A 144,179-nucleotide genomic window follows, 5' to 3' on the forward strand; every position below is an offset into this window, starting at 1 on the left:
GTCGACTTTTCTGCTTCTGAAAGTCATTCTGAAATTCTACACCCAAACTGACTTCTTTCTTTTTGATTTTTAGAAGTCAAAAAGTTACTTCTGGATGTGTATCCAAACGCGCTATTGATCACCTTATTCATTTGCTTTATTTTTTTTATTTTTTTCTTGTATTAAGAGATAGAAAAATCTCATGGAAATGAGAGTAGGTCACGTTATAATTAGGTAAAAATCGGTTTTATCACTCCTCGACATGATTGACTTTGTTAGCCATGATTTTATCAACGAAAATAAAACTTAGTTAGCCATTTTAGAACAAAGGGTAATTATCTAGTGATAGACGAGAAGTGGACACTTGAGCCATCGCGCACAAGACGATTAGTTAGACTTAGGACTCGATGGAAAGGATGGGTGATTAGTAGGTAGCAAGCCGCAGGTCTTCTTTTTTGCTAATCCAGTTGTTTTCGGGTCTTGTAGTTGTTGTATTGTTACAAGCTCTGTGGATGGTAGCTTTAGTATGGACAAAGGTTGTGTTGAGATCGTCTGATTGAAGCCGTTGAATTCTAGATCTTTGTTGCCAGTATGTTGCATGACATTGTAATAGTTCTTCATGTTCTATTCTCAGTTGTTTTTCTTGAATCAACAAATGTTCTAGATCTGAGCCTGCTTGGGATGCACATTGGTGTTGGGCGTTCTTTATCTTGGATGTCGATTTCTTGATCTTCGTTGGTAGGTGGCCAAATGTTTCTTTGTTCCATTCTAAGAGAGTTTGTCATGTTGTAATGAGCTTTAGTTGGAGGTTGACTGTAGGTTCATTATCTTGTTGTTGTTCCCAAGCCGATTCGACTATTTGATTAATTTGGGGATGAGAGAGCCAGAGGTGTTCGAATTTGTAGTTTTTTGTTCCTTGCAAATACATTGCTTTCTTCTGAAGTAGTATTGGGGCATGATCAGATGCTATTCTTGGAAGGTGAGTAACTTCCGCATGGGGGTTTACCGTTCGCCATAGTTGGTTTGTTAAAGCCCTATCTAATATTTCTAGGATATTATCTTGCCCCATTTGGTTGTTTGTCCAAGTGTATGGGTCTCCTCAGAATCCTAAATCTATAAAACCCATCTGGTCCATCATAGTGAGGAGCGGTTGAGATTGAGCATGTGTTACTTGTCTTCCTCCTTTTTTTCCGGATTGGTTTAAAACGTCGTTGAAATATCCTATCAATAGCCATGGTGTATATGGGTTTATATTTCTGAAGATTATTGGAAATTCTTGCCACAGATTTTTCCTTATATATGGATGTGGAGGGCCATACATACCCGTGAAGAACCATGGTTGTTCTGGAAGCGGTGGTGTAACTTTTTTGTGGATGAAGTTTTGAGAATGAAGTAATATTTGGATGTTTAGGTTATCTTCCCACATTAAGCATAGTCCTCCTCGTCTTCCAATTTTTGGGATGTTGAAGTAGTTATTGAATTGAAGGAATTGTGTTTCTTATGTGTTGATCGTTAGCTAGAGTTTCAGAGAGAAATAGGATGCTAGGCTTGCGAAGAGTAACTAGTCCTTTCAAATGCTGAATTGAGGGTGGGAGGTTTATGCCTTGAAAATTCCATTAAATAATAATCATAATGAAAAGGAAGAATTAGTCTAAATGGGCTTTGCAGTTGAAAGGAAAGGAGAAGTTTAAGTTCGATTTTGAGGGTAGGTTTAAATGGGCTTTTGAGAAGATGGTAGATTTAGGTTTAAATGGGCTTTATAAGAATAGAGGATATTTGGAGAATTAAGAAATGAAATGGTTAGACTGGGAAATTTAAAACATTCATCAGAGATTATTGTGCATAAAGAAGTGAAGGAGCTGTGAAAATTCGAATGTATTTTGAAACTGCTAAAAACATGCAAAAACAAAGATTATGAAACTTCTATAATTACAAGTAGATGAGTAACAAGGAAAGGAACATAAGAGTTGAGGAACTGCTAAAACCATAATAGTACAAAGGTGCAATATATACTGAGTTTAAGGAAATAAAGACAATCTATGATTTTGGTAGAAATAAGATGACTTATAAAACTAAGTTTTTTTGAATTCAGGTGAGACTTGAAAGCTTAAAATGGGACTGTAAAGAAGTCTAAACCAAAAAACATCTAAGCAATTGTAAACTAAATGAGGAGTTACTGAGCTATTCCAAATTACAGTCTAAAGACAATCAAAATTTCTGATAAGAAAGAAGAATTATAAAACTAAATTTCTGATAATGATTGCAAGTGATGGGTAAATGTTAAGAACTAGATGCATTTAGAAACATAACACATAGTCAGATTTAAAATGCAGGGATTATGGTTGTAAGACAAGAACTGAGTTTGGGTAATTAGAGACCAGATCAGATTCTAGATTTTGTTAATGAGTTAGTTATAGCAGAGATCAACAGAAAAGGTTGAACTAGATGCAAAAATTCACAGCATACACATTCAGACTGAAATTACAGGGAACATAAAAGATATAACTGATTCAAATACACTAGAGATGAAAGCTAATTATAGCAGTTCTTGAATTCAAAATGCAGGTCAGAAAGAAACATTAGGGGTAGTTAAAGAAGACCAAAGGATGAAGCTAAAAGAAAGAAACTATTTCAGAGGTTAAAGAATGTAAACTAAGAAGTTAAAATTAGGTAATAACATATTACTATTTCACAGAAAGGTAGATGCATACACAACCAAAATATATGAAACCCAATGAGCAAGCAAAAAAAGGTGATAAACACCAGCTCAGTCGAGGTTTACCTAGGATAGCTAGTATGCATAATAAATATCTATATGGGTGGATTATTAACAGTGTACCAAAATACTATGATTAAGATAAGAGAAGAGGTATGAGATTATGATATCCACCGTCCCTTGATGTGTCATTCTGTCTTAAGGTGAGTCCGATCTTGGTGGCTGGTTTTGTTGTAAATCGGTGGCTGTAGTAGAAGCATGGTTGGATGTCTGAGAAAAGCATTCATCAATAGATGTATAGTTGAAAGTACAAATAATTGAGTTGATAGATGGTTCAGTTGTTGAGATTCCCGCAGATCCTTGCTTTAATCTTTTAGCTGGCAGATAGAAGCTTGTCCATTGTTCAATGTCTTCATCAGAGATCAATCTTGAGGATTCAATGCCAGAGGATGAACCAATGCCAGTATTGTTGAGGAAGGATTGTTGATCTGGATTTAGTCTTTTTATGGCTGGGCTTCGAAGTTCTGAGTCTGAAATGAGCTCTGATTCTTCAATGTCAGAGACAAAGAAGATGGAAGGGATAAAAGGTTGTTGCAAGTCAGAGGATTGCTGATGTGATATATTAATAGGTTCAATTATTGATTCTGCCACAACACTGTTTTCTTCTACAAGCCAGGCTTCAAGAATGGATCTTGCAGTGTCTGTGGATGAATCAGAGTGAAATCCCTCTTGCTGGTATCCTTCCCCATCAAAAAAGGAGATATCAGATTTTTCTGTTCTGAGGAAGAAGGAGATGTAGCAGGAAGTGAACCCCAGTCACTCCACTATGGATCAGGGTCTTCAATGTCTACATTGTGGATCATTTCTTCATAGTAAGCTTCATCATGTTCTTGTTCATCAAAGGGTCCCAAAGGTTACAGTGGAGGAAAAAACAAAACTTGTGGAGGATCTTTAGGAATGAGTTGTTGGTGGTTGAGCAGATACAAATTAATGCAGTGTTGATGTTCATGGCCTAGTCTGTGACAGTAGCTGCAAAACAACCTTGGAAGTTCTTGAAAAACAAAGTCAATCCAATTAACACTCCCTTTATCATTAGGTACAGAAGTACCAGAAGGCAATGGTTGATAAATGTTCCTTCTAAGCCTTATTTTCATGGTGTTGTAACCATTTTAGTGATGGGTAGGATCATCATAAGCTACTAGTTCTCCACAATCTTTAGTGAAATCTAAAACATTAATGAACCTAGTATGTTCAGGGTATAGTTTGTGGAGGGTTATTTCAAATGCTTCAGAGGTGATTTCAAAGTTATCAAGGAGAATGGTGAAGCTACAAGGTTGAAACAGGAAGGTATCTCCATAAACTACTCTAGTTCCCTGTCTAAGCACAGAAAGCATTTCATCTCTGGATTCAAACTTAATCAAATAATAACCCCTATTAAGCTTGCTAACTGAAATCACACCAAGCAGCTTTCATCTATATTTCAAGGCATTTCTAAGGAAAAAAGAGTTTTTGTTCATTTTAGTTAAAAAACAACCTACTAATTGACCTTGCCAGCGACTAACAGGAATATGAGAGTTCCTGACATGAAGATTAACAAAACTATTACCAGAGACATTTCTAGCAGCACTGCTAGACATTGAGCTAACTACAAAACAGAAAGCACTGCCAGAGCATGACAAGGAACTAGAAAGAACAGGGAGATAGGTATGGGTTAAAATCTAAAGGAAGAAGAGGTATTTATAGAACAAATAGGAGCCGGGAGAATTGAACAGATAGGTAAATTAAAGATAAAATGGCATTAAAAAATGGTTCTGTGAATAACTTTTATCAGGAAACAAGGGTTGGATGAAAAGATGGATTGGTTACAGCAAGGTAAGGCTTAGAATTACCTGTAATTTTCTCCTTTTGCCACTTCAAAAGCTGCATCTTTAAGAGGAATTAAAAAAATGGATCTGAGAGGAAACCAACCACATCAGAAAGGTGAACAGTGATCCTTGGTACTTGAAATTAAGACCCGTCGAATTGTAGACGTTTTGAATCAGCAGAGTTGAGAAGATGGGTTAATCATAAAGAACTGCTTTTCACGAAGGCGCAAGCATTGAACTTTGTAGATGTCAAATCTGGGTATAAAATTCTAATTGAGAAGCACATTGATATTGAAACACGGTGGAATAAGTTTGTGATAACAACGCTTAAAGCATACACGGGGTTAGTAGTCCGATTGACATTGGTATTGATTGCAATTTCTCCCCAAAAATGCCCAAAAGCTCAATATTAATATTTTCCTTAAAAGATCACTCGTCACTTTTTCTTTTTGTTGTGTATTCTTTGAATCTTCATATTATTTATAAGCATCAATTTATAGGTTAGAGAGGAAATTTCCTACTTGGAACGACAACTGTAACTAGCATTACTCATGCTTCAAGAAAAGACAAAAAAAAAAAGAGCATTCCTTCATTTACTAACTTTCAGTTTTCAAGTTTTACACAATATCGATAACTGAACTGACTAGAACAGTTATCGCAGAAAACAATGAAGATTCTTGACTAGGTGTCCCAACATCTTCTTTTTTTTTGCATATTTTCTTCATTAATTGAAACGACCACATATATCAATTTCGCGATGATAAATGAGAAAATTTAACCTATTATTTCGCGAGCAAAAGTACTATTCTCAGCCCTTTATAACCAACATTATCTTTGCACGGCTTATTCCATTATAATCCCAGCTCTAACCAGGCTGTAGCTGACCTTGGCTATTTTTCTGCCCCAGCTATAACCTTAGGTCTCTAGATCGACCATTGCAAGTGGCGATGGATTAAGGTCAATTCCAATACAGATTATATTTATCTTTTGGATATTGTGGAAAAAAAAATTGAAAAAAGGGTCATTTGTCCAAATATTTTTAAAACATGGTTCAAATGTACGAGTAAAAATTATTATGGGTGAAATGGACACCAAAAAAATAGCAAGGATGAATGGATTCATCCTGACTTAAACTTAAAAAATAGCAAGGATAAAACTGGATGCATCCTGATATAAATTAAAAATAAGAAAAGTATTTAAAAATGGGTAGGATGAAACTGTTTACATCCTGACTATTTTTACTTTTTGTTCGTTTAAACAGTATCAAATTTAAATGTCCTTTTCACCTAGAAATTGTAGATTTTGGTCTTTTTAACCAATTTTGTGAAGAAAAATCCAATCCGTGTTATTTGATTCTTTTTTCCTTCGTTTCTTCATGGGCTCTACTTGAAAGCTTGCAATCTTTTCATAAAAACCACTGGACTCAAGATTGTTTTTTTGAAGTTGACTTCTCTAAATTACACCAATCTACAAAAAAGAAAATAAAACAAACATATTAACCGAAGCAAAGACATGAATGTCGTGGATCATTTTTTTGGTGCATAAGTACATTATTAGCTGCTCATATGAGTGTGGTTAGGCGAGCAACCCTTATAGAGAATTTGTTTTGGTGGAGTTCATGATTAGATGGGACCCAATCGTACTGGTTGTCCGTTTGTTTATCCATCATATTAAGCTTATTCACCTTCTATTTGTTTTCTCTTATTGGACTCCTATTATGGTACTGCAAGTGATGCATAATGATGACGCGTTACAGAGTTGCAGGCCAAGTCAGTATATCCATAATGGCGCATCACGGAGCCATAATAGCGGTATACGGTATAGACTGTCAAGTCCCAAGAATTGCATAACCTCGCAGGGCCAATGAAATGCAAGTGCAACACTTCATTGTAAAGACATTTGGCTAAGGAATTAAGCTATTGACCGACACAATGGAGCTTCATTGAGGAAAGGAAAGACATGGCCAAAGTGGCAAGATGCGACATGCGATGTTGGCATTAAGGCATATCCATGGAATTGAGTTGGCCCAAACTCAAGGATGATGCAAGAGTGAAGAATAGGCCAAGAGTTGGTCTATGGCATTAGTTCAAGGTTGGCCAAAGCTTGAATAACGCAAAAAAAGCTAGTAATGCAAGAGTGGCATTGCTATTGTCAAGCAGATTGACTAAGTGAATCAAGTGACGGTTAGGAATTGGTTATTAGCTTTGAAAGCATGCCAAATGTGTGAGACAGGATAAGTCGGTTATATAAGGAGTTTATAACCATTCATAACCACCAAGAACAAGTGTGGTATCAGTTGGGGTGACAACACAAAAGGTGGCAGTTGGAAGTGGCGGTTATGTAAACTACTTGGATACTTGGTTGTCCAAGGCTTGTGCAGCGGTTGAACAGAAGTTTTGGCCTGATCCTAGTTAGTATAAATAGCCTAGGAATCAATAAGTTTAGTGTGGTTCGTTTAGGAGTAGAACCACTAATGTAGAGAGTGTTTTAGGCATTCACCAAGAGGGTGAATGGCCTGTTTTGATCCATGTGGTGGACGAGTTTTGTAATCTTCCTTTAGTGCAATAAAATGGGTTTGTTGCAGTATTCTTTGTGTTCATTGTGTTTCTGATTTGTGTGAGTTGGTCAATTGGTTTGATGCATGGCAGAACCTCTTATGCTTATGGGGGCATGAAGAGTTAGAGAGAAAGAAGAAAAGACTTCCGTTGCGTAAGGCCTTATGAGCGAAGGCGGATGCATACTTTGATGCAAGTATGCAAGGCTGAGTACTTGTGGGTGATGTTGAATCACTGAACCACAGAGTATTTCCTGTCATATCCCAGGAAAATTTTGGCGATTAAATGGGAGTGTGACAGCAGGTATCAGAGCGGTGTTTGGGAACACTTTTCTTGATTTTTCTCTCTTTTACTCAAGTTGGTGTCATTTGTTTGTCAAATTCAATGGTTAATTGTTTGGGTTTCACTAGTATGAATGCTAAAAGAAGTTGGTCTTGTGTGGAAAGATCAATTGGAATGAACTTTGAAGCTTGAAGTAGCAACATGCCATGAAAGTTTATAACAAAAGTGTTAAAATTCCTGCCCAAAGTGTTACGCGAACGCGCAAGAATCATTGAAAACTGGGTTTTCAAGTGATTGCATAACAAAACTGAAGAGTTTGCTGACTTCTATGGTGCAAGTCAGGTGTTAAAGTCCATGTTTATCACAAGTATGCGAAGGTTACATTGCAAGTGGTAATGGGAATTTTGTGAAAATTTCTGAACTCAAAGACGTTGTTGGCTTTTGCAGTGGCAAAGTAGATGAAGAACCTATATATGAGATATATTGAAGGTGTTTTCATCATAGCCAGTTGGATGGAAGATTAATGTTATCTCTCTTGAATGCATGTACCTTGGTGGTAATATAAAGTCTGGTTGCAAACCAGCATTTTTGTGGCAATTGTGATGCCATAAAATAAGAATTGGATGGCCAATTCTTATATAGCATAAAGCTTATTGAAAGGATGAATAAAGAAGCGCAAGTTAGGGTAAAACCGATACACCACGTTCTTGCGTTTGCAAAGAGTTCTTCGTTGATGCAAGATGCACACAAGGAGTGTGCTTGCACCTGGTTTATGAGTGGGATCAATATGCTTGGACAAGGGTGTCCAAAGACCTGCATTTGATCATAACCACAAGCGGATGTTCTTGTCAACTACAAATTAGTATTGCTACCAAGCTAATTTTGGAGAAGGAGAAAGACAAGAGTTGCCAGCTGTGCATGGGCAGTAAAAATGAGTTCCAAGTTTGAAGAAGAATGCGATATTCTTGCTTCATGGAACTTAGGCAGTGGCGCCTCATTTGTAAGGATTATGGCCTTGTTAAAATTGTCCAAAGTGTTTATCCACGGAAGTCATTGAGTGATATGACTTTGCTGAGCTCTATGGTGATGCTCAGAATCACCAAGTTAAGTCCGTTCCAGTTGTGCAAAAGTGCACAAGTTTGTGTCAAGATTTGGGTGCTAATTGGCATAGCATGTATGCAACAGTAGCATGCGCCAAATGAGATTTGGGCATGGCCAATATGCATGATGCGGTTGGAGATGCAATTTAGGTGAATCATAGATGCATGGAGAAAGAAGGACAAAGTAGTGGTGATGTATAAGAACGGCATGAGGTCATTATTGAAGAAATCTTCATGAAATCTAAAGCAACTTGATAGCATCATTTTGAAGGAGTATTCAACTAAGTATCAATTATATTATGCTTCGTTATGGGAGTTGCATAAGAACGTCGATAGTTGGAAGAGTGCATGTGGCAAAGTGAGTTGCTACATTGGGGACAGTGGGTGTTGTCTCGCTTCCTTTGTTGCTTAGAAGCAAAGATGAAGTCAGCATTTCAAGGCTTGTTAGGTCTTACAAGTTGCAATTAGTTGGCGCAAGTATTTGCTCAATTTTGAGTATACTTTCAGTTGGGTCAAGTGGATCTTGGTGTTGGAATGAAGTCTCTCTATGTAAGGTAGTAGTGAATGAGGGTATTTGAGATTAAAGCCTTGCCTCTTTCATTCAAAGTAAAGATAGTTCGCGTTGAATATGCTACATAGCATATTAAGCCAAAATATGCAATAGAAGACGCCGAAAGTGAAAAGAAGCAAATATGGGAGTTGGTGGCATAGTCGAGTTTGCTGTTGGGAGTTATGTGGAAGTGTGAAGGCATTTGGCAGCGAATGCATGGAGTAACGCAGTAAGAATGAAGATGTAAGTCCATCAAGTATATGAGTTAAGAGTAACCATTGTTTGGAAGAACATGATGTTGTTTTTCCATCACATTAAAGCATAGCAGTTTGAAAGAGAAAGTGATGCGTAAATTGCTGGTTTCAAAGGCGCGTAAAGAGGATGCCTAGACCAAAGAGGCGTTGTGATCTCACGGGTATCCTAAGTTATGACTGTACAAAAATCATGCATTTCAATCATGATGTTGCGACAGTGCATGCAAAGAACAACAAGGTGTGGGTTCTTTGGCATACAGATGATGCAAGTCCAAGAAAGTAAAGTTTGCAATATGATTTGGAGGCCAAATCTATTGAAAGTCCTAAAGTTTGCAAAGTGCAGCAAAGGCTATAGATTGTGGCGTATACCAAGAGTGGTATGGAGTCATAGAGTGCATACCTTAAGGCATGGATGTTTGGCGTAGGCGCATATGATTGAAGAATGAGGCCAAATCTTTTATAAGTCATGTTACGTTGCGTGGTGCAACTAAAGTCGGAAAATGAATGCATAAGACAATGGCAATGATCAGTGTGATCAATTAGGAAGAATCATTGCTTGCGTACACTTAGGCGCAAATGATTCATGCGAAGTTCAAGCACAATTCAGGGAATTGGAAAGAAGAATTTCCAAGTTGCATTTGGGTGTTGATATGTGATTGTAGTTGAAGTTGGAGCGTAGGCCAACGTGACAACAACAATATAAGTCAATAGGATCAATGGCAAGGCAGTAAGCTAAGTGATGGCATTTGGTACTAGGCATAAAAAATTTGGCAAGAATGAGGGCCAAACAAGTTTGATGAATTCTGAGAGTGGCTCAGAAGTGTACAAGGCCGGAGAACAAGTATATTGAGTATACTTGGTTGCGTTTAACGAGGAAGTTGAACGTATTAGGTGGGGGAGGTCTATCACGGTGCTGCAAGTGACGCATAATGATGACGCGTTACAGAGTTGCAGGCCGTAATGGCGCATCACGGATCATAATAGCGGTATACGGTATATAGACTATCAAGTTCCAAGAATGGCATAACCTCGCAGGGCCAATGAATTGCAAGTGCAGAACTTCATTGTAAAGACATTTGGCTAAGGAATGAAGCTATTTACCGACACAATGGAGCTTCATTGAGGAAAGGCAAGACATGGCCAAAGTGGCAAGATGCGACATGCGATGTTGGCATTAAGGCATATCCATGGAATTGAGTTGTCCCAAACTCAAGGATGATGCAAGAGTGAAGAATAGGCCAAGAGTTGGTCTAGGGCATTAGTTCAAGGCTGGACAAAGCTTGAATAATGCAAACAAGCTAGTAATGCAAGAGTGTCATTGTTATTGTCAAGAAGATTGTCTAAGTGAAGCAAGTGACGGTTAGGAATTGGTTATTAGCTTTGCAAGCATGCCAAATTTGTGAGACAAGATAAGTCGGGTATAGAAGGAGTTTATAACCATTCATAACCACCAAGAACAAGTGTGGCATCAGTTGGCGTGACAAAAGGTGGCAGTTGGAAGTGGCGGTTATGGAAACTACTTGGACACTTGGCTGTCCAAGGCTTGTGCAGCGGTTGCACAAAAGTTTTGGCCTGATCCTAGTTAGTATAAATAGCCTAGGAATCAATAAGTTTAGTGTGGTTCGTTTGGGAGTAGAACCACTAATGTAGAGAGTGTTTTAGGCATTCACCAAGAGGGTGAATGGCCTGTTTTGGTCCATGTGATGGACGAGTTTTGTAATCTTCCTTTAGTGCAATAAAATGGGTTTGTTGTAGTATTCTTTGTGTTTATTGTGTTTCTGATTTGTGTGAGTTGGTCAATTGGTTTGATGCATTGAAGAACCTCTTATGCTTATGGGGGCATGAAGAGTTAGAGAGAAAGAAGAAAAGACTTCCGTTGCGTAAGGCTTTATGAGCGAAGGCAGATGCATACTTTGATGCAAGTATGCAAGGCTGAGTACTTGTGGATGATGTTGAATCACTGAACCATAGAGTATTGACGGTCATGTCTCATGAAAATTTTAGGCTATTAAATGGGCGTGTGACAACTCCTCTTTTGTATACAATAATTAAACTTCTTTTCATTAATAACTAACACTTTCTTTTTGCTAGGACCTTAAGACCCGGATGGCGACAAAAAGGTTGAGCCCGGCCGTAAGCCGGGTGATACCTAGTCTTCTCTACAAATAAGAAAATGTGGAATCATGTTTCATGATTTCCACCCACAATTTTCTCATGTTGCACATTGGGTGCATCATTTCTGCTTGCTTTATAGTGAGTGTAGAGATTTTAACAATCATAGTTAATGGGGGTGGTGTTACGGTCCAATTTGGTAGTACACTACACGTATATTTCCTTGGATATCCGTTGACCAAATCATTAACACAACCACAAGCCATACCAGAATTGGTTGGTTATCTACGCAAGTGTATGTTTCAAGTTTCGACTTTACTCCAAAAGTTTACTCGCATTTCTTCTTAATCGGAAATTTGAGAAGCTTCGTACCGACTTTTTTCAAAGTGAAAACTACAGTGAGACCCATTCTCCCAAATTTTTCCACTGAGAAACCCACAGACAGAAACTTCATGCGCGCCCCCATTTTTTGGGGAAAATTACTCCCAAACCCATATTTTCTAAAAATTCTTCTTTTTAATTTTCCCTGTATCCCCTTAAGTGTAAATCTGGTTTCTCTCTTTTAATCATGAATAAATTATAAGCTTTCTGGTTCATGGAGTTTATTTGTCACGTAAAATTCTATTTTTATGTCAAACCATGAGTACGAGGGTTGGAGGCGAGATCTCATAAGGTCTGGACAAGGTGTAATTTGAATCAATAAGGGTTGTAATTGATGAAATCAAAGAATGGGTTTGAGCTCGTAGTTAAGAAATCAAAGAAGAAATTGAAGATGGGCATAGTTTCTACTACTGCCGATACTCGAGATTGAAGACAGTGATAAACCTACTATTGTTGAATCGAAGATGAGGTTGTAGCCATGAAGATGAATCAGAAAGGGCATCTTCTGCTGTGATGGGACGAAGAAGAAAATTGAGTTAGGGTTTCGTCAAAATAGAGAAATGAGTTTTTTTTGGTGGTGTGATTTATATGAAGATAGATGTGATGCTTCAGAGATTGAGCTTATGCAGATTGAGAAACTTCTAAAAATGGGTTTGATGGTGATGTAGGTTGAAACTCTAAACAAGATAAGAGAGAAGAGAAGCAGCAATCGTTTCTGTGGTTGAAGTTCTGAGATTCAGGTGGAAAGTGTGAACAGAGTTGAATAGATAAAACTGCAGTTGGGGGTGTTGATGGTTTAGTGAATCAGGGCTGGTCTTGTTGCAGTGCAGGAATGGAAGAGAAATTGATCTCATTATTGAGCTGATATAAGTTACATTGGTGGAGTTTGTGCTGCAGTGAATCAAGAGCAGCCAATTAGAAGATGAGATGTTGTTGGTGTTGCGGAATGAAGCTTCTGATGCTTGTAATGCTCGAGTTTCAAGGGATCCGGTGGTTGCTGTTAAATTTGTTGGAGTGAATTCAAGAAGGATAAGAAGGATAGGTATTTGCCGGACATGGAATTGAAGACGGGCGAGAATCAAAAATTGGGTATCAATCCAATTTGGATTTGGTTGAGAACTGATGTGTTGCTATTGATTTGATGATGAAAGATAACAATGGTTACATAACTTGTTATAAATGCATAACTTTGTTATCCAAATACATAATTTGTTATCCAAATGCATAATTTGTTATCTTTCATTGGTGGTGATGCAGTGTGCAACTGGTGTTGGTTGGATGTATTGTGTGCAGTATTACGAAAATGGAGGTGTGAATAGTGATGCATAACAGGTTATGCATCTACAAAATTTGTTGCATAACTTGTTATGCATTCTCGAAATTGGTTACATAACACGTTCTGCAGCTCTTTTTTTTTGCATAACTTGTCATGCATTTTCAAAAAAAAAATAACAACTTGTCATGTACCTACAATAATATCTACATAACATGTTATGCAGTCGTGAAAATGGATGCAAAACCTGTTATGCATCCGAAAATATGACTGCATAATGCATAATGCATTATGCATCGAGAAAATTGTTGCACAATCTTTTATGCATCGAGAAAATAGATGCATAACCTGATATTCATCCGTAAATATGGGATTCATACTGCATTATGCATCAATTTTTTTATGGACGCACTAAAATCAACCAAAACAATGGTTACATAACTTGTTATAGATGCATAACTTTGTTATCCAAATGCATAATTTGTTATGCAGTGGAGAAAATGGCTGCATAATTTGTTATGTGTCTGCAAAATGTGTTATGCATCTTTTTTGGTGGCTGCATAATAGTTATGTATCAAGTTTTCGAAAAAATTTCCTAAAATGATGATCACCTCCGATTTTTTCGTGAAAAACAAAAATTTGATATTCTTGTTTGTGCTCGTTGCGTAGCTCTCTTAAAAAGATTCCCAACGATATAAAATTTGTAAAATTCCAAGGCGCGGATTTTTAGATATGTTATATCCAAATTGCGTTGCCAATTATACCCCTGATGCATAACCCATCATGCAGACATTTTTAATAATTTCATATAATTATGGGTGTCACGGAAATAATTATGGGTGTCACGGTACCTAAAATTAACTGTTGGCCTGATAATGAAAATATTATTTTTTTTGGGCCTGCGCCTAATTTTTCTTTTATCAAAACATCATGGCTTTTTCACCTGAAGAGTCCAGGAACATGGCTTTTATAAGCCCATCCAAGTTATTTTACGTACGGTCCAAATCTATAGCAGTTATCTTTGTGTTTCTTTCTTTTTTCGCTTTTTAATCGGCAAATTTAGGAATTTTTCCTTTAAGAAAAGGTTATATTTACATATTAAAAGAGAAAAGAAACCTTTACAAAAAACAAAGGGAGTTACACATTCATGAGAGTCTTCCAATTGCTCCAAATGAGACTAGGAGTTGCATACTAAAACGTATCAGAATCACAAGACCAAACAACTACAAGTTGTTTAACAAGGTCAATAATCTCAGTCACTTCCTTCTTTCTAACTCCAAAAACTCTCTTGTTCCGTTCTTTTCACAATCTCCAACAAATTGCATAGTGGATAATCCGCCAAACAGAACTACTACCCCGCAAAACATTTGCAGTCCAAGCTTCAAACAAATCAAATAAAGTCTCCGGTATTGGCCACGAAATCCAAAAAGCTTTAATGAAGTAATTCCATGTCTCAAAAGAGTAAGAACTATGCAAAAACATATGATCTGTTGTTTCTCTTTTGGTATTGCAGAAACACAAAAATCACTTTCTATATCCACTCCTTTATGCCTTAACATGTCTCTATTTGGAAGAGAATTGTGAAAGAAAGCCCAAATAATAAAATATACCTTATTATGGATTATTTTTTTTCCAAAGATGCTTCGCGAAACCGAACATACTGTCCCGCTAGAGTTTCATAACACTGGGCCGTACTTATATTCTCTATAATGGACATCTCATCTCCATTTCCACAAGACTAGGAATAGGAACATCACGCCGAAGTAAATCCCATTCAAGATGATCATTATCATTCAAAGATCTATTGACAACGCATTACCAACTGTTGTTTCCAATAATCTCAGCCACATTGACATCTTTATCTTTCACTACCTTAAACGCCTCCGGAAATATGTCTTGCAAGCAACCTCCATCAAGACATTTGTCCTTCCAAAATCTAATATCGTTACCATCTTTTACTGTAAACTGTACCATATTTTGGATCATGGGTACCATGTCCACCACATTCTTCCACAAACTCCTGCATTGAGAAGTAGAATCAACATCCGACATTAGCAGACTCTTGTTTCACTTAAACTTCTCTTGCACAATGTTGTAGTGTTAAGATTGCGGTAAATAAGAATTCGTTGCTCGGACTTGTAAAGATTTAAAAATAAAAATATACAAAAATATTAACAGTTTGGGCGAGAGGTAACCAAGACACTAGATTCCACTATTATGCAAAATTGAATGATAAATATTTCAAAACTCTATTCAATTCTTAAGTCCTCTTTTATCTTTAATTCACTATCAATCATACAGATTCTCAAACATTATTTGCAAACCTTAAGCATAGATTATCAAGAGATTAAACCAAGCATAACCTATCAAACTGAATAACAAACAATTAAGACATTTATTCAAACAATTTAAAACTCTGCAAAAGCAGCGATTAGGTGAATTATATAATTAAATCAAATAGTTACCCATTTATGTTGCGTGAATAGCTTCCTCCATTGCCTTGGTTACGAGGGAATTAGCTCATCATAGTATAAATGCTCTCAAAATAATTTATTATGGCTCAAAAATGGTTTACAAATGATGAGAAGAAGAGAAAATGGTGTAAACTGTAATCTGCGACGCACAAAAAGCGTCACAGAATGAACGATAAATCACAAGTGATGCTGCTCTTTAAACTGTACTGCGACCCACGGACTGCGTCTTAGACACTGTTCATAAACGACTATCCTAGCGAGTCCGTTCTTCGTGTTCTTGGTGTTCTTCATCAGCAGCAGCAAACAGCAGCAGGAAGCTTGCTGTTCATCTTGATTTCTTGCTCCTCAGCTCTCCTCAAGCCCCCAAACTCTAGACCGCCCTTCTACTCGACCCAAGGAGTTAATTTATACCCAACAGCAGCATTTAATCCCTCGCAATAACTCCATATAATCCTTCATTATTCGGTTTAAAGAAAAATATTCTAAAAATATTTTCTTCCCTGTTTTGTTTGATCACGCGTCTGCAGCTGAAAAATCACCTTAATTTTCTTCTAAACGGTCCAAAAGTGTGCTAGAGTCCTCCATGCATCATCATAACACGTCCGAATCCCTCAAAAATCCTCTCAAACCCGTGACTTCCCTGTTCTCTGATGATGACTTGTTTAGCCGATTCTAGCCAAATTCTATCGACCAGAACGCTTGCAATAGGTTTATATATATCCTAGGAACAATCTCACCAAGTTTCAGCCATTTAATCACCCTAAAACACCTTCAAAATTGGATCGAAAATTCTGCCAGTTGAAAGGAAGCTTTTCACGCCAATTTTGATTTTTCAAATAAAGAAGATGACCTCCCCCTAATCATGTACGGGTGTCCCTTTAGCAATTTGGGCTGAAATAGTAATTCTTGGATGGAAATAGTAATTTTTCTGGGTTCCTCCGGGATATTTCTGGGACGTTTCCGGTGCATTTCTGGGGTGTCTTTAATACTTTATCCTGGGGTGTAAATCATCACTTTTTGAGCAACTCTTTCCATACAAGGGTATTTTCTCCAAAAACACCTAAACAAACATAAAAACACAATATTAGTATAAAAATAGAGTTCCAACAATACAGACATTGAGGACAAATTAGACACAAAAATGTGTCTATCACACAATCTGCTCCCAAAGGCTGTTATTGATTTTTAAGAACCTCCAAATCCACTTTACTAACAATCGATTGACTGTCCTCAAATTCCTCACTCCCAAACCGTCGTTAGCCTTAGGCATACAAATCTTTGTCCAACAAACCCACACTAGTTTCCTTCATCCTTCCAAAGCTTTACATAATAAATTACGCACGATTCTAACAATTCGTTTTTCCACACTAACCGATAGATGAAAAAAAAGACAAATAATACATTGGTAAGCTAGCAAGATAACTCTGAATAAGAACGAGTCTAGATGCTCTATTCAATTTTCTCTTTTTCCATATAATATAATGCCTCAATTTTTTATTAAAAAGTCAAGACTAACATCATTTAATTTTACTAAGTTTCTCTTCCAGAAATAAGCTTGAGATTTGAATCGATTAAAAACCTTGTGGATGTTTAAAGTTCCCTCCTCAAAGATATTGTTAATCCTGCAATTCCAAATAGACTAGTAAATTGGAGTTGGGAATCTAGGGTGAGTAGACAAAAAGGCTTACTTAGTAGGCGACAACTTTAGTAAAAAACTTTAATACATGTGAGGAATGGAAAAAATTTTGCTCCCGCAACACGAGAACATAATTGAACTAGCAGAATACTGAGCGTCCGATCTGGTTAGATATAGCGTCATCTAACTATGAGTTAACTGCAGTGAGCAACCGAATAATTGGTCAGGAGACATGAGGAAAACTCTTCGGAATACTTTCGGCTCTGAATGACCTTTATTAATCAAGAAAAAACATTTAGCAATTAGCACCCAACTTCAGTTAATTCCTTGTATCTTTCTTCCAAACTTCATCTACATGGATCATACTGATTACGTTGATCATTTAGCCATTACTACCTCCTAACATCTTGATGTTATCTTTTATTTTAATTGGACGATTAGTAGTCCAAGTTGTCCAATGCTTATAATCAAGCATGATAGTGATTTTCTTTTTAAGCATAACCATGATAATGATGAATCATAATGAAAACAAAAGTGAAATAACATGTGTTAACATGAAGAGAGATTTGGCCACTTTTTGTTATTTCAGAATCATGGGGCAGCTAAATTGGCATTCAGTTTTAGACCTAAAATTACATCAAGATTAGTTATTATGTATCACTTTTTAATAATTAGTGATTAATATTCTGAAAATTGTGAATCACCAGCAGATCACCATGGTGTTTATCACTAGGTCACCATTCAATTAGTTCTTCGGTGTCATTCTTTTCCTTCACCCAAGAAAACCAATCTTAATCCCATTTAATTTTATCATCGTTAAATTCTTAGTCATCCATGGCTACGTATCACCAGTAACACAATCATAATACCATTAGCAACGATATTTTCCCATGAACAATGACATCAAGCATCTCGTATCCATTGCCACTGTTGATTTTATTTGTTTGATGGAATAATATTAAAGTAACCAGGAAAAAAAAAGATGCGCTTTTTCTGGCGAGAACAGATAAGGTATCACATTTTTGAAATAGAAGAAAACCAAATATCCGTCTTCATACACTTTATTTCAAGTTTCAACAACAAAATAACCTGCCCATATTCAAAATTAAATACCATTGTTGAAGCATTTGAATAACAAAAGCTTTACTCCCCCTAAAGAAAAGTTAGGTAGATATTCAATCTGAACATATTTGTTATTCTCTTTTGTGGTATGAAATACTACATACACAACATGCATGATGATAGGTTGCCTCCCCTCCCCCCGGTCTATGCTTTACTTTTTCGTTAGGTTTATACTTTTGAGCACATACATCCTTTCTTAGTGATTATAAGTTACTACATACTCCATATATTTTCCTCATCTTGTCATAAAAATGACAAAGAAAAGAAAAAATGCATAAGCAAATCGAAAGGATCTTACAAATTCATAAAAACCCATACAACATACAAGAGTTAAGAACAAAGGTTTAACATACCATTTTAGATAAGTAAGACTAAAATCAAAACTTCCTAAGTAATTTGTTTTAGCCTTTTATCAAGGAAACAATTGCCCGAAGCAAGTTTTCGTTTGGTTTGACAAGTCAGACTAAGATAAGAATTAACTTAGCTACTTATCAGGATCAATTATTCAGAAACAATTATACCTCTTTTAGAAAGACAAAACTAGGTTAGATAACTAGTTTTTCTTATCAAGAACCGATTAGACTTGAATAATCGTACCTTGTTTTGATAAGCCTAAAATAATATAATTAACTTAGTTTTTCTTATCAGGAATCAACTTGACTTCAACAATTGAACCTCCTTTTGTTAATTAAAAATAAAAATAAAAATTGACTTAGTTTTTCTTAACCAGAACCAATTTTACTAACACAAAATAATTGTACCGTATTTCGTTAAGCAAATGTAAAAACAGACAATTTAAATCAGCTTAATTTAACAAGAAAATGATTAACTAACAACAACATAAATCGTTACCTCGTTTTTCGATATGACAAACTAGGATCCAAACCGATCAAGTTTTCATATCAGTAAAGAGATCAAAATAATTCTTCCCTCGGTTTCCACAACCACTCACCCCAGAAAGATATGACGTTTGAGCACCAACTCAATATAAAACTTTCCCACTATGTGTTGTTATTCCATGCAATACAAATAATAACAATCCAAACAACTTTTATGGGAGAAAGGTCAAAAGGTCTTAGCTATTACTTGAAAATAGTAAAAATCTAAAAACGAAACTCATATGTATACTAAATACACATCTTATGAATCGTATGTTGATAATAGTATAATCGTGACTTCACACATGGATGAATCAAAATCAACTTATGATTATTTGATAAAGCAACCCAATAGGTTAGATCCAAATTCTTGTTAAATCAAAAAGTCAAAAAATCATAAGAGATAATGTTAGAGCATTGCTCGGTCGAACTCGCATGCGTTGATATCTCAAGCATGTTTGTCAATGTTAGTGATCAAAACTATAAGTCTTGATTTCTAGTCTACTATAACTAAGTCTCGGACTAGGATAGAAAGTGTAGTTGAGCTCAAGGACTTCATGTCGATTCATCATACAAGACGAATAACTACTCAAGGAACCGGTGGAACTTCTTGACAAAAGGTATGTGGAGACTTGAACTTATCTATCACTCAAAAGTCTATCTACTCTATCTCCTACTCTTTGAGACAAAAAGTCGTATGTTATATATAAACTTTGATTATACACATTTCGTATTTCGAGCCGAGTATACCTCGACTATCTATATCTCGAAATATGTGTTGGTAAGCTTTTCGCTTCAACCAAGTTTACCTTTGCCTAGTGACGAAAGTCATGATATGTTTCAATCATTTTGAAAATTACTTTGACGAGAAATAGTGTAACAACTATATAACGTCCTCTAAGAATGTTTCAATGATTGAAATGAGAGTTTAGATTACATAACCAATGGTGGACATAAGCATTGTTGTGGAAACACATTTATGTATAAGTCCTATTCCTTGAACCAAAGTTTGCGAACTTTATTGATCAAGAGAACCAGAAGAATGGCGTGAGCCAAGTCCACGAACTTCCGAAGTTCTCAAACCCGAGAATTTCTGCTGGAATTGACAAACTATGTGCGTGAAACTAAGTCCGCGAACCGGCGAAGTTCTCATACCCGAGAATTTCTGCTGGAGTTTGTAAACTCTGCCCGTGTAACTTAAGTCCGCGAACCTAGTCTGCGAACTTGAGAAGGTTATATATCTAAAGATGATTTCTGAACTTAAACTTAACAACACTAAGGAATGCAGTTTGCAAACCGTGGCTATAAAATTTCATGAACCGATTCAAGTGAATCAAATCATCTTTGCTTCAATTGCGTCTTGTGTAGTACATGAGATTTCTTTACAATTGAACAACTCACTAACTAATTCATCTTGAAGTCATTTGAACTAGTAATGGTGAAGAAGAACATGGTTGATATGAAATGCTCATATGGCTAACCACTTGGTTAACTATTGTTGAACCAACAAGTGCATACGTTTGGGTACGGTTAACAAACCTAGAAACGTGCATTTCAATTGTGTGTAACAAGCTAAGTTTTCGATCTAACGGTTGAGAAATATTAGCTTGAATCTAAATCAGGTTTTCATCTAACGGTGAGTATTGATTGCTTTGTTACCAAGGTAATTTAATTGCAAACCATGATTTGAAAGACTATATAAGGGGACATCTAGCATTGTGAAAAACTAATCCCCACACCTTACGTGTGATACTAGTTTTCAAGATAGAGTCGTTTCTCTTTTAACCTTTGGTTTTCTTCTTCTAAAACCAGGTTAACGACTTAAAAACTTCATTGGGATTGTGAAACCAGACCGATACTACTTTTATTGTAGTTGTGTGATCTGATCTTGCATCTTCTATCGTACGGGTACAATCATATTGATTGGCTTGATATTGAAATCTCCGATAGGAAAGATATAAAAAGTAATCACAAACATCTTCGTCTCATTGTTTGTGATTCCGCAACATCTTGTTTCGCTACCATAAGATTAAGATTGTTGTGAGGTGATTGATAAATCTAGGTTGTTCTTCGGGAATATAAGATCGCATTATCAATTGGTTCCTATTCATCTTGATTATTATCAAAAGACGGAACAAAACCTTTTAGGGTTTATCTGTGGGAGACAGATTAATCCTTTGATAGACTTGTCGGTGTGAGATAGATTTGCTTATTATCAAGTCTTCGACTTTGGGTCGTAGCAACTCTTAGTTGTGGGTGAGATCAGCTAAGGGAATCAAGTGTGTAGTATCCTGCTGGGATCATAGGAGTAAGGAGTACAACTGTACCTTGGATCAGTGGAAGACTGATTGGGGTTCAACTACAGTTCAGTCCGAAGTTAGCTTGGAGTAGGATAGTGTCTGTAGCGGCTTAATACAGTGTGTGTTCAATCTGGACTAGGTTCCGGGATTTTTCTGCATTTGCGGTTTCCTCGTTAACAAAACTTCTGGTGTCTGTGTTATTTCTATTTTCGCATTATATTGTTTTATCTTTATAATTGAAATAATACAGGTTGTGCGTTTAAATCATCAATTAGAATAATCCAACCTCCTATTGTTGATTGTCATTGATTGATCCTTGGATATTGGTCTTTGGTACCATCCAAGTTATTCCTTGTATTTAATTAGAACCTATCGGAGATAAATCTCAAGCCAATTTTACAATTGAACTCGTACGATAGAAAATGGAAAGATCATATCGCTCAACTACAAGAAAAGTAGTTTCGTCTGGCTTCACAATCCCCATGAAGTCTTTAGTCGTTAACCGACAGGGTATCGAGAAGAAACCTACGGTTAAAGGAGAAACGACTCTAACAAAACCAACTAGTATCACACGAGAGATGTGGGGATTAGTTTTTCACATATGCTAGAGTTCTCCTTATATAGTTTTCAAATCAGGGGTTGCAATTTAAGTTTGGTAAATATTCACCGTTAGATGAAAAACCTGATTTCCCCAAGCTAATATCTTTCAACCGTTAGATCGAAACTTAGCTTGTCACACACAAATAAAATGCTTTCATTTAGGTTTTAGTAACCGTACCTAAACGTGTGCATTTGGTTGGTTCACAAATGGTTGACCAATGGTTATCCATATGAGTAACTTTCATATTAACCGTATTCATCTTCTTCATAACTAGTTCAAATGACTTCAAAAGAACTAGTTCAAGAGTTGTTCAATTGGTTAGATCTTTATAATAGACACAGTTGAAACAAAATCGGTTTGATTCACTTGAATCAATTCATGAACAATATAGCCACGTTTTGCAAAGATTGCATTCCTTAATGATTTATTGCTTTAAGTTCATGAGCTACCAATTTGAGATATAACCAGCTTGGGTACGCGTACGGGTACGTGTATCTTAGCTTTACCGGAATTGGGTTTGAAAACCCAGCAGAAATTTTCGGTTCGAAAACTTCTGAGGGTACGCGTACGGGTACGCATACCTAAGGTGACGGTTTTCCAGTTTGTAAATTAACAAACCTCAACAGGAATTTTCGGTTCGAAAACACTATATGAGTATTGACGACGTGACTTTGTTAAGTACTCGTATGTATTGAATGAAACTAGTAGATAATTCATGCTTTTGATTTTATTACTGGGAGAAATCTTATCTCATAAAGCGTAAAGCATTTGTTTAAGTCACACCTAGAGAGCGTACTTCTAGGAAACTTGGAAAGTAGAAACCGATAGTCGAGCGCTTCCGTGTCTGGTGAACTTAGGAGATAATAACAAAATAGTTGAGCGTACTAATTATTCTAGGGTTGTTAGTAACATGGTACCTTGCAGAAACTAGCTATATCAATAAGATTCACATTTCGTGACCAAGAAATAGTCCTTGATCATTCTCATCCTCATTTTTTTCATTTATTTGTTTTGCATTAATATTCAGAAACTAAATCGACAACTTTATACTCCACTCTCCCTTAGGAACGAACCTGCTTGTCATTGTACTACTAGTTAGTGTAATAGAAGTAAGGAATTTATTTTTGTGAGTTCGACACCTCGTCATCTCCACTAAGGGTGATCACAACTCTAATACCAAATATCTTTGCTGCACCTAATTCGCCCACCGGCACGGTTAAATCTAACTTTAACACTCAGATAAACAAGAAACCCTATTGTGTTCTCTAGTATTTCCACGTTCAGTTATTTCGGTCAGACTCTCTATGTAAACATACCTAGAAGCATGCCAGTGACTCTAAAATCTCTACAAGTTGGAGGTTTTATGCAAATATTTACAAAAAGTTTATCTAAAAAGTGAAAAGACTAAAAAATTATCTAAAAAGAAAAGAGAAGACTAAAAACTCTATATGCAAGATACTCCTCTAAACCTAAATCTAACATTGTCCTCAATGTTTCAAAAAGATTAAAAATATTATAACAACATACCAAGAGAACAGTGCAGAGTAGACTAAAGGAAAGATATTACCGTATACAGAAAGGATGGTGCTACATCATAAATGGATGAATGCTTTTGAAAGCAAACAACATTATCAATAAGACAAAAATATTGGTGAGCACACATGAAAACTATACAGAAAGAAAATAAAAGGGTAATAAAATGGATGTTTAATCCATACGTATGTACACAGGAGAACCGGTTTAGTCCACATAAACAGGATCTTCCAAGTCGGTGGTTTCATCCGGTGGAAGCGGCTCCAAGAATGGTTTTAGTCTCTGACCATTGACTTTGAAGATGCTCTTGGTTGCCGTATTTTCAAGTTCTACAACTCCATGAGGGAAAATAGTACGTACCACAAATGGTCTGTACCATCAATAACGCAATTTACTTGGAAAAAGATGTAAGCGAGAGTTGTACAACAAAACCTTTTGGCCAGGTGTAAATGACTTGCGCAAAATGCACTTGTCATGGAACACTTTCATTTTGTTTTTGTACAGCTTAACACTATCATAAGCATCATTTCTCATCTCTTCCAACTCATTGAGTTGAAGTTTCCGTTTAGTACCTGCCTTATCAAGAGAAAAGTTAAGTTTCTTGATGGCCCAATAAGCGCGATGTTCTAACTCAACAGGTAAATGACAAGGCTTTCCATACACAAGATGGTAAGGAGAATGCCAATAGGGGTTTTAAACGCTGTTCTATAAGCCCATAAAGCATCATTCAACCGTAAAGACCAATCTTTTCTAGACGGGTTAACCGTCTTTTCTAGAATATGCTTAATCTCCCTATTAGACACCTCTACTTGTCCACTAGTTTGTGGATGGTATGGGGTTGCAACTTTATGAGTTATCCCATACTTGCGCACTAAAGACTCAAAAGACTTATTGCAGAAATGTGAACCCCCGTCACTAATTATAGCTTTAGGGGTGCCAAAACGAGAGAACATGTTTTCTTTTAAGAACGAACGTACCACATTGTGGTCATTTGTTTTGGTTGCAATTGCTTCTACCCACTTAGAAATATAATCAGCAGCAACAAGGATGTATATCTTACCTTCAGAATTAGGAAACGGACCAATGAAGTCAATTCCCAATACATCAAATAATTCAACAATCAAAATAGGTTGTAAGGGTATCATGTTTCTTCTTGAGATACTTCCTAATTTCTGACATCGTTCACAAGCAACACAAAAGGCATGACTGTCTTTAAACAATGATGGTCAATAGAAACCACTCTGCAAGATCTTTGCAGCAGTTTTCTTGGCACTAAACTGGCCTCCACATGCATGGTCATGACAGAAAGAGATAATATCTCTTTGTTCAGAATTGGGGACACATCTCCTATGAGTTGGTCAGGACAATATTTAAACAAGTATGGGTCATCCCAAAAGAAGTGTTTTACTTCAGACAAGAACTTGGATCGGTCTTGTTTAGACCAATGCAAAGGCATTCTACCAGTATCAAGGTAGTTAACAATATCATCAAACCAAGGCATTTCAGATACAAGCATCAATTGTTCATCAGGGAATGATTCTCTAATATGCAATGATTCATCAACAGATTCAACATTCAATCTAGACAAGTGATCTGCAACAACATTTCAGACCCTTTCTTATCTCGAATTTCGAGATTGAACTCTTGTAATAAGAGTATCCATCAAATTAAATGAGCTTTAACATCTTTCTTAGACAAAAGATATTTCAATGCAGCATGGTCAGAATATATGATGACTTTGAATCCTATCAAATAAGATCTAAACTTGTCTAATGCAAACACTACAGCTAGCAATTCTTTTTCAGTGGTTGAATAGTTCAGTTGAGCATCATTAAGTTTCTTACTGGCATATTAGATCACATAAGGGAGTTTATCTACTTGTTGTCCTGAAACAGATCCTACATCATAGTCAGATGCATCACACATAATTTGAAATGGTAAAGTCCAATCGGGTGGTCTGACTATTGGGGCAGATGTAAGAATAGTTTTAAGTTCTTCCAATGCACGTACATAAGCATCATCAAATACAAAATCAACATCTTTTACAAGAAGACTACACAAGGGTCTTGAAATTTTATTAAAGTCTTTGATGAATCGTCGGTAAAAACAGGCGTGGCCTAAGAATGACCCTATCTCCCTCACAGAGCGAGGTTGTGGTCAGTGTTGAACGAGATCAACTTTGGCTTTATCTATTTTTATGCCTTTTTTAGAAATGATATGCCCTAGAACTATGCCTCAATTGACCATGAAATGACATTTTCCCCGGTTTAAAACCAAATTCTTTTCTTTACATCGAATCAACACAAGAGTAAGATGGTGCAAATATTCATCAAAAGAAATACCCAAAGACAGAAAAATCATCCATGAAGATTTCAAGAAACTTATCTACCATGTCAGAAAAGATGCTCATCATGCAACGTTGAAAAGTAGCAGGTGCATTACACAACCCAAAAGACATACAACGATAAGAAAATGTACCATAAGGACAGGTAAATGTGGTCTTTGGTTGGTCTTCGGGTGCTAAGTGAATCTGGTTGTAACCTGAATAGTCATCTAAGAAACAATAGTGACTATGTCTTGACAACCTTTCTAGCATTTGTTCAATGAAGAGGAGAGGAAAATGGTCTTTCTTTGTTGCTGTGTTCAATTTTCTATAGTAAATGCAGACTCGCCACCCTGTGGACACACGAGTGAGGATTAGCTCATTCATTTCATTTTGAACTACAGTAATGCCATAATTTTTGGGTACAATTTGAATGGGACTGACCCACTGGCTATCTGGAATTGGGTATATGATACCCGCATCAAGCAATTTCAGAATCTCACTTTTAACAACATCTCTCATGTTGGGGGTTAAGTCTCATTTTCATTTCCCTAGATGGTTTAGTATTTTCTTCAAGATTTATGTGATGCATGCAAATTGTGGGACTTATACCTTTTAGGTCTTATATGGTCCAACCTAAGGCCTCCTTATGCTCTTTAATAACTTCTAAAAAATTTACTTTCATGTTCTGTGTCTAAGCATGATGCAATAATAACATGCAAGGTATCAGAAGAACCTAAGAAAGCATATTTCAAAGTGTCAGGCAATGGTTTCAAATCAAGCTTAGGTGATTTGACAAGAGGTGGTTCAGACTTGGAATCAGAAAGTGGAAGTGGTTCCACAACAGTCTGACATTTAGCAATATCCATGGGTGGTACAGATTCAAGCAAAGAGTAGACTTCAGTAATATACTCAGAATAAAAAAGATCTAAGTCAAAATTGTCTAAACATGCTTGCAAAGGATTCATAGATAAGATGTCAGGCAATGAGTCTTGAATCAGACTCTCAATCATATTAATCTCATGCAATTCAGAATCATCGCAATCCAAGGGTTGTTGACTAATGTTAAAACGTTCAGTTCTACAATCATGTTACAAAAGACAAATTCAACACTCCATTACGACAGTTTATAATAGCATTATACGTCTCCAGGAAAGAACATCCTAAAATTACAGGAATGTGACAATCTGGGTTTTGCACAGGTTGAATATCCAACACAAAGAATTCCACAGGAAAATAAAATTTGTCAACCTTGATTACGACATCTTCAACAATACCACGAGGGATCTTTACAGGTCTGTCCGCTAATTGCAGCTTAACAGGAGTGGGTTTCAGCTCCCCAAGACCTAATTGCTCATATACAGAATATGGAAAAAGGTTCACACTTGCACCTAAGTCTAACAAAGCTCTATCGATTGTATGGTCACCTATAGTGCATGTGATAGTTGGACTACCTGGGTCTTTAAACTTGTGTGGTGTTTTATTTGGAATGATTGAACTCATCTGCTCAGTGAGAAAGGCACGCTTATGCATATGAAGTTTTCGCTTTTGTGTGCATAGATCTTTTAAGAATTTAGCATAAGCAGGTATCTGCTTGATTGCTTCGAGGAAAGGAATATTTATATTGACTCGTTTAAACATCTCCAACATCTCATTGTATTGGGTACCTTTCTTTTGTTGCACCAACTTTTGAGGAAATGGAGCCACAGGCACATGAGATGGTGCAGGGATATTAACATCAGTAGAATTCTTAGAGTAGCTATCTTGCTCAGATTCTTTTTCTACACTAGATGTTTTCTGTGGTGTAGTGTGCAATTGTGAGTCTGTATAAGACTCATCTGACTGTGGTACACCTACATTGTTCTTAATAATTTTACCACTACGAAGAATAGTGACAACATTCACTTGATTATGTGAGGACTCATTGCAAGCTGGCGTGCTTGCCTGAAATGCACTTTTCTGGATTTGTTGAGGTTGACTAGGGAGTTTACCTTTTTCTATCTCATTTAGTGCATCACATATTTGATCCATCTTAAGTTCTAGACTTGTGAAACGTTGGTATGTGGTCTTTTGAAGTTGCAACAGATTTTGGGTCAACAGACCGACACTATCTTCAAAGCTAGGTTTTTTCTCTACAGGGTACTGAGTGTGTGATTGCACTTGGGGGTTTCTGGGATATGAATATCCTTGATTATTACTAGTTGTATCCCCTTGTACAGGCCCTTTAGACCACGAAAAGTTAGGGTGATTTCTCCACCCCGGGTTGTAGGTTTGAGAATAAGGATTGTACTCTTGCTTATGATACAAAATATTGTCCTACTCAAGTTTAGACTCTTGAAATGCATGTAGGTCTGGACAGCTATCCACTAAGTGGTCTGAACTGTGACACGCGGAACAAGTGGTTGTATCAATTTGTTCACGGAGAGTAGGGGCAGTAGTTTTCACATTCTTCTGCAGCTCTAACGCTTCTACTCTTCTTGCTAGGGATGCAATCTTTGCATTTCCCTCAAAGTCAGACTCAATTCTATGGACATTGGCTACAAGGGTAGTATTTTTGGTTCACAAATGGACTCCCACTGCTGAGTTTTTTTCAGCTACTTCAATTAAGAAAGTTCAAGCCTCATTAGCACTTTTATCAATAAATAAACCATTGAACATTGACTCAACTGTGGTTTGGGTGGAAACATCTAGACCTTCATACAAAATTTTCACAAGTCTCCATTTTTCAAAACCATGGTGAGGGCATTGGAGCAATAATTCATTAAATCTTTCCAGGTATTTGGCGAAAGTCTCACCTTCTAATTGCACAAAACTATTCAAACTTTGACGAATTGTCGCAGTCTTATGGTTAGGGAAAAACTTTTTGAAAAATTCTTTTGTAAGATCATCCCATGTTCTAATGGACTTTGGTTGTAAGGCATGCAGCCGGGACTTGGCTTTTTCTTTCAAAGAGAAAGGAAACAATCTTAATTTGAGGGACTCTTCCGGAATTTGGTTAAAACACATAGTCCCACAGATTCTTCAAAATATCTTACATGGTGGTAAGGGTTTTCAGCATCAACCCCTCTAAACACAGGTAACATATGAATTGTGCTTTCTTTTAGTTCAAACTGGACAGCATCGGCTGGTAGAATGATGCAAGAGGGCTGGCTTGCCCTAGTTGGGTACATATATTCCTTGATACTACGGTCCTGGTTTAATTCTTCACCCATGGTATCAGATTGGTCAGGGATGTCTACGTAAGAGCTTGGAATATCAACAATATCCTCTTGACTGATTCTAACTAGTCGATTGGTTTGGTCACGAAAGGTGACAATCATAGCCTAGCATATATATCAATCGACATGATAAGATCAAACAGTCAAAAAATCTTCAAATCAGGGAAGCAATGTTCAGGTATCCCAAAGGATTTCTTTCAGAATTATGCATACACATTCAGGTTCTATTGAGATTAAGAGATGCACAACAAAATAACAAACTCCAAAAGTAAATATGTAATTCAAACTTCACAGATTCATGCACAAAGGTACCAGGGAAACTAGTTCAACAGAAAATCATCACATATTTGCAGATCAATGCTTATGAATATGACAGTTAACTTCAGAGATTCACAATCATTCAAGTTTAGTAAAGTCAATAACAAGCTCAGCTAACCAATGCAAAGCTTTAATATCATAGGCTCATGTTTTTGGGAATGAAAAACTAGTTCTCAGATTCTTGCAGACAGAGTCAAATTGGTGTACTGGTCACAGAACAAGCAAATGCACAACTCGGAAGAGTAATGCTTATAGGAATGACAATCAGTTCCAGGGATGAATACACACAGATAGAGGTTCTGCCGAGATTAAGAAGTTCTCAGTGAAATCACAGACTCAACACATAGATATGCTCTTCAGATTTCACAAATTCATGCTTATGGATACCGAAAATTGCAGGTGTGAAATAATGCTCAGTAGGGTAGCTAGTGTATCAGGCTACCATGGTTTATCATTCATACAAATATAAAGTATAACGAGGTTAGAGAATGACCAACCGGCCACAATGACAAGAGTCTTCTGCCTCTTTTTCCCCTTTTCTTTGACTCGCGCAACAGTATTACAGGTACCTGATTACTCAAGTGAGGATGTCAGTACTCATAGACATGTACAGTTTAACATAATATCGATGCTTGTATAAACAACCGAGAGTAATTTACTGCATGGATATGAGTTATCCCACTTGGTAGTTTTATGACAGACAGAATGGGAGTAGTAAATTCAAAAAGAAGGATACAAAATGCAGGGATGAGATATTTTACAGGGCAATGATGCAAAGCTGACTAACTACAAAAAGGACCAAAAGAATGCAGATATGTGACTAAAATTTAAAACTATAGCTAATGTACATGCCTATGTGAATGATGATTATGCTGAGATGCAGTTGATAGAATAGTCTACAAGGTACAATTTAAAAGGGAATTTTAGCAGGGTCACTATCTAGTCTACAAGATTATGTAGAAGGAATGCAGAATACAGCTAAACGTTGCAACTATTAGGGTATGCTATAGTGCAATTACAGGGTTGTAATGACTAGGATATGCTAAGATGTGCACAATTACTGAAACAACTTAAGTGATGCTATGAAACTGAAAAAGCTTACTATGATGCAGATTATAAACAAATGGATTATACTACTGAGATGAAGCTAACAAAGGTAAAATAGAAAGAGTATTCACAAAATCCTATGTGACTATCTTATTGATGCAGTTAACTAAAACTAGATATAATATAAGATAATGATACAGTTTATGGGAATGAAATTTAAAATTACAGTAATAAATACATATTATGGAGTCATTTTTGGTTCACATAAAAAAATCACATCAGGATTTTGACTCTTAATAAGAATATCTAAAGCAGTTTTTTTTGTAGAGTTTCCGAAGCCCTGACAATTCCACGACAAGATTCTCATGATGAGAGTTCTTAAAAAGAACAAGAACTGCAGGTAGTAACTTTTCGGGAGACACTAAAAGTACACAGGTTGAGGAACTGAATGAGGTCCAAGCGCAAACAAGAGAACCAAGAAGGGTAAACTAATCTATCACTTACGCCTAAGAATATCCTAAGATTAATGAGATACTTGATAACAAAGAAATCAACCCAAGTTATTAAAGCATCCAAGTCAATTAGCTGCAACTCGACAGAGCAACAAAATTGATTAGAATCAATCAAATCAGAGAGTCAAATTGTGAAAGTGTCCAAATCAAACAGTAGTAGGTCAACTGGGAGACTAAAAACATTACAATCAATCAAATCATAGAGACAAATTAAACCAACAACCAATCCAATTAGTTGCAGCTCAACAGTACAACTTGAAGGATAAAAAACAATCAACACAGAAGCACCCAAATAAGAGAATCTAATTAGAATTTCCGCAGTCAACGGAGTATGGATTATAATCACACAAAAATATCTTAACAACTTAAAACTAAATGTGATTATGTAAGTCGACAGAAAGTAGCAATTGAAAATGAAACCTATGAAAGCAAGATTGCAATTTTTAGGCAAAATTAGGGCTTGCAAATAATAAGAAATTATCAGACTATGAAACCGAGAAAAAGAGGAATTAGGGTTTGAAAATTTGTTGGAAGTAAAATCAAAGTTTAAAACTACCTTGTTAGCAGCCCTCATGTTATTAATCAGCGCAATTTCTACCTCAACAGCTGGGTTCTTTTCAATTTCCTCCATTTCCACACCTTCCATTGGTTCGGTTTGGTTGCTAGAAGTCTCGGACTGGTTGCTCTTCATTTTTACATCAGAGAGTTTCAGATCGGATTATTTGGGACGATGGTTTGATGTTTTGAGAAGAGAAAGATGGGATTTCTTCTCGTTGATGCTATTTTATGAAGAGTTAGAAGACTCATTACAAGACCTTTTGATTTGTCTCTCCTCAGAATTATCGTTTTGATCTCTGATCGTGAAAAGACGAGGGTACCCAAATATACCTCAATCTAAAAATTTTCCACCTATAAATCCTTTTCCGAAAGTGATTGTTTATAAATTGAATCGATACAATACAACTAATCGGTTCACACTTCGTATGATCGTCTATGGATACGGGATCGAGATAATACAACAACGAAGTATGTTTACTTGATAATAGGTTCGGACTTAACCAAACTCTAGGGATTGTATATCAAGTAAAATAGTAATTAACGTTTGTGTATTTTACTTCTAATTATAATAAAACAATTATAATTGTGGAAATAGAAAAGTAAAAGACACAACAAGATTTTGTTAACGAGGAAACCTCAAATGCAGAAAAACCCCGAGACCTAGTCCAGAGTTGAGTGCTCTCAGAATTAAGACGCTATACAAAATCAAACCAACTTCGTATAGTTGAGACCAAACAACTAAACCTATAGTTCACCTAGTTTCCTCAGTATCCCTGCGCCTCCAACTTGCAGTAAGTCACGCACTTGGAACAGTTCCTTTGGTTCGTATTCCAAACAGTAAAGGAACAACCAATATGTTCGGTAACAACTCTTTCCAAACAAAATGATATGAGTTTGACAAAAGCTCTTCCGTTTGACCAATAAACTCCTTTGTCGGGTCCTTAGATCAATCTCTCAACAACTACCGAAGTAATGGTTAGACTATGCAATCAATACCATTAATCACAAAGAAGTGTATTGATGCCGATCTACTCAACTAATCAATCCAATCTATCACAAAGATAAACCGATTATAGTTGGATCCCTTTCCAGCCGAAACAAGTATTGTGCACACCAAAGAGTATGAGCCCAAAAAGTCTTCTTGTCTTCAAATCTTCTTTGATCTTAAATCAGCATCTGCACACAATCAACTTGAATCTCTTGTGATCTATCACACACGGAATAGAGTCTGTTAACGTTAGATTATCACAAGACGTCTTTAGATATACAAACAGTCTAAAGATCCCCGTAGAAACTTCGATCTAGTTTGAGTGGATCTTATATCAGAAGAGAAGATTCTCAAGCATAAACAAACTAGGTGCAATGCTATCAATCCAAAGTCTATATATGCTATCTCCTATTTAGAGACAAAAATCGTATTGCTATATAGACTTCGATTATACGCATTTGCTATTTCGAGCCGAATTTATCTCGCTTATCTATTTATCGAAATATGTGTTGGTAAGCTTGTGACGCCCCAACTCTTATACCTGCTTAGCTATAGGATTACAACCTAATTTAAGCATCAAATCCATATTATCAATCCTAAGAACCATCTTCACATAAAGTGCTAACAAACAAACCCAAACTCTCTGATACAATATATTCGAAAGTCTCTCATGTTATATAAATATATAAATGTGTTGTTTTACAGAATAAAGAAATAATACATATAATACAGATACACGACAACACTATAATCAAAAGAGCCCTAAGATACAAAATCGGGTATCTTCGCACGCTTCATTCCTTCTGATTACTGAAACTGTAGTGGGAACAAGTGAGCACATCGTCCCAAAGGGTGCCCAAAGAAAACATATAACTTCCAAGTAATCATTAACATGATTCACAATTCTAAAAACAGAAATTGAAAAGAAGAGTAATGAATCTAAGCATTCAGCAATTCGTGCAACAAGAAGCAAGTGTTATCCTAACCTCGCCAAACTCATTAGAGACGCGAAAACAACCCTAACCAATAATAATAACATCATCCACACAGAGTGCCCATACAAACTATGATTCAGAATATTACCATCAAGATCAGAAAGTTAGATGAACAAGTATAATATGCACACGAGTGATTTCCCTCAAATAAAATAGTATATATAATATCATAACGGATGAATTACCGCCCTACTAGGTAATATTCAAACGGATGAGTTACCGCCCTACTATCTTATTAAGCAATAATATTCAAACGGATGACTTACCGGCCTATTAATGAAATATTTATAATAATATTTAAACGGATGAATTACCGCCCTACTAAATAATATTGTCGACGGATGAATTACCGCCTTACTTAACTTAGCTAAGAGCCGTGGGGAAACACAGACATTCCTCGCAGGGAAATCTCACAATGCATATCAAACACAACACATCATAGCAACAACGTACATACAGATACAACATATACGTCATACTCAAGATACAGGAAACAGAACATCACAATATACGCTATCATGAACTCAAATAGTAAAGACTCATCATGCTCGCAGATAAAGGAAAGCTTAATGATTACAAGAAGGTTACAGAGTTCCCACCTATTCTGTAGGCAAACCATGTCTACCTCGAATTCCATAATCCGCTGGTTCGTCCTTTGAATCGATCTATGTTAATAAAGACTAATTGTTAATCATACAAGCACCCTATAGATTAGCCAAAAGGCTCATACAAGACTCATTACATAAACTCATACAATTTTACTAATCATAGGCTAAGTAAACTGTCTAATAGTTCTAAGCCCATTTATAATTCTACACCTTTCATTCTCTATATTAAGAATTACCTAAGGTTTATTAACCCAATTATATTGAATCTATAGTCCACTAGATAAGCCTTATGAATATCTACAAATCTGTAGAAGAAACCAAAGACTAATTCAGACCATAAGGGTCCAATTCACCAAAATATGAACACTAGTCCTAAGCCCAAGTCCATTACAAGAGCCCATTAATCCAAAGCCTAGTCAAACAGGTCAACCAACAGTCTCTAACGGTCAATGGGGTCAACTAACAGTCTATCTAACGTCAAGGTCAAAGTCCTGGTCAAGTGAGTCAAATCGGTCAAGGACCACTGAGTCAAGTCTAGTCAGGTCTAGTTAATGAGTCAACTCACTCAGATATCTGAGTCAGGGTAAGCCAGGTCAGTCAGGTTCTGACTAAGCTGAAAAGCTCAAGGCCAAAGCCTGGCACAGGCTAGAGTCATTGCTCAGGCCAAAGAACTCTACTGCACAAACAAAGCACAAGATACAAACACACAATCTCTATAATATTCCAACTATACACATGTTCTTAAGCTACGTCTAACTTCCAACTTCTTTTCAACTAAGACTTCAACAATAACATCATTAGCTTCATTTCTTCTCAACAGATTCATACATCTCCATTTCCAGTTTATTCCCTTTCACCTTACAGCTCCCAATACCAACAATAACATCACTATACTTCACTTCAAAAGTTCATTCAAACCACCATAGCAACTTAACCCTTCATCATGCAGATTCGGCATCCTCATACCCAAATCCTTGTATTGATCAACCTATTTTACTTTCACAGCAATATCATTACCAACTCGGCTTCACATTTCAGACCCACTAGATTCAGTTCACATAACCATTTCATCCTCAACTCAGACACAATTTAATCTCATGCAACTTAGATATCTTTAGCTTCAGCCATACAATTCGTTTAAACCACTAACCCGACTCTTCCCTGCACCTGACAAACTATATACACCTCCACCAGTTCAACATCAACTACCCTGCCATGTCCTGCATCAGTAACAAATCTAGTATCAACACCATCTCCAAAGTCATGTGCTTTACTAAACCACCACCAACAACAACAATTCCATCACCACCGGATTCCAATACAACCACCAACTCTGTAGTTCAAGAACATCTTTCAATTCCTCATTCTTTACAGATCCACAACCTCAGTTAAGACCACCACCATAAACACAAATAGCTAACATTCATCTAGAACAATCTCAACTCCATACCATGACGGTTACCAACAACCCTAGAATCAGGTTCATCTAAACTCAACTCAACTTCAGTCTCAATCATAATCATATCTCTTCTACTCAGAACACCATCTTCATCTTCGTCTGGTTCAATTCAATATCAACATGTAATTCAATCCCTTCATCTGTTTCCAAATTTTCTTCCTCCCAATATCATTCAGCTAATTCCCAATCATAACTCAAACCCTAGTTTCTATTTCTTCTCTGCGAAACCTTAAATCAACAACCTAACTTCAATCACCTTTAACCAATTCAACTTCTTCGTCTGTAGGTTCCTATTTAGACAACCTAATTTGCATGATCCCTAATTCATGATTCCTACAGAAACTTAAATTAAACCTAATACCTCCAATTATACTTCAATTAAAAACAAACCCAACGATAATTACTGGATTAATCAACCAAATTCAGACATTAACCTTCAAATTATTAAAACCCTAATTTACCTTTTTCTTGTAAATCAGAATCAACATCACCACCATCATCTATTCCTCGATCGTACTCAGCTCTTCTTAATTCTTCATCTTCAAAACCAAACTCTAACTATCAATCCTCAGCAGCATCAGTTCATTATTCTCCCGCGACTAAATCAACTTCAACACCACACCATCTTCTTTATTCATCGAGCTAACTAACTTTCTATGAGCATCTCGCTCAAGAATAACTCAGTTCTTCTGAGCTGAGATCGACAGAGAGAAGGAAAAGAGGAACAGAGAAGAAGAAGAACAAAGAAAGAGAAGAAGATAAGAGAAATGATTCTCTTCGACATGTAAGGGGATAAGACCAATAAAACTTGGGAAGGGACCCACGAAACGGATAAGGGCAGCTAGGCGGTTGATTTAAGTGTTGATGGTGGTTTTTAGCTTAGGGTTAAAATCGTAAAACCTTACATCTGACATGACGTCACTACAACCACTAGCGCATTTATTGAATCATTCAACACACCTACGTAAGAATTACCAGGGTACCTTTTTTTTATATACCTGTGTCATGTTCCACGGCAGAACCCTTAGTATTGACCGACATCATCTTCGTACATACCAAACCCTAATTCTCATGCTACCGCGCCAAGGCATGCCAACCCTGCCAGCCGCACCACTGTGCCAATGGAAAACCATGCCAGCCACATCTCCGCGCCAAGGCATGCCAACCATGCCAGCCGCACCACTGTGTCAATGGCAAACCATGTCAGCCACATCTCCGCACCAAGGCATGCCAGCCACGTCTACCGCGCCAAGGCATGTCAACCATGCTAGCCGCACCATGCGCCAATGGCATGCCAAACCCTTGGCCCCACCATGCCAAGCCAACCGCACCTTGTCTTGGCCCCACCATGCCGAGCCAACCGTGCCTTGCCTTGTCCCCAACCATGCTATCCGCACAATGCGCCAATGGTATGCCAAACCCTTGGCCCCACCATGCCAAGCCAACACCGCCTTGCTTTGGCCCCAACCATGCGCCAATGGCATGCCAAACCCTTGGCCCCACCATCCCAAGCCAACCGCACCTTGCCTTGGCCCCACCATGCCAAGCCGTCCGTACCAAACCCTTGGCCCCACTATGCCAAGCCATCTGTACCAGTTTGACAGCACACTAATTAACGTAGACGCTCCTCTTCAACGTTCGCTCCAACAGCCGCACTTCAACGTCCTCCAGTAGCGGCTCCGCTTCAACGTTCGCTCTGACAGCCGCTCCGCTTTAATGCTCGCTCAAGCAGCCGCTCCGCTTCAGCGTTCTCTCCATAAGCTGCTCCAGAATCCGAAGCCGAAGCTTCAGCATTTGGCTCCTTAAGTTTCAACATCCTTTCCAAGAGCCGAAGATGCTTCAACGTCGTTTATTCCTGCAAAGGGTCGTACCACCACGCTCCCCATGTCAAGGATCATGATCTCAGCCATTCAATCTTCGTAGTCATGACCGTCTTTTGATCCATCTCGCCAAAACTCGTGATCACGGAAAGTTTGCTCGCTTACGCGTCCAGCTAATCCTTTTACTTCCATGGATGCCCATACAATTCCAGCCAACCTACTTTGTTACCACGACAATGTAGTCTCTTCTGATTACATCTGCTACCAAGAACTGTTGCCGCTCATTTGTTAATACCAGCCAGAGCTTCACCACAGCAGTAATCACTACAAAAGTAACCTGTACTCCTCCATATTTTAAGTTCCACGTGGAAGAAGTAACAAAACCAGTACGAACGCACGATGGTGATGTCTTTATCATGGTAAACCCACTGAACATACAAGATGGAAAAATATAAACCATACTTGGGGACTGGGGATGTACATGGAATCCCTTCACTGTCAAAGCTCAGAAGACACATTCAACCAAAAGGTCATAGCCACAACAAGGTCATCTACTCTTCAAGGGTGCAGCGCAAGAAAATCATCACCTATCTGTCCAGAAGACATCTTCAACACTTTACAAGGCCGCAGAGGATCCCAAGCCTGCTCAGAGGAAAACAACTTCAGAAACTGAAGAAAAATGCGACTGGGGACTGCTCATGGCAGTCCATCCCGACGACCATCAAAGACTCATGAGATAACTCCAGAGATGCGGGTGAAACATTTTCTTGAAGAAACAGAGGGAGCCATGATAAACAACATAACTCTCTCATTCCTACCACTTCACTATCCAAGATATTTCATCATGTGATATTCTGATCACCCCAGCGTCACATCCAGAAGAGTACGATAAGCTTATATCAAATCATGTGGACGTGGATTCAAGGAGATGCAATGAAAGTAGGCTACACATGGGGACTACCAACATGGGACACTTTCACTCCCCTCAACCAGGTTATTTCTGATTTCAACATCATCACTGTACAAGTTTTATGAGCCGCAGGAATTTATCAACATGAAGACGTACATGTGCACCGAAGACGTCAAATGCACGCCACAAAGATACATTCACATATTCGGCCAAGCCATCGGATCTAACAGAAGCATAACTGGGGACTGCTCACCACATCCAATTCCACACGATAGTCCAAGATTCGGAAGATGGTTAGAAGGATGCCACTTGGAACCAAGTCCTCGAAGACTTGATAGTAGCACATCGCCAACGAAACGTCTCCCAACTCATCTATTTCATCCAGTGTCTCCAGAAGATTTCGACCAATACAAGCATCCACAACATATTGCCATCGCGATCAGAGGGTCCAGGCACTGAACAATCTAAAATCAAGGATGGACCGAAAACGCAACCATATCCATCCGTCCCAAGAATGCAATGGAGTTTGATAAATTTTGGAATCCACTGGAGAGACACTGCAGACGAAAGCACGGATCCGGACGAGCAACAGGAAACAGAAGAAGGTCAATATCTCTTTTCATGCGGACGGAGTTTCTAGAGTTTGAACAAAATAAAGATTCCTTCTTGCTCCATGAAACGGATGACTAGGCGCGACTATGCCACCTCGGGCCCGCAACATCCCTCCTGAGTTCTTCCTGAATTTTACTGTCGAGCTGTTTTCACCTCTCGAACGAGCTCAAAACCTAAATATTCTCACTTCTGGAGATAGTAAATTCTTTTCCGTTCATAATAAAGAGGCTAACCTTCAAAATCCGAGTTCGTACGAGAATTCTACACCGATTCTAGTAAGGGGCGCTAATTAGGGTTGCAACATGCTAAAATCTGAAGCAAGTTGTTACCTTCCCGAAGCCAGTCCTCACCTTCCCAGGGAACTGAAGCAAGTTGTTATCTTCCTGAAGCCAGTCGTCACCTTCCCAGTGAACTGAAGAAGGTTGTTACCTTCCCGAAGCCTGTCGTCACCTTCTCAGGGAACTGAAGCAAGTTGTTATCTTACCGAAGCCAGTCGTCACCTTCCCAGGGAACTAAAGCAAGTTGTTATCTTCCCAAAGCAAGTCATCATCTTCCCACGGAACTAAAGCAAGCTGCCATCATTCCACGACCCCGCAATTCTTCCTGAATTTTACTGTCGAGCTATTTTCACCTCCCGAACGATCTCAAAACCTAAATATTCACGCTAAAGGAGATAGGAAATTCTTTTCCGTTCAGAATGGAGGGGCGGACCGTCAAAATACGAGTTTGTACGAGAATTCTACAGCGATTCTAGTAAAGGGCGCTCATTAGGGTATCGACATGCCAAACCCTAATTCAGACAAAGTTGCCATCATCCCATGAAACTGAATCCGGTCGTCATCCTTCCACGGAACTGAAGACAGTCGTGATCCTTCCAAGGAACTCAAGCTAGCTCCACTCCAAGACGAGCAACGCAAGCAGCTCCATTTCAAGACGACCAATGCTGACGGCTCCCATTCAAAGCCGACCAGCGCCTGCGCCTCCCATTCCAAGCCGACCAATATTCCAAGCCGACCAACGCCTGCAGCTCCCATTCCAATCCTACCAACGCCTGCGGCTCCCATTCCAAGCCAACCAATGCCTGCGGCTCCCATTCCAAGCCGACCAACGCCAGCGGCTCCGCTCAAGCCGCACCAACACCGACAACTCGCTAATCCAGCACCTTCGCGTTCCCTAGCGCAGCCAAGATGACGCGAGATCAAGCCAAGCCGATAGTCTGCATCTCAACCAGCAACCGCCTCTACCATTTCAAGGTCTAGACAGCAACGCCATGAGTAGAATTTACGCAAGGCTGCCAACACAAGAATCACGAATTCTCCTTACCTCTCGAAAAAGGTTAGTCGGGTCTTCCTGACCATCTTTTCATGACTTGCCATTTCTATTTTGTCATGGCATGTCACCATCTTATGCTTACCTCGCAACAATGCTCCTGTTCCGAGCTAAGCAGGGGACTTAATGTTGATGGTGGCTTTTAGCTTAGGGTTAAAATCGTAAAACCTTAAATCTGACATGACGTCACTACAACCACTAGCGCATTTATTGAATCATTCAACATACCTACGTAAGAATTACCAGGGTACCTTTTTTTTATATACATGTGTCATGTTCCACGGCAGAACCCTTAGTATTGACCGTCATCATCTTCGTATATACCAAACCCTAATTCTCATACTACCGCGCCAAGGAATGCCAACCATGCTAGCAGCACCACTGTGCCAATAACAAACCATGCCAGCCACATCTCCGCGCCAAGGCATGCCAACCATGCTAGCCGCACCACTGTTCCAATGGCAAACCATGCCAACCACATCTCCGCGCCAAGGCATGCCAACCATGCCAGCCGCACCACTGTGCCAATGGCAATCCATGCTAGCCACGTCTACCACGCCAAGGCATGTCAACCATGCTAGCCGCACCATGCGCTAATGGCATGCCAAACCCTTGACCCCACCATGCCAAGCCAACCACACCTTGCCTTGGCCCCAACCATGCTAGCCGCACCATGCGTCAATGGCATGCCAAAACCTTGGCCCCACCAAGCTAGCCGCACCATGCGTCATGCCTTGGCCCCAACCATGCTAGCCGCACCATGCGCCAATGGCATGCCAAACCCTTGGCCCCACCATGCCAAACCAACCGCGCGTTGCCTTGGCCCCAACCATGCTAGCCGCACCATGTGCCAATGGCATGCCAAACCCTTGTCCCCACCATCCCAAGCCAACTGCACCTTGCCTTGGCCCAGCATGCCAAGCCGTCCATACCAAACCCTTGGCCCCACTATGCCAAGCCATCCACGCCATTGTCCTTGGCCCCACCATGCCAGTCTTCCCTATGTGGCTACCAAAACGAAGGCGTGCGACGATCAACGACCACCCTTCCATCCTAGATGCAAATCCTAGCCGTCCAAGGTCGCCAAACAACGCATGGTAACCTTTGGCCCAAAACCCTAGTTTTGGCCACGCCAAACCGCTCCAAGGCATGCCATGCCACATGTGCCAATGGCATGCCAACCACCTTGACGCGCCATACCATGCCGGCCTTCCATATGCGGCTACCAAAACGAACGCGTGCGACGATCAATGGCCACCCTTCTATCCTAGATGCAAATCCTAGCCGTCCAAGGTCGCCAAACAATGCATGGTAACCTTTGGCCCAAAACCCTAGTTCTGGCCACGCCAAACCGCGCCAAGGCATGCCATGCCACATGTGCCAATGGCATGCCAACCACCTTGCCACGCCATACCATGTCGTCCTTCCCCATGCGGCTACCAAAACGAAGGCGTGCGGCGATCAACGACCACCCTTCCATCCTAGATGCAAATCCGAGCCGTCCAAGGTCGCCAAACAACGCCTGGTAACCTTTGGCCCAAAACCCTATTTTTGGCCACGCCAAACCGCGCCGAGGCATGCCATGCCACATGTGCCAATGGCATGTCAACAACCTTCCCGCACCATACCATGCCGTTCTTCCCTATGCGACTACCAAAACGAAGGCCGGCAACAATCAACGACCACTTTTTCATCTAAGATGCAGATCTTAGCAGTCCAAGGTTACCATCTAACACATGGAAACCTTTGGCCCTAGTTTGGTCGCGCCTAAACAAAGCCAAAACCCTAACTTTTGGCCACGCCTAAACTGGGCCGTATTAAAGCCATACTGATCATACTTTCATGCTACTGGATACCAAACGAAAGGTTGCAATAATCAACGACTACCTTCCTCTTAAGATGCAAAATCTCGACTCTTGAAGGTCACCACCGAGCCAACAAGTCTCCCAAGCTCAACTTGCCAGACGTCTACAACATGCTACATGTTTTCCACGAAAACACTCGAGACATCAACACATGTCACAAACTGGGGGATGCTCATTGGTTATTAGTTTGGCGGTTTACAGCGTGCGGCGCACACTACGCTCGTTATAAGAAAGTGTCATAAGGATGAGGCGGTTAGTAAATACAGGGGGTAATGGTGAAACGCTTTCTTTTATGGAACATCAATTCCAAGCATTACCGGTTACCACCTCCTCCCATTTACTCACCCGTTTTCCATTTCTTAATGAGACCAGAGTACGTTTCACTTCGACTTTTATAAATAGGCGTTTCCTATTTCCACCGAACAACAAGTTTTGGTCAGGAGCATACAACACTCAGAAAACGTTTGCTAGCTTTCCCATCTATTAGCTTCCCACTTTCTGATACAAGTTACAAAACAACTACTCTTCAAGAATCAACTATTCTGGTCTCAACACTCTCTTCGCTTCCTTCCGCAAAACCAACCTTCTTCTTCACTTTGTAACCGAAGCAAGTCTGGAACGACCATTTCTTGGTTTAGGCCGGACTTGTACAGATTGATCTCTCAAATCTAAAGTACTCCCTTGCAATACATTGTTTAGGGTTTAGATTTGTTTCTCACCCTCATCACACGAAATTACCAAAACCAGCAGAAACTGTTTTCACCCTCAAACACTAAGAAATGACAAATCTACCCTTCAAAAACAAGTTGATAAATCTTCTTCGTCCGGCATCCAAATGACACGTTCGAGTATTCCATCTCGCACGAATTTTCGAGACTTATACAAAGATACTAGTTTCATACCTAAATGATTGTTAGATTAATTCCTATTAATTAACGTCCATCTCTAATTAATTGATTCATTAGCGGCTTAATTTGTCTCTTGGCTGGTCAAATAACGTAGACAAGCTTGAGGGTCTTTACATTCTCCTCACCTTATAACATTTTCGTCCTCGAAGATTGAATCATCCTCCGGGTCCTCAAAACTCCTCACCTTATAAAGAAAAACTATCCCTCGACTAAGTGCAAGTACGGCTCATACTAACAAACACGCGAAAAATAACTCATTTCAAATGAGTTCGAAACAACATAGAAGGAGAACACAAATCCAGATTACTTGCTACAGTTAAGATCTAAAATTTTGGCTCTAGGTTCAAAAGACTATTTTGTATTTCAATAGATCATTGGTTCTAAGTTTATTAGAAGATACTCTATAATAAAGTTTCTATATGAATTTGTAATCTATCAGTCAAAGTTATCAACCTCAGGTATACTGATTTAAACACTAACAGATAATTAAGTCTATGTTCTTCACATTAATTTTCTATTTCAATAAATTAAGGGTTCTAAATATATGTAAAAGTACTCAAATAAGTTTCAAAATAAATTTGGGATCTATTAGAATTACTAAACTCACGATTCTCCAGTTCTAGATTGACTAAGTGTCCTCAATTTTTAACTAATTATTCTCTAATTTCTACTGAAGATTCTAAACTATAATATTGGCTTAACCTATAATTTTCACTTCATATTATAAATATATAAACACAACAAGAAAACAAACGAATCAACCATTCAATCAAATAAATCTTACAGTTCTTAATAGCTTTTAGTGATTAAGATTTATCTCACATCCCATCCCAGTCTAAACTAATCTAGTTCACCAACATGCACTAGCTATTTCTATTATCTCCCATATAAGATCTAATAGTGAGCTCTGATACCAAGTTGTGACGACCCAACTCTTATACCTGCTTAGCTATAGGATTACAACCTAATTGAAGCATCGAATCCATATTATGAATCCTAAGAACCATCTTCACATAAAGTGATAAAAAATAAACCCAAACTCTCTGATACAGTATGTTCGAAAGTCTCTCATGTTATATAAATATGTTGTTTTACAGAATAAAAAAATAATACATATAATACAGATACATGACAACACTATAATCAGAAGAGCCCTAAGATACAAAATCGGGTATCTTCGCACGCTTCATTCCTTCGTATTACTGAAACTGAAGTGGGAATAAGTGAGCACATCGTCCCAAAGGGTGCCCAAAGAAACATATAACTTCCAAGTAATCATTAACATGATTCACAGTTCTAAGAACAGAAATTGAAAAGAAGAGTAATGAATCTAAGCATTCAGCAATTCATGCAACAAGAAGCAAGTGTTATCCTAACCTCGCCAAACTCATTGGAGAAGACGACGCGAGAACAACCCTAACCAAAAATAATAACATCATCCACACAGAGTGCCCATACAAACTATGATTCAGAATATTACCATCAAGATCAGAAAGTTAGACGAACAAGTATAATATGCACACGAGTGATTTCCCTCAAATAAAATAGTATATATAATATCATAACGGATGAATTACCGCCCTAATAGGTAATATTCAAACGGATGAGTTACCGCCCTACTATCTTATTAAGCAATAATATTCAAACGGATGACTTACCGGCCTACTAATGAAATATTTATAATAATATCTAAACGGATGAATTACCTCCCTACTAAATAATATTGTCGATGGACGAATTATCGCCTTACTTAACTTAGCTAAGAGCCGTGGGGAAACACAAACACTCCTCGCAGGGAAATCTCAAAATGCATATCAAACACAACACATCATAGCAACAACGTACATACAGATACAACATATACGTCATACTCAAGATACATGAAATAGAACATCACATTATATGCTATCATGCACTCAAATAATAAAGACTCATCATAATCGTAGATAAAGGAAAGCTTAATGATTACAAGAAGGTTACAGAGTTCCCACCTGTTTTGTAGGAAAACCATATCTACCTCGAATTCCATAATCCGCTGGTTCGTCCTTTGAATCTATCATTGTTAATAAAGACTAACTGTTAATCACACAAGCATCCTAAAGATTAGCCAAAAGGCTCATACAAGACTCATAACATAAGCTCATACAATTTTACTAATCATAGGCTAAGTAAACTGTCTAATGGTTCTAAGCCCATTTATAATTCTACACTTTTCATTCTCTACATTAAGCATTACCTAAGGTTTATTAACCCAATTATATTGAACCTATAGTCCACTAGATAAGTCTTATGAATATCTACAACTCTGTAGAAGAAACCAAAGACTAACTCAGACCATAAGGGTCCAATTCACCAAAATATGAACACTAGTCCCAATCCCAAGTCCATTACACAAGCCCATTAATCCAAAGCCTAGTCAAACAGGTCAACCAACAGTCTCTAACGGTCAATGGGGTCAACTAACAGTCATTCTAACGTCAAGGTCAAAGTCCTGGTCAAGTGAGTCAAATCGGTCAAGGACCACTGAGTCAAGTCTAGTTAATGAGTCAACTCACTCAGATATCTGAGTCAAGGTAAGCCAGGTCAGTCAGGTTCTGACTAAGCTGAAAAGCTCAAGGCCAAATCCTTGCTCAGGACAAAGAACTCTATTGCAGAAACAAAGCACAAGATACAAACACACAATCTCTATAATATTCTAACTATACACATGTTCTTAAGCTACGTCTAACTTCCAACTTATTTTCAACTAAGATTTCAACAATAACATCATTAGCTTCATTTCTTCTCAACAGATTCATACATCTCCATTTCCTGTTTATTCCCTTTCACCTTACAGCTCCCAATACCAACAATAACATCACTAGACTTCACTTCAAAAGTTCATTCAAACCACCATAGCAACTTAACCCTTCATCATGCAGATTCGGCATCCTCATACCCAAATCCTTGTATTGATCGACCTATTTTACTTCAACAGCAATATCATTACCAACTCGGCTTCACATTTCAGGCCCACTAGATTCAGTTCACATAACCATTTCATCCTCAACTCAGCCACAATTTAATCTCATGCAACTTAGATATCTTTAGCTTCATCCATACAATTCGTTTAAACCACTAACCCGACTCTTCCCTGCACCTGACAAACTATATACACCTCCACCAGTTTAACATCAACTACCCTGCCATATCCTGCATCAGTAACAAATCTAGTATCAACACCATCTCCAAAGTCATGTGATTTACTAAACCACCACCACCAACGGTAATTCCATCACCACCTAATTCCAATACAACCACCAACTCTGTAGTTCAAGAACATCTTTCAATTCCTCATTCTTTACAGATCCACAACCTCAGTTAAGACCACCACGATCAACACAAATACCTAACATTCATCTAGAACAATCTCAACTCCATACCATGACGGTTACCAACAACCCTAGAATCAGGTTCATCTAAACTCAACTCAACTTCAGTCTCAATCACAATCATATCTCTTCTACTCAAAACACCATCTTCATCTTCGTCTGGTTCAATTCAATATTAACATGTCATTTAATCCCTTCATCTGTTTCCAAATCTTCTTCCTCCCGATATCATTCAGCTAATTCCCAATCACAACTCAAACCCTAGTTTCTATTTCTTCCATGTGAAACCTTAAATCAACAACCTAACTTCAATCACCTCTAACCAATTCAACTTCTTCGTCTGTAGGTTCCTATTTACACACCCTAATTTGCATGATCCCTAATTCATAATTCCTAAATAAACTTAAATGAAACCTAATACCTCCAATTATGCTTCAATTGAAAACAAACCCATCGAGAATTACTGTATTAATCAATCAAATTCAGACATTAACCTTGAAATTATTAAAACCCTAATTTACCTTTTTCTTGTAAATCAGGATCAACTACTTGAATCAGCATCACCTCCATCATCTATTCCTCGATCGTACTCAGCTTTTCTTAATTCTTCATCTTCAAAACCAAACTCTAACTATCAATCCTCAGCAGCATCAGTTCATTCTTCTCCCGAAACTAAATCAACTTCAACACCACACCATCTTATTCATTCATCGAGCTAACTAAGTTTCTATAAGCATCTCTCTCAAGAATAACTCAGTTCTTCTAAACTGAGATCGACAGAGAGAAGGAAAAGAGGAACAAAGAAGAAGAAGAAGGACAAAGAAAGATAAGAAGATAAGAGAAATGATTTTCTCTTCGACATGTAAGGGGATAAGACCAATAAAACTTGGGAAGGGACCCACGAAACGGATAAGGGCAGCCAGGCGGTTTATCTAAGAAATGATAAATCTACCCTTCAAAAACAAGTTGATAAATCTTCTTCATCTGGCATCCAAATGACATGTTCGAGTAGTCCATCTTGCACGACTTTTCGAGACTTATATAAAAATACTAGCTTCGTACCTAAATGATTGTTAAATTAATTCCTATTAATTAACGTCCATCTCTAATTAATTGAGTCATTAGCGGCTTAGTTCGTCTCTTGACTAGTCTAATAACATAGACAAGCTTGAGGGTCTTTACATTCTCCTCACCTTATAACATTTTCGTCCTCGAAAATTGAATCATCCTTCGGGTTCTCAAAACTCCTCACCTTATAAAGAAAAAATATCCCTCGACTAAGTGCAAGTACGGTTCATACTAACAAACATGCGAAAAATAACCCATTTCAAATGAGTTCGAAACAACATAGAAGGAGAACTACCCTGTCATGTCCTGCATCAGTAACAAATCTATTCCTCGATCGTACTCAGCTCTTCTTAATTCTTCATCTTCAAAACCAAACTCTAACTATCAATCCTCAGCAGCATCAGTTCCTTCTTCTCCCGCAACTAAATCAACTTCAACACCACACTATATTCTTCATTCATCGAGATAATTAACTTTCTATGAGCATCTCTCTCAAGAATAACTCAGTTCTTCTGAACTGAGATCGACAGAGAGAAGGAAAAGAGGAACAAAGAAGAAGAAGAAGAACAAAGAAAGAGAAGAAGATAAGAGAAATGATTTTCTCTTCGACACGTAAGGGGATAAGACCAATAAAACTTGGGAAGGGACCCACGAAATTGATAAGGGAAGCCAGGCGGGTTATCTAAGAAATGACAAATCTACCCTTCAAAAACAAGTTGATAATTCTTCCCCCGACATCCAAATGACACGTTCGAGTAGTCCATCTCGCACGACTTTTCGAGACTTATAAAAAGATACTAGTTTCATACCTAAATGATTGTTAGATTAATTCCTATTAATTAACGTCTATCTCTAATTAATTGAGTCACTAGAGGCTTAGTTCGTCTCTTGACTGGTCTAATAGCGTAGACAAGATTGAGGGTCTCTACAAATAATTTTCTTTAGCCCAGTTCATCTTTACTCGTGACGGAAGTCATGTTGATTATTTCAATAACTTGAAAATCGCTTTGATGAAAAAATAGTTTGTGAATAAAAACTATGTAACATCCTCTAAGAAAGTTTCAATGATTGAAATGAGAGTTTAGAACATGTAACCTTATTTGGACATAAGCATAGTGTGTTCTCAAATTTGTGTAAAAGTCCGAAATCGGGAACCCAAAGTATGCGTACCCGTACGTGTACTGGCGGTTTTTGGAAATCCGGGTAAGTATGCGTACTCGTACGCATACTGGCGGAAAGTTCACGTCCGTGAATTTATGCTGGAGTTTGAAAGTGAAACAAACTCAAATCCGGTTACTTAAGTACCCATACCCGTTCACATAATTAAGTAGGTTACTTTCTAAAATCGGTTTGTTCATGAACTTAAATATTTATATAATAAGGAACGCAATCTTTGCAAACCATGGCTATAATGTGCATGAATCGATTCAAGTGAATCAAAACCGATTTTTCTTCGATTGTGTCTTGTATACTTCTATAAGATCTAAGCAATTGAGCAACTCTCTAACTAGTTCATTTGAAGTCATTTGAACTAGTTGTAGTGAAGATGAATAAGGTTGATATGAAAGTGTTCATATGGCTAACCATTGGTTAACTATTATTGAACCGACTAAGTGTACACGTTTAGGTACGGTTACTCAAACCTAAATGAAGTTACATTTCATTTGTGTATGACAAGATAAGTTCGATCTAACGGTTAATCAGGTTTTCATCGAACAGTGAATATTGAATGCTTTCTTACTAAGCTAACATCGATTGCAAACCCTGATTTGAAAGACTATATAAGGGGAACTCTAGTATCTGTTCAGTCTGGACTAGGTCCCGCGGTTTTTCTGCATTTGCGGTTTCCTCGTTAACAAAATTCTGGTGTCTGTGTTATTTCTATTTCCGCATCATATTGTTTTATCTTTATAATTGAAATAATACAGGTTGTGCGTTTAGATCATCAATTAGAATATCCAACCTTTGGTTATTGATTTTCATTGATTGATCCTTGGATATTGGTCTTTGGTACCATCCAAGTTATTCCTTGTATTTGATTAAAGACTCGCTGATTTATTAGCTTGAGTAAATCAAATCAAGAGAGAGATATCAACTCCTTGATATACTTTAATATAGATTGAGTCTGACTGTCTAGTTGATTCTCTAGCAAAGTATATTGGAGTTAGTCCATACAGATTGTTAAGCGAAATATTGGGTGGTGTTGTTAGACCCCCGCTTTTTCAATTGGTATCAGAGCAGGCAAACACGTTCAAGACCTTACAAGTTTGTGTTTGTAGCGATATGACTCTATGGAAAGAGGTGCTATCTCTATTAACGTACCAGCAGTCTTCGATGACTCTAATTACTTATGGTGGAAAATTGCGATGCGAGCTTTTCTTTAAGCACGTGATTTTCAATCATGGGTATATATTGTTAATGGCTATGATGCTCCCGTTGTGGAAGTTGGAGATGTAAACGTTCCAAAGAATATTGGTGAATACAGTCCTGCCAAGATACTTGCTGTAAAGAAAAACTCCGACGGACTGAATACCATCATACATGCCATTACCCCAAATCTTCAGCACATGTGTCAAATTGCACTAAGTCTAAAGATGCTTGGGATATCTTAGAAACCGTATTCGAAGGTAACTCCAGTGGAAAGGAAGCTAGGCTTCAAAACCTTAATTCCGATTGGGAAAACCTTCGTATGGAAGATGAAGATACATTTTATGAATTTAATCACAAAGTGTATGAGATTGTTAATGCATATTTTGCATTGGGTAAGACTATTCCTGAAAAGGATATTGTGATGAAAATTCTCAGATCGCTGCCATCTAGATACGAGTCTAAGAAGCATGCCATTGTTGAGGGAAATAACATTGATAATCTTTCCAGGAATACATTGGTTGGGAAGCTAAAGATCTTTGATCATGAGCATACAATTAAAATCGGAAAGGATGTTGCCTTTAAAGCACAAAAGAACACTAAATTACTTGACAAAGGTAAAAGTGTTTATGTCTCTGAGGATGATCGGTCTGAGGGTGATTTTTCGGATAACATCTTGACAAATCAGTCTCCTTGATCACAAGAAAGTTTAGGGATCTTCTATTGAAGAGAAGTAAACGGTTTTCAAGAGACAAACCTAGGTCATCAGATAAACCTCACAATCGCATTCCTCCTAAAAACAGGGATGCTGACGAGGCTCATGGCGAGGATATGCCACAGTGCTTTAAGTGTAAAGGTTTTGTTCATTTTGCAAACGAGTGCCAAAATCATAGAAAATACACTGGGAACAAAGGTCTTGTTGTAACACTTGATGAGATGTCTGAGATCTATGATTATGATGAAGATAGGAAATCAAGCGTCGGTCTTCTATGTGAAAACATTGATTTTGATAATTGTAGCAATACGTATATCAACCTTTATGGTTTTGGTGAAGAAGAGAACCCAATCAAGTTGGAAGATTCAATTGACCAATCTTTTGGAAACTCTGTTTGTAATGTTTCAGGATCTATTTTGTGTCTAGCTGCAGTCACACCACAGATGCCTGAATATTTCCAAGATTGACGTGCTCGTTTTGTTCTCAGAAAGGACATGAACTATCAAGATGTTACAAGTACAAACATCAAGTGAGGCACGCCAACAAACTTCAACGAAGAGCAAATCGATTAGCAAGGAAGCTTAAACTTGCTCAGAAGACCGCTGAGGTATGTAGGATTTTATCTTCGTCTAAGAAGTTGGTTTCCAAAGACAAAACAAGACCATTAGAGAAGAAAGCATGGTCAAATCGTTTTAATATACAGAGGTCAGAGGATTACTCTCAAGAGGAAAATGGTGGAAAAATTGTTGTTCACCGCAGCACAAATTAATTGTGTTATTTGGTAAATCTTGTCTCATGTACCTAATCAAAAGAGACAAGGTTGTGTATGCTCAGGCTTTAGGAAAAGTTTTTTTCTTAGGTTTGTTCTTTTCTGTCTATCAAATAAAAGAAAGGGTTATTATCGACAATTCTACTCTTTATAGGGTTTAGAGTTGGGCGTCCACGAACCTGTTAAAAGGTTGTGAACCCTACATTCCTTTTTCCTCTTTGATATCCTTTATATCCTAAGACTGCTTGTTGAGATCGTGAATTCCACTCACAAAACCAGTTGGTCATAGATGTTCTCCAAGCATCATGTATTTGGATGGAAAAGATGTCAACATGATTGTTAAGCCATCAATCAAGGAAAAAGAGAAATCTCCAGTAACTCCTTCCTTGAAAAGAAAAAGCATGAATTCAAGAAAGCCAAGGGTTGTTCCTTCTAACTATCAGAAGTTTTATGATGTTCTCGATGAATTGAAGGAAGCAAGAAAGGAGATTCATGAAATAAAGGCTTGCGTGATAAGATCTTTGGAAATTCAGAAGGGCCTGGTTCGACATCATCAGCCAAGAAAGTTTGTTGGTATTGACTCCTTCCTCCATGAACCTTATGTTCCAATGGCTGTTGACGACAAGGAGTTCGGGAACGATAAGGAATTTCTCAAAGACATTGTTGCCTAGTAATATTCTCTTTTGTTTTTTGAAGAATAACTAGAGTTTGGAATAGCCATTATTGTGACTACACATAGCTATGCCCATTATTTTCATCTTCATGTTTTTGGTTTATGGGTTTAAATTCTAAAACTTTTTGGAAGATGATTTTTGCAATATTAATATTTATGATTTTTTATATTGCAATTTGTTATGGGATATTTGTGTTTGCGTCCGTGAACTTTGTTGTCCCATAATTTGTGAAAAGTAAAGTCGTTTGTTGTCGATATTCACATATTGATAAAAGGATGAATGGACTTTTGAAAAATACAAAAGTTAAGCCTATTATGTCAATCTTTGATGGAAGATAGGTTAAAATATTTTGTGAACAAGGATGATGTCTATTAATTGTCGTTATGAAAATAGTGATGTAAGATAGAATGAATCCTTGTATATTCCGCAGTATTGATCTTTCCTGATCCATATTTTATGTGTATATTGCAATACTCCATGAGTTTTTCTTGTGTTGAGTATATGAATGATTAAGCCAATCACTCTCGTATGGTTAACTTAGTCATAGCTCCGTAAGTTTTCTTATGTTGAGCATAATCAATTAAATTGATAATTTTTGTATTTAATTTGGTTGTGTATTCCGATTAAATTAATCATGGGTTTACTTGTGATTAATTTGATTGATTTTTTTGGATATAAAAATCATTCTTATGGTTTTAGTGTCCAATAAAATCTTTCTTTTCTTTTGAAATTAAGGTCGCTCGTTGTTGTTCTTTCGGGAATGACATCAAATGGAGGAGAGTTATTTTGAACTTGTGCTTAATGGTCATATCTTGAGGGATGTGCGGATGTGGAATTTTAGAAGAGTTCTCTTGTATCTTTAAACTCCTTGATGAATGAATTTAGCTTCGAATTTATGATTGCATCTAAATTAGTTGGTATGCATTTTTATTTTAGTCATGAAATGTCTCTTTCGGAAATTTCATTATGATCCCGTTCTTGTACCTTTGCCAATTTTATTGATAAAAAGTGGGAGAATTAATATGTAGTTCACATTACAAATACGTATGGTTTTCGGATCATTATGTAAGGGGGAGTGGTTTCCATGTGAGATGGAGTATTGACTAAGGGGGAGTGATACATATCACCATAGTATTATTGTTGAAGTTGTGATACAATTGAACTTTGACACTATGTAATAATACTATGACACTGTATACCAATGATCGAGAACTATGTTTTCTCATTGTTATAACTACGGATCTTTAACAACGGTGATGTTGAACTTACAACCTTTGGGATCATTGGAGTACTTGGAAATGACGAAGATTTCAAGTAATGTTGAAGATTAGGCATGTGGAATATGAGCTACTAAAGTTTTATTATCTTTTTTGTATTCCATATGCATTGATAGTTTTGTCACTAAAATTGACAAAGGGGGAGATTGTTAGAGCATTGCTCGGTCGAACTCGCATGCGTTGCTATCTCAAGCATGTTTGTCAATGTTAGTGATCAAAATTATAAATCTTGATTTCTGGTCTACTACAACTAAGTCACGGACTAGGATATAAAGTGTAGTTGATCTCAAGAACTCCATGGCGATTCATCATACAAGACGAAGAACTACTCAGAGAACCGGTGGAACTTCATCAACAAAAAGGTATGTGGAGACTTGAACTTATCTACCATTCAAAAGTATATCTAATCTATCTCCTACTCTTTGAGATAAAAGTCGTTTGCTATATAGACTTTGATTGTACACATTTTGTATTTCGAGCCGAGTATACCTCACCTATCTATATCTCGAAATATGTGTTGGTAAGCTTTTCGCTTCAACCAAGTTTATCTTTACCTAGTGACGAAAGTCATGTTATGTTTCAATCACTTTGAAAATTTCTTTGACGAGAAATGGTGTAACAACTATATAACGACCTCTAAGAATGTTTCAATGATTGAAATGAGAGTTTAGATTATATAACCAATGGTGGACATAAGCATTGTTGTAGAAACACATATATGTACAAGTCCTTATTCCTTGAACCAAAGTTTGCAAACTTTTTTGATCAAGAGAAATGGAATGTGGCTTGAGCCAAGTCCGCGAACCGGCGGAAGTTTTCGTCCGAGAATTTCTGTTGGAGTTTGTGGACTCCTTCCGTGAACTTAAGTCCGCGAACTCGAGTAGGTTATATCTAAAGGTGATGATCGTGAACTAATTCTTATAAAGACTAAGGAATTGCAGTATGCAAACCGTGGATATAAAGTTCATGAACTGATTCAAGTGAATCACATCATCTTTGCTTCAATTGTGTCTTGTGTAGTTGCATAAGATTTCCTTGCAATTGAAAAACTCCGTAACTAGTTCATTTGAGTCATTTGAACTAGTTATGGTGAAGAAGAACATGGTTGATATGAAATGCTCATATGGCTAACCATTTGGTTAACTATTGTTGAACCAACAAGTGCATACGTTTGGGTACGGTTAACAAACCTAGAAACGTGCATTTCATTTGTGTGTAACAAGCTAAGTTTTCGATCTAACGGTTGAAAGATATTAGCTTGAATCTAAATTAGGTTTTCATCTAACGGTTAATATTGATTGCTTTGTTACCAAGGTAACATTGATTACAAACCCTGATTTGAAAGACTATATAAGGGGAATTCTAGTATCTGTGCAAAACTAATCCCCACACCTTACGTGTGATACTAGTTTGCGTGCTAGAGTCGGTTCTCCTTTAACCTTTGGTTTGCTTCTTCTAAAACCAGGTTAACGACTTAAAGACTTCATTGGGATTGTGAAGCCAGACAGATACTACTTTTATCGTAGTTGTGTGATCTGATCTTGCATCTTCTATCGTACGAGTACAATCATATTGATTGGCTTGAGATTGATATCTCCGATAGGCAAGATAAAAAAAGTAATCACAAACATATTCGTCTCATTTTTTGTGATTCCGCAACATCTTGTTTCGCTACCATATGATTAAGATTGTTGTGAGGTGATTGATATTCTAGGCTGTTCTTCGGGAATATAAGACCAGATTATCAATTGGTTCCTGTTCACCTTGATTTATCAAAATACGGAACAAAAACCTTTAGGGTTTATCTGTGGGAGATAGATTGATCCTTTGATAGACTTGTCTGTGTGAGACAAATTTGTTTATTATCAAGTCTTCGACTTTGGGTCGTAGCAACTCTTAGTTGTGGGTGAGATCAGCTAAGGGAATCAAGTGCCCAGTATCATGTTGGGATCATAGGCGTAGGGAGTACAAATGTACCTTGGATCAGTGGGAGACTGATTGGGGTTCAACTACAGTCCAGTCCGAAGTTAGCTTGGAGTAGGCTAGTGTCTGTAGTGGCTTAATACAGTGTGTGTTCAATCTGGAATAAGTACCATGGTTTTTCTGCATTGGCGGTTTCCTCCTTAACAAAATTCTGGTGTCTGTGTTATTTCTATTTCCGCATTATATTGTTTTATCTTTATAATTGAAATAATACAGGTTGTGCATTTAGATCATCAATTAGAATATCCAACCTTTGGTTGTTTATTTTCATTGATTGATCCTTGGATATTGGTACCATCCAAGTTATTCCTTGTATTTGATTAAAGACTCGCTGATTTATTAGCTTGAGTAAATCAAATCAAGAGAGAGATATTAACTCATTGATATACTTTAATCTAGATTGAGTCTGACCGTCTAGTTGATTCTCTAGCAAAGTATATTGGAGTTAGTCCATACAGATTGCTAAGCGAAATATTGGGTGGTGTTGTTAGACCCCGCTTTTTCACCACCAACGGTACTATTAGAGATTCTCAATCCCAAAGAAGTCTTTAAACCGAGCGGCCGTAAGAGATTTCTCCTAATTAGGATACTCTCCTCTCCGATAGGAGGCTCCACCAGTAACAACACAACTGAGGTAGTTTTGCTGGCTCTGGGGATCAGTTTGCTAGAAATGCAAACTTCAATATTTATAGACAAGGAAGTTTGGACACCAAGGAATTTCCAAAACCGAATATTCTCAAAGATATGCAATAAACACAAAATCGGTTTTCATAATTCCTGGAAATGCACTGTCCAAATATTGACCAAAACCCCAATTTAAAAATATATAATCAGTAAATGCACATTACTAACTATTATTTTCTAAAGATATGCATTTAATTGCTGGAAATTAAACAACATATAAAAACTAAGAAACCTTAATTAAAAGATTCTCAATTTATTTCGATCATGGGATTCTCCTTTAGCTATTAAGGAATATCTGTGAACAATTAATGATAAGAATTACTGCACATGTTCAAAGTATGTCGACATCTTTACTTTCCAAGTCCTTTTTCATACTTACAATCTTGGAACCGATTTTCCACACTTCCAAACGAATTTAGAATTTGTTCATCTGACTTCCAAGAACTATGTGATTGATTATCCTATCAAATCACCAATCATGGGTTTCACGGTTCTACCAAAAAAAGTTCGGTTCTACCTCCATGTGAGTAATGTGCATAGTCACGCTAGTTACCAAAACTCGGTTGACTAGATACTAGGATCGGTTCCCCACATACTTATGGTAACTACCTGTATTTGGTGCACATGTCCATAGGATCGGTTCCCCCATCTTCTAAGAACTTGTTGCACATGTTCATAGGATCGGTTCCCCCATCTACTAGAAATGTGTTGCATCTCTTACAAGGACCGATTCCCCTCTTGTAAATTTGTTGCACCTCTTACTGGGATCGGTTCCCAATGGCTAGATAAAAGTTGCTATTTACGAGGCATTAATCATACCATCTTGAGTGATTACTTAAGATCGGTTTCACTAATAAAAGTCATACCAATACATAAGTCAGGCCTTGTGAATAGTTTTACCAAGATATATAAACAAGTTTATGAGCGGTTATACTAAACACACATATTGGTAATTCAAAATAGATTTGCAATGAATAACAATACCAATAAGTCTAGCGATTTCCCTTTCGATTCACAAAACAAGTTTGCAAACTTACTTACTCTAAACAAATGTAAATCATTGTTTCCTAGGATAAAATCTTCACTCATACCCATACATAGTCACAATAACATTCATATCATCATGTCGATGTCTTATATACAAAGTTTAATGGTTAAGCAATAAACCTCGTATTGTATTCCTTAATACTATGTATAACTAAAGTATCATACACAGCTTCACAGTTATGTTTTCAATATGCACGACTTGAAAGATACGTTAGGGAATGAAACAGTTCAATTCAAATATTACTAACCTAAAGAGGAAGGATGATGTTGTCGTTGTAGCTCCATACTTCTTCACATTCTTCAAGTCTTCATGTAATACTTGTAAGTCTCATATCTTAACACTTTTAAGCTAACCTATACGAAGTTGACTCTAGTATATAATCAAACGACTCTTTAAATGAGTTTTGATTCACCAAAATATGATAATCAAACTTGAGATACCAACGCTTGGTAGATTCAACCAAGCTATGGTCTAACACTTTGTGATCTTCACGTATACGTGCCTTTATAAACGAGGGAAGAAGCGTTTGCGATTTATTATTTGACATCCATTTGTTTTGGTTGAATGGTAAAGGATCTCTCACTCACTTGGGATCCCACAAATGAAATACAAATTAAGGGGTGTAATTCATATTACAAGAATAATATCAACTATCATTAATTTTTTTGATTATTTAAAAAATAAAATTTAAGTTAAGTTAAACAAAATTACCAATTTCAAGATCCATAAAATGGAACGTGTGCGTCATCGGTCACCACCTTTCTACCAATACTGTAGTAATTTTGTTGTTGTGTTTTCTATGCTTCACAATATAAAGCGCACGTCGGGATATCTATCAACCCTTTCTCGGACTGCAGGGGGTAGACCTTCATAAACGGTCTTTAAGTCTGAAAATCCACCTCTCATTCTATAATAAATCTCAGATCGCTCTTGATGTCCCGACATATGACCTTGGACTAATGATGGAGCAGCAACGGCACTCGGCGAAGCAAACTCTGCTTCCCGAATGTCGTGGTACCGGTTCATGTCTTCAATCTCTTTTGTGCCTTAAAGTATTGACCACTTTTGTTATCAACTCGTTCATTTTGTATCAAGACTTCGTTTAATAAGAAGAAAATGTTTTTTAGAAGAAGAAATAGTAGTGGTATGAGTGAAAATGAATTCGGACGAAGGAATTTATAAGTTTTGAAAAGTATAACCGTATTTAACTGTTGGCGTTTTTGCTTCTCACATCCGCGGTTGTGGATTGAACACCACGTATCTTCACACCCGGGAGGGTGTTCTTTGTCATGGCACTTGATGATCAACAACCCACGTCATTTTCCATAGGAGAAAATGTGTTTGGCCATATACCTAAGAACCAAAGCTCTTTTCCAGTAGCAAGTACCAGGTCGAGCAGAGATAAACTGCGTAACGGATCTTATCTCCAGAGATGCGGCTAAAGTTTTTACACCGGCTACAAAGGCAAGAGTAATTCCTTAACACATCCCTTGTCGTGTTGTGATGAACAGGGAGCGAGAACACCGCTCTAGTCGGGTTTACGTATTCACGACCGTTAAAGTAGCATTCTCACTTTATCCCTGCCCAGAAGACAGAGCAAGTCTGTCAACTTGTTTTGTAACAAGTTTGCATGCTGAAGGTATGACCGTCTTCAAAGTGGACCGTGGTGAATGGCCCGCACACATGAACAAGAATCCATGGATACAGAATACGGCTGACCACCATCGCCAGATGCTAAATCACAACGGTTTTAACGCTCAACATTGTTGGGTAATCGAGTCTGGTTGTTGGATTACCTTTGGACAGGGTCCATTGCAATGATTTATCCCCATCACGATGAAATTTTCGAAGATTACCCGGACCTGTCGGCCAAAGCTATATACTCGTTGAATACATCAATGTAGCGCGCGTGCGGCCCAGAACATCTAAGGGCATCATATTGCCTCAAACTTCCGTGGCCTAAACGGCCGTAGTCCCTCTAAGAAACTGGCCGCGGAGGGAATCCTTCGCATAGCTAGTTAGCAGGCTGAGGTCTTGTTCGTTTGTCCATCTACCTAGGTCAACAAAAGTTTTTACTGGCAATTGACATAGGAATTGACCTCGGATATTACCCGCCCAAGAGAACTGAACCGGAAACAGACTTTGCACACAAACCCTAAAATCTTCATAGTGTTACAGAGAGAGCTCACAGACGATCATTCCAAATGTTATTGAATTGTCATATTTTTTTTTGAAATGGGAGCGAAATTTATGATATAAAGGAAGACATATTGCTCCAGTAGTTTTGAATTTTAGTTCAATTCATCATTATAATGAATCAAAATTCGAAATGAAGATAGTTACTTATAATATTAATGGGTTGAGACCAAGAATATCTCAACATGGTTCTCTTCTTAAATTGCTTAATTCCCTCCAAGCTGATATTATTTGCTTTCAGGTAAAAGCCCTTTATTCTAAAACTTATGTTGCCCTAATTCTGTTAAGTTCTAAGGTTGTTAGTTTTCAATTTAATTGTCGCAAACATTGAAAATTTCAGGAAACGAAGTTATCAAGAGAGGAATTTACTGCAGATTTAGTTATGGCTGAGGGATATGAATCTTTTTTTTCTTGTACTTCTACTACGGGTATAGGTCGTACTGGTTACTCCGGTGAGTGGTGTTTTTGTGCTCATTTTGTCACAACTTGTAGTTTGTAATAGTGTGTGCATTGGGTTGTTTTCTTTGGTTCATTTGGTTTACTTTATCATGGCAGGTGTTGCTACATTTTGTCGAGTAAATTCAGCATTTTCAAGCAAGGAAGTGGCGTTACCAGTTGCAGCAGAAGAAGGGTTTACAGGTCTTTTAGAACAGTCTCGAAAGCGGTTGAGTGCAATAAAAAAGAATTTGCCACTTGAAGTGCCAGCAGAGTTGGAGTGTTTAGAGGGAATATCAAAGGACGAACTTCTTGAGGTTGATAGTGAGGGACGTTGTGTTATCACAGATCATGGCCATTTTGGTAAAATTTAAGTTTATGTCTGTGCTTTCTTTTTTGATAGTTTCAAATTATAGATAGAGTTGGTAATTGGTAAATGGTGTTGCTGGTAGTTCTTTTCAATATATATGGACCTCGAGCTGATCACGGTGATAAAGAAAGAACACAATTTAAGCTAACATTTTACAATATATTACAGGTAAGCTTGTTTAGTTAGTTACTTTTCTTCTTCAAGTAATGCTGGAAATATCTGCAAGCCTTCATTCTTGATTCCGTTAAAGTACTTCCGATTGATGTAATGTTCCTTTTTTAATAGAAAAGATGGGAAGCTTTGTTAAGTCAAGGAAAGAGGGTAATTATTGTTGGTGATCTTAATATTGCTCCTTCTGCTATAGATCGTTGCGATGCAGACCCGAAATTTGAGGAGAACCAGTGAGTAATCTGTTTACTAACTTATTAGTTGTATAGAATGGTTGCTAAGTACATGGTAGAATTTTTATTTTTTTATAAGCAGTACATGGTAGAATTGAGAAAACAGAATTACTTACACAACTCAACGATGTCCTTTGTCATTGCCGATGAACTGCGCTCTAGGTTTCGAAAATGGCTCAGATCTTTACTAGTGGCAAATGGAGGACCTTTTTATGACGTATTCAGATCAAAGCACCCTGATCGGTATACATTCTATCTTTATTATGATTTTTGGGGGACTGAAATTGATTTCTGTATCAAATTACTTTTGATACTGTATATGATATATTAAGTCCTTCAAGTTTCACAATTCTACTATGCAGTAAGGTTTACTAGTCCAAGGAAGCTAATGTCCTCTCCCTCTCTCTTAAGAAATGTGGGTAGACGGTGTACTATTAAAATGTAATGCACATGCTTCGGGTTCCATCATAATTCCCTTTCTGTTATGATGATCTGTTCACATTCGGACTTGGTTGATCCACAGGACAGAAGCGTACACGTGCTGGTCAACCCAAACTGGGGCTGAACAATTCAATTATGGTTCAAGAATCGACCATATTCTTATTGCTGGTTCATGCTTACATCAAGATGAGAAAATGGAAGGACACAACATAATATATTGCCACGTTACTGAGTGTGACATTATGACTCAGTTTAAAAGGTGGAAGCCCGAGAATGCTTCTAGGTAATACTAAGTTATTGCTTAAGTTGGTCATTTGCTTCACGACCAGAAACTACATTTTACCTGTTAGAGACATGGATACTTCTTGAAATCTCAGTTCAGAGACTCTTTCAAGGAAATTGTACTTTATCAGTTTTTTCTTCTTTTATCTTTAAGTTGAAGTATGTCGCAATGGTTCCAACAGATTAGACATTTTATATGATTTTATTGTAACTTGATCCTATGTTTAATTATATGTTTTCATAAGAATGTGATTTATGTTCCAGCCACAGGTGGAAAGGAGGGAGAAACATCAAGTTGGAAGGTTCTGACCATGCTCCTGTTTATGTTAGTTTTGGGGAATTGCCTGATCTTCCTGAGCACAACACCCCATCCTTAGCTGCAAGATATGTTCCCAGAATCCGTGGTTTCCAGCAAACAATTGGTAAACACATATTATCTCCGATCAGATGAAGCATTTGTTTTCTAGAGAACTTTTCGTGTGGATTTTGTTCCTACCTCGTCAAAGAATGGTCATAGGCCTAGCTTGAAAATTATCATGAATTATTTACATTGAATTTTATTTTCTCATATTTCTTTGTGCTGGCATAATCTAGTGGTGCAGCATTTTATTCTTATTCGTTCGCAGCATATATCTGTTATATACTCACTGGTGGTTTTCTTTGTAGTGACATTGCTTTCAAAAAGACAAGTAGCTGCTGAAATCAAGAATCATGGAGTTTCACAGCTATCATATGACGATGTTAACTTGAAAAGTTGTGGCAATAATTCTAAAAGATCGTTAGATGATTGCAGTGTTTCAGGCTCAACGTCTATCAGGAATCTTCCTAGTTCGAACCAAAAGTGTGATGATTTCACTCCAAGCATAAGTAAACATATAGGTGGTACTTCTGTTGAAGCTGAAGAAGAGACAGTTACAGGTGGAGCCTGGACAAAGTTGAATCCACTACCACCCAACAAGATGAAAACTAGTAAAAAAGCCAGAGGTGGAGATTCTTCTCAGCGCACCTTGAGTTCATATTTTATAAAAAAGCCTAATTTGAGTGTCGTAGTTGATCATGCAAAATCAGATGTTTTACCTGGTCAAGAAAATGCTGCAGTCGGGCAGAATGGTTCTTATCTTTTAAGTGATGAAGTGAATTCTCCTAATGGAACCTTTGTGGATAACGAAGAGAATAAAAGTTTCCCGAATAGTCAGCTGGACTTAACTCCATCTATAAGCGATGCCGATGCCTGCTCTTCTTCCCAAAAGGAGAAATCTGATGTTGCATTGTCTGAGTGGCAAAGGATACAACAGCTCATGGATAAGCATAAGCAGGTACCACTCTGCAAGGGCCACAAAGAACCTTGTGTTCCTAGGGTGGTGAAGAAACCAGGTCCAAACCTAGGGCGCAAGTTTTATGTCTGCTGCCGTGCTGAGGTACTTTTTATTTTTTATTGCTATAATTTTAACTGATTTCAACATCCAAATATAAATCAGCTACTTAGTAACAGTCTCAGGTGTGGTTAGGGAAAATGATGACTAGAGCCAGCAGAGTGTAGGTTTTTCATCCATCCCCAGTTTCGAGTCTATTTCATTGGAATTAGTTTGAAAGATGAGGTAGAAGGTGTATTACCTACTGTAATATAGCTAGGCTATTAGTGCTTTCTTTGGTTAATTTAAAACTGTTTTTTGTAATTACTCCTCTGGTTTACGACTATGATGGATTATTTTATTTTATTTTTTTGATGTTGTGCTTTTCTTTTCTAGGGGCCTTCATCTAATCCAGAAACAAATTGTGGGTACTTTGAATGGGCAGCTTCAAAATCTAGGAAGAAATGAAGATGATTGATACACGATTCACTGGTAAACCATTAGCTAACTAAAAAAGGGTATGTGAAATGATTTTTCCAACCCTATGTTTAGAATTTTATCCACCTAAGGGAATGCTGCTGTTGAATGAATGTACAGGGTGTCACTTGTTTTGGTCTTTTAGAGCATCCACAGTGGGCGAGGAAGACTAAAAATTTGGGTTGATTTTCTAACGCAGCGGGACGGAGTAAAGATCAAAACCCAGCCCACGATCAAAACCCAGACCATATTTAGTCGCGACCAAATCCCAAATCCTAATATAGTCGGGCGTAAATTTAAAATCCGTTTGTTGTCAGGCGTAAACTTAAATTGCGTTTGTTAACGGGCGTAAACCAAATTTACGTATGTTGGTCTGGCGGAATTTAAATTTACGTTTGTTGCGGGCGTAACATAAATTTACGCCTGATGAGACGGACAGCAGAATTCCGCGCGTTGCCAGGCGGACACCAAAATTCCGCCTCTCTTGGGCGGACACCAAAATTCCGTACAAGCAGCTGTTGTTACTTTATCATTATTACAGAGAAACCCACTGGTGAAGCATCATCTTCACCATCATCACTTCTACCGTTGAGTCATCTGACTAGTTATGTACCTGCTGCAACATGGAGCCAAAACGGCAGTAGTCCAGCTAGTAGTGGAGGGTCAGGCGGATCAGGTGGTGGTTCTGCTGCACTATCAACATCAACATCATCATCATCAACAGATCGGACGGTTGTGATTCCACAGCCAGTAAGACCAGTAGGATCATGTGTAACTGTGAAGTGTATAACTGAAACATTCGGTGATCAAGAGATAGGGTTAGGGTTTTTAGGAAGAACTGACGAAGAAAAAAAGATTAATCTAGAGTGAGATGGACCAACGAAGCGTACAGAAAACTAGTGAATCAAGATGGGTTCGGTTATGGCGGAGAACAGAGACCGGAAATGGTGTGGTTGGTAACGAAAGATAACGAATCTTTACCGTCGAGATGTGAAGGGTTTGTTTGTAGGGTTAGATTACAGTATACGTGTAAGAAGGAGAGGCACTCGTTGATTGTACCTTGTGATGTTTGGAAAATGAACGACAGTGGTGGTGGTTTTGCATGGAGGTTAGATGTTAAAGCTGCTTTGAGCTTAGGTCGTTAATGATGCTTCACATCTGGTAATAATGATAAAGTAACACCAGCTGCTTCACCAGATGATGCTTCAGCAGATGTCCGTCCGTACAATTCATCACGCGGACACCAGATGTTCGTCCGTCTGATCTCACACGTGCTGTGTGACCGTGTTTAACTCGGGCGGAATTTATTTTTACGTTTCTTCGAGCGGTCATTTGAAATCCGTCTGATCAACGGGCGGAATTTAAGATTCCGCCCCATACGAAACGTAATTTATATTTACGCTCGATAACAGACGTGATTTATATTTACGCCCGTTTGAAACGTAATTTATAATTCCGCGCAGAAATGAAACGTAACTAATACTTCCGCCCGTCTTCATGCGTAAAATTGTTTTACGCGCGACCAAATTTGGTCTTCTCCCCATAACGTCACAATACAGATTAAACTCATATTTAGTCTTTTTTTTTGGTCTTTGATCTTTGAGTTTAGTCGTACCATTGCAGTCGCTCTTAACATCACTATGATGCAACAACTTATAGAGCATCAAACGGCGAACATGCTTTTTTGACCTGTGTTTGTATTTTGTACAGCGTCAAGATTCCATTAATGCAAAAAACATCTTAATTTTCTTAACTTTCTTAGAAACCACCGCTGATTCGTATATTTAAACATTAAATAAATTAAGATAAGTTAGATATAGAAAAACAAGCAGATAACAACCCCATTAAACTGTTTATGTTGCTATCAGCTGTCCTGATGACTGGCACGATTCATTTCAAGGGCCAAAGTTCTCATCTTGGTTTTGTCCATTGTATGGACTGTTGAGACTTGAGCAGCATGAATGATTTGATTTATGGATATTTTAGATTTAAGAGGATAAGAGGAACATGAGAAACTCATTGCCAATTTAATTTGTCGGTTGGTGTAATCATGGAAGCAAATATATTTGATAGCACCAATTATTAAAGAAACAATGTGGGACTTTGGATGCTGCTTCATCTTTGCTAAATTACCTAACCAAGAGGTAGAACAGGACTTGCTTAGCAGATTTGTAAGAAGTAATCTTTCCTTCCGTCCCAGGAAAAGAGATACTATTTTTGCCTAAACTGTGAACAGTGCAATGTCCAAAGGCACCATAACCATAAAATTAGAGCAAATATTTTTTTTTTTATGAGAAAGATAACAAACAAATGAGTGGCGTAAGGACAACCAAACAATTGGTCCAACCAATCAGTGTAAAGGGGAGTAAATAGCCAATCAAATAAGTGTTCCAACTAATATTACAAATCTAGCTGTTCAACCCACCAAACCTGATAAACAAAAACAAAACTTAGAAATCCTAATCACATCCAGAATACAAATTAAACAGCAACTCTATCTCCAAATTCAACTCGAATTCTCTTATTACTTACCTGATCACAATGTCGTATAGAAACCTCCACCAAGTCAATATCTTTTCCTTCATACTTCACACCAAAAAACATAAGCACAACAAGAAAAACAAGAAGAAGAGAATTACGAGCATCCTCCTTCTCTGATTGTTGAAAATGGGTGCCCAATATACCAAACAGGTGGATCGGAGGAAGGCAATTGCCTCCGAGAAGAAAACTCTTGAAGATCTTGAGAAAAAATCTGGTGATGACTTTCCAGGATCGGACTATCATCCTTCTGATCGGAAGAATTGGATGTCAGGTTTAGACCCGAGCAGAATTCATATTAACAAGATTGTTTGGCCGGGTACTCATGATTCAGCAACCAACAAGATTGGAATTAGATTCATTTCTCGTCCATTTGCTCAAACTCAATCTTTATCAATTTATGAACAGCTTGTTCTTGGCACTCGGCTGTTGGATATCCGAGTTCAAGAAGATCGACGTGTTTGTCATGGCATTCTCCTGACTTATGGGTTTGATGTTGTAGTAAATGATATCAAGAAATTCTTGTCAGAGACAGAATCCGAGATTATAATTCTTGAGGTTCGGACGGAGTTTGGTCATGAAGATCCACCTGAATTCGACAAGTACTTAGAGGAACAACTCGGCGAACACTTGGTCCATCAAGATGACCATGTTTTCGGAAAGACGATTGCTGAATTGTTACCGATGAGAGTTATATGTGTATGGAAGCCAAGAAAGTCACCTGCACCAAAGAAAGGCAGTCCGTTATGGAGTTCCGGGTACTTGAAAGACAATTGGATCGACACTGATCTACCTGCGACCAAGTTTGAGAGTAACATGAAACATTTGAGTGAACAACCTCCAGTTTCAAACAGGAAATTCTTTTACAGGGTGGAGAATACAGTTACACCTCAGGCAGATAATCCAGTTTTATGTGTGAAACCAGTGACCGGCAGGATTCATGGATATGCAAGACTGTTTGTAGTCGAATGTTTTAACCGGGGCTTTGCGGATCGGTTACAGGTTTACTCTACAGATTTCATCGATGCCGGTTTCGCTGATGCCTGCGCTGGACTTACTAAATCAAGACTAGAGGATCAGAAGCCGCAGGTTTCTGACATGTAAATCATGCATATAGTTTCATTATCATAATATTCCTTCTACTTTCATTCTGTTCATTCCCATTGTTTGTGTAAGTAAGTAAACTTAGGACAAATTATCATATCTAAGGATTGTGCTGCGTTTAGTGTATTCCCTTGTTCGAATAGATTCAACAGAATATGTTTAGTTTGGCTTTCTTTCAGAAAGTATGTAAAAAAGGAGTGAAATGTGTGATTATTCTTAAGTATGAATAACAATTTCAGAAGTTTCTTTCTGTTTGCAACTTTTTCTGTTTTCTTTTTTCTTTTTTAGATAAGAACAGCTGCAAAAGCATATAGATCTTCATTTGTTGAATTATGTTTTTTAATATTTGTCTTCTTCTTTGTCACCAAACATTTTCATTTAATAATATAGAAAATTATTATTTCTAGCTTGAAAACTTTTCTTTGCTCATCTTTTTCAGACTAATTTTTATAACCATAGCTTTTTGTTAATTAAATTTCTTTTAAGTGGTGTTGTGAAGATACTCCCCACAACAATGACATTATTTGATGAAGACATTTTCCATGTGGTAGGTTTTATGTGTTGGAAAAGTTGGGGGTTTCTTTACTTATAATCTTATTTATCAGTTGCTTTACTCTTATTTATAAGACGCTATAACAAAATACTAGCGCATTCATTTCATTACATATAACTTTATAATTTGCCGGTTTAAATTTCAATCTTCGGTTACGAAGGCTTGCAATTCAAACTGGTATATAGTACAATTACAGAAACGAATGAGTCAAACTTTTTTCTTCCATTTTCCCTAATTTCAAATGAGTCAAACTTGCTTGACCAAGCATACAAAGTTTCAGAACAAAAGAACATGAATGATGCTAACTAAACTATTTATTTTTTATCGGTCCATAGAAAAAAAATCTTTCAACAAAGATCAGAAACCAATAATAGTACAATTTTGGAGAGAGTGATACTAACTAAACGGGACCAGCCTTTCCACATTTGATAAGATTCCAAGGTGCACCTTCTTCATCCCGAGGGGAAATGGTTGATGGATCTTCCTGTCCAATGCCTTTCACTCTCATGTACAATTCTTGGCCTAAGTACCATTTCTCAGCGTCTTGAGATCTGATATTCCACATTCCTTGATTGTTTAGTTCCAACAATACTGCTGTCCAAGAATACGGATACACCTGCACAAACACCACATCAAAAAGACAAACCAAGTTAAAACTGAATGTAAGAAATTGAGTCCTAAAATGTACCACTAAACCAAAACAGTTAATGTCCTACTACCTGAACAGTAGAACGGTAAATAGCATCGGCCATGTTATATGATGAATCTGATAGTCTACTCTCGTTCCAATGACCATTTTCCATTCTGCATACACCCAAAAATAGAACAAATTATGTTCAGATAACTACGCCAGTTAAGTTTCATCCGTTTAGTATTACTATGTAATAGTAGTCTGATATAATGAAGGAAAACCAAAGTTCGATAAGTACCCAACAACGAAAAAGTTGTATCCATCCATATGCCAGGTTTGTAAAGAAGGGCGAGGGTTTTGAAACACAACGTGGATGAACTTTCGATATTCAGCATCGATAATCGAAGAACCCAAAGCATATGGACGATTATCAGGTGCATCTGGGAACTTCTCAGGTGCAATTATATCTTGGAGTTGGAAATAATCTGCCAGCTTTAGAGGTGTGTCTCCATTAACAAACGAGACGCCGTTAACAGTAAAACGGCGACTGTCACCAACCATCATCAAGCCGTTCTCTAAAATTATGGTGCGGTTTATTGGGATTTTGCCATACTTAAAAGAGCCTTGTGGGTTCGGCCTTGCTGCTCCAACTTCCAAATCCAATCTGCAAAACAAGAAAGTCCATGAGTTTAGATAGGATCAATTTTATTACAAAACAGTGACACTGCAGAGTGTGGTGGGTCGCGGTGGGGATGAATATACTGACCTTACAGAACGGGCTTGTTCCATAGAATATTCGTAGTCGAATGGATCAGGTCCAGGTGGAATTGGATCCAGGGGTAAAACTAGCGAACCCGGATAATGAATAAGAGCAACACCAACCAGCTCTGGTTCCATGAATCTGGAGGATGCAACCATGTAATACGACATACCGACAGTCTGATTGGCAGTTACAAGGACGGAGTATGATTGGCCCACGTGGATATCTAAAGAATCATAGTATTGTTTCAGTGTGTAGGATCCTTCCGTCTCTACTAACAACATTTGGTGCTTCTGAATTCTGAAATTCAATGATGTTTTCAGCCCAACATTTGATATTCTTAACCTATATGTCTCTCCTGCACGTTAATGAAAAGACAAATGCACAAATTTAAAACAGTAACAGTTGAATATGTAATAAACTGATTCCATCTAGAATTTGTACAATAGAATGTCATATATGTGACCAGCGTGGCTTAATAATTCATGTGTTATACAGTCTCATTGACTGCAATTTGGGGTGTTGTTCTTTAGAAAAAGAAGAGTGCATCCTGGTTTTAAGAGATGTGGGCTCAATTCTTGTACGGTTTTCCCAGTGATGCCAGTAGGATTACATCCTAGAAACAAGTGAAAATGTAACTCATTCCCCAAAATATCCTCTCCGGATTTTCATGTTTCAGGTGCATTAAAGTTGAAGTCTTAAATGTACTGTTCTAGTAAATACTTTCAGTCATGTGACTTGTTTTTCAGAGCTTCATTTTCTGGTATTTTACATTCTGTTGCTGGTACTATGATTTCTGATAACATTAACAAGATTTAATCTTTTTAATGAGATTTAACTCTAGTTAAGTGTTCCTTTAAGGTATTTGTACTTAATGATTTTAAAATGTACCTAGCTCTTCTGTTTTGATACGATTTCTTGCTGAACATTGTTTATTGCTAGGGATTGATGTTCATAACTTCATATTTTGGGGTTATCAAACAAAGAATGGAAGAAACATATCGGATCCAGGATCCACAGGTCACCCAAGGAAATTAATCGTCGCTTTAGATCCATCTTGCTATTACCCTCGTCAATGTGATAAACTGATAATGTAAGTGCAACCCAAAGAGGGTCAGGACTCAGTCTCTTACATCCTAGACCTGGGTATGGGTGTAACTAGCTGTTCACAACTTTACTTTGCAGTGGTGATAAAACCCAGGCGTGGAATTCTGACATTACTATTTAAACCATTATGATAAACCCCAGATATGGGTTTCTGCCACTACTATTTATTTGACACAATAAATACTTATTTAATGAAACTTGTAAGCTTTTCATTTGAAATTGAAAAGTCAATGGATATACTGCCCAAGAAAATAGACTGAGATGTGAAAATAAAAAACAATTAGAAGAGGAAAGAGGAAATTAGTTAATGGAAATTACCTGGTTGAAAAGTGAAATTGGTTTCCAAAGGACCAAGACCATTGATGAGTATTCCATTTGGTTGAGATGGCAAGGGAATTCCACGGTCTAGAGATTTTTTCATGTCCTGGTTACATAGATGAGCAACACTTTATAGGAAATTCTTACACCACATTCTAACCACACTTTTGAGTTGTTATTAGAAGGATTACTTACCCGGTAATCCGAAACGAACCAGTCTCCAATCAGGACATCAAATTCATCGAATGGACGGTCGAACGGAACTTTAATAACATGACGATTATGAACACGGATTGGACCATACCCACCAGCCGCTTTTTGAAACGCTAACGTTGGGAAATAGAAAAAACTTCCGATCTGATCCTTCATTTGGAAATTATATGTCCATGTTTGCCCTGGTGGTATTGGACAATTTGTTCCTTGGACTCCATCCATCCATGAATTCCTCCTTTGTTGAATTCCATTCCTAAAAAATCAAAAAATGATCAAAGTATATCTTAAATTATACTTGTGCTGGTCTTTGTTACACTGGAAATTTTTTGAAGGTCCTTTCACGTACCATGTGATAAGTAAGGGCTCCGGCAGATTGTTATGAACGTTAATGTGAACATTGTCATTTGTAGTTGTATTTAAGAGAGGGCCAGGAAACTGATCGTTAATCAAAATAACCTGCACAAAAAAGATGAACAAGAAAAAGTTACATCATATGTTTAAGCTTCAACTTGTACACTTCACTATGAATGTGTAAGTAAGCCTGTATTACCTTCTTTTTAACACCAAGAGGAGAACGCTCACCGTAAGAAACCCTCCATTCGAACCAAAGATGAGGATTTTCAGCATCAACAGAGCTGCAAACTAGAAGTACTAGTAACAAATAACTAAAAAGAACAAGTGAAGTTGATGCACTGATGATAAACTTTGTTTTTACAAGTTGTTTGTTAATGTAAGAAGGTTCCATTGTGATCAAAACAAATGACAAACTCTCAACTCTTTGGGAAGAGCTATAAGCTTGTTTGTGTTACTGTGCAGTGTACTTGCCCTTCCAGAGAGAAGATTTAAGCAGTTGAAAGTCAGTTGAAACTGGAAGGAGGAAGAATAAAATATTGCTTAAAAATGATGGTTTTAAGTTACGAGGTGAAGAAGTTAATAACTTAATACAGACTATTCATTTATCACACCTTATCTCTCTCATCAAAGGTGGAAGGAACGTTAGGTAATTCATGAGAATGTTGCAAGGATCAAGAGATCTTTGTTTCAACGGTTGTGATTGTCGACCATCATGATTCACAACACACGCATTTGTCGCCAGAAGACATGTAATCCTTAAGTTATTTCAGGGTCCTTTTTATTAAGAAACTAATTAGTTTACTTAGGGATGCCAAAAGTATCATAACTAACATTTAAGTAACCAAATAGATTTGCGGGATTATAGAAATTTTTTGTCTATTGTACATTAACTGAAAAGTCTAACAAAATATGTGCAGTGCACCACCCTGTTTTGCAAATCTAGAGATCTTGTACTTCTAAAAGTTGGAGGATGAGTTTATATTTTTAAGTCAAACTGACAATGGTATGTACAATATTCAATGCGAAAAAAGACATCCAATGTTGCCGGCGTCAACGGATTTTCGCCAGAACCGAAACCTGAGCAAAATGGAATCGATGTATTTGGTTCGGATCCCGATGAGTACCTGATACCGACTCTATAATCAGTTCCGGTTCTGGGTAGGGAGATATCTGATCAGGAACCCAAGCATTGACGCATACACTATTAATTCCAAACTCACAAGTTGGGCCAATGGTTCCACAGATCCGGGTTCGCTCTACAAGTAGTTAACTGTTAGAAGTGACCTAAATTCAGTAAAACCTTGGTTTACATTGATTGAAGAAAACTACAGCTGGTTAGCATAAGCATTTTGCAAGTTTGTACAAAAGGAAAGTAGAAAATAAAATTAGGTGATACCAGGTCATACATAGTTGAAAGTAGGCATATCTTCCGAGCTTGCACCTTGAACATGTTTAGGTATTTCTACAATAATCCTTCTTAAGGGATAATTCCAGCTGCTGAAACAGCACAGAGAATGCGCCTGTAAAGAGAACAGATGCTTGTTAACAAGAGACTTAAGAAGGCTTGTAAAAAAACATAAGATACAAAAACATGGAAATACAACAAAAGTTAAGTGCAAACCAGAAAGTGGGTCTTTTTTTATTTTGTAAGGAGGCTTTCACTAAAAGTGTCTCGGGAATTTGCTGGAAAACCTAGAAGAAGATAATACACGGAAATGTTAGTCTGAGTCTCATTCTAATTCACATGCATCAAATAAAAAAAAACATCGGAAAACTGTACGTAAGCTCACCGAGATGCGAAAAGAAATCTCTTTTGATGGAACTGCATCATCGCAAGTTGGCTGCCTAGGTTGAGAAGTGCTAGTTTCATAAGCATTGACTGATTCATTATTCACAATTGCATCACAGCGCTCATTTGATACAGTGACCTGTTAAAGTTACAATCAACGTTTCAGCACACAAGAGAATGACAATTTGCATGAACAGACAGCCTAAGTTTTCTGTGATGACATATCTTACATCAACGACAAATTATGAGCAATTAGATTTGCAAGATGCTCCAGCAGCGGCAAAAAAGGACTCCACAGATTGCAGAATGTGCATCGCACTAATCTGGCGCTGAATACGCTGAGAAGCACAGGACTCACCCTTCAGAATGCATATATCAAGAATCTTATGGTTTGAGAAACTGGAAAATATTAAAGTAAACTTTGCATTAGCATATCCATATCACAAGGAAGTGACATGTGGACACTCTCCATCAGCAACCCAATCACCAATACAGTTTTATGAAAATGCAACACACTGCATCAGGATTGTCAAATAGCTAGAAATGGCAAGCCACTCAAATTACTTGATTCACACTCTTTAAGAAGTCACACAGTCAAAACAGGTTGATTGAAATACGGAGGTCGTAAGAACGAGTTATCCTACCAAACCTACACGAGTAAAGACATATTGGTGCATATTACCACTTACACCTCAGTGGCATCTATGGTTACTGCTAAAATAACCAAGACCTAAGAATACAAGGTAGCATGTTTAAAATAGATATTGTATCTGAATAACGAAAGATAAAAACTCTTGATTGTCGCATTTGGAGCAGAATACCAGACCTCAAGCATGAACGACATATTGGTTTTTGGTGTTTTATGAGAAGCTATAATCTTCGTAGCTGGAGGAATGAAAGACCATGCAAGCCCCCATCTGGACGTATGTCCTTGGACAAATTCGGTAGTCTTAACTACAGATACTCCCACCTCTCTAAGCTTAGATGTTAGTAACTTGAGGTTTATTTTCCTCCCAACCATTGAAGTGTACCACCTAATCCAATCAAATCAAGGGGAGTATTAATAACTTGTGACCATTTTATTTTCGTAGAACTGAAATTTGAGGCGTGGAAAAAAACGGAGAGGACACATCAAGAAAGTCTTACCGAAAAGACTGCTTCAGCACAGCACTATCTTCAATAACACGAGAAATAAAAGCCAATTCTCCACCAGGACAAACCATCTCCGCCGTTGTCCCACCACATGCAGTTTTCGGGTTTAGTCCTGCTTCCTCCATGCTCTCAAAAAACGGAGGATTGCACATACAAAAGTCAAAATGTTCACCATCCTTGACAACACCAAGAAGTACGCCTGGCTCATCAGAAGACTTCTCCTCCAACTCAGAAACAACATCCGGCACCTTAACCTCCAACTCTCTCTCCCTTACAATCTCTTCCTGGAATAGTTCGATTTCAGCAGCAAACTGACCACTATTGGCAGCAGCAGTAGCTTCTTGTGAGTCGGAAACAACATCTGTCTTAGCCACTGAGTCTGACTCCTCTCCAATAACTTGTTCGGAGCATCGTTCGGTTTCAGTAGCCAACTGACCATTGGAAGCAGCAGCTTCTTGTGAGTCGGAAACAACATCCGCATCATCTGAGACCTTAGCCACTGACTCTGTCTCCTCTCCAATAACTTGTTCTGAACATCGTTCTGTAGCCAACTGACCATTGGCATCAGCAGCTTCTTGCAAGATGTTCTTCCCAGCATTTCCAGCCCTCCTGATTTCAATCAACTCGGAAATATGTGGATTACTCTTAACATTATATTCTGCCCATTCTAAAGCAACATCAGTCACATCTGCAAACAGTTATCATCAATAACCAATATGTATACATTTCAGTCACATTTCAATCCCAATTAAACAAATGCAAAATGTGGGGTTTGGGATAACCAAAATACCTGATCCAACGAACTTCCAACCCAAAAGGGATGCACCAAGAAGAGGGTATATGCAATTGGCTCCGGTTCCAATATCAAAACCCCTCACCTTATTATCATCATCTCCCCCAACATTGGTCTTTGCAATAACTTCAGAGGAGAGTAAATCTTCAATCCAGTGAATGTAATTTGACCTATTTGGTACTGTAGGACAGAGCTGCCCATCAGGTATCCACCTACACAACAACAAAAGAAACCTTAATGAATTTGACAAAACTCAATCAAGGAAATATGAGTATGAAATAGAGAGTTAGAATTAGTACCAATGAACACCGTGATCGTGGAAAAGTAAAACCCTAGTTAGTTCTCTGGTGGCATTGAAATCAGTCCAGTCAATTCTAGGTCTTCCATCACGAGGGGAGTAGAAAACGAAGGGTTCAAAAGATGGATACAGAGAAGCTAATTGTTGGAAATCAGGAGGATTTTCAGAGTATTTGTTTCGTGGATGTATGCTTGCCTTCTCTTCTCTTCTCCTTTTCTTCTTACTCGGCATTTTCTCAACAACTGACCGTTAAGCTCTCTCTCTCTCTCTCTCTCTCTCTCTCTCTCTCTCAAAAGAATAATAACGTACCACTGGGCTATGTATCGGGCCTTAATGCAGATGACAGATTCATTGAAATCGGCCCTTCCACAATCAATCCAAATAGATGACACATTTCAATTTTGGCATCTATATTTAATCTAACATCCGATGATGGGCGGGTTACACGCAGATAGATCCAAGCGATTTTTCTTGATTATTATTTAAAGGGAAAATGAGTCGTAGGTCCAAAAAAAATAATATTTTTATTATTAAGCCCACAATTAATTTTTAGTTCCGTGACATCCATAATTATATGAAATTATTAAAAATATCTGCATGACGGGTTATGTATCAGGGGTATAATTGGCAATGCAACTTGGATATAATATATTTAAAAATCCGCGTCTTGTAATTTTACAAATTTTAAATCATTGGAAATCTTTTTAAGAGAGCTACGCAACGAGTACAAACAACAATATCAAATTTTTGTTTTTCACGAAGAAATCGGAGGTGATCATCATTTTAGGCAAATTTTTCGAAAACTTGATACATAACCATTATGCAGCCACCAAAAAAGATGCATAATACATTCTGCAGACGCATGACGAATTATGCAATCATTTTCTCGACTGCATAACAAGTTATGCATCTATATCAAGTTATGTATCCGTTGTTTTGGTTGATTTTATTGCGTACATAAAAAATTGATGCATAATGCATTATGCATCCATATTTACGGATGCATGTCAGGTTATCCATCTATTTTCTCGATGCTTAAAAGATTGTACAACAATTTTCTCGATGCATAATGCATTATGCAGTCATATTTTCGGATGCATAACAGGTCATGCGTCCATTTTCACGACTGCATAACATGTTATGTAGATATTGTTGTAGGTACATGACAAGTTATGCAACCTCATTTTTTGTTGGTTACAATACTAAGAAAAAAATAATTGCATAACGTGTAATGCAACCATTTTCGGGACTGCATAACAAGCTATGCAACAACTTTTGTAGATGCATAACAGGTTATGCAACCGTTTTTGTAGCTGCATAGCATATTATTCAACCATTATGACCATAACCAACACCAATAGAGGAGCTAACCAACACCAATAGGCTGAATGGATTCATTTTTAGTTCAAATCAAAATTAATACTAGAATTCCAAACCACAGTAAGCAACATCTCAAGTCCACCTGCAATACTCAGCTGAATCCTACACCCACAACTCCAGTTGCACTTCCATTTCCTTTGCTCAGCCACTGCAGCATCCCTTTAGCTCTAATCAGTTGTTGTAAAGCGCTTCCACCTGTAGTTGCATCCATTCATAGTAGCTCGGATCAATCCCTGCAGCTGCATCTCCCTGTTTTCATCTGTCGCAGCTCCATCAGTTCACCCTTTCTGTCGGACTGAAACTTCATCTCCGCTACAACTCTTAGGAAATTTCCCAAACAAAATCAATCCCATTCCATTTAATCAAGTCCATTCACTGAATCGATGGTGGAAGTCCCGTAAAGAACCATCCAACAAACACTCCACTAGTTACGGATTCATTGTTGTTGTTGACGGTGTCTTCTCGAGTAGCCAACGACACCTAAATCTGTTGCTTGGAACTACCACTGCCAGCAACTCATGCAGATATTCTCTCCATCTATAATCCAGCCAATATATAACTATTTGATGCACTCAACCATTTGCTTCTCAATTCTCAGTGCAGCTGCAACTGTAACTCCAGGCCATACATTCCCTGCAACCTCTCAGCCAGCTGCAAATTCGATTTTGGATTCCTGTAATCCTTCTCAGCACAACCTGATCATAACCCTAACATACATCTAAAAAGAAACCATCAATCATCTTCATTTTTTTCTCTACATTTACAGCATACCCACACCAGTACCATCTGTAGCTTCCCTGCAACATCAATCTGTAGCCATCATTACTTGACATAGCACCACCAGAATCACCAATTTTCCCGCTCTTGCTTTAGTTCTCCAGCTACTCAAACTTCACTTGTTGTTATTGTTGTGTGCAACATCAACACCAAACCAGTACCTTCGTCATCTGAATCCCAGCGTCACCTAACCCTGGCATGTTTCTTTTGTTCCAAGAGAAGTGCAAGAACGAGTGAGATAAGAAAAAACGAAGTAGACAAGATAAGTGCACAAATCGAAAACTCCATGGAAGAAAATAAATCAGAAACCTCAGAGAAAACCCAAGATATAATTGCTCAAAAGAAACATGCTGCAATGATCGAACGCCTCTCAAATCTCCACCATTCTCTTCTTCAACAAGCTATGTCATGTAAGTCTGATTCCAACGATTTGCCTTCTTTTTGAATCCACTAAATCATTTACAGATCGATTTTATGAATCTAAAAAATAAATTGAAACTGAAACCAACCGGTGCCGTCTTGTTACTGATTCAGAATCAAAAGCTAATCTGAAATCCGATATTGACAAACTGTCGATTTCGATTTCAAGTGAGTACCCATCCTTCATAATTCCAGAAGAACTCGAATTCTCCTTTCAATCACCAGTAACTCGAATTTTCCCGTGGCTTTGCCTACCAACAACGCCATCAACCCATCGATCTGTTGATCTCCAACTTGTCTTCTTGACTGGTTTCTTTTCAGATAAAGAATGCATTCAGAGGTATTTTTTTTTGTAGATTGCATCTGGAGATGGAGGAGAAACAGAGAGAAGAAAGAAGAAGAGTACGATAAACATATAAATTTAATTTTAATAATTTTGGTTCCGACAATAATTTTTGGCTATAAAATGGATGCGCGCCTTTAGATTTTTGGACATGAGTTTTACAGTGGGAGAAATCTGAAAAATGGGTGTGACTGTAGTTTTCACTTATTTAAAAGATGTGAAAGTAGAATTCAAAATTGTTCTTTAAAAATATTTTAATTTCTGATTAGTAACATGTTTCAATTAACAAAATATATCCCAATAAAGTAAAAATATATCCAATTAACCCATATATATGGGTGCACTTAACATTTTAAACTGAAACAAAGTGACACAAATTTTAATATAGTTGACGTTGTGCTTCCAATAATTCAATATGTACCTTTACTCAAATGGATGACGATTTCCAACAGATTTTTAAGCCAACACACGCATACGATCCAAAATCATTTAGATCCACAAGAAGATGAGGCGACTGATTCCTAATGACGAGGTTAAGAAAATTAGAAAACAAAGGGAGCATGATAAATTTGTGAAAAAAATATATTGAGAGGAAAGCACCACTTTCAAGAGTAAGCTTGGTTGTTCTACATCCAAGCTAGGTGACCTGTGATAAATGCAACTGAGAATGATGTAGCACGATCAATTAGTTCATTACTTGCTGAAGCAGTCTTAAGTGAGTATAATGTGGTGATTGGTAAAGTGAAGAAGTCGAGGATAGAGAAGATAAACTTGAGTACTGAGAGCTACGACAAGGTGAATCTTGTATTGTTCTTGTATCATGTAGCTTTCTTTATTTTTTCGTGATGTTTTCTGGCTTATTTAGTTTTCATCTTAAGAAAATTTACATTTTTTTCTCAATAATTTGTTTGTTTTTACTTAGATTTTATCTCAGAAGTTTATATCCTAGAATGCTTATGTTATAACATTTAAAATATTATATAGACTATTTGAAATTCTTGCTTGCTTAGCATAGACCTAAAAGCTTCATTACTTGGCCACTGACTTAACAATTTAGCGTCATCCCAACGCTTCACTGGCCCTGCAAGGTAGTACTACCTTAGCGTTTTACAGTCTCTGCAGTGTAGCGCCATTTTAGTTGATCACTGACTAGGCCTGCTATGCTGTAACGCGCAATCTTTGCGCTTTACTAGCCATACATGTAATAGACCTCCCCCACCCAATATGTTCAACGTCCTCATTGAACCCAGCAAACGTAAACTCTATACTTGTCTTAATCTTCGCTGCATGCACTTTCAAAACCATTCTGAAATTCAGCAACCTTTACTAGCTTTTGCAAAACGTCCTTAGCCAACTTCCATGCCTTAACACCAGCATCACTTATCTTACTTCCTTGTCATTGATCCTACTGATCTTGAACTTTTTTTGTTACGTTTCCCATACGCTCCAGATCCACCTTAAGTCGTATTTCAATACTCACGTGCAAACGGAAAATTCTTCTTGCCAATTCCCAGAATTAGTCTTGAATTTTACTTGAATCATTTGCGCCTAAATGTACGCAAGTAATGATTCTTCCCGCTGATCACACTGATCATTGCCATAGTCTTTTGCCTTCATTTTCGACTTTAGTTGCACCGCGCAACTTAACAAGACTTATACAAAGACTTGTCCTAATTCTCTAATCATGTTGCTCCTTCCCAAAACATACAATGCCTTAAGGTATGCACCCTATGGTTTCGTACCACTCTTGGCATGCGCCACAACCTATATCCTTTGCTACACTTTGCAAACTTCAGGAATTTTTACTAGATATGGACTCCAAATTACATTGCATACTTCAACTTGGATTTGCATCATTTGTATGACAAAGAACCAACACCTTGATGTTCTTTGCTTGCACTGTCGCAGCACCATGATTGAAATGCATGCCTTTGATATAGTCATGACTTAGGATTACCTGGGAGATCCCACTGTCACTTTGGACAAGGTATCCTCTTCACGCGTCTTTGAAACTAACATGCCTCACTTTTTCTTTCAAACTGCTACGCTTTAATGTAATGGAAAAACAACATGTTCTTCCAAGCAATGAGTCAATCTTAACTCATTTCTTTTGATGGGCTTACTTCTACATTCTTGCAGCGTTACTCCATGCAGTTGCTGCCAATATGTCATTGCATTTCCACGTAACTATCAACAGCAAACTCATCTATGCCACCAACTCTTCTATTTCTTCTTTCACTTTTAGTGTATTTTATTGCATATTTTGGCTTAATATTATATGTAGCATCTTCCATACGAACTAGCTTTACTCTGAACAAAAGAGACAAGAAATTTCTCTTCAAATACCATGATTCACTACTACCTTACATAGAGAGACAATTCCCAACACCAAGGTCCACTCGACCAAACTGAAAGTATACTCAAACTTGGGCAAATACTTACACTAACTGATTGTAACTTTTAAGACCTAACAAGTCTTGTAATACTGACATCATCTTCGCTTATAAGCAACAAACAAGGAAACGAGACAGTACCTACTATCCCCAATGTTTCAGTTCACTTTGCCACATGCATTCTTTTAACTTGTCAACGTTCTTATGAAAATCCTATAATAAATCACAATATAATTGACACTTAGTTGAATACTCCTTCAAACTGAGGATTTCATGTTGCTTTAGCTTTCATAAAGATTTCATCAAGAATGACCACATGTCATCCTTATGCATCACCACTACTTTGTCCTTCCTTCTCCCTGCGTCCATAATCTTCCTAACTTGCATCTCTAGACGCATAATGCATATTGGACATGCCCAATTCTCATTTGGCGCATGCTACTGTTGCATATTTTCCATTCTAGTTAGCGCCAACATTTTGACACAAACTTGTGCACCTTTGCACAACTTAATTGGACTTAACTTGGTAATTCTGAGCATCACCATAAACCTCAGAAAGTCACATTACTCAATGAATTTTGCTGCCAAATCCCTTACTTGGAAAGTTTCAAACAAGGCCAACAATCCTTGTAAATGAGGCATCCATTGCCTATGTTCTATGAAGCAATAATACTGCATTCTTCTTCAAACTTGTAACTAATTTTACTATCCATGCACATATGGTCGCTCTTGTCTTTCCTCTTCTCCAAAATTAGCTTCAGTAGCAACAATTGTTGATTTATAATCGATAAGAACATTCGCTTGTGGTTATGATCGAATGTAGGTCTTTGGACACCGTTGTCCAAGCATATCAATCCCACTTTCATAAACCAGGTGCAAGCACACTCCTTGTGAGCATCTAGCATCAACGAAGAATATTATGCAAACGCAAGACCGTGGTGTATCGGTTTTTCCCTAACTTATGTTTCTTTATTCAGACTTTTTATAAGGTTTATGCTAGATAAGAATTGGCCACACATTGCCACGAAAATGTTGGTTCACAACCAGACTTTGCATTACCACCAAGGTATATGCATCGAGAGAGATAATTTTAATCTTTCACCAAACTGGCTACAATGAGACACCTTCAATTCTATCGCGTAGATAGGTTCTCAATTATCTTTGCCACTGCAAAGGCCAATAACATTTTTGTTTTCAGGAATTTTCTTAAGATTCTAATTACTACTTGTAATGTACATGGTACTGATAACACTACGAAAGAATGCATTCCAAATGCATAATATTCGCATACTTGTGAGAAACATGTACTTTGACACCTGACTGGAACCATAGAAGTTAACATACTCTTCAGTTTTTTCATACAATCATTTGAAAACTTTGTTTCCAATGATTCTCGCACGTTCTTCTAACACTTTAGGCAGGAATTCAGACACCGTTGTCATGAACTTTCTTGGCATGTTGATACTTCAATATTCAAAGTTCTTACCAATTGATCTTTCCACACAAAGCCAACTTATTCTAGCCTCGGAACTAACAAAACCCAAATGCTTCACTACTGAATTCAATAAACAAATGACACCAACTTGAGTAAAAAGGGAGAAAATATTAAGAACTGTGTCCCTAAACGCAACTCTGATACCAGCTGTCACATGCCCATTTTGCGACCTAAAATTTTCCATGTACATGACCGGCAATAATATGTGGTTCAGTGAATCAACTTAACCCACAAGTACTCATCCTTGCACGCTTGCACCAAAGCACGCATACGCCTTCACTCTTAAGGCATTACGCAACGGGAGTCTTCTTCTTTTATCTCTAACTCTTTATGCCCTCATATGCATAAGAGGTTTGCCATGTATCAAACCAATTGACCAACTCACAAAGCCATCAACATCATAAATACAAGACTTAATATAACAAACCCATTTTATTGGATCAAAGGAAGATCACAAAAATTATGTCCTACCAATGAACTAAACATGCCATTCACCCTCTTTGGTGAATGCCTAACTCTCTCTACATGAGACTAACTCTCCTATATGTAAGCCTACTGTTATTTTGATGCCTTTACATCATTTATAAAGTGGTTACAATGCCCAAAACCGTGCATATCCGAATGCACAAGCCTTGGACAGCCAAGAGTCCAAGGGGTAGTTTCCATAACTGCCTAAAGTGGGCATAACTGGCCAGCCTTCTCCAATTTGTCCAAGTCACGCCACACCTGTCCCAAACGGTTGTGCACACTCTAATAAGGTTATAAACTCACTTCATAACCGTTCCAGCTTGTCTCGCGTCATTAGCATGCTTGCAACGCCCATAACCGCCACTTGATCCATAATACACTACTTTTGCACCATAGTGCATCACTGCATTATGGCCTTGATATGAACTTTCTAGAATGCTTAGTTAAGCCAAATTCATGACAACATGCTTCCCAAATGATTCCAATATGTTCCATATGCTCATATGCATTTTTCTTGCTTTACTTAGCCAATTGTTCGACAATAATGATGCATACTCTTGCATGAATAGCTTGTTTGCACTGTCTAAGATTTGACCAGCCTTGGACTAATGTATAGACAAACTCTTGGCCTATTATTCACTCTTGCATCATCCTTAAGTTCGGGAATAATCTTCACTCTTGGACTAAAGATAGCTGCAGTTTAATATTTTAAATGACAACCATAAAACATTGTTTGGTGTTTTCTGTACTAGATTTACATCCGGCCTTCTAGACCTGCCGAAGAACAACTACATATATCATGAGTTTTTTAGATTTAAACCAACTAAACATCTAATCAATCAAACTATTAAAAACACCCAATGCCAGATGATAGAATCTAAACCAAACAACTCTTGTAAAGTGATATTGCAAGAATAAACTATCAATAGTTTCATTACCCATTCCACGAAAAAGACATAAAGCATTTGTAGTAATGCCTAATGAAAACAAGAAAGGTTTTGAAGGCAATATATCATGCAAAATTTTTTATATGAAAATTTTGATTTTTGGTAATATATTTGTATGCCGTAAATTGAGCGGCTGAGCTACCTCTTTTGTTGTTGTCGAATAATATTATGGTTACCACTGATCAGTTGCTTATAGGTGAATATTATTATAGTTACCACTAATCAACGGATCAACATAAATATAACCTAACTAATGAAATTCAGTTGGTCAATCAAGATGCTCTACCTATAGTTTGTCCCCCTCCCAATAGATCCAAATGTCTTGTCATATACTTATATCCTCACTTGTAACAACTTCCTAAGCATGATATTTCTTAACTATGTCTAGTCTTTTACATATTCCTTTCTGAAGCCAAATATTTGGCTTCTATGGTTTAGAGTGTAACAGAGGATTCTTAGAAAAATATTTAGGTTTTAATACTCATATCCACAAATATTGGGGTTGTTCACCATTATACAAGTCAATTTTGTTAAAAGAGATAAATTGAATATTAAAAGGTTCTCATAGCCTAAACCACCATACCTTTTTGGCAGACATAAGCTACTCCAAGGTTTAGGATTGAAATACTTTATGTTTTGTTGATTCCCCCAATACATTATTTGAACAAATTGCAACTGCTGCAAAATGGAAACAATCAACGGAAAGCAAGACATTTGATACATAGCCACAAAATTCATCACTGTTTGAATTTGTATTGCTTTACCAGGTTGAGGAATTAAATTTTCTTTCCACCATCAAGTTTCTGTTGCATTCTAGCAATAATAAGTTGAAAACTTAAAGCTCTTGATCTATTCAAAAATAAAGGAACTCTTAGGTATTTTTCTGAAATATTCATGGGTTTTATTTGTAACATATTAGTTATTTCAGTTTGTTGATACCTGAGAATTTTCTTACTAAAAACAATGTCACTCTTTATTGGATTAATAACTTGACCAGAGGTTTTACTAAACCTTAACAAAATATCTTGACCATATTTTAAATATAAGGTTCCAGCTCTTAGAAATAAAAATCACATCATCTACAAAAAAAAAAAAACATAATTGGAGGAGAAGTAGGAGATTTCACACCATGGATTTTATTTTGAGATTCGACTTTTAATAAGAGACGAGAAAACTCATCCATATAAATAGTAAACGGATAAGGAGATAAACTATCTCCTTGTCGTAAGCCTATACAAGGAGAAAATTGCCTACAAGGGGAACCATTTAACAAAAAAAAAGTAGAAGCACTTATGCAGTGGTGTATTATTTGGCACCACTTTTCAGCAAAACCAAGTTGTTTTAAAACTGCACCAAAAAAAAGACGAATACGACCAAATAACTTGGGCACATCTAATTTGATAGTAATGTCACCTACTCTATGTTCCTTGTTTTTCATCATATCAAGCAATTCATAAGCGATGACAATATTATCTTTAATACAGTTTCCCAGCAAAAAAGCATCCTAAAAAAGGTGATATAATATGAGATATGATAGGTTTCATTTGACCATTAACTTAGATAAGATTTTATAGGTTACATTACATAAGCTCATAAATCATTTGGGGTCGATGAGTAATCAATTTTAGGAAATAAAGTCTGATAAGTGAAACTCAAATTTAGATTAAAAGTCTGACTACGAAATTGAACTAATGTTACCATATCATGCTCAACAATCTTCCAGTGATGTTTATAAAAGCTCATATGAGACCCATCATATATCGACGCTTTCCAAGATGGCGTTTGTGATATTATACTTCTAATGGGGTGCTAGTTTAGTATTAACATCATCTAGTATTTTTTTCTAAAGATTTTGGAGATTCATCTAATAATCACCATGATTAAAAAATAATTAATACATGGTTTGATTATGAGATATACGTATATGCTGATCCGGCAGAGATTAGATGAACACCAAATTTGAAATGTCTTTCTAGGTTTTATGTCCACTTGAAGCTTTTCATGGCTCATCCTAATCGCATGATTTTATTTTAAAGCAATGATCAATATATATATTTGTTTTATTACCAGCAATAACCGGTCCCACTCCTTTGAAAATGAGCGAAGAAGAAACAATAAACAAAAAAAGTGTTATCTTTAGTTTTTATATAACAATGAAATCGTTGTTTCATTTCATCCGCATGGAATTCAAATCAAATTCTTCAAATATGTGTATTGAAAAGGAGTAGGATCCTACAACAAAAGGGTAAACCCTTTTCACAAAATTCCATTGGATATACCAAATCTAAAATAAAATAAAAATTGATTGATAAATTGAACTACTAATAACATTATTTTTACTAATAAAAATAATCGAAAACAACATACCTTCATTTCATCTGGTCGCAGCCTTCGGTTCTTTCTATATCATGTCTACATCTCGGATATCTCGGCCAGTTCTCTTTTCTAGCAGTGCCAAGTAAGACGTTGTCGTTCATTTCGAGGTCTTCCATGATTTCATTGCACCTATGGGCAGAGCTGAACTCCACTTTACACCTGTTTCCCCTTGCAATTAGGACATGATACATCTCGTGCCTGACCACCAGTGCACTCATCGACAATCAGCTTTGAACAATCAACGTAAGGGCAATAAGCCATTCTTCCATCTTCTGAAGTTACTACCCATTCACAAAGGCACCTTTGCCATTTCTCTATCGTGGATCCAAAAAGTAAACTGTCACACCTTGAAATCTCATACAGTGCTTGATACTCAGGATCAATACAAGTAACCTTTGAATTATTATAATCTACCACTTGTGTTTCCATGTGCTTAGAAGCATAGTTGGTGCAGTGAAAATGATCATAAACACAATCTTGAATAATGAACTTATTAGATACATGAACGTATTCAAAACATATCTTGCATGTGAATTGTTGACCCTCTTCTACTATTTCCTCCATCACAGACAAGCTATCTCCTCCCTCTAGTTGATAATCCCCAAATATTTTATAACAATGTATGACTCTCTCTTTCTGGTTGTACTGGTGATGAGATAAGTTCCTTTAGTTGTAGTCACCAAAATTCAAACAATAAGGAAAAAATAGTCCTGAAGCTATTATTGATGCGGTTTCCAATGTTGATGCATTGGCCCATTGGTATTAATGCGTGAAGCTACTTAGAACCCCAAATTGTATCTACAGTAAAATCTCTCCAGATGAATACTCCATATAGGAATAAACTTCATATAATAATAAAAATTTATGATCCTGACTTGGGCAAGTTATATTTAAGAATAAACTCCATATTACAATAAGTCATAATTTTTTCTGGTCCCGTCTTAAGGAACCTACCTCCATAAAAGAATAATTTTCATCATAATATAAATATATAACACTTGTCATACATCAAAATTTAAGATGGAGAGATTCTTGTAACCAAATTACAAGTTCGTTTTGCTTCAAAACGGATTTTTTGATTTTTTGTGCACAACTTAATACGAATGACTTCATAATTATTTGATTTCATTTGTCAATTTTCAATATGGTAATTGTGATGTATGTGATTTGTTTTATTACAAATTTTGCATATACAGTGGAATATCTATATAAGAATATCCCAGGGACCACAAGAAATTATTCTTATATGGAGGTTATTCTTATATGGAAGTCTTCCTTGAAACGATCAATAATTATGTATGTACCTCAGAGAAAATATAATTACGCACAACGAACATCATAATCTACCTAGGCAATACAATTATTAGTTAAATTTTGTTTAGTTTCACATGTATGATACATGTGTGTTTGTAGGTGGAAACTGTTTCTGCTGATTTTGGTAATTTTGGGTGTGTGGATGAGAAGCAAATCTAAACCCAAAACAATGTACTGCACGAGAGTACTTTTGATTCGAGAGATCAATCTGTACTATCCTGGCCTAAACCAAGAAATGGTCGTTTCAGGCTTGCTTCGGTCACAAAGTGAAGGAGAAGGGTTGGTCTTAGGAAGGGAAGCGAAGAAAGTGTTGAGACCAGAATAGTTGATTCTGGAAGTGTGGGTGTTTCGTGACTTGTATCAGAAATTTGAACTGGCTAGCTGGATGAAAAGCTATCAGATGATTTATGGATGTTGTATTTTTCTCCTGACCAAAACTTGTTGTTTGGTGGAAATAGGTGAGACCTATTTATACAAGTCGCAACAAAACGTACCCTGGTCTCGTAGGAAGTGGAAACGATTGAGTAGTGGAAGAAGGGAGTAACGGGTAACGCCTGGAATTTATGTTTCCATAATGAAGGATACATTTACTCTATTATTTCTTGCCATTACTAACCGCCCCGCTTTATGACACTTTCCTGTAACGGGCGTATTGCACGCCGCACGCTGTAAACCGCCAGACCAATACCTTGATGAGTATCCCCCACTTTGTGACATGTTTTGATGTCTCGAGTGTTTTCATGGAAAACATGTAGCACTTTGCTACGTGTGGCAAGTTAAAATTGAGAGGCTTTCTGCAGGTAAATAACATGTGATGCTATTAGGCTCGTCTTGGCTGGTCGCCTAAAACTTGCCACGAGCTTGCCGGCTCGGTGGTGAACTTCGATGGCCGAGATCGCATCTTATGAATAAGGGAGCCGTTGATTGTGGCTACCTTGTGTTGGCGCCTGAAAATGGCGCAGTGGCGTTGCGGTGTACGCCAGTGGCATTGCGGCATGGCTCGTACATGCCATTGGCACAGTGGCATTGCGGCATTGTCGAAAACCTAATTAATATATATGGCATGTCGCATGTGGTGAGTGTCCATGTTTGGCACGTTTGGCATGTGTGCCTGGTATGCGCGTTTGGCGCGTTCGGCATGCGCGTTTGGCATATTGGCACGTTTTTGGGAAGCCAGTAGGCTTTGCGGCCATCTGGCGCAGTTTCTTTCTTTTCAACACTGTGGCGAGTTTAAAGCAACTTGATTGGTTAATGTAAGAGGGCCGGACAGGCATGGGCTTGGCTACACTTATGTGTGAGTGTGGCGGGTTTAGAGCGACCTGATTGGTCGATGGGAAGTGGGGACGACAAGCTAGGGTGTGGCCACACTTCCAGTGCGATGTGGTGGATTTAAAGCGACCTGATTGATCGATGGGAAGTGGGGCCGGCAAGCTAGGGCGTGGACACACTTCCAGTGCGTTGTGGCGGATTTAATCGCCTAGTTTTGCTAAGCATAGTTTTTCGACCAACGGGGTCTAGTGTATTGCACGGGGCGCGAAACCCTGATTTTGCAAATTAGTCGGGTTTATGAGTTTTTTGTGAGTTATCACAATAATTGGCTGGATTTTGTATGCTGCCACAAAAATCCTTATCTACAGAATGCAGTGTGCTTTCCGTTTGAGCATTTCGTGCGATGGCCTTAACTTTGGTACTTGAAGGTTCATGCTACTCCGCTGCGAGTGAACATAAATCCGTCATGCCATACCGATATTGGCGAGGTGCCGAAAATTTACAGAGCGTTTGGGATGGTTGCTACATTCGCTAGTATGGATAAATTTCATGTAAATATATCGAACGGATCAATAAATATGTCGGTGGAGAGGTTAGCACTCACGACACCGTTTCCTTGCAGAGTGACGTCACATCAGATGCAAGGTTTTACGATTTTAACCCTAAGCTAAAAACCACCATCAACATTAAGTTACCTGATTATCACGTAACAATGGCATTGTTCCGGGGTAAGCATGAGATGGTGACAGACGAAAGTAAAATCGAAAGAGCAAAACGTGAAGAGATTGCCAAGGAAATTCAACTAACCTTTGGTGGAAGGCATGAGGAATCCATGACCCTTGTGTTGGTGGCTTTTGCATAAATCGGTCTTGGTCATGGGATGTTGGCACCGGTACTGCATCTTTGGCTACTAGTTAAGGAATGATTAAGGCATTGGCTAGGACGCGGTTTGGAGTTGGCTTGGGCTGCGGATGGCATTTGTCAGGAGTGGAAAGATTGGCGTTGAGATGGATGCAGGTGCATCAGCTGTCGAGCATAGAAGCTAGCGCTAGGAGAATGCAAGTTGTTGGTGATGGCTAGGGCACAGAACCGTTGGCGCTGCTGGCTTGGCCGTGACGCTGCTGGTTTGGCTTGGCTTGGCCGTGACGCTGCTGTCTTGGCTTGGCTTGGCCGTGGAGTCGTTGGCTTTGGCTTGGCTTGGCCGTGGAGCCGTTGGCTTTGGATTGGCTTAGCCATGGAGCCGTTGGCTTTGTCTTGGCCACGAAGATGGTGTTGGCTTGGCGTGGAGCCGTTGGCGCTGCTGTCTTGGCCGTGACGTTGCAGGCTCGGCTTGGACGCGGAGATGATGCTGGATTTGGCGTGGATCCGTTGGCGTTGCTGGCTTTTGAAGATGGCGCTGCTTTGAATGGCTAAGATGGCACTGCTTTGGCTAGTGGAGATGGCACCGCTTTGAACGACTAAGATGGCACCGCTTTGGATATGTCTGTGGAATGGTGGAAACAACACTTTGAACTTTGTCTATCAAATAGTGAAGACGGAGCCAGTGTTTTTTGTAGAATGGGCAAAGATAGTGCGGCTTTGATCACGAGGTGTTGGAGTCATGGTGTTGCTTGCTAGACTGTGGAGCAGGCGGAGATGGCGCTGCTTGTCTGGTGGAGTGCGCGGAGATTGTGCTGCAACTTGGCTCGCGTAACGGGTGCTGGCTGGTTAGGTCACAGAACATGCGGATATGGCGCTTGGCTTCAGTCCGTGGAATGGTGGAAACTGGATTCAGTCCGCGGAATGGTGGAAACTGGCTTCAGTCCACGGAATGGTGAAAGTGGCACTTGGAAGGATTGCTGGATGGATTGCGGAATGCTGGAGCGTTGGCGCTACCTAACCACAGGGTGCTGGAGCCATGGAGAGTTGGCTTGACCACGGAGTGCTGGAGACATGGAGCGTTGCAGGTTGAGTGACTGGTGTTCCTCGTTGTGGCGCGATGCTGGTTAGGTAATGGAGCGGAGGTATTGGAACACTAATTGTTCGGCTATGGAGCATGAGTATGGTGCGCCCAGTCATCTATTCCCATTCATGGAGAAATAAGGAATCCTTATTCTGTTCAAACTCTAGAAACTGTGTTCGTATGAAAAGGGATATCAACCCTCTTCTGCTTCTTGTTGTTTATCCGGCTCCTTGCTTTCATCTGCAGTATCTGGCTCCTCTTCTTCATTTTTTAGCGTTGGTAGAACGAGCATTAATAGCAACAAAACAATCTCCAATAGTTATAATCATTAGCAAGGCGAGCCAGGAGAATTCAAAGTAGGTGCTATCACATATATCCACCCGAAAATACCATCGATCTTCTCCAGAATGTGTAATAAGGTTCTGATTCCAGAAGAATGAGTATCTGACCTCTCCAGTGGATTTCAGAATTTAACAAACTCCATTGCACTCTTGGGATGGATGGATGAAATAATGTCAGGGATAATCTTGGATATTGTGGTTGCGTTGTGTTCATCCTTGACTTTAGGTTATTTGGTACCTAGACTTTCTGATTGCGATGATGACATGTTGTGGATGCTTGTATGGTCGAAATCTTCCGGCCGATGTGCTGCTGCTATCAAGTCTTCAAGGACTTCGTTCCAAACGACATCCTTTGAACCATCTTATGAATCTTGGACTATTGTATGGAATGGGATGCGGCGAGAAGTCCCCAGTTATACTTCTGTTAGATCTGATGGCGTGGCCGGATATGTGAACATATCTCTGTGGTGTTCTTTTGGAGTCTTTGATGCACGTGTACGGCTTCACGTTGAGAAATTCTTGCGGCTCGTAAAACTTTGACAGTGATGATGTTGAAACCGGGAATAACCTGGTTGAGGGCAGTGAAGGCATCCCATTCTGTTAGTCCCCATGTTTAATTATCCTGAGCCTATTTTCTCGTGGAAGATGCGCTTCTGTTGCATTCACTGGTAAGTTGGTGAGTGCGCTTAAGCTTCTAAACATGAAGGAGGGTTCAGTCCCCAGGTGTAGCCTACTTTAATTGCATCGCCTTGAATCCACGCTTATGGGATTTGATACAATCTTATCATACTCTCCTATGGGATGTGATGCTAGAATGCTTGGAATATCACATGGACAAAATATTCTAGATAACGAAGAGGTATAAATGAGAGAGTTATATATGTTGTTAATCGTGGATTCCTCTGTTTCTTCAAGAAAATGTTTCAGCCGCGTCCCTGTAATTATCTCATGAATCTTTGATGGTTGTCGGGATGGAATGCGATTAACAGTTCCCAGTCGCACTTCTCTTTAGTTTCTGAGCAAGCTTGGGATCCTCCGCAGCCTCGTAAAGTGTTGCAGGCGTCTTCTAGACAGAGAGGTGTTGATATTCTTACGCTACACCCTTGAATAGTAGATGACCTTGTCGTGGCTATGACCTTTTGGTTGACCGTGTCTTCTGAGCTTTGATAGTGAATGGATTCCGTGTAGATCCTCAGTCCCCAAGCGTGGTTTACATGTTCCTTTGTAGTGATTGTTGCTATGGTGAAGCTCTGACTGGTATCAAAACAAACGAGCGGCAACCGTTCTTGGAAGCAGATGTGATCATAAGAGACTACATTGTCGTGGGAACAAAGTAGGTTGGCTGAAATTGTATGGGCGTCCATGGAAGCAAATGGATTGGCTGGATGCGTAAGCGAGTAAACTGTCCACTATCACGAGCTCTGGCGGTATGGATCAAAATATGGCCACGACTACGAACCTTGGCTGGCCGCGATTATGATCCTTGACAGGGGGGAGTGTAGCGGCTAAAACACGACCCTTGGCTAGAAAGAGTGGAGGCTACGACACGATCCTTGGCGGGAAGGAGTGGCGGATACGACACGATCCTTGCCAGGAAGGAGTGGCGTCTACGACACGATCCTTGGCAGGAAGGAGTGGAGGCTACGACATGATCCTTGGCAGGAAGGAGTGGCGTCTACGACATGATCTTTGGCAGGAAGGAGTGGCGGATACGACACGATCCTTGGCGGGAAGGAGTGTGGTGGCTACAGCGCGACCCTTGGCTGGAAGGAGGCTTTGAAGCGACTTCGGATCTTGGAGAGGACGTTGAATCTCATGGAGAAAAACTCTAAAGCTTCGGCTTCGGATCCTGGAGCAGCTTATGGAGAGGATGCTGAAGCGGAATGACCGCTGGAGCAAACGTTGAAGCGGAGCCGCTGCTGGAGAATGTTGAAGCGGAGCCGCTCCTGGAGAGAACGTTGAAGCGAAGCCGCTGCTAGAGAACGTTGAAGTGGAGCCGCTGCTGGAGAACGTTGAAGCGGAGCGACTTCTAGAGAGAACGTTGAAGCGGCTCCCGGAGAGAAACGTCGAAGTGGCTCCTGTAGAAAACTCCAGTGAGGGCGCCATTAACCATTGACTTCGGAAAAACGACTTGATACGATATGGCATATGGGAAGATGTCACAAACAGTGTTGGTCTGCAAGTCATGTTTTTTCTCCTCATGGGAAAGAATACGCTTTTTCTGTTTGATTTTTCCTTGCAACTCTCAGAGCCTTGACGGTTACAATGTGAAGTCGGAGGCCGCGTCAATCAGCGTGCTGTCAAACTCGACATCCTTCAAGTGAACAGTGGTTTGGATTCCCCAGTTCCATTTATCAATCGTGCTTTCCAGGAGAGGTCGGGGTTTGGGAACGGCTTCCATGGCTGGAAACAGCTGCTTTCCTGATGCAGTGCGGTTGAGGGCTGCAGATATGTCTTGACGCTGCGCCTTGGAGAAATACAGAATCTCACATAAATGTTTCATCATAGACTGCACGATTTTGTGGGGGAAGTCCCCAGAAATCATGCAGCTCCTGACGGGAAGAGGGTCTCTGTGAACTCAGGAGGGTTTCTGATTTTGTTTGCCTCGATTTTGGGGAAGTCGTTCATGATCTTCACGTGTGATGAAATTGGATTGCTGATTCCTTTCTACTGGGCGTCCAAGAGCAACGCGAGCCTCTTCATCTACAAACGCGCGTCCTGCTGAAGTACCTGCGCAAGATGTTAAAAGTATTCCTTGTCAGCTCCATCTGGGGTCGACGTGACTCTTGTGGTAGCCGCTCCGTTAGTTTCTTGAGGGAAATAAGCACCTCTTTCTGAGTCAAAGCCATGTCCGTCTGATCTCTAGCGATAACTTCCTGCCTTTCCATGAAATCAGCAATGGTAATATGGGATCGGTTTCCTCTGGCTCCCCCGGTTTCTCGTCCTGATGGAGGAGTAGCAACGGCTCTGGTGACGGTTGGAGGTGTCACACTTGAAGAAACATTGGGGGTGGTGGCAGCGGTTCTGGCTCTGGTGAGTGAAGGTGTAACTCCTGAAAGAACATTCGTCGTGCCGCTGGTGGCGTATTAATGCCACTGGAAAGAACGTTAATACCGAGAGTAATTTCGGCGCTAGTGTTTTCAGGGCTTGTTTCTGATCCGGACCTAAGTTCTACCATCTTGAGATCGGGATTGGAAAATGAAATCGAAAATTGAAAATTGATATTGCAACCGAGAGATTAATCTCCAACTGTGGTCGCCAATTGTTTGTGGGTGAAAACTGTTTCTGCTGATTTTGGTAATTTTGGGTGTGTGGATGAGAAACAAATCTAAACCCAAAATAATGTACTTTTGATTCGAGAGATCAATCTGTACAATCCTGGACTAAACCAAGAAATGGCCGTTCCAGGGTTGCTTCGGTCACAAAGTGAAGGACAAGGGTTGGTCTTAGGGAGGGAAGGGAAGAAAGTGTTGAGACCAGAATAGTTGATTCTGGAAGTGTGGGTGTTTCGTGACTTGTATCAGAAAATTGAACTGGCTAGCTGGATGAAAAGCTATCAGATGATTTCTGGATGTTGTATTTTTATCCTGACCAAAACTTGTTGTTTGGTGGAAATAGGTGAGACCTATTTATACAAGTCGCAACAAAACGTACCCTGGTCTCGTAGGAAGTGGAAACAATTGAGTAGTGGAAGAAGGGAGTAACGGGTAACGCCTGGAATTTATGTTTCCATAACGAAGGAAACGTTTACTCCATTACTTCTTGTCATTACTAACCGCCCCGCTTTATGACACTTTCCTGTGATGGGTGTATTGCACGCCGCAGGCTGTAACCCGCCAGACCAATAACCTGATGAGTATCCCCCAGTTTGTGACATGTTTTGATGTCTCGAGTGTTTTCGTGGAAAACATGTAGCACTTTGCTACGTGTGGAAAGTTAAAATTGAGAGGATTTCCGCAGGTAAATAGCATGTGATGCTATTAGGCTCGTCTTGGCTGGTCGCCTAAAACTTGCCACGAGATTGCCGGCTCGGTGGCGAACTTCGATGGTCGAGATCGTATCTTATGAATAAGGGTAGTCGTTGATTATGGCTACCTTGTGTTGGCGCCTGAAAATGACGCAGTGGCGTTTTGGTGTACGCAGTGGCATTGCGACATGGATCGTGCTTGCCAGTGGCACGGTGGTGCAAGTGGCGCCTGACGTATCCATGGACACTTGATTTAGGAGGAAGGTCGCCTAAAAGTTGCCACAAGTCTATCAATTCGGTGGAAAACTTGGATGGCTGGGATTGCATCTCAGGAGGAAGGGTAGCCGTCCATTATGGCTACCTTCTGTTGACGCCTAAAAATGGCGCAATGTCCTTTTTAGGGCATGCCAGCGACATTGTGGCATGGAAGGCATGACTCGTGCAAGTGGTGCCTGGCGTAGCCATGGCCGCTGGATTTAGGCGGATGGTCGTCTAAAAGTTGCCACAAGTCTATCAGTTCGGTGGAGAACTTGGATGGCTGGGATTGCATCTCAGAAGGAAGGGTAGTCGTCGATCGTGGATACCTTTTATAGGTAGTGGCACCTTTAACGCGCGTTGGCAATGTTGCGGCATGGCTCACATGGTTCGTGCATGCCATTGGCACGGTTGCATAAGTGGCATAGCCGCGCCTGTGGCATGGAGGCATGGCCAAAGTTGGGACTTGATGCCGTGACCAAATTAGGGTTTGGCACTATGGCCGAAATTAGGGTTTAACATCGTGGCCAAATTGGGATTTTGGTGCCGCGGCCGAAGTTTTGGTGGCATGGCTGGCATGGCTCGTGCATGCTAGTGGTGCAGTGGTGCAAGTGGCGCCTGGCGTAGCCATGTCCGCTGAATTTAGGCGTCTGGTTGTTTAAAAGTTGCCACAAGTCTATCAGTTTGGTGGCAAACTTGGATGGCTGGGATTGCATCTCAGGAGGAAGGATAGCCGTCGATTATGGCTACCTTCCATAGGCAGTGGCACCTTTAATGCGTGCCAGCGGCATTGCGGCATGGCTGGCACGGTTCGTGCATATGCCATTGGCATGGTGGCGCCTGACGTAGCCATGGCCACTAAAATTTTGGCACGTTGGTGTGGAAATCTTGCCTAAATTAGGGTTTGGCTTGTCGAAACCCTAATTAGTATATATGGCATGTCGCATGTGGTGAGTGGCCATGTTTGGCGCGTTTGGCATGTGTGCGCGTTTGGCGCGTTCGGCATGCGCGTTTCGCATATTGGCGCGTTTTTGGGAAGCCAATTGGCTTTGCGGCCATCTGGAGCGGTTTCTTTCTTTTCAACACTGTGGCGAGTTTAAAGCAACCTGATTGGTTAATGTAAGAGGGCCGGCCAGGCATGGGCGTGGCTACACTTCTGTGTGACTGTGGCGGGTTTAGAGCGACCTGATTGGTCAATGGGAAGTGGGGACGACAAGCTAGGGCGTGGCCACACTTCCAGTGCGCTGTGGTGGATTTAAAACGACCTGATTGGTCGATGGGAAGTGTATCCGGAAAGCTAGGGCGTGGCCACACTTCCAGTGCGTTGTGGCAGATTTAAAGCGACCTGATTGGTCAATGGGAAGTGGGGTCGGCAAGCTAGGGTGTGGCTACACTTCCAGTGCGCTGTGGCGGATTTAAAACGACCTGATTGGTCGATGGGAAATGGGGCCGGAAATCTAGGGCATGGCCACACTTCCAGTGCGTTGTGGCGGATTTAATCGCCTAGTTTGGCTAAGCATAGTTTTTCGACCAACGAGGTCTAGTGTATTGCGCAGGGCGCAAAACCCTGATTTTGCAAATTAGTCGGGTTTATAAGTTTTTTGTGAGTTATCACAATAATTGGATGGATTTTGTATGCTTCAACAAAAATCCTTATCTATAGAATGCAGTGTGCTTTCCGTCTGAGAATTTCGTGCTATGGCCTTAACTTTGATACTTGGGGGTTCATGCTACTCCGCTGCGAGTGAACATAAATCCGTCATGCCATACCGATATTAAGGGTTTTGTCGGGGAACGTAGCACAAGAAATTACTCAGTGAGTCTTGTACTGGCAAGGTGCCGAAAATTTACAGAGTGTTTGGGATGGTTGCTACATTCGCCAGTATGGATAAATTTCATGGAAATATATTGAACGGCTCAATAAATGTGCCGGTGGAGAGGTTAGCACTCACGACAACGTTTCCTTGCAGAGTGACGTCACATCAGATGCAAGGTTTTATGATTTTAACCCTAAGCTAAAAACCACCATCAACAGTGTGGTAAATGCACCAAGTTTTCTATGCAACACAATGTACCTAGGCAATACGTAGGAAAATATAAGTTTTGTTTAGTTTCACATGTATTAGTTAAATACATGAAGTTTTCTATGTAACACAATTCGCACAAAATTCAACAATGATATGGAAAATCGATAAATAAATCATACGAACAAATATATTTAAATGAGTCGTGCAAAAAAAAACATCATACATTATAAAACTTATAAGGATTTTTCAAACTAGTTAAAAGAATCTCTTCATCTTAAACTTTGATGTACGATATGACCTATATATATATATATATTATTCTTAATTATTCTTATATGGAGGTAAGTTCCTTAAGACGGGACCGGAAAAAATATGACTTATTCCAATATGGAATTTATTCTTAAATATAACTGGCTCAAATCGGGACCGAAATTTTTTATTCTTAAGCGGAGGTTATTCCTATACGGAGTATTCTTATTGTTAGAGCATTGCTCGGTCGAACTCGCAAGTGTTGTTATATCAAGCTTGTTTGTCAAGTTTAGTTGTAATAACTATAAGTCTTGATTTCTAGTCTACTTATAACTATGTCTCGGATTAGAATAGAATGTGTAGTTGAGCTTTAGACTTCACGACGTTCATCGATTGAATACGAAGAACTACTAAGGGGAGCTTATGGAACTTCATCAACAAAAGGTATGTGGAGACTTGAACTCATCTATCACTCAGAAGTTTATTTCTATCTATCCCTTATGGAAACAAAAGTCGTGTAACTATATAGACTTTATATTATATATATTTGATATTTCGAGCTGAGTTTAACTCGCTTATATATTTCTCGAAATATGTGTTAGCTTTTTTTCTTTAACCACTTTCATCATTATTCTTGACGAAAGTCAAAAGATGATCATGTGAAGATCACCTGATAACATCTTACATGATTTGTGTGAGACAGTCATTTGATGTCGGCTTGGAATCTTTCGTATTGATCATTCGACCACTTGAAAATTGCTTTGAAGCTAATAGTTTATGTGAGACACCTATCCCCGTATTCTAAGAATGTTTCAGTGATTGAAATGGGAGTTAAGAGCTAAAACCCATGTGTGGATACATTACGGTTTGTGTACTTAGTGTACGAACTGTTTTGTCTCAATTCAGGACCGGAAGCTTGCATACCCGTTCGCAAACTTATTCAAATTTTTAAGTTAAGGTACTTAAGTTTGCATACCCGTTCGCAAAATAATTTAACTGTTGAACTCCGGGAACCAAGTTTGCGTACCCATTCACAAACGGTTTCAACTGAGTTTGGTCCGGAGCTAAAGTTTGCGTACCCTGAAAGACGAGGGTACCCAAATATACCTCAATCTAAAACTTTTCCACCTATAAGTCCTTTCTCCGAAAGTGATTGTCTATCGACTGAGTCGAGACAGTACAACTAATCGGTTCACACTTCGTGTGATTGTCTATGGATACGAGATCGAGACAATACGACAACAAGATAACTTGTGTAATTGACTATGGATTCAAGATCGAGACAATACAACAACGAAGTATGTTTACTTGATAATAGGTTCGGACTTAACCGAACACAATAGGATTGATATCAAGTAAATAAGAATTAACGTTTGTGTATTTTACTTCTAATTATAATAAAACAATTATAATTGTGGAAATAGAAAAGTAAAAGACACAACAAGATTTTGTTAACGAGGAAACTGTAAATGCAGAGAAACCCCAGGACCTTGTCCAGAATTGAATACTCTCAGGATTAAGCCGCTATACAAAATCTAAACCAACTTCGTATAATTGAGACCAAGCAACTAAACCTATAGTTCACCTAGTTCCTGTATCCTTGCGCCTCCAACTTGCAATAAGTCACGCACTTGGAACAATTCCTTTGGTTCGTATTCCAAACAGTAAAGGAACAACAAATATGTTCGGTAACAACTCTTTTCAAACAACGTGATATGAGTTTGACAAAAGGCTCTTCCGTTTATCCCAATAAACTCCTTTGTCGGGTTCTTAGATCTATCTTTTCAACAACTAACAAAGTAATTGTTAAGAGTATGCAATTAATACTTCGGATCACAAAGACACGTATTAATGCCGATCTACTCAACTAATCAATCAAGATTATCACAAAGATAAACTGATTATAGTTTGATCCCAAGCCGATCAAGTTTTGTGCACACCAAAGATATGAACTCAAATAAGAAATCTTCTTTGTCTTCAAATCTTCTTAAATCTTCAATAAACACCTGCACACAATCAACTTGAATCTCTTGTGATCAATCACACACAAAACGGAGTCTTTTAACGTTGGATTATCACAAGACGACTTTAGAACTACAAACAGTCTAAAGATGTCCCGTCGAAACTTCGAACTAGTTTGAGTGAATCTTATATCAGAAGAGGAGATTCTCAAGAATAAACAAACTAGGTTCAATCAAAGTTCAACAACCGTTAGTCAATCAAATCAATCGAAAACTAATAATAAACAACAATTATCTAGTTTCCCACCAACGGTACTCGTAGAGCTTCCCAATCCTAAAGAAGTCTTTAAAACGAGCGGTCGTAAGAGAATTCGCCTAATTAGGTTACTTTCCTCTCTGAATAGATGGCTCCACCAGTAACAACACAACAAGGTAGTTTTGCTGGCTCTGAGGATTTGTATGCTTGAAATGCAAACTTCAATATTTTTAGACCAAGGAAGTTTGGAAACCAAAGAATTTCCAAAACCGAAAATATTCTCAAGATATGTAATATATTTCCAAATTCGGTTTTTCCATAATTCCTGGAAATGCTTTGTCCAATTAATGACCAAAATAACAGTAGAAAATATCCAATTAGTAAATGCGCATTAAAAGATATGCATTTTAATTGCTGGAAATTAAAAGCATATAAAACTAAAAATCTTAATTAAAAAGAATCTCAATTTATTTTGATCCGGGATTCTCCTTTAGCTATTAAGGAATATCTTTGAGAAATAAAAGATAAGATTTACTACACATGTTCAAAGTATGTCGACATCTTTACTTTGTAAATCCTCTTTCATATTTACAATCTTGGAACCGATTTGCCACACTTCTAAACAAGTTTAGAATTGGTTCATCTGACTTCCAAGAACTATGTGATTTATCAAGAACACTCAATCACCAAACATAGGTTTCACGGTTCTACCAAAACAAGTTTCGGTTCTACTTCCATGTGGGTACTAGGACCGGTCACACTAGCTTTCCAAAATTTGGTTAACTAGGTACTAGGATCTGTTGCACAAGTCATAGGATCGTTTAACGATATATAAGACTTGTTGTACCTCTTACAAGGATCGATTCCTCTTTTCTTGTGATTGGTTGCACCTCTTACTAGGATCGGTTCCCCAATGTCTAGAGTTGGTCATACCAATTACAACAAATCGTTCATACCATCTCAGGTGATTACTTGAGATCGGTATCACTAATAAAAGTCATACCAATATAAAAGTCAGGCCTTGTGAATAGTTTTACCAAGAACATAAACAAGTTATGAGAGGTTATACTAAACACACATATTGGTAATCCAAAGATTTGAAATGAATAACATTACCAATAAGCCTAGAGATTTCCCTTTCGATTCAAAAAACAAGTTTATGAATTTACTTCCTTTAAACGAATGTAAAACATTGTTTCCTAGTACGAAATCTTCTCCCATACCCATACACATGATCAAAATAGCATTCATACGATTATGTCGATGTCTTATATACGAAGTTCAAAAATAAGCATTATACTTCGTATTGTATTCCTTAATACTACGTCTAACTAGAGTATAATTATTCACAGCTTCGCGGTTATTTTTCAATATGCACGACTTGAAAGATACGTTAGTGTTGATGGTGGTTTTTAGATTAGGGTTAAAATCGTAAAACCTTGCATCTGATGTGACGTCACTCTGCAAGGAAACGGTGTCGTGAGTGCTAACCTCTCTACCGACATATTTATTGAGCCTTTCAATATATTTACATGAAATTCATCCAGACTGGAGAATGTAGCAACCATCCCATACGCTCTGTAAATTTCGGCACCTCGCCAATACAAGGCTCACTGAATACTTTCCTGTGCTATGTTCCCCGACAGAACCCTTAATATCAGTATGGCATGACGGATTTGTGTTCACTCGCAGCAGAGTAGCATGAACCTCCAAGTACCAAAATTAAGGCCATTGCACAAAATGCTCAGACGGAAAGCACACTGCATTCTGTAAATAAGGATTTTTGTGGCAGCATACAAAATCCATCCAATTATTGTGATAACTCATAAAAAACTCATAAACCCGACTAACTTGCAAAAATTAGGGTTTCGCGCCCCGCGCAGCACACTAGACCCCTTGGTCGAAACTATGCTTAGCCAAATTAGGCAATTAAATCCGCCACAGCGCACTGGAAGTGTGGCCACACCCTAGCTTTCCGGCCTCACTTCCCATCGACCAATCAGGTCGTTTTAAATCTGACACAACATACTGGAAGTGTGGGCACGCTCTAGCTTGCCGGCCCCACTTCCCTCGACCAATCAGGTCTTTCTAAAGCCGCCACACTCTCTCCAGAAGAGTATCCACGACCATGCTTGTCCGACCCTCTTTTAATCAACCAATCAGGTCGCATTAAACCCGCCAGGCGCACTAAAATGGTAGCCACGCCCATGCTTGGCCGGCCCCCTACTTTCATTGACCAATTAGGTTGCTCCGAACCCGCCACAACCTTAAAAGAGGTTGTCATACTAAGTTTGATTCCCAAAACCCGCGCCAACATGCCAAACTCACAAAACGTGCATGCCAGGCGAACATGCCAATCGGCATGCCAAACTCGCCAAATGCGCATGCCAGGCGCACATGCCAATCAGAATGACAAACATGCCGAGCAGCATGCCAAACCCGCCAAACGCGCATGCCAGACGCACATGCCAATAGGCATGCCAAACACGCCAAGAAGCATGCCAAACCCTCCAAACGCGCATGTCAGGCGCACATGCCGAGAAGCATGCTTAACCCGCCAAACGCGCATGCCAGACGCACATGCCAGACGCACATGCCAATCGGCATGCCAAACCCGCCAAACGCGCATGCCAGACGCACATGCCAATCGGCATGCCAAATACGCTAATTAGGGTTTCATCATGCTAAACCCAAATTTAGACAAAGTTGCCAGGCGCCGACAGAAGGTAGCCATAATCAACGGCTATCCTTCCCCATGAGATGCAATCTCATCCATCCAAGTTTGCCACCAAGCTGACAGACTCGTGGAAACTTTCAGGCGACCAGCCGCCTAAAATTAATGGTCATGGCTACGCCAGGCGCCACTTGCACCATCGTGCCACTGGCATGCACGAGCCATGCCAACCATGCCGCATTGCCACTGGCGTGCACCAAAAAACGCCCCTGTGATATCTTCAGGTGCCAACACAAGGTAGACATAATCAACTGCTACCCTTATTTCATAAGATGCGATCTCAGCCATCGAAGTTCGCCACCAAGCCGACGAGCTTGTGGCAAGTTTTAGGCGACCAGCCAAGACGAGCCTAATAGCATCACATGCTATTTTCCTGCGGCAAGACTCTTGATATTAACTTTCCACACGTAGCAAAGTGCTACACGTTTTCCACGAAAACACTCGAGACATCAAACATGTCACAAACTGAGGGATACTCATCAGGGTATTGGTCTGGCGGCTTACAGCGTGCGGCGTGTAAGTACAAGAAAGTATCATAAAGCGGGGCAGTTAGTAATGGAAAGAAGTAATGATGTAAACGGATCCTTCACTATGATAGCATAATTCCTGATGTTACACGTTACTCCACTCTTCCACCACTCAATCGTTTCCACTTCCAACGAGACCAGGGACGTTTTATCACGACTTGTATAAATAGGTTTCACCTATTTCCACCAGACAATAAGTTTTGGTCAGGAGAACAATACAACATCCAGAAATCACCTGGTAGCTTTTCATTCAGCTAGCCAGTTCTACTTTTTGATACAAGTCATAAAACACCCACACTTCCGGAATCAACTATTCTGGTTTCAACACTTTCTTCGCTTCCCTCTCTAATACCAACCCTTCTCCTTCACTTTGTGACCGAAGCAAGCCTGGAACGACCATTTCTTGGTTTAGGACAGGATTGTATAAATTGATCTCTCGAATCAAAAGTACTCCCGTGCAGTACATTGTTTAGTGTTTAGACTCGTTTCTCAGCTAAACACCCAAAATTACCAAAATCAGCAGAAACGGTTTTCACCCATAAACAATTGGCGACCATAGTGGGAGATTAATCTCTCGGTTACAATATCAACTTCCAATTCCAAATTTCATTCTTCAACCCGGATATCAAGATGGTAGAAGAAAACGACACAGGGTTCAACGGCTCAGTTGTCAGTTATTACATGATGAGGAATGACTGGGACTTCTCACAGTCCCAACGACGTCGCCCAAAAAACACAGACTTACGCCTGGAAGATCCATTTTGTTGGGAGACCCTAAAAGAGAGCAAGTCTTGTTAGAAAAAGTACATAATCTGCTACTTCAAGTTTTCACGTTGATAATAGGAACCGATAGCCATGTTATCCCCAAAATTTCATCCCATACTTTCTACCGTCATACAACATTCACGGTTCCATGACTCTCCTGGAATATTTTTTGCTACTAGCAGTCATGATCAAAACGACATTATTTTAAAATTCCTTCCAAAGAATAATCCAAAACCCTCATAGGTAACAATTATCTATCAATCCAAAAAAAAAAAAAAAGAATCAAACCATAAACTAGACGTTTCGTTTGCCTTTCAGAAAAGAAAAAAAAACCTAAGCAAAAAGAAGTTCATAAGACAGAAGATATTCAAGGAAAATTATTCAGCAATGGCTTGCTCTTCTTAGAGAAAGTCTCCTTCGCGTTTTGGAGAACCGCCTGTTTCAGCTTCAACTCCTGGGACAACTTCTAGACTTCTGCCTCATGTTGATTAATCAAATCCGCGGAAGGTCCGCTTCAGCCTGCAACCTTTGTACCTCAGAAAGACCTCACAGAAACAGGAGACATTGAACTCAAAGCTAACGCACACATCCCGGTGAAACTTCCTTCTTGAGATTACATCTTCAGAATTAGTATGGCCAGTCACATTTCACATGTCATGAATCGAAGGTAAAGCTTCTTCCACGTGCTTGACCATCGCAAATCGTCTAGTGATATTTTTAGATGTGGCAATATGTCCATACCTTTCCCATATCTTGGTATACAGCGCCTCATACTTAACTGGTACGCTGAAACCTCCAATCAGCACATGACCTTCATGAGGAGTCAAAAATGGAGGGTCAAAAGTGGCGCCTGCAATTGATTCCGCGACCAGCAGGGGTTCCTTGGCGACAATCACACCTGCAGCCATGGGAGCATTTCCTATCATCACGGACACAACAACATCTTCACGACGATTAATCTCCATCTCCAGATGACCAACGGGTACGGTCTCCATGATTGGAGACACAATTGTATCTTCATTTCCGTGAATCTCCATATCAGAATTATTTTCAGAAGCAGCCTCCTCCTATAAACACCACCAATTGAATATTTGTTCGGTATAAATAAATAGTCCAAGTGGAAAACGTGTGGGAGACTCACCGACTCATTTGTGGGCCCACTGGGATTGGAAAAGGACTCACTGCCCCGCTCTGAAGAACTTCCCCCATCACTGTCAGACTCTGAGTTTTCTTCTTCTTCATCTTCCTCTTCACTGCTGAGAGGCTCAATATCGCTAGACTTTTCTTCAGAAGGCATCACCTTTTGGCCACTTGCAAGTCTGGTAAAGGCGTTTATCTTGTTGAGACCCCAAATAAAAATGGAAGAGATGTTCAGCGGCAACAATTCAGAATATTTATGCAAGACGACCAAATCAGGAAGAAAATCATACATACTTGCATATTGGAAGAACTAAAAGTCACAAGAGCCGTCGAATCCGACTGAAAACCACCCGCACGGTTTTTAGACCTTCGCTCATTTTTCTGGGGACTGTCCACATCCGGGCTAGGAGATTTCTTCTTAGCCGTAGGAAACTCCCCCAACAATGGATGTTCCGCTAAAACTGCAGAAGAAGGCTTGCTACGGGATCTTTCATCACGTCATTCATAAACCCATGGAGGGCGAGAAACTCACCCTGCCAGAACACATTGTATTTGGAGGTCGTCGATGGACTTCATTCTGAGAGCAGGAAAGGGAGGTTTTTACCCGACGCAAGAACACTGGCATCAAGAGAAGCTAACAACAATTCTTTCGGAGCCGCCTACTGACGAATAAATGGGACTCCTTGGTCAAAACCCATATGCCGAGCAGCCCTGTCAATATTATAAGGAACCGCCTCATAAGATCCCCTGAAGAAAGATGGCACATGTCCAAGTGTACAACTTCGCATGAATATGATTTCTCCAACGCTCATATTCTCTCCAGCAGAAAGCAAAGTCATATTTGGGGCATCAACGAAAGTGTTCGACTGAACTATGGATGCATGGACCGGAGCCCAAGGACGAAAGTTAACTGCATATGCATTGTCGAGGAAATCGATAATCTTCGACCCGGATTTTGGACGCTTGTTCAACCAGCGGAGTATCCTGGAACCGCCATAGGAGTCAGGAAATGAAGCCAGCGTCTTAGGAGCATAATTTTTGAAATGCTCCCACAGCCACGTTTGAAGAAAAGTGATGTGGACATACGAGTCTACTTTCATATGACCATTAGAAGCATACATGTCCGCGGTCAAGTGATCCAGATGGGTGTAAAAAAGATCCAAGAAACAAGACGGCGATGGGGTGGACAACACCTTTCGCCAATTTTATGGCCAGTTTGATGAGATCCTGTCTTATCTCCTTCTTGCCAGAGCCATCATCAATAATATCTCTGGATAACCACAAAGCCAAAAATGCAGCGACATGGAGCGTACCGTTCATCTGATCCGGCTTTGATTTTTTCGAGAACCATACAGACACTCACCAGCTGTAGAAGTACTTCGTTTCGTAATCTTTCCGAACAAACCCCGCCGACTTGGCAACGAGAGTGGCATGCATTTCCTCTTCCTCATCAGACAAAGTAATGTCAAGGTTCCATGTTATTGGAAGATTCAGCAGGACGACTACACTCTCTAAAAAAATAGTCATTTCACCCCACCTGCATATGGCCGTATGAGTATCCGGACACCATCTGGAGATAAAAGTGACCAAACCCACGATGTCATTCCTGATTTGAAGTGTTGCAGAAGCCATAACCGCATTGATGATTTGCACCCTAGTCAGAGTGTCTCTTACGCAGTCTTGACTTATGATGAACCGCATCCATTCATCAAAAGAACGCAATGGACTCTGACAAGCCCTGAAGTCAATAAGAGAAACAAGATACTCATTTTTCTGAATACAAAATCGTATCACGCGCCCTGGCCGAACTGATGGGGCGTCTCCTTCATTTTCTGAACCGCTCAGAAGGATAGCCACATATTTGGGATAACTTCTTTTAACTGTGGCAGACCGTGTAAAGAATTCGTCATCCGTGTTGGGCTTGGAGTTGCTAACATTTTTCGACATAGCAGCAGGACTATTCTTAGGTGACATCCTAACAAAATTTTCTTATACTGCTTTCACTTTCAAAGTAACTACAACGGAGCAAAACGAAGAAAAGTTACTACCAAAAAAAAAGAGGTGCATGAAGACTACTTTATCACCGGCGGAGAATCTATTTTGGTCGCAAGTCATAGCACACGTAGCCAAAAGGAACACACATAGCTAAAAGAGTAGGGACTGATACTCGCTTCAACAAGCCATGTTTTACCGCGAGAAACGTGCCCCTAACCAAAACCGTGTCTCGCAGCAGGAAGTATGCTCTCGACCAAAGGGAGAGTGTGTCCCACCACGTAAATTATGCTCACGGACACAAAAGGAAAAGGAAACCTTAAAGCTAGGTTTTCATAGGAGAAGAACTAATGGCGGCCACCCATCCGTGCGCGCCTACTTTGCATAATAATTGGCTTCCTTACTATCAATGTGTCGGCTAATATTACTACGATACTGCTAGCAGAGAACAATCATTCATACAAGAGTATTTCTACGGGTTTATGGAGGATATGCTTACGGCTAGGGTTTACACCAATACAGAAGATCAAAAAAAAGAAGAAACGTTGAGAAACACGCCTAAAATACGCTCGCCTACTTTTGCTGCTGCTCTCTCCACCGATCCAAGCCTTTTCCGCTAGCACCAAGATATGAAAACAAAGAAAACAATACGAAATTAAGGAAGATAGGTAACGCCTTTTATAGGCATGGTGTTTTGGAGTTCGACTAGAGAAAGGTTTCTCTTTTGGGACACGTACGAAATAAGGGAGATGGGCCCGTGGTGTTGACATTCCATGGCACTAATCTCCATGTCCAAGACAACGCTCCATGGATCCATATCTACCACTCCTAGTCGACGCCATCTCTGCCCACTCCAAGCTACCCGCGCCATCCACCACGCCTCGGACGCAGCCAAGTCAGCAGCACCACGCCAGCGCCAACAGTCCGCGTTCAAGCCCTGTGCCAAAGTTCCGCGTCCAAACCGGCAGCCATCTCGGCCATTCCGCGTGCAAGCCAGCGGCACCATCTCTGTACGGCCAAGCTAGCCGCACCACTCCACGGACATCCCAAGGTAGCCGCGCTATCCACCATGCCAAGCTAGACGCACCCATTCGCTACTCTAGATAGAAGCACCATCCTAGATATTCAAAGTAGCGCCATCTCCACCAGCCAAGGAAACGCCATCCTGGCCGTTCAAAGAAGCGCCATCTCCATACGTTCTGTGACCTATCCAGATAGCGACATTCACCGATTCGCGGACCAAATTGCAATGCCATCTTTGCCAATCAGTAGACAAAATTTTAGTGCTGACGTCAACACCCTATGGCCAAGTTGGAATTACGTAGAGCCTCCAACACGGATTCCCCATGCCATCCACCAAAGGTTAGTTGAATCTCCTTGGCAACCTTTTCATGTCTTGCTCTTTCGATTTTACTCTTGTATGTCACCATCTCATGCTTGCCCCGCAACAATGCCACTGTTACGTGCTAAGAAGGGGACTTAATGTTGATGGTGGTTTTTAGCTTAGGGTTAAAATCGTAAAACCTTACATCTGATGTAACGTCACTCTGCAAGGAAACGGTGTCGTGAGTGCTAACCTCTCCACCAGTATATTTATTGAGTCATTGAATATATTTACATGAAATTTATCCAGACTGGCGAATGTAGCAACCATCCCAAACGCTTTGTAAATTTCGGCACCTCGCCAATACAAGGCTCACTGAGTACTTTCCTGTGTTATATTCCCCGGCAGAACCCTTAATATCGGTATGGAATGACGGATTTGTGTTCACTCGCAGCGGAGTAGCATGAACCTTCAAACCCGCCAAACACGCATGCCAGACGCACATGCCAATCGGCATGCCAAACCCTCCAAACGTGCATGCCAGACGCACATGCCAATCGGTATGCCAAACATGCCAAACAGCATGCCATATATGCTAATTAGATTTTCGGCATGCTAAACCCTAATTCAGACAAAGTTTCCAGGCGCCGACAGAAGGTATCCATAATCAACGGCTATCCTTCCTCATGAGATGCAATCTCAGCCATCCAAGTTCGCCACCGAGCTGACAGACTTGTGGCAACTTTCAGTCGACCAGCCGCCTAAAATTAATGGCCATGGCTACGACAGGTGCCACTGGCATCCACGATCCATGCCGCATTGCCACTGGCGTGCACCAAAAACGCCACTGCGCCATCTTCAGGCGCCAACACAAGGTAGCCACAATCAACAGCTACCCTTATTTCATAAGATGCGATCTCAGCCATCGAAATTCTCCACCAAGGCGGCGAGCTTATGGAAAGATTTAGGCGACCATAAAGACGAGCCTAATAGTATCACATGCTATTTTCCTGCGGCAAGACTCTTATTTTAACTTTCCACACGTAGCAAAGTGCTACACGTTTTCCACGAAAACACTCGAGACATCAAACATGTCACAAACTTGGGGATACTCATCAGGATATTGGTCTGGCGGTTTACAGCGTGCGGCGTGCAATACGCCCGTTACAAGTAATGGTGTAAACGGATCCTTCATTATGGAAGCATAATTCCTGATGTTACATGTTACTCCACTCTTCCACCACTTAATCGTTTCCACTTCCTACGAGACCAGGGACGTTTTGTCACGACTTGTATAAATAGGTTTCACCTATTTCCACCAGACAACAAGTTTTGGTCAGGATAACAATACAACATCCAGAAATCACCTGGTAGCTTTTCATTCAGCTAGCCAGTTCTACTTTCTGATACAAGTCACAAAATACCCACACTTCCGGAATCAACTATTCTGGTCTCACTACTTTCTTCGCTTCCCTCCCTAAGACCAACCCTTCTCCTTCACTTTGTGACCGAAGAAAGCCTGGAACGTCCATTTCTTGGGTAGGCCAGGATTGTATAGATTAATCTCTCGAATCAAAAGTACCCCCGTGCAGTACATTGTTTAGGGTTTAGACTCATTTCTCACCCACACACCCAAAATTACCAAAATCAGCAGAAACGGTTTTCACCCATAAACAGTTAGGAATGAAACAGTTCAAGTCAAATATTATTAACCTCAAGAGGAAGGATGATGTCGTATTTGTAGCTCCTTACTTCTTCACATTCTTCAAGTTTTCACATAATACTTGTAAGTCTCATATCCTAATAACTTTCTAGTAAACCTATACGAAGTTGACTCTAGTAAATAATCAAGCGACTCTTTAAATGAGTTTTGGTTTACAAAATATGACAATCAAACTTGACATACCAACGCTTGGCGGGTTCAACCGAGCAATGCTCTAATAATCTCCCAGTTTGTCAATTTTAGTGACAAAACTCTTACATCATATAAATAAACAAATTACAAGAATTCATTACACATACGCTTGATTCCTAATTTCAACAGCACAATAACCTATATACATTCAAATCCATAAATTCCGCTGTTGACATTATAATAACAAATCTAATACTCCCCCTAAAGGTAAGATAGGTAGATATTCAATCCGCACGTCTTTGTTATTCCCTTTGTAGGTATGATACGTTACTCCCCTTAGTCTATGATTTACTCTTTTCGTTAGATAAAACGTTTAAAGCACCATTGTCCTTTCTTTTGTGATACCAAATAAATATCAATATCACTTGTTTACTCCATATATTTCTCCCCCTTTTGTCACAAAATGACAAAGGTCCGAGCAAATAAAGAACAAACCGAAAGTATCTTACAAATCTAAAAAGACTTGCAACCTATAGAGTTAAGCACGAGGGCTCCATACACCATTTTAGATAACCAATATCAAAACCGAAACTACAAAGTAATTTTGTTTTGATATGTTACCAAGGAAACAATTTCCCGAAGAAATTTTCCCTAATAGTTTAGCGAATCAAAAATCGACTAAGAACCTTAGTTTCTTTGCTAAACCGATTGCACAAATACAATTGCTTATTCGATAAGACCAAAATAAAGATCATAATTAACTCTATTTTTCTCGTCAGGTTCTAATTATTCAAACAATAACTTAAACCTTTCACTATTAAACAAGACAAGTACTAGGTTAGTTAACTAGCATTTCTTGTTAAGGCATTCGATTAGACTTGAATAACCGAAACCTCCACTTTGATAAGTCTAACTAAGATTGGAATTAATTTAGTTTCTCTTATCCAGAATCGAATTGGACTAAACAATTCATCCCGAAAACCTTTTTTGTTAAGCCATAAACAATTCATACAAACCAAGTAAATCAACTTGCATAGTTATTTATCTCAACCTGAAGCAATTGAAACAACATATACATTAAAGTATCGCAATTGCACCGTAATTTTGTAAGCCTAAACAATTGATACCAAACAATAAAGTATGATAACAATAGTTTTTCTTAACCGGAAACAATTGAATCACACACACATCCATACACAAATAATGGAATAAAACATAAATTGTATATAAATTTTGTTAAGCAAAAGCAATAGATACATGCAATACAATCAGGATTTTCTTAAACAGGAAAACGATTAACTAACAAATTTGTTACCTCAAGCTCCGCATCCTCTTCTCCATTTCATCGCATCTTTCCAGGGAGGATATCATCATGTCGTCATCCCCTTGCAAGATAAAAGAACAACAACAACCAACCTTTACCAGAGAAAGGTTGAAAACCGGTTTTTAACTAATTCATATCAAAAGTTGAAAACCTCGAAACACATATGCTTTTATGCTAAAACGATTCAACATATTGTGACTTTTCACGCATGAGTTTCAATCGGAACCCCTTATGATCCTTTGATAAATCCTACCAACATGGGCTAGAACTTAATCCTGCTAAACCAAAAAGTCACCCAAATTATAAGGGTTCACAACATCATATGAGATCGAATATTAAGGTTAGAAAACCGAAATCAAACATCCCATAAACATATATAGCAATAAGATAAAGCATTCAAGCACATGCTATGTAAACGAAAAACTATTACAAGAAAAATTATAAACTAATAATTTTATTCATAATAATAGATGGTTTTATTCAAGATAGACCTTGTCCAATTATTGAATGAAATCAAAGACTGATGTCTATTCTCTTTATTTAACAAGAGTTCAAACTTATTCATTGTCATCTACTTGTTTCCGTAGAAGGATTCTCTTAATCCATTTGTGATTCCTGTTAAGGTGAAATCTCATCAAGTAGAGACTGAAACTTCCACAAAACATCCTCATAATGATTAAGAGTATTGCTTAGATGCATAACATCACTTGAGAAGTTTTCATGGGCTGTTTTTAGCAGCTCTTTATAATGGAGTACTCGTTTCCATTCAGCATCAACTCTTTCATCAAGCAAAATTCTTCTGCCGATTAGGTCTAGTACACCATCAAGTAAACTGGATACATGTACTTTTGAGGAAGATGTGAGTTGAATTGGATGATACCAATTATTGTTGCACAAAGTCAACCTATCAGAATCTAAGGAGTCAAGATATTTTTCAATCTTGTTAAGACAATAATCACTGACAATCTCCCTGTAGACTATTCTATTCATCTCATAGAAAATATGATAGAACTTTCCCTCAAACATGCGATCAAGTTTCTTGGTGAGAATCATCGTTGTCAGTTTTCTCCTCAGATCTTCATTCGGTATCATCATTGAAAGTATGCTTGAGAGAGCCTTAAGATGGAAATTTTGAAAAAACAAAATTTTTATCTTATCCGAAAATATTACAAAAACTTGCAGAATAATCCAAGTTTTTATTTTCAATATTGAAAATGCGTCCATTTTTGAGTAAACCTATTTTCAGTAACATGTTTCCCTTTTAGAGGCAATATTACCCCATATATGGACTTTTAGGACCCCAAAACGTCCATAGAATTGAAAATCAGACCACCAGCTGTAGGTTGTGTTCATAAGGTAACTTTTCTGATCAAAGTTACCGAATCCTTTTAACCTATCACTGGTTTCGAGGAAACCATAGTGTGGTGAATGCATATGGCTACTTTTCATAGAGAAGATGAAACAATACTTCTTTTTAATACCATAGGTCTGAAGTATTTTCTTAGCTCGAATTATATTGTAATTGAATTTCATTACAATATATTTTTTTAATATAGTAAGAGTTCTTACTTTATTACAAAAGTTTCGAGTTATTTGGTTCTCTATTTGACAATACCTTTCCATAAGGTTGTTTCTAAAATCTAATCCAACAGGATTGTTTGTGAATATTGTTATAGGACCAAAGACAAGATTCACAAACCTTAAGATTTTGATATGACAATTTCTCTTAGTGAGATGTTCACGATGAGAAATAGAACCAACAGAGGAGGTATTCAGTAACCCATTCAGATTACCATTGAGAAACCTTGTTGAACTATATTGATTTCCTTATACGAGAGATCCATCATAAGGGGAAATCAGTGTGTTATCTCTTAGATCTAAGAGAGGCTTTCTCGAGAAATCGTAAGTTCTTAAGCAACTTCTATACGATTCCGTTAATGAGAGTATTGCACTCTTCATTCGTGTCCTCCATCATGGGACCTTGAGGATGTCAAATCCTGCTACAACGTTAAGTGAATAAGACATAGATTCAATTCTTATAGGATGGATCACATCAAACACAGATTGCTAGATCTTTTCGTGTTTTCCTTCTCTGATACCAATTGAAAAGACGAGGGTACCCAAATATACCTAAATCTAAAACTTTTCCACCTATAAGTCCTTTCTCCGAAAGTGATTGTCTATGGAATGAGTCGAGACAATACAACTAATCGGTTCACACTTCGTGTGATCGTCTATGGATATGAGATCGATACAATACGACAACAAAATAACTTGTGTGAGTAACTATGGGTTCAAGATCGAGACAATACAACAACGAAGTATGTTTACTTGATAATAGGTTCGGACTTAACCAAACACAATAGGATTGCTATCAAGTAAATAAGAATTAAAGTTTGTGTATTTTACTTCTAATTATAATAAAACAATTATAATTGCGGAAATAAAAAAGTAAAAGACACAATAAGATTTTGTTAACGAGGAAACCGCAAATGCAAAAAAACCCCAGGACCTTGTCCAGAATTGAATACTCTCAGGATTAAACTGTTATACAAAATCTAAACCAACTTCGTATAGTTGAGACCAAGAAACTAAACCTATAGTTCACCTAGTTCCGTCTGTATCCCTGCGTCTCCAACTTGCAATAAGTCACGCACTTGTAACAATTCCTTTGGTTCGTATTCCAAACAGTAAAGGAACAACAAATCTGTTTGGTAACAACTCTTTTCAAACAACGTGATATGAGTTTGACAAAAAGCTCTTACATTTATCCCAATAAACTCCTTTGTCGGGTTCTTAGATCTATATTTTCAACAACTACCAAAGTAATTGTTAAGACTATGCAATCAATACTTCGAATCACAAAGAAACGTATTGATGCCGATCTACTCAACTAATCAATCAAGATTATTACAAAGATAAACCGATTATAGTTGGATCCCCATCCGATCAAGTTTTATGCACACCAAAGATTATGAACTCAAATAAGAAATCTTCTTTGTCTTCTTTGTTTTCAAATCTTCTTAGATCTTCAATAAACACCTGCACACAATCAACTTGAATATCTTGTGATCAGTCACACACAGAACGGAGTCTGTTAACATTGGATTATCACAAGACGTCTTTAGAACTATAAACAGTCTAAAGATCTCCCGTTGAAACTTAGAACTAGTTTGAGTGAATCTTATATCAGAAGAGAAGATTCCCAAGCATAAACAAACTAGTTGCAATCAAAGTTTAACAACCGTTAGTTAATCAAATCAATCAAAAACTAATAATAAACTGCAATTATCTAGTTTCCCACCAACGGTACTCGTAGATCTTCCCAATCCCAAAGAAGTCTTTAAAACGAGAGGTCGTAAGAGATTTCGCCTAATTAGGTTACTTTCCTCTCCGAATAGACGGCTCCACCAGTAACAACACAATAAGGTAGTTTTGCTAGATCTGAGGATTAGTTTGCTTGGAATGCAAACTTCAATATTTAAAGACCAAGGAAGTTTGGACACCAAGGAATTTCCAAAACCGAAAAAATTCTCAAGATATGCAATATATTTCCAAATTCGGTGTCCATAATTCCTGGAAATGCTTTGTCCAATTAATGACCGAAATCTCAGTAGAAAATATACAATTAGTAAATGCACATTACCAATTTTTATTTTCTAAATATATGCATTTTAATTGTTGGAAATTAAAAGAATATAAAACTAAAAACCTTAATTAAAAGATTCTCAATTTATTTCGATCAGGGATTCTCCTTTAGCTATTAAGGAATATCTTTGAACAATAAAAGATAAGAGTTACTGCACATGTTCAAAGTATGTCGACATCTTTATTTTGTAAATCCTTTTTCATATTTACAATCTTGGAATCGATTTTCCAAAGTTCTAAATAAGTTTAGAATTGGTTCATCTGACTTCCAAGAACTATGTGATTGATCAAGAACACTCAATAACCAAAAATAGGTTTCACGGTTCTACCAAAAAAAATTTCGGTTCTGCCTCCATGTGGGTACTAGGATCGGTCACACTAGCTTTCCAAAATTTGGTTGACTAGGTACTAGGTCGGTTACCACATATTTATGGTATCTAACTTGTATTCGGTTGCAAATGTCATAAGATCGGTTACCAATATCTAAGACTTTTTGTACCACATACAAGGATCGATTCCCCTTTGCTTGTGATCGGTTACACCTCTTACTAGGATCGGTTCCCCAATGTCTAGAGTTGGTCATACCAATTACAACAAATCGATCATACCATCTCAGGTGATTACTTAAGATCGGTTTCACTAATAAAATTCATACCAATACAAAAGTCAGGCCTTGTGAATAGTTTTACCAATAACATAAACAAGTTATGAGCGGTTATACTAAACACACATATTGGTAATCCAAAGATTTGCAATGAATAATAATACCAATAAGCCCAGCGATTTCCCTTTCGATTCATAAAACAAGTTTATGAATTTAGTTTCTTTAAACGAATATAAAACATTGTTTCCTAGGACGAAATCTTCACCCATACCCATACACATAGCATTCGTACGATTATGTCGATGTCTTATATACGAAGTTCAAAAGATAAGCGTTATACTTAGTATTGTATTCCTTAATACTACATCTAACTAGAGTATAATCATTCATAGCTTCGCAGTAATGTTTTCAATATGCACGACTTGAAAGATTCGTTAGGAATGAAACAGTTCAAGTCAAATATTACTAACCTCAAGAGGAAGGATGATGTCGTCGTTGTAGCTCCTTATTTCTTCACATTCTTCAAGTCTTCACGTAATACTTGTAAGTCTCATATCCTAATAACTTTCTAGTAAACCTATACGAAGCTGACTCTAGACTATTTGAATGATTTTTGGTTCACTAAAATATGTCAACCAAACTTGACATACCAACACTTGGTGGGTTCAACCGAGCAATGCTCTAATATACCCGTTCGCAAACTTAAGTGGTTCAAGTTCTTAAATCAATTAAGTATTATTTCATACTCATGAACAAATATATTTATAAATTAAGGAATGCAATCTTTGCAAATCGTGGCTAAAATGTTTAAGAACTGATTCTTTTGATCAAACTGATTTTTCTTCAATTGTATCTTGTATACTTATATGAGAGTATAACAATTGAACAACTCTATGAGTAACACAATTAGATTAATTTGATTACCAATTGAACTAGAAGTGTTAAGATGAATAAGGTTAAGAGAAAAGTGTTCATATGGCTAACTTCGGTTAACTGTTATTGAGCCAACTCAATATACACGTTTAGGAACGGTTACCTATATCTAAATGAAGGTATGTTTCATTTGTGTGTAACAATCTAAGAAAATCTAACGGTTGAAAGATATTAGATTGTATCTTAAATCAAGTTTCATCTAACGGTTAATATTGATTTCTTTGTTTCAAAGTTATCAAACTCTGATTTGAAGACTATATAAGGAGAACTCTGGAAACTGGGAAACCTAATTCCCATACCTCATGTGTGATATTAGTTGCGACTAGAGTCGATTCTCCTTTAATCTAGGTTTTTCCTAAAACCATTATAGGTTAACGACTTAAAGATTTCATTGGTATTTTTAAGCCAGACCCAACTATTTTCTTTGTAGTTACGTGTTCTGATCTTACTTTGTTCTATCGTATTGAGTATTATCTTCTCTAAGATTTTCTCGAGATTTATCTCCGATAGGTAAGATATAAAAAGTAATCACAAAGCTCTTTGTCTCATTCTTTGTGACTCCATATAGTTAAGTTATTGTGAGGTGATTGATATTACTAAGCTGTTCTTCGGGAATATAAGACTGATATATCAAATGGTTCCTATTCACCTTGATTTATCAAAATACGGAACAAAAACTCTTAGGTATTTCTTTGGGAGACAAATTTATCTATTCAATATAGTTTTCTGTATGAGACAGATTTGTTTATCAAGTCATTGACTTTGGGTCGCAGCAACTCTTAGTTGTGGGTGAGATCAGCTAAGGAAATCAAGTGCGTAGAGGCTTGCTGGGATTCAGAGGCGTAAGGAACGCGGATGTACCTTAATCAATGTGAGATTGGTTAGGGCTCAACTACATTCCAGTCCGAAGTTAACTTGTAGTAGGCTAGAGTCTGTAGCGGCTTAATATAGTGTGGTGTTCAAATCTGGACTAGGTCACGGGGTTTTTCTGCATTTGTGGTTTTCTCGTTGACAAAATTTCTGATGTCTGTGTTATTTCTTTTTCGTATTATATTTTCTATATAATTGAAATATCACAGGTTGTGCGTAGTTCAATCAATTAGATAATCCAACCTTTGGTTGTTGATATAAATTTATTGACTCTTGAACATTGGTCTTTAGTACCGTTCAAGTTGTTTCTCATAATAATTAGGCTCACGGATTTCTATCTGTTTGATTTTCTAATTACATTGAGAAACAAAGATATAACTCTTGAATGTATTTTCCTTGATTGAGTCTGACTGTCTAGTTAATTCTTTTGGAAATATATTGGAGTTAGTCCATACAGATTGTCGAAACCAAATATGGGGTATGGTGTTTATACCCCTGTTTTTTCAATTGGTATCAGAGCAGGAAAACATGCTAAGACCTCATAAGTCTGTGTTTATAGAAATATGACGATATGGACGAGTCTACCTCTAATAACGTACTAGTTCAGAAATTACCATATGATTTTCAAAGCTTGGATTCACCTGAGAAAACTGTCACATCTAAGTCAATATCTAAACATTCTCTTGATGTAGAAACTGTTCATAACAGGGAAACACACCTAGAAAAACAGTTGGATGAACTTTCTGACGAAGGTGGCTCAGATATTATTAGAGATGTTGATGAGGAAGTCTCAGAGTATGTTAAGCTTTGAATTCGTTGGAAAAGAAGAAGATGACAACTTCTCATGTCACACCTTTTCTAACTAATCTCTGTCGAGATAACAAGAAATTGAAAAGGATTTACAGAGGTCTTTATGTTTAGAATCGCTCTTGCGAATCGATCCTCAAAGATTCTGAGGAAATCCTGAGTAGAAAGTCACTTGAATGTGTTAATGTTTATCAAAAATACTTCATGTTGGAAGAGAAACTTGCAAAAACTGAAGCAAGGATTAACTCCAAGCAAGCAAGTTTTGATGACAGAGAAAGCGCTTATCTCGCTCGAGAAAAACGCCTTGAGGATGATTTAGTTGCTGCTCTTGATAAAATCAAGATGTTGGAAGATGACTTGAAAAAGTTGAATACTAGTTCAACCAAATTAACCACTATGTTAGGAGCAAGTAAGAATCATCGTGATACACGAGGATTGGGCTATAAGGGAACAAATGCGCTAAGTACTAGCAAAGAGGTAAAATTTGTCAACGCTAGTGATTCTTCTCAACAAAAGGTTTCTACTGATGGAAAAAGTGAATTTCCTTCACCGGGAGTTAGGGTTCGAAAGAGCAAAGCATATCAACCTCCAAAAACGGTACACATGAATCGGGGTAAGAACATTCCTCATATTTGTCGTTATTGTGGAAACAAAGGTCGCCAAGAAAGGAGATGTCATTTTCGTTTAAGGAATGAGAAACTTCATGATGTTCTTGTTTGGGTATCACAAGAAGTTATGAAACCTAGATCATATGTTAAGTCTGATATTACAAGTTGTAGTTGTCCAACCTTTAGGCAAAGGTACCAGTATTGTGATAAACCTAGTTTTCCCTATAAACGTCATAAGAAGCGTTTTCACCATCGTAATGATTTTCAAAAGTGTTAGAGCATTGCTAGGTCGAAATCGCATGCGTTTCTATCTCAAGCATGTTTGTCAATGTTAGTGATCAAAACTATAAGTCTTGATTTCTAGTCTATTATAGCTAAGTCTCGGACTAGGATAGAAAGTGTAGTTGACCTCAAGGACTTCATGGCGATTCATCATACAAGTAGAAGAACTACTCAAGGAACCGGTGGAACTTCTTGACAAAAAGGTATGTGAAGACTTGAACTTATCTATCACTCAAAAGTCTATCTACTTTATCTCCTACTCTTTGAGACAAGAAGTCGTATGCTATATATATAGACTATGATTATACAAATTTGGTATTTCGAGCCGAGTATACCTCGCTGATATTATTTTTCAATGATGTTGTAGTAATAAGTTCGTTGAGAATTGTGAAAGCAAAAGATTTTAGACTTATAAAACTTAAAAATAGAAAACTTATTGCAAAATTGATTTCAAGATATTAAAAGTAACCAAGACATTAGATTCCACTATTACACATGAATGAACGATACCAAATATGTTTCAAAACTCTAACTATCCTTTAAGTCCTTTATTTCTTAATTCACACATAATCAAACATATTCCCAAATATTAATTGTATTCCCTAAGAATAGACTATCAATCAATTAAACAAAGTATAATCTATCAAATTGAATCACAAGTAATTAAGAAAATTATGTGAACATTTAGAACTCCGCAAAAGCGGTGATTGAATGAATTATAAATTCTCAAATTAGACAAAATAAAATTGTTACCAATCATTCATGCATAGATAGTTTCATCCATTGCCTTGGTTGTGCGAGAATTAGCTCATCATCATGGAAACACGCTCAAAATTCATTTTTATTGCTCAAAGGATGTTTACAAAGATGAAATGGGAGAAACAATGAAAAAACAGTGATTTTATTTTCTCTCCCAAAAACTCCCCCCTCTCTGGATGCCTGTTTGGTCCTATTAGCACCCTATTTATACATAATAACCCATTACTCAAACATCTTTTCAAAATATTCTTCTATAACTCCACCAGATCTTCTCTTTAATGAAAGATATCTCAGGAATAATTTCTTTCTCCAATTATCACACATCTTCCTCTATTTGCTAGAATAAAATCATGGGGATATTATCTTTTTTTTTTATTTATAAATAAAACCACAGATTTTCTTTCTCCTTTTCAATAAAAACAAACTCATTAATATATTATCTCTTTTAACTTCAAGATATGAAAACTTCCTGTATAATAGGCAAGAAGATATCTTTTCCTTAAATCTTTGAGATCTCCCATAAATTATGTGAATCTGTTTCTTTTTATTGAAGAAGAATAGGGTGCCTCTATCCATTTGTTGGGTGCCCGTATCTGAAATGATGGATGCCTTTATTAGTTCCTCTGGTTTCCTTTAACACTTTTTCGAGCTATTTTTCCAAAAGAGCTTATTTCCTTAAAAAGTCTTAAAACAAGATTATTAGTGATTAAATTCGTCATAGTGAATGTAGTTATGGGTGAAAATGCGTCACACTTGCATGCTCATCAAATTCCCCCACAGTTACATTTTGCTAGTCCTCGAGCAAAACAGAAAATTAACTCGCTGCACAGCTGGTCATATAATAAGATAGAGAGAAAGAGACCCGCTACACAGCCGGTCATATCAATTTTTTTTAGATCCGCTAAACAACTGGTCATAACATGCAAGAAAAAAGAAAAAGACCCACTACACAGCTGGTCATAACCCTAACAATCATAATAATTTTTTTAAAATGATATGATTTTTGAAGTGTTGTAGTAATAAAGATTCGAACTCTAAGACTTGCGAAGATTAATTTTAAATATTTAATGAAAATAATAAATATAAACAAAAGCGAGAGCTACTGGGACTAGGATTCCACCAAATATTCAAATTCATGCGATTCACCTATTTATTCTAAACCATTATAGCTCATTCAATAAGAATTTTGACTCCATTTCTTTGCCTAAGGTAGATTCTTAAAATATTAATTGTAAATCTTAAGCATGGCATATCAAAAAAATTAATCCTTAGCATAAACCATCAAATAAAATGACAATTAATTAAGAAAAATCTTTTTCTAATTTTAATTTAATGCAAATAGTCATATAAATAGTTAAATGAATTTACCACATGACGAATTTTGGTTTACTCCGTCGTCCCAGTGTTGGGGTTTAGCTACTCATGATGTAGACACTCTCAAAATATTTTTTATATATCTCAAATGGTGTTTACAATGAAGAAAAGGAGAAAAATAACATAAACCGCTAAACATGCATTACAAACTCTCCCAACTCTCGATGCCCATCTATGACTCCACTCATTATATAGTCTCAGCAGCACCCAATATCTCTTGTTCAATGCGCAAATATTCTCTCTTTACTCCATTATTCTCCACGGGAATATTTTCCATTATTATCACGCGATTCTAAGTTGTTTGATTCATCCCAAAAACCCCCATTAGACAGCCGCAAATATTAAAAGAATATCCTATAACTTCCTATTATAACTCAGAGAATCAAATCACTTAAACCCGAAAATATCTTCTTTTGACTTCTCTGCCAAATCATGGAGATTTTATTCTCCTTCCCTTTTTTGTTACGTGTATATGAGTTGTTGAACTATCTTCAGGATAATAACAAATCAAAACAGAATATCTTCTTTCCATTTCCTTCCATATAACTCCTCAAATCAATGCTGAATATACTCCCACGGAAAATCTTCTCCGAATCAGCATGTAATAACATAAACAATATCTTCACCTCTATTTTCTTCAAACCGAGAATATATCCTTCCTTTTACAAATCAAAGGCAATCACCGCTCATCCCCTTATCCAATCCGGGAGTGTGAATTGCAATTAGGATTCCTCTTAGTAATTGGGTACCTCTTATCCAAAACTGAGAGTCCGAATAACATGTGTCCTCCGGGGTACAAAAACCACTTTACGAGCAACTTTCTCCATAAGAGCTTATTTCATAAAAACACCTTCAAACAAGTTTATTAGTGATAAAATGAGTCCCATCTAATGTATTTATGGGTGAAAATGCTTCGCACTTTCGTGCTCATCAAATTCCCCACACTTACATTTTGCTAGTCCTCGAGCAAAACAGAAAACCGACCCGCTACACAGCTGGTCATATAATAAGAGAGAAAGAGAGACCCGCTACACAACTGGTCTTATAATAAGAGAGAAAGAGAAACCCGCTACACAGCTGGTCATATAATAAGATAAAGAGAAAGAGACCCGCTACACAGCTAGTCATGATTTGCAAGGAATTTCCTGAAAAAATAAAGTAAAAAGTTAACCTCTCCCCCACACTTAAACATTACATTGTCCTCAATGTAATTGAGTCATCCAACGCAAATATTAAGATGGGAAATGCAAAAAGTAAAAAAAAAAAAAATACCTACTGGAATGTACAAAAATGGATCCTCAAAAATTAACAGCCTGAAAATTTGGTGATCAACCCAAAATACAGTATTTATAAACGACAACTTCACAATTAACTTATGAAAATGTGGGGACACTGAAACTGTCTGAAATAGAGGATTACCCCCAAACCTAATTTTTACTTCACATGGAAGTGAGTATAGCACATAATATGGGGATACTATTGGGACAGGGAAATTGTCAATAGGCTCATGCACGATATCAGAAACATGCAATTCTTATGAGTACTTAGATGCAAAGTAATCCAACAACATTTTAGAAGCACGCAATTCTAACCCTAAATTAGGAAACTTTTGGAAGTCTAGGGGTCTAGAAACAACCTCTAAGTTGGGTGAATTATCTTGTGGGATGGATTCATCTATGGAATTAGGAAAATTATCCACACAATCATCCACATGGTCATCTATATGTTCTGTCTGGAACAGAGAGTCACTGCAAGATTCATCATCATCATCAGCATATAATCTTTGACATTCAAGAACTCTCAATCTTTGTTCCAAACTAGGCGGTGTGTGTTTGTAATACTTCTCATATATTGTTAAAGGTGATTCTTCACTTACCACATGTGGAGTAGAAACTCCATACTGTTGCCTACGCTTATATTTAGCAAGCATCATCTCAGATGAGGTTTCCTGATAATTTTACTTTCTACACTTATATTCCGCCAGCGTCATTTTAGGTGACGTCTCCTCAGAAAACGTCATCATCCTCAAACAGTCCCTGAAAAAAATACAAAAAGAAACGCATAAAGAGGAAAAAGTAAAATCTAAAATGAAATGAAAATACTATACAAAATAAATAAAAATAAACCTAAAAAAATAATCTAAAAACAAATCCGCGTCGGCGGCACCAAAAATTGATATGATTTTTCAATGATGTTATAGTAATAGGTTCGTTGAGACTTGTGAAAGCAAAAGATTTTAGACTTATAAAACTTAAAAATAGAAAACTTATTGCAAAATTGATTTCAAGATATTAAAAGTAACCAAGAAACTAGATTCCACTTTTACACATGAATGAACAATACCAAATATGTTTCAAAACTCTAACTATCCTTTAAGTCCTTTATTTCTTAAGTCACACATAATCAAACATATTCCCAAATATTAATTGTATTCCCTAAGAATAGACTATCAATCAATTAAACAAAGTATAATCTATCAAATTGAATCACAAGTAATTAAGAAAATTATGTGAACATTTAGAACTCCGCAAAAGCGGTGATTAAATGAATTATAAATTGTAAATTAGATAAAATAAAATTGTTACCAATCATTCATGCATAGATAGCTTCATCCATTGCCTTGGTTGCGCGAGAATTAGCTCATCATATTGGAAACATGCTCAAAATTCATTTTTATTGCTCAAAGGGTGTTTACAAAGATGAAATGGGAGAAACAATGATAAAACAGTGATTTTCTTTTCTCTCCCAAAAACTCCCCCCTCTCCGGATGCCTGTTTGGTCCTATTAGCACCCTATTTATACACAACAACCCATTACTCAAACTTCTTTTCAAAATATTCTTCCATAACTCCACCAGATCTTCTCTTTAACGAAATATATCTTAGGAATAATTTCTTTCTCCATTTATCACACATCTTCCTCTATTTGCTAGAATAAAATCCTGGGGATATTATCTTTTTTTATTTATAAATAAAACCACAGATTTTCTTTCTCCTTTTCAATAAAAACAAACTCATCAATATATTATCTCTTTTAACTTCAAGATATGAAAACTTCCTGTATAATAGGCAAGAAGATATTTTTTCCTTAAGTCTTTGAGATCTCCCATAAATTATGTGAATCTGTTTCAAATGAAGAAGAATAGGGTGCTTCTATCCATTTGTTGGGTGCCCGTATATGAAATGATGGGTGCCTTTATCAGTTCCTCTGGTTGCCTTTAACACTTTTTCGAGCTATTTTTCAAAAAGAGCTTATTTCCTTGAAAAGACTTAAAATAAGATTATTAGTGATTAAATTAGTCATAGCGAATGTAGTTATGGGTGAAAATGCGTCACCCTTGCGTGCTCATCACTCGCCTATCTATATCTCGAAATATGAGTTGGTAAGCTTTTCGCTTTAACCAAGTTTATCTTTACCATGTGATGAAATTCATGATATGTTTCATTCATCTTGAAAATTGCTTTGACGAGAAATGGTGTAACAACTATATAACGTTCTCTAAGAATGTTTCAATGATTGAAATGAGAGTTTAGATTACATAACCAATGGCGTACATAAGCATTGTTGTGGAAACATATTATGTATAAGTCATATTCCTTGAACCAAAGTTTGCGAACTTTGTTGATCAAGAGAACCGGAAGAATGACGTGAGACAAGTCCGCGAACTGCCGAAGTTCTCAAACCCGAGAATTTATGCTGGAGTTGACAAACTACTTGCGTGTAACCAAGTCCGCGAACTCAGTCCGCGAACCCAATCCATGAACCGCTGAAGTTCTCATACCCGAGAATTTCTGCTGGAGTTTGTAAACTCTGCCCGGTAACTTAAGTCCGTGAACCTAGTCTGCGAACTTGAGAAGGTTATATATCTGAAGATGATTTCTGAACTTAAACTTAAAAAGACTAAGGAATGCAGTTTGCAAACTGTGGCTATAAAAGTTCATGAACTGATTCAAGTGAATCAAATCATCTTTGCTTAAATTGTGTCTTGTGTAGTACAAGATATTTCCTTGCAATTGAACAACTCTCTAACTAGTTCATTTGAAATCATTTGAACTAGTTATTGTTAAGAAGAACGTGGTTGATATGGAATGCTCATATGGCTAACCATTTGGCTAACTATTGTTGAACCAAAAAGTGCATATGTTTGGGTACGATTAACAAACCTAGAAGCGTGCATTGTCAAGCTAAGTTTTTGATCTAACGATTGAGAAATATTATCTTGAATCTAAATCAGGTTTTCATATAATGGTGGATATTGATTGCTTTGTTACCAAGGTAACTTAATTGCAAACCCTGATTTGAAAGACTATATAAGAGGAACTCTAGTATCTGTGCAAAACTAATCCCCACACTCACGTGTGATACTAGTTTTCATACTAGAGTCGGTTCTCCATTAACCTTTGGTTTTCTTTTTGAAAAACCAGGTTAATGACTTAAAGACTTCATTGGGATTGTGAAGCCAGACCGATACTACTTTTATCGTAGTTGTGTGATCTGATCTTGCATCTTTTATCGTACGAGTACAATCATATTGATTGGCTTGAGATTGATATCTCCGATAAGCAAGATATAAAAAGTAATCACAAAAATCTTCGTCTCATTATTTGTGACTCCGCAACATCTTTTTTCGCTACCATACGATTAAGATTGTTGTGAGGTGATCGATAACTCTAGGCTGTTCTTCGGGAATATAAGACCGGATTATCAATTGGTTCCTGTTCACCTTGATGATTATCAAAAGACGGAACAAAACCTTTTAAGGTTTATCTGTGGGAGACAGATTGATCCTTTGATAGACTTGTGTGTGTGATACATATTTGTTTATGTCAAGTCTTCGACTTTGGGTCGTAGCAACTCTTAGTTGTGGGTGAGATCAGGTAAGGGAATCAAGTGTGCAGTATCCTGCTGGGATCAGAGGCGTAGGGAGTACAACTATACCTTGGATCAGTGGGAGACTGATTGGGGTTCAACTACAGTCCAGTCCGAAGTTAGCTTAGAGTAGGCTAGTATCTGTAGCATCTTAATACAGTGTGTGTTAAATCTGGACTAGGTCCCGAGGTTTTTCTGCATTTGTGGTTTCCTCGTTAACAAAATTTCTGCTGTCTGTGTTATTTCTTTTCCGCATTATATTTGTTTATATAATTGAAATAATACAGGTTGTGCGTTTGAATCAATCAATTGAAAATACGACCTTTGGTTGTTGATTGATATTGATTGATCCTTGGATATTGGTCTTTGGTACCATCCAAGTTATTCCTTGTATTTGATTAGAACTCGCAGTTTTTTCTTGAGTAAATCAAATCAAGAAGAGAGATACAAACTCGTTGATATACTTTTAATTGATTGAGTCTTGTTGATTCTCTTAAAAGTATATTCAAGTTTGTCCATACAGATTTCTAAGAGAAATATTTGTGGTGTTGTTAGACCCCCGCTTTTTCAATTGGTATCAGAGAAGGCAAACACGTTTAAGACCTTACAAGTCTGTGTTCGTAGCGATCTGACTCTATGGACAAGAGTAATATCTCTCATAAACGCGTCGCCAGAAATAAAAGTTCTATCTCGTCAAATTCTATTAAAGAGAAAGTTTCTTCAATCTCGAATATAGACGACCCTTGTGTTCTGACGAGACAGACTAACATCGACATGTGTGATACCGATTACCCTTCAAAAGAGAGCTTCTCCGGCAATGAACGGGATTCACCCGAAGAGAGTGAATTGATTCTAAATCTTGTTAGAATTCAATCTAATAGATTTAATCGGTTTAAGCACCATGTCAATACTCTTCTTGGTGTAGTAAGTGATTGCAAATCCAAAGGTAATGATGAAGATCAGTCTTCGTGCACGACTCTTGAGGCTAGTATCTAAAAGGATGCCTTGGAAATTGAACATCGCTTGAGTAAGATCTCTATTCAAGGATGCTCAAAGAAATCCAATATGCCAAGTACTTCTGACTCAACTAAAATGGCTTTATGCTCAGAAGTAAAAACGGAAACCCCTTCAGGTAAAACGGATGTGCCTAAAGTCTCTATCACTCAAGGATGTTGCACATCAAATGGAGGGAAGAAATCTTCTAACGAGGATATTAAGACTGTACTATCTAATCATTCGAATGATCAGAAAGTATGTCTTGTCTGTGAGACAAAGAGTTCTGTTAAGCGAAAAGGAACCTCTAGGGTGAAGAAAAACTCCTTTTGTACAACTTCAACACACCTTAGACTTAATTCTTAAGGGTGTAACTAACATTCATATGATTAAACCAATTGGTTTTCGTACCTACCCTATGTATATTACTGGTAAAGTCAGTTCAACGAGTTCCTCGAACACTCAAGAACAAAACAGACGTCTTAATAAACATCGTCTAAAGGAAGATCGAGTTATGGTCTCTGTAAATAACTCTTCCCCTGGTAAGAAAAGAAGTTCATAAGAAAGAAGCAAAATTGATGAAATGAGAGATAATATGAAAGAAAGAATTAAAGGGTATAAGGAATTCATCAGCAGGTTGTCTTCCTCCTCAAACCAAAATTCTTCTGGTAAGAACTCAAACCATGTCTCGTATTTTGACGACAGTAAGTTTTATGATAATTTCTCACATAAAAAGGAATCCCTCTCTAGATTCAGGAGGAAAATGAGACTTGATAATAAACACAAATCTTTTAATGAGCTTAAAGCTCATACTTGTGCTAATTAATCACAAGGAGTAAAGAACTTACTCATAAAAATCTTGTTGAGTAAGATGTGTCATTTTCAGGTATACCTTAAGCATACTACTTCTGATTAGTGAAGTTATCTTCTTATAGTCTATAGCCAAACTACTGGTCTGTAGAAATGATTGCTTAAAGTATTTTATTTTTTTTAAATAAAACTTTTGTTTGAGTTTTTCCGTGGGTCAAGTTTGTTTTCGCACGGATACCCATTCCGGCATGAGACAACTATTTGTAAACCCTAAAAGTCTTCCTTCCCTAAGAAACCCTTAAATATCCGACCTACTGAGTTTCAAAAGTCACGTTCAGATACTCTAGGCTGGTTTCTGGGTTTGTTTAGAATGTCATCTTCTTCCTCTTCTTGCTATGGTGGTTTTGCAAGGGGATTCCTTGACAAAAGTTTTTTTATTGAGTCCAAGAAGAAAAGAACCCTTGTAGATGAAGATCATCCTAACTCTTCATGTTATTTTTCTTACGTTCATGAGGATGCTGAAAAGGATGATATGATTTCTGCCTAAGTTTTTCATGACTTTCTTAAGTACTTTGGGAAAGCGAAACAAGAGCTCATTGTTACGTTGAAAAATCTTGATGCATTGAAAACTGAGTTGGAAAAGGTTACTTCTGACCTTGGTCTCATAAAGTCTTACATCAATGATCTTCACAAAGAGAATCACCTCTCTAATGCTTCAATGAATGTTGTTGTTCACAAGCTCAAAGACCCGTTGTCTCATGAAGATTCTGAACCGTCCATATGATCTTAGTTCGTGTTCGGAATAGCACCGGAGTCTGCTTTCCTTTAGCTTGTGTTATTTAAGTTGCCTATTATGTCTTATTTTTGATTTAGTTGGAAGAATAACTAGTGCTTTGAATATCAATGATTGTGACTACACATAGCTATTATTTTTCATCTTCTTGTTCTTTTTTAGGTTTATTTGTTTAAATTCTAAAACTATTTGGAGGATAATGTTTTGCGCTATTAATCTTTATGATTTGTTATATTGCAATTTGTTATGGGATATTTGTGTTTAGGTCCGTGAACTATGTTTGTCCCATACTTTGTCAAAAGTAAAGTCGTTTGTGATCGGTATTCACATATTGATAAAAGAATGAATGAACTTTTGACAAATACAAAATTTAAGCCTATATTGTCAAATATTTGATGGAAGATAGGTTAAAGTCTTTTGTTTTCAAGGATTATGTCTATTAATATCGTTATGCAAATAGTGATGGAAAATAGAATGAATCCTTGTGTATTCCGCAGTATTGTTCATCCATGATCCATATTTTATGTATTACTGTGAGGCTTTGTAATATATCTTATATTGAGCACTGTACAACCAAGTTGATTTTTTAGCTTAGTTGTTGTTACGTGAGATATGTTTTGTCGAGCATATTGAACTAAATTAATCATCTTGTTTGATTATTTAGTTATTGCTCTGTAAGTTTTCTTATGTCGAGAAAAACAAATGACAATTAAATTGATTACTTTTGTGATTAGTTTGGTTGTGTATTCCAATTAGATTAATTATGGGTTGTCTTGTAATTAGTCTAGTTGAGTATTTTCGTGTCTCCATAAGTTCTCTTATGTTGAGCATAATCACTTTTTGTGTTTAATTTGATCGCGTATTCCGATTAAATTAATCATGGGTTTACTTGTGATTAATTTGATTGAGTTTTTGGATATAGGAAATCATTCTCATGGTTTTTTGTGTCCAATAAAAATCCTTTTTTTCTTTCGAAATTAAGGTCGCTCCTGTTGTTCCTTCGGGAATGACATCAAATGGGGGAGAGTTCTTTTGAACTTGTGCTTAATGGTCATATCTTGAGGGGTGTGCGGCTGTGGAATTTTAGAGAGGTTATCTTGTATCTTTAAACTCCTTGAGGAATGCATTTAGCTTCGGCTTTATGATTGCATCTAAATTAGTTGGTATGTATTTTTTTTCTTTTTGTCATGAAATGTCTTTCTCGGAAATTTCATTATGATCATGTTCTTGTACCTTTACCAATTTTATTGAAAAAAGGGGGAGAATTAATATGTAGTTCACACTACAAATACATATGGTTTTCAGATCATTGTGTAAGGGGGAGTGGTTTCCATGTGAGATGGAGTATTGACTAAGGGGGAGTGATACATATCACCATAGCATTATTGTTGAAGTTATGATACAATTGAACTTTGGCGCTGTGTAATAATACTATGACACTGTATAACAATGATCGAGAACTATGTTTTCTCATTGTTATAGCTACGGATCTTCAACAACGGTGATGCTAAACTTACAACCTTTAGGATCATTGGAGTACTTGGAAGTGACGAAGATTTCGAGGAATGTTGAAGATTAGACATGTGGAATAGGAGCTACTAAAGTTTCTTTATCTTTTTTTGTAATCCATATGTATTGATAGTTTTGTCACTAACAAAGGGGGAGATTGTTAGAGCATTGCTCGGTCGAACTCGCATGTTGCTATCTCAAGTATGTTTGTCAATGTTAGTGATCAAAACTATAAGTCTTGATTTCTAGTCTATTATAGCTAAGTCTCGGACTAGGATAGAAAGTGTAGTTGAGCTCAAGGACTTCATGGTAATTCATCATACAAGTAGAAGAACTACTCAAGGAACCGGTGGAACTTCTCGACAAAAAGGTATGTGAAGTCTTAAACTTATCTATCACTCAGAAGTCTATCTACTCTATCTCCTACTCTTTGAGACAAGAAGTCGTATGCTATATATATAGACTATGATTATACACATTTAGTATTTCGAGCCGAGGATACCTCGCCTATCTATATCTCGAAATATGAGTTGGTAAGCTTTTCACTTTAACCAAGTTTATCTTTACCATGTGACAAAAGTCATGATATGTTTCAATCATCTCGAAAATTTCTTTGACGAGAAATGGTGTAACAACTGTATAACGTCCTCTAAGAATGTTTCAATGATTTAAATGAGAGTTTAGATTACATAACCAATGGTGGACATAAGCATTGTTGTGGAAACACATTTATGTATAAGTCATATTCCTTGAACCAAAGTTTGCGAAATTTGTTGATCAAGAGAACCGGAAGAATGGCGTGAGCCAAGTCCGCGAACTCAGTTCGCGAACTGCCAAAAGTTCTCAAACCCAAGAATTTCTGCTGGAGTTGACAAACTACTTGCCTGAAACTAAGTCCGCGAACTCAGTCCGCGAACCCATTCCGCGAACCGGCGAAGTTCTCATACCCGAGAATTTCTGCTGGAGTTTGTAAACTATGCCCGGTAACTTAAGTCCGCGAAACTAGTCTGCGAACTTGAGAAGGTTATATATCTGAAGATGATTTCTGAACTTAAACCTAAAAAGACTAAGGAATGCAGTTTGCAAACCGTGGCTATAAAAGTTCATGAACCGATTCAAGTGAATCAAATCATCTTTGCTTCAATTCAAAAATTGATGTGATTTGTAGATAGTGGTAAAAGTGGTTCGATTCTCAGACTTGTGAAGGATATTAATTAGACTTAAATCCTATTATTAAAATAGAAAACTCACTAAAAATTATAGCAAACTCAATCAAAGATGATATCAATACTAAAAGAAACACTGAGGCTAAGATTCCACTTTTTTCCAAATTCAAAGTGATTAAATCAATACTTATATTTGTGCAATTTTCTTGTTTAATTTGATTCTAAAATATTGCAACAAGTATATTTTCAAAAGTAATAATTGTAAATACCAAGTATGAAGCATTAAAAGTCTTAAAACTAAGCATACTCCATCAAAATAGATCACAATCACTCAAATAAAAATCATATTCAATAATAGTTCAAGGCAAATAATCATATAATTATTGCAAATAAAAAGATAAAATAGAATATACCACTTTTTTTTTTTGGAAAAATAGCTTCCTCTATCGCCTCAGCAATGGGGTTTAGCTCCTCATATTAATCATGATCTCAAAATATGTGTTTGTTGCTCAAAAGATGATTAAAAGAGTGAAAAGTAGTAACACAGACTGTTTGCAACAGTGTATTGGTGTTGCAAAACAGGTGTTACAATGGAACTGTTACAGAAAATGTTGCTTTGTCGCTGATTTTAAGACCCTAGATTAAGACTTCCCTGAACAGCTTAATGTTCTTCAGCTGTTAAACAACGACACTTTTCTGCGACTGTCTAGCGAGCGTCAATGTTCTTCGCGTTCTTCTTCTTCAGTAGAAGCAGCAGCAGAAACAGAGTTTGGTAAAGCTCTGATTTCTTCTTCTCTGGCTCTCCTTAGGTTCCCAAACTCTTGACACCTCTTCTATAAGACCCAAGACATCTATTTATATCAAAAATACCGATTAAATCTCTCCCAAATCTTCCAAAATCTCTTTCCTTCTCTTCACGGCCAAGTTGCGACAATTTCTTGTTTTAGGATTTCTACGCGTTTCTGAGCTTTCTTTTTTATTCTAAACTCTTCCTTAGATAGATACAAATCTTTGGGAAGGTTTACCTCGCTTTAATCTCTCTAAAATTCCCTAAAACAGGTCACACACGTGACTTTCCATATTTTCTTGTTGTGAGAAAAATCCGTCGATTTAGCCCATTCTAATCGATTTAAAGGGGTCTATCCTATGAAAATCAGAGGTTTAATCGACCTCAAACTCCTTCAAATCACGATTGCCAAAACTGCTCTTTAACTGCATTTTTTCCCGCAAAAAACCTGATTTTTGAATGGTGAAGATGGTTTCCCCTTATCCAGAGTAGGGGTGCGATTAGCAACTGCCTGGAAATGGGATGCCCCTTAGTAATTAGGTTGCCCCTTATCCAAAGTGAGAGTCGAATAGCAAATGTCCTCCGGGTGCTTTCCGACAACTTTTTGAGCCAATTTTTTCCAAAAATGTTTATTGGCCAAAAATACCTACAAATAAATAAAACACCATAATAAGTACAAAAATGAGCCCTAACAACATATAGAATCGAGACAAATCGGACATAAAAATGTGTTTATCATGTAGTACATGAGATTTCCTTGAAATTGAACAACTCTCTAACTAGTTCATTTGAAATCATTTGAACTAGTTATGGTGAAGAAGAACGTGGTTGATATGGAATGCTCATATGGCTAACCATTTGGTTAACTATTGTTGAACCAACAAGTGCATACGTTTGGGTACGGTTAACAAACCTAGAAGCGTGCATTGTCAAGTGTGTGTAACAAGCTAAGTTTTCGATCTAACGGTTGAAAAATATTAACTTGAATCTTAATCAGGTTTTCATCTAACGCTGGATATTAATTGCTTTGTTACCAAGGTAACTTAATTTCAAACCCTGATTTGAAAGACTATATAAGGGGAACTCTAGTATCCATGCAAAACTAATCCCCACACCTCACGTGTGATACTAGTTTGCATACTAGAGTCGGTTCTCCTTTAACCTTTGGTTTTCTTCTTCTAAAATCAGGTTAACGACTTAAAGACTTCATTAGGATTGTGAAGCCAGACCGATACTACTTTTATCGTAGTTGTGTGATCTGATCTTTCATCTTCTATCGTACGAGTACAATTAGAATGATTGGCTTGAGATTGATATCTCCGATAGGCAAGATATAAAAAGTAATCACAAACATCTTCGTATCATTTTTTGTTATTCCGCAACATCTTTTTTCGCTACCATATAATTAAGATTATTGTGAGGTGATTGATAACTCTAGGCTGTTCTTCGGTAATATAAGACCGGATTATCAATTGGTTCCTGTTCACCTTGATTATTATCAAAAGACGGAACAAAACCTTTTAGGGTTTATCTGTGGGAGACAGATTGATCCTTTGATAGACTTGGTTGTGTGAGACAGATTTGTTTATTGTCAAGTCTTCGACTTTGGGTCGTAAAAACTCTTAGTTGTGGGTGAGATCAGCTAAGGGAATCAAGTGCGCAGTATCCTGCTGGGATCAGAGGCGTAGGGAGTACAACTGTACCTTGGATCAGTGGGAGACTGATTGGGGTTCAACTACAGTCCATTCCAAAGTTAGCTTGGAGTAGGCTAGTGTTTGTAGAGGCTTAATACAGTGTGTGTCCAATCTGGACTAGGTCCCGAGGTTTTTATGCATTTGCGGTTTCCTCGTTAACAAAATTTCTGGTGTCTGTGTTATTTCTATTTTCGCATTAATTTGTTTATATAATTGAAATAATATAGGTTGTGCGTTTGAATCAATCAATTGGAAATCCGACCTTTGGTTGTTGATTGAAATTGATTGATCCTTGGATATTGGTCTTTGGTACCATCCAAGTTATTACTTGTATTTGATTAGAACTCGCGGTTCTTGCTTGAGTAAATCAAATCAAGAAGAGAGATATAAACTCGTTGATATACTTTTAATTGATTGAGTCTTGTTGATTCTCTTAAAAGTATATTCGTGTTTGTCCATACAGATTGCTAAGCGAAATATTGGGTGGTGTTGTTAGACCCCCGCTTTTTCAAAAAGGATATCTTTGTAAAGAAGAAGACAAGATCCGATGCTCCCAATTCGAGAAATACTTACTTGCAAAAGAATAGTCAATCCAATTCTCTTCCGAGAATTCTAGAAGAAAGTAATGGAAAGAAGGATCAGGTTGTTCCTAAAAGCACTCAGAAATAGATACCAAAGAAAGTTAGTGATGCTTTGAGTGTGAAAAGGAATGATCTCCCAGAAAATTCCATGACTATGGAGAAGGTAGTATCTATGATGTTGGAAATTAAAAAGTTATTGGATTTGGATATAAAAGGTTCTAAAAGCGATCTCTTTTATGATAAATCCAAAAGTGAAACACAAGAAACTGGTGGAAGAAGAAATAGAATACGCCAAAAAATATAGATGGTGAAAATCCATAGTTGCGGAAAAGTATGTTTCAATCACTTGTGATGAGCAAGACCTTGTTCACCTCAACACAACTTGATTGTGTTGTAAGTGCATCCTCAACAAGGAATGCCTTGCTATGTATACGGTGAGGGAAGCATGTATTGTGTTAGGTTCGAAAATAGTAGTTCGGGATGTTTGGCCTTCATGATACACATACCAGGTATGCATACCATTATTTAAAATCAAATTCTAGGGACTTAAGTTCGCATACCAGTTTGCAAACTGCTCCAGGTCACGAAATCCCGTTTGCAAATCCGTATGTAAAACTTTTTCTGTTTTCGGTATTTGATATAATGCTTGTTTTGGTCATAACTTATTCATCCGAACTCGAAATGATCTCATTATTTTTGCATTCTCTTCCTCTTTGAATTATCTACATAACGGTGATGAGAATTTCTGAATTTGGATGAGTTAAGGTTGGTATTTGTCCCGTATCTTGTTTTTGAGTGTTTTGCTCTATTTCGTCGCACTTGTTCCACTTCTCTTGCACTTGGGAACTTGGATTCTTGGAATAATACTCTTCTAATCTCATTTATATATTTTACAAGAATGTTGTTGGTGAATCACAAAGAAGGAAGTTCAAGAATGGGCAGTAGTACGCATTGTTGTGGGATTCTTGAATTTCACAATCATCTTATGTGAACTATGGTGCATGGTCGTTAATGACTTTGTATGCTCTTCTTGTTAAGAAAATATTTTTATACGCATTTGGTAGCTATTCTTGGTGTAAATCCGTGCGAAAAAGATTGATTCTACCCTTTAAGGACAAATCATCTTGTATGTGCATTACGAGTTTGTCTTGATGTCTAGGAAAATCCTTATGAGAATTTATTCTTATGTTTTAAGAAAGATAACTAGGGTTTGGAATAGCCTATTTTGTGATTACACATAACTATTTCCAACGATCTTCATCTTGCAATGTTTTTAGATTTATTTATTTAAATTCTAAAGTTTATTTGGAAGATGATTTTGCAGTATTAATCTTTATTGGTTTTATATATTGCAAATTATGTTATTGGATATGTGTGTTTACGTCCGTGAACTATGATTGTCCCATATATGTCAAAAGTTAAGTCTATTATGTCGCAAATATTGATAGAAAATAGAATGAACTTTTGATGTCAAAGATTAAGTCTATTATATCATTATGCAAATTTTGATAGAAAAATAGAATGAATCTTTGAATATTCCGCAGTATTGATCTTTCCCTGATCCACTTCTATGTGAAAGTATTGTATGGCTCCGTAAGTTTTCTTATGTTGAGAATTTCCGATTAAATTAATCATTGAGGTTCCTTTGTGGTTAATTTAATTGAGTTTAATGGCTACAAATTCATGTCTCATGTGATTTGTTAATGTCCAAAAAAATCTTTCTTTACTTGTAAAAGTAAGGTCGCTCTTGTTGTTCTTTCGGGAATGACATTTTATAGGGGAGAGTTCTTAATTGAACTTGTGCTTAATTGCCAAAATCTTTTTGGGGAGTGCGGCTGTGGAATATTGTACGAGTTATCTTGTATCTTTATAAACTCCTTGATGAATACACTAAGTTTTGACTATGCGAAATCATTGAAACAAAGTTGATATGTTCTCTTTTATTCATGAAGTATCTCTTTGAGAATTTCATTATGATCCCGCTAGTGTTCGTACCTTTGCCAATTTATATTGACAAAAAGGGGGAGAATTATTTGTAGTTCACACTACATATACATATGGTTTACGGATCATTATGTAAGGGGGAGTGGTTTTCATGTGAGAAGAAGTATTTAGTAAGGGGAGTGATACATATCACCGTAGTATTATTATCAAATTTGTGATATAATTGAACTTTGATGATGTGTGATAATATTATGACATTGTATAGAAATTGTTGGAGCATTGCTCGTTTGAACCCACTAGCGTTGGTATGTCAAGCCAGTTGTCAAATTTAGTTGCCAAAATGCATTTTTGATTTAGTATACTATAGATATTTTCGGACTAGATTAAGTCTAAGAAGTAGAATCGAAGCTATCCTTGAAGGATGAAGTTTGAAGATTACAAGAAGACATCAACAAGGACTTCATCAACAAAGGTATGTGGTGATTGATTTCATTTGGATTCTTGTTCAATTCTACCTTTCTAATCTATCGAAACAAATGCTCACTCTATGGAACAATTTCTATGAGGGTTAATGTACATTTATGTATATATACTCGAGGTTTTTTGATCCAAGTCTCTTGTAACAATAACCTTTATCCCTGTAAAGGTCCTCATATTATAGTCAATGAGCTTACGAATTCAACGCGCCAAGAATCACTCAATTCCGAGTTATAACGATGAAGTTATGAGTGATTTACTAAAAAAACTGTTATAAGTGTTGTTTTAACTGTTACAGTTCGTTAGTAGGAAACAATCCATGGACTGTTTGTAACGGTTCACGGACTTGTGCCCAATTACGTGACTAGAAGTCTTTTTTAGTCAAATTGGTGATGTTTCCTTATTTAGGCAAGATGGCTTTTAATCCAAAAATATTTGATTACCATATTAAAGTGTCTTTGAGAACTTTTAATTCCTGCCTAAGTTAAAATGTGATTTATTCACATAAATACGATATTTGCTAATTAATTATTTATTTATTTATTTTGGCAAGAGTTGTAACTTAGGAAAGACTCCCAAAATTAGGAGAGTCTTGAAAAAGAAAAATAGCTATGCTTAGCTTCCAATCTAGCTTTCACTATAAATAAAGGATTCGTGAGTGCTACACGTTTTTTTATCCCCTTTGGAAAATTGGTGTAAGCTCATAAGGTTGTTTTCCATGTCTTCTGTTCTTCGTGAACAAGAGTGAGATAAAAGTCTTTGTTTTGGGGATCACAAATCCAAGTTGGGTTTAATCTTCGTGATTGATTATACAACTTATAATCTAGGTTTTTCACCTCTTGTCTATTCTAAGGTTTTCTCTTCTGATATAAAACCATTCAAGAGTTGTTGATCATAAACCCTAGGTTTTGATAGATATCAGTTTCCGATCGTATACCAACACTTGTTAGTCGAAATCGGAAGCTAGAAATAAAACTTCGATTAAGGTATCTCGTAAAAATACTTAAGAAGTTTTAAACAAGATATCTCTAGATTTATCTAGTTGTTCTTGTTGTAGAATTATTAGGGTTTTCTTAACTTGGAAATTGATCTTTGGAATCACCCAAGTTCACTTACGAAAATCAGGTTCACGGACTTTTGGTGAATACGCATACTGATTGTAAGTTAAAACCCTAATCTACAAGTTTGTTTTGATTTCACTACTTTTTATTTAGTAGTTGTTCAATACAAACACAAGATTTCCAAAACCTTGATTTACATCTAAAGGGAAATCGATTCGGTGTTTTGTGAAAATAAAAGATCGAAAGATATCAACCGTGTTACTGTATCTTCTAAAGAGAGCCTTGGGTTCTGCTAGAATATTTACGAGAAGAATTCCTATAGACAATCGATGTGTTTTGTGCTAGGAGTTTTATTAAGTGCTTGAATAAAGCTGAAGAAGGTATTACATATAGTCCGAATAGGTAGTATGAGATTGGTGTAACAGCTTATAATCAATGTGTGTTTATTCTGGACTAGGTCCCGGGGGTTTTCTGCATCTGCGGTTTCCTCGTTAACAAAATTTCTGGTGTCTGTGTTATTTCTTTTCCGCATTATATTATTTATCTTTATAATTGAAATATCACAGGTTGTGCGTAAGTTCAATCAATTGAGAATCCAATCTTTGGTTGTTGATTTAATGTATTGACACTTGGATATTGATTTTTGATACCGTACAAGTTATTTCTTATATTCAACCGAGCTCGCAAATTCCTATTTGTTTGATTGCGGATTGAATTAAGAAATAGAGATATAACTCTTTGATATACTTTTCTTAAGATTGAGTCTGACTGTCTAGTTGATTCTCTAGAAAGTATATTGGAGTAAGTCCTCCAGATTTCCAAACGAAATTGTTGGGTGTGGTTGTTAGACCCCCGCCTTTTCAATTGGTATCAGAGAAGGCAAACACGCTAAGACCTTATAAGTATGTGTTTGAAGCAATCTGATTGTTATGGACATAAGTGCTATCTCTATAAACGTACCACCAGTCTTCGATGGCACGAACTATTTATGGTGGAAAATTTCTATGCGTTCTTTTATTCAAGCGCGAGAATTTCAATCACGGGTTCGCATTGTTAATGGCCATAATCCTCCATTAGTTACAGTAGACGGTGTAACTGTTGCAAAGGATATTTGTGATTATAATGATCTTGAGATTCTTGTTGCAAAGCAAAATTCTGAAGGATTAAATGCAATCATCCATGCAATTACCCCAGATCTTCAGCACCATGTTACTACGTGTAGTAAGTCTAAAGATGCTTTGGATATATTAGAAACCGTATTCGAAGGGAATGCCGCTGAGAAATAAGCAAGGCTTAAAAATCTAGCTTTTGACTGGGAAAACCTTCTCATGTCTGATGATGAAACCTTTGATGAGTTTAACCAAAGACTTTCTCAAATATTTAACTCCTCATATTCATTAGGATGAACTATTCCGGTGAAAGTTATTGTGTGCAAAATTCCAAGGTCTCTACCATCAAGATACGAGTCTAAGAAACATGCCATTGAAGAAGCAAACGATCTTTCTACATTCTCCAGAAATACTCTTGTTGTAAAGTCAAAGATCTTTGATAATGAACACACATCTAGAAAAGAGGTGATTTCTTTTAAACCTGCAAACAATTCTGAATCCTCTAAGGATAAATCTGGGTCACCAGATAGTACGGATGTTACTCCACAACAATTTTAAAAAATATTGAGAGACATGAAAAATAGTTTTTCTAAAGTTACAACATCTCCTAATGATGATGTACAATGCTATAATTGTCGTGGTTTCGGCCACTTGTCTTCAGTATGTCCTAGCTGGAGCCGTAGACAATCGACATATACAACAGCTTTGCCTACTATTGATAATGGACCTGATTATGATCACTAAGAGTACGCAGGAGAGGTTGCATTAGCTTCTGGAAAAATTCCTTCGGATACTGATTTTAATTTAGACGAAGAAGTGTTCCATATAGATTCAGTTGCTAATAATCTTCTTAAAGACTGTCATCAGAAATTCTCGGAAGCTGAAAGCACCATTTTCAGTGAGAAAGTTAAATATGACAAATTTCGTAGTCGGAATAAAGACTTGCAAGACCAACTTGATTCTATTGGTGCAAGATATTATCTCAACGAAATACAGAAGCTTAAAGAAGAAATTTCCGGAGGTCGAGATCGGGAAATTGTTCTTCAAGCAAAGCTAGATAACTTGGAGAACATTGATATGAACTTGTTATTTGATTCGGAACGAGAAGATCTCAAACTTCAATATGAATCATCCAAGAATGATCTAGTTATTGCGCTTGAAAAGGTTAAAAGGTTGGAAGAAGAAAACTCGAGCTTAAAAGAGAGTTTCCCTAGAAATAGCAACTCAAATAAATTAACCTCAATATTGGGAGCATGTAGAATTCATCGTGATACACGAGGATTGGGCTATGAAGGAATATATGCTTCTAGTATTTTCAAAGAGGTAAAATTGTCAGAGCTAAAGTTTCTTCACAACCAAAACCTTCCACGGTTGTCAAAAATGAAGTATCTCTGCCAACTGCAGATAACGAAAAGAAAATTCTGTCAAGCTCCAAAGCAAGCACATACACATTCAGGTAACACTAAACATAACTTTTTCCGTTATACTAAACATTGCTTTTATTGTGGAAAACCATGTTACTTGCAAAGGAATTGCAGATATCTTAAACGAGATAAAACTAGCTCTGATTCTGTTAAGATGACAAGTTCTGATGTTCCAAACTGGAGAAAAACTGAGTCTCGTAATTTCAGTTCTTCTAGTATTCCCTCCAAGAAGTTTCGTAATATTGGAGAGAAAACGAAATACGTTGCTCCAAAAGCTACTCAGAAATAGGTACCAAAGAAGATCAATAAAGCAACAAGTGCTATTAAGAAGGATCTCCCAGACAAGAGTTCGACAAGGGATAACATCTTTAAAAGGTATGGAAAAGTTATTGAAAGTTTCAAGGAAGTTGTTAAATTCCTAGAGTCCATGCATGGTTTTGTTTCCAATACATGTGGTGAGCAAGATTTTGTTCACCTCAACACAACCTAATTGTGTTGGAAGTGCATCCTCACTAAAAAGCCCTTAAATGCGGTGAGAATTGCAAAAGAATTGGGGCGCACATATTATGTTGGGTATGTTTTATATGTGGAAGAATTTTTACTATAGCTAGATTCATCTTATATTCTTGACGAAAGTCATGCTGATTATTTCAATAACTTGAAAATCGCTTTGACGAAAAATAGTTTGTGAACAACAACTATATAACGTCCTCTAAGGAAGTTTCAATGATTGAAATGAAGAGTTGAGATTATGTAACCATATTTGGATATAGACATAGATAGTGTGTTCGCACATTAGTGTATAAATCCATAAACCAGGAACCAAGTGTATGCATATGTGTGTATACGAAATTGGTGAAGGAGACAGGTTAAGTATGCGTACCCGTACGCATACTGCCGGAAGTTTTCACCCGAAATTTTCTGTTGAGTTTGGTTTTTAAAAACTCTTAAATAGTCACCTTAAGTACGCGTACCCGTATGTGTACTGGCGGAAAGTTTTTACCCGAAAATTTCTGCTGAGTTTGGAAATTAAACCAACTCAAATCCGGTTACTTAAGTATGCATACCCGTACGCATACTTAAGTGTGTTACTTTCTAAAATTGGTTTGTTCATGAACTAAAACATTTATATATTAAGGAATGCAATTTGCAAACCGTGGCTATAATGTTCATGAATCGATTCGAGTGAATCAAAACCAATTTTGATTCGATTGTGTCTTGTATACTTCTATGAGATCTAAGCAATTGAACAACTCTCTAACTAGTTTCATTTGAGTCATTTGAACTAGTTATGGTTAAGATGAATATGGATAAATACCACGTGTATGATTCTTAATTACCTAACTTGATTTGTGATTGAAATTCTTAAGTATAACAAGTTAGAAGCAATAATCAAAGCCATTGGATGTTGGTTTTTATTGTCAAAGAGACTTTTTCATACACTTATGGTAACCATTCTTGGTGTAAATCCTTGTGGAAAATGTTATTCTTCCTTCTAAGCATTTCAATTCTTGTTTATACAAGTTTGTATCTCAGAAAAGATGATCATAATGCTTGATCTTCATGATTAATATTGTGTATCGTTACCATGAGATAGTTCTATTTTTTAGTAACACGATCTCATGAGAGACTTTCAGTGACTAGTCCTTAGCTCGTATCTCCTTTTGGGATGTATAAAATCCAATATATAAATCCTTCTCTTTGGAGTAAGGTCACTATTGTTGTTCTTTAGGGAATGACATTTTATGGGGGAGAGTTCTTATTGAACTTGTGCTTAATTGCTATATCTTTAAGGGGAGAAGCGGTTGTGGAACATGTAGGGGTTAACTTGTATCTTAATACTCCTTGATGAAGTCACTAAGTTTCGACTCTGTGATATCATCTAAAGTAAAGTTGATATGTTTTCTTTTGGTCAAGAAGTATCTCTATGAAAATTTCATTAGGATCCCACTAGTTTTCTTACCTTCGCCAATTTATATTGACAAAAAGGGGGAGAATTATTTTGTAGTTCACACTACATATACATATGGTTTATGGATCATTATGTAAGGGGGAGTGGTTTTCATTGTGAGATGAAGTATTCACTAAGGGGGGGTGATACATAACACCGTAGTATTATTGTCAAAGTTGTGATACAGTTGAACTTTGATCCCGTGTAATAATACTATGATGGATCTTCAACAAGTACAGGATGAGCACACGTTTAGTAGAAGAACCAAGGAAATCAAGCATGTAGGATTTTGGAGCTGTAATGCTTTTAACAAGTACAATCCATATGTAAAATGGTTTTGTCACTAAAATTGACAAAGGGGGAGATTTTTAGAGCATTGCTCGGTTAAGCCCACTAGCGTTGGTATGTCAAGATAGTTGTCAAATTTAGTTGCCAAAACGCATTCTTGATTTAGTATACAGTAGATAGTTTCGGACTAGATTAAGTCTAAGAAGTATAATTGAAGCTATCCTTGAAGGATGAAGTTTGAAGATTACAAGAAGACATCAACAAGGACTTCATCAACAAAGATATGTGGTTATTGATTTCATTTGGATTCCTGTTCAATTCTACATTTCTAATCTATCGAAATAAATGCTCACTCTATGGAACAATTCCTATGACGGTTAATGTACATTTATGTATATATACTCGAGGTTTTTTGAGCCAAGAATCTTGTGACAATAACCTTTATCCCTGGAAAGGTTCTCATATTATAGTGGATGAGCTTACGAAATCAACGAGCCAAGAATCACTCAATTCCGAGTTATAACGATGAAGTTATGAGTGATTTATTAAAGAAACAGTTATAAGTGTTGCTGTAATTGTTACAGGTCGTTAGTAGGAAACAATCCATGGACTGTTTGTAACGGTTCACAGACTTGGGCCCAATTACGTGACTAGAAGTCTTTTTTAGTCAAATTGGTGATGTTTCCTGATCTAGGAAAGATGGCTATTAATCCAAACATATTTTATTACCATATTAAAGTGTTTGTGATAACTTTTAATTCCTATATAAGTTAAAATGTGATTTATTCACATAAATACAATATTTTCTAATTAATTATTTAATTAATTATTTTGGCAAGAGTTGTAACTTAGGAAAGACTCCCAAAATTATGAGAGTCTTGAAAAAGGAAAATAGTCATGCTTAGCTTTCAAGCTAGCTTTCACTATAAATAAAGGGTTCGTGAGTGCTACACGTTTTTTTATCCCCTTTGGAAAATTGGTGTAAGCACATAAGGTTGTTTTCCATGTTTTCTATTCTTCATGAACAAGAGTGAGATAAAAGTCTTTGTTTTGGGGATCACAAAGCCAAGTTGGGATTAATCTTCGTGATTGATTATACAACTTGTAATCTAGGTTTTTCACCTCTTGTCTATTCTAAGGTTTTCTCTTCTGGTATAAAACCATTTAAGAGTTGTTGATCATAAAGCCTAGGTTTTTATAGATTTCAGTTTCCGATCGTATACCAATACTTGTTAGTCGAAATCGGAAGCTAGAAAGAAAACTTCGATAAGGTATCTCGTAAAAATCCTTAAGAAGTTTTAAACAAGATATATCTAGATTTATCTAGTTGTTCTTGTTGTAGAATTATTAGGGTTTTCTTAACTTGGAAATTGATCTTTGGAATCACCCAAGTTCACTTACGAAAATCAGGTTCACAGACTTCTTGTGAGTACGCATACTGATTGTAAGTTAAAACCCTAATCTACAAGTTTGTTTTGATTTCACTACTTTTTATTTGGTAGTTGTTCAATACAAACACAATATTTCCAAAACCTTGATTTACATCTAAAGGGAAATCGATTTGGGGTTTTGTGAAAACAAAAGATCGAAAAATATTAACCGTGTTGTTGTATCTTCTAAAGTGAGCCGTGGGTTCTGCTAGAAGATTTACAAGAAGAATTCCTAAATACAATGGGCGTTGTGCTAGGAGTTTTATTAAGTGCTTGAATATAGCTGAAGCAGGTATTACATCTAGTCTGAATAGTTAGTAGGAAATTGGTGTAACAACTTATAATTAGTGTGTGTTTATTCTGGACTAGGTCCCGGGATTTTTCTGCATTTGTGGTTTCCTTGTTAACAAAATTTCTGGTGTCCGTGTTATTTATTTTCCGTATTATATTGTTTATCTTTATAATTGAAATATCACAGGTTGTGCATAAGTTCAATCAATTGAGAATCCAATCATTGGTTGTTGATTAAATTGATTGACACTTGGATATTGGTTTTTGATATTGTCCAAGTTATTTCTTATATTCAATTGGACTCCCAAATTCCTATTTGTTTGATTTCGGATTGAATTGAGAAATAAAGATATAACTCTTTGATATAGTTTTCTTAAGATTGAGTCTGACTGTCTAGTCGATTCTCTAAAAAGTATATTGGATTAAGTCCTATCAGATTTCCAAACGAAATTGTTGGGTGTGGTTGTTAGACCCCCGCTTTTTGCAGCTATAATTGAGAGCATCTGTTTTCTTATTGTTATGACTACGGATCTTCAACAACTTTGATGTTGATTTGAACATGTTCAAAATTACTGGAGTACTTGGAGTGACGAAGAATTCAAGGATTGTTGAAGAACCAAGGAAATCAAGCATTTGGATGAGAAGCTACAAAGTTTATTTATTTTGTAATCCATA

General features: G+C 37.8%; 5 protein-coding genes, 2 long non-coding RNA genes and 1 pseudogene across 11 annotated transcripts; 2 read left to right on the forward strand and 6 right to left on the reverse strand.

Annotated features, from left to right (window-relative positions):
• Positions 1-26,590: 26,590 nt before the first annotated feature.
• Positions 26,591-27,965, reverse strand: LOC113291322. The gene is made up of 2 exons (XM_026540870.1): positions 27,079-27,965; positions 26,591-27,014 (listed from the first exon to the last, which is right to left on the reverse strand). The coding sequence occupies exons 1-2, from the start codon at positions 27,963-27,965 to the stop codon at positions 26,591-26,593; spliced, it is 1,311 nt and encodes a 436-aa protein (XP_026396655.1).
• Positions 27,966-44,152: 16,187 nt separating this feature from the next.
• On the reverse strand, positions 44,153-47,218 carry LOC113288890. The gene is made up of 3 exons (XR_003330753.1): positions 46,974-47,218; positions 45,073-45,134; positions 44,153-44,289 (listed from the first exon to the last, which is right to left on the reverse strand). It is a non-coding gene; the product is annotated as an uncharacterized LOC113288890 (long non-coding RNA).
• An 11,972-nt stretch (positions 47,219-59,190) lies between these two features.
• On the forward strand, positions 59,191-63,294 carry LOC113288891 (DNA-(apurinic or apyrimidinic site) lyase 2-like). Of its 4 annotated transcripts, none has more exons than XM_026538028.1 (11): positions 59,191-59,474; positions 59,574-59,685; positions 59,789-60,031; positions 60,121-60,206; positions 60,324-60,439; positions 60,602-60,682; positions 60,963-61,163; positions 61,427-61,584; positions 61,829-62,580; positions 62,911-63,006; positions 63,112-63,294. In XM_026538028.1, the coding sequence occupies exons 1-10, from the start codon at positions 59,367-59,369 to the stop codon at positions 62,980-62,982; spliced, it is 1,929 nt and encodes a 642-aa protein (XP_026393813.1). In that variant the 5' UTR covers positions 59,191-59,366; the 3' UTR covers positions 62,983-63,006; positions 63,112-63,294. The 4 variants fall into 4 exon arrangements, with proteins under 4 accessions (XP_026393813.1, XP_026393815.1, XP_026393812.1 ...); XM_026538030.1 differs by having other exon boundaries at positions 61,829-62,146; positions 62,231-62,580; positions 62,911-63,294; XM_026538027.1 differs by having other exon boundaries at positions 62,911-63,294.
• A 2,091-nt stretch (positions 63,295-65,385) lies between these two features.
• LOC113288892 (PI-PLC X-box domain-containing protein DDB_G0293730-like) lies at positions 65,386-66,892 on the forward strand. Its single transcript, XM_026538031.1, has one exon. The coding sequence runs from the start codon at positions 65,659-65,661 to the stop codon at positions 66,631-66,633; it is 975 nt and encodes a 324-aa protein (XP_026393816.1). The 5' UTR covers positions 65,386-65,658; the 3' UTR covers positions 66,634-66,892.
• Positions 66,893-67,465: 573 nt separating this feature from the next.
• Positions 67,466-72,718, reverse strand: LOC113288893 (monocopper oxidase-like protein SKS1). 2 transcript variants are annotated; one of them, XM_026538032.1, is made up of 12 exons: positions 72,589-72,718; positions 72,360-72,497; positions 72,191-72,261; positions 71,976-72,089; positions 70,766-71,825; positions 70,562-70,671; positions 70,198-70,468; positions 70,003-70,108; positions 68,584-68,935; positions 68,116-68,481; positions 67,906-67,990; positions 67,466-67,802 (listed from the first exon to the last, which is right to left on the reverse strand). In XM_026538032.1, exons 5-12 carry the CDS (start codon positions 70,958-70,960, stop codon positions 67,587-67,589), a joined length of 1,701 nt encoding a protein of 566 aa, XP_026393817.1. In that variant the 5' UTR covers positions 70,961-71,825; positions 71,976-72,089; positions 72,191-72,261; positions 72,360-72,497; positions 72,589-72,718; the 3' UTR covers positions 67,466-67,586. The 2 variants fall into 2 exon arrangements, with proteins under 2 accessions (XP_026393817.1, XP_026393818.1); XM_026538033.1 differs by having other exon boundaries at positions 70,766-71,839; positions 71,966-72,089.
• On the reverse strand, positions 72,047-74,862 carry LOC113291323 (annotated as a pseudogene).
• Positions 74,863-75,968: 1,106 nt separating this feature from the next.
• Positions 75,969-77,579, reverse strand: LOC113288894. The gene is made up of 2 exons (XR_003330755.1): positions 77,068-77,579; positions 75,969-76,962 (listed from the first exon to the last, which is right to left on the reverse strand). It is a non-coding gene; the product is annotated as an uncharacterized LOC113288894 (long non-coding RNA).
• A 7,774-nt stretch (positions 77,580-85,353) lies between these two features.
• On the reverse strand, positions 85,354-85,764 carry LOC113291325. Its single transcript, XM_026540871.1, has one exon. The coding sequence runs from the start codon at positions 85,762-85,764 to the stop codon at positions 85,354-85,356; it is 411 nt and encodes a 136-aa protein (XP_026396656.1).
• Positions 85,765-144,179: the final 58,415 nt, after the last annotated feature.

This window comes from Papaver somniferum, chromosome 6 (genome assembly GCF_003573695.1).
Source record: "Papaver somniferum cultivar HN1 chromosome 6, ASM357369v1, whole genome shotgun sequence".
NCBI lineage: Eukaryota > Viridiplantae > Streptophyta > Magnoliopsida > Ranunculales > Papaveraceae > Papaver > Papaver somniferum.

Coding starts and splice junctions, on each gene's coding strand:
- LOC113291322 (XM_026540870.1), bottom strand. CDS start 27,965: ATGGATCAAATATGTGATGCACTAAATGAGATAGAAAAAGGTAAACTC. Junction 27,015..27,078: donor GGATGTTCTTTCCTGGAGAC/GTATAATGCTAT, acceptor ACATGATTGTAG/AACTGAACGTTTTAACATTA.
- LOC113288893 (XM_026538032.1), bottom strand. CDS start 70,960: ATGGAACCTTCTTACATTAACAAACAACTTGTAAAAACAAAGTTTATC. Junction 70,672..70,765: donor CTCTTGGTGTTAAAAAGAAG/GTAATACAGGCT, acceptor TTTTTTGTGCAG/GTTATTTTGATTAACGATCA. Junction 67,991..68,115: donor TACAACTTTTTCGTTGTTGG/GTACTTATCGAA, acceptor GGGTGTATGCAG/AATGGAAAATGGTCATTGGA.
- LOC113288891 (XM_026538027.1), top strand. CDS start 59,367: ATGAAGATAGTTACTTATAATATTAATGGGTTGAGACCAAGAATATCT. Junction 59,475..59,573: donor CTGATATTATTTGCTTTCAG/GTAAAAGCCCTT, acceptor TGAAAATTTCAG/GAAACGAAGTTATCAAGAGA. Junction 61,164..61,426: donor AAGCCCGAGAATGCTTCTAG/GTAATACTAAGT, acceptor TTTATGTTCCAG/CCACAGGTGGAAAGGAGGGA.
- LOC113291325 (XM_026540871.1), bottom strand. CDS start 85,764: ATGGAGGAAATAGTAGAAGAGGGTCAACAATTCACATGCAAGATATGT.
- LOC113288892 (XM_026538031.1), top strand. CDS start 65,659: ATGGGTGCCCAATATACCAAACAGGTGGATCGGAGGAAGGCAATTGCC.